The sequence below is a fragment of the Sebastes fasciatus genome, chromosome 20 (genome assembly GCF_043250625.1).
Source record: "Sebastes fasciatus isolate fSebFas1 chromosome 20, fSebFas1.pri, whole genome shotgun sequence".
Lineage (NCBI taxonomy): Eukaryota > Metazoa > Chordata > Actinopteri > Perciformes > Sebastidae > Sebastes > Sebastes fasciatus.
Genome location: NC_133814.1, coordinates 2,654,487 through 2,796,150, shown reverse-complemented (window position 1 = coordinate 2,796,150; position 141,664 = coordinate 2,654,487). Strand labels below are relative to the sequence as shown.

Below are 141,664 nucleotides of genomic sequence, written 5' to 3'. Positions count from 1 at the left end.
ACTATGTTATCAGGAGGATATCTAATGGAAAGATTTAACATTACATTATATCTAAAAAAAGAATGATTTAGACCATCAATTATTTGTTTATCAAGCAAAATGCAGAATAATTTCTGGTTCCAGCTTCTCAAATGTGAGGATTTGCTGCCTTTATGTGTCATTGTGCATTGAATATCTTTAGGTTCTGGACTATTGGTCAGATAAAACAAACAACCTCAATATGTCACCTTGGGGCCCTGGAGATGTAATGATGTGACGATGGACATGTCCCCCTATATTTTAGTATGAAATGTCACAATTTCATAGCACAGAGCCTAGTTATTACAAAAAGTGTATTCATTATTTCAAAGTAATTTGCTCATCATTATAGGCTGACGTACAGCCCGAATACACAAGATATGCAACAATGTTAAAAGCAGTGTAAGATAATGATTTGTTTTTTCAAGGAAAAGTCTTCATGTTTTCCTGAAAAAAAAAAAATCATAATTTGGTCTCTTGTTGCCTTTGGTGCCTAAAAACTATAGAGGTCTTTATTTTGTACTATGATGCACTGCTTACTCTATTTGTGTATATATATATATATATATACATACAGAAAATATTGGTTTCGTTACTGATTAATCTGTCGAATCGAAAAAAAAAAAATAATAATAATAATGTTAAGACAAGTGAGGGGGAAAAAATGGAGAAACTGGAATCCTAAAAAAAAAAAAGGCAGATCATTTTGAATCCACCGCACACTGTGCCGGTAGTGATGATTGAATTAATTTTTGAAGAATCTTGCAAAAACAAGCCAGCAGGAGGGTTTGTTCGCTGTTCAGTCTTTGTCTAATTAGCCTGATTCAGACTCAGCTAATGAACCTCTATGGTTCCATTATATGGCCACCTGCTCCATACGCTAACAGCAGGAGCGGATCTATCAGATCCATCTTGGTCATTCATGCTCCTGATATTTGAATATATTGAAATAGTCTAACTGAGCATATAATGACTCTTTAAAGGGAACCTATTATGCAAATTTTCAGGTGCATACTTGTATTTGGAGTTTTTTAGTCTACTAAAACATGTTAACATGCTTTAATTTCCCCCAAAATGGCTGTGCTGCATTACCTCTTGTCACCCTCTGTCTGAAACACTCTGTTTGAGCTCCTGCCCCCGCCCCCTACCCGAAAAGCCCAGTCTGCTCTGATTGGTCAGCTGGCCCACTCTGTTATGACTGGTCAACCGAACCAAACTCTTTGGACTCCGCTCCAGCTCCACTCTCAACTAGCTTTGTTTGAGGCCGTTCCAAGCTAGCCACCAGGCAAAATGTGTTACTCGATGACATCACCACGTTACGAAAGGAAAGGCGGGACTTCAAGTGAGGCATTTCAGACAGTTCAGGGGCAGTGTTTCTGTGAGGGAGACTTTGCAGACCTTTTTACATGAACAAAAAACCGATATAATCCACTAAAGGAAAGGGAAAAAGCACAAAAGCATAATAGGTCCCCTTCGAAAGGTTTCCAAATTTATTTGAGTACTGATTAAAAAAATGCATTTAATTACATTCATGTTATGCCAGATGGACTTGGTATCAGCTGATTTCCATATAGATGAGGAGAATTGTCATTTTATGTTCCACTTCATCAGTCACATACTGTACACTAAAGCACATTTTAGATGAGGTCACACTTTGTATATTGTTGTGCACTGAACATCTGTAAAGACATTTATCAGCCAATTTACCACCAAATTAAAATATATATATTTAATTTGGGATCCCTCTAATATTGATATGCATGGCTCCTTAAAATGTAATCTAAAAGAAGACTCATCATTGTTCTTTGCACCACTTACTTCATTTCCTGTGTCTCTTCTTTATCATGTCTCAATCACTTGTCTTCATAGCAGGTAATTATAATGGTACATTTCCGGAGAAGAAATGGTGCTGATGCAGGGATTTTTATCGGAGTACAAACATAGGCCTAAATGTACCTGCAGTCATGCTGTAATGGAGTGTCGCACATCGGAGCTGAGGATAAAAATGGATCTTCGCTAGTCTTTATTTTGGGGAGGAGGAAAGAGAAAAAGAGGGATGGCAGCAGAGAGGACAAAACATTCACAAAAGTCAAAATGGCTGGTGTAAAAACTGAGCGGTGTCTTCATCATGTGTGTGTCCACGCAGAGAGCTCTGTGTCTGATGGAGCAGAGAGGATGTCAGACCAAACCGCTGATGGCCTGAGCTCATGGTTTGTTGTCGTGCGACATTTCAGGATGCCACGAATCCCTCGGAGAGAGAGACGCCACTGTCATCGTAGGCCATTACAGTACAGTAGTTGTTGTCGTGCAGGCTGAGCAGTCTGACCTAAGTGCTGTGGGAGAAAAAAGGCTCTTTTTTGCAAGGGTTATGGAGGGGAAACATGCAATGAAAAGAGTCATTTGGGTTTTTGACATCTGGTTGAACAAAACGAGACATTTGAAGATGTCATCTTGGCTTCTGGGAAACTGATGGGCATTCATTCCTCATTTTTATACATGAGATTCATCCAGAAAATAACTGGCAGATTAATCAATAATTAAAATAATTGTTAGTTGCAACCACATACTATTGTGTAACTCTGCTCCTGCTTTAAGCTGCTCCTGTGGAATCAATTATTTTCAAATACTAATATTCTGTATTGGTACTGACCTTGAAGCTAGTTATCGTGATGTTTTCAGACCTTACCACAAGCAATGGCAGTTACTTCCTGTCGTATCGCTGAGGTAGAGGTGCTGGTAGGCGGTAGCTTCATACGTAACTTAAAGGAGACATATGTGACATCATAACTTTATGGAAGTCCTGACGGGTCGTTTAAAGACACAGTTTTTGAATAAGTGCTGTGTGCATTTCTCCATGGATTGAGCGTTTTGATACTTTCACAGTTTTTATACAGCACCTAGACCTGCTTTATAATCAAAAAAAGACATGGAAATCTCGCTTTCTACAATATGGGACCTTTAAAGACATGAGGGTGGTGCCGATCTTCTTTAACTAGCAAGAGAACCAATATGCTTATATCCACAAAATCTCTTCCTTTCCTTCAAGTCATTTGAGAATGAAGCTCTTCATTTGTGTGCAAATTTAGCAGATGTCAAACTTGGAAAGCAGAGTCTGTGGAATGTAAGAGACGCTGTGGTTAGTTACAGCTCACATTTCAACTCTTGAAGCAGAAACACAGGAGGAAATGCAATGCAGACATGTCATTTGGTTTGAGCCTTTTGTGTGCTAGCCAGAGAGCCTTGACTGGCCCAGGTCCAAGAGGAAACTACGTGGCTCTACCAGCTGAGACTGGAGGCTTGACTTACCTCTGATGAGAGGCTTCCTCCACTGATTAAATGCTCTCGTTACAGCTTAATAAGTGGTGTTTGGTGCCACCCAAGAAGAGCAAAGGTCACAGTGTGGACCATAAAAATGTTGCCGAAACTGCTGCTTTTTGCACATCGTCATGCATTAGTGCAGGTTATGGACAGAAAAGCAGTCTGTTATTGCACTAAATAATTCATTTCGGGCCACTGGTTGTGTCTAGAAGCTTTTCTGTGAGAAAGTCGGGTCTGCAACACAGGACAAGAGGAAGAGGAGATGTCTTGTTTTTTCCACATTCCGATAAATCTCATGGGAGATATGCACCTAGCCTGTGGAAGAGATCACCACATACAGTAACAAATATGTCTAACTGTGCAGGTTTTCAGCGGGTTGCATTCAAAACATGTATAGAATATAAAACTGCCCTTGTGTTTACTGTGTGAAAAGCCCAACCGAGTTCTTTTAACACACAAACACAGTCCCAACTGGTTGCAACTGGTTCTGTGGAGCATGCAGGAAATGCATATGTCATCCATGATGTGATTACGCTGTGGTTTCATCCTGTGTGGGTCGAGCCTCAGGTCTCTGTGGAGCAAACAGACGGTTGTCTGACTTGCTAAGTTGTTTGCTAGTGCAGTGAGTTACATCGATTGGCTCTCTTCCTCTCTCCCACTTTGTTTTTCTTCTCCTGTTATTCTCCCGTCCCTGAGTTCTTTCTCCCTCTCTGCCAGCTCAATGTGGACACTAACACAGTGTCTGGGTTGTCTGGTTTTCTCGGTGGAATTTTTGTTTTTTAGATTTGTCCGATTGGCTCAACGCTGGATAGGATTGGAAGAGCTTGTTAGAGGGCTTCAGTCGTGGCTGGTTATATAACTCTTTTTAGTTCATTTATAACAGGAATGCTGGCTGGACTAGCATTAAACTGACCATGAGGTTGGTCTGGTCTACTGAGTTCCTCTCAGAATACAGAAGTTTGGTTTATGTCAGATTTATTGCCAGTAGGTTTTCATATACAAGGAATTTGCATTGGTATTTTGGTGCATGGTCACAATAAACATAACAAGAGAAAATACAAAAAAAAGTACTGTAAGAAAAAAAGGTACAATAAGTTAGGGCTGGGCGATATGGAGAAAATGAAACATCACAATATTTTACAAAACTTTAAACTTGCATTGATTCATGTTTTGGCCACTTGGGGGCAGCACAACAAGCTGTAAACACAACACTGACATATTAGTATCCTCTAAAGTTGACATGTTAGCCTATTTACACATCCAGCAGACACAGAGCAACACCAGCATTCATTTGGAATCATGTTTCTGGCCCACCGACAAATCTAAGTTCAATATTCACTCTCTTTATAGTTGTATTTCACCACCAATTCCTGGGAAAACATCTGTCTCTTTATCTGCTAAATGCTCCACTGAGTTCACCAGCTATCTGCTATCTTTGTCTGTCTGCCGTTTGGTGCTGGACCGGTTGAGAACAGTGGGTTTATCAGAGCTTTTTCACTGAAAACAGCTGCATGCTGGGATTGGAAATACTGCTGATAAGAACGGGTGAACCAAAGCAGTACATTCACTGGCCGTAACACCAAAACAACAAGCTAAAACTTGCTAAAACTCTTCTGTAGAGCTGAGAGGAGCTGAGTCAGTATGAGTCACCCCACATACACATATTCATTTGATTCATTGTTAACATAGACATTTAACTACAACACCTTTAACTAGTTGTAGTAGACCACTGACATCTACAGACAATATATGGAAATTTAAATGAAATTGAGCTTGAAAGTTCAGTCTTGACCTAGACCTTTCAGCTGCATCCCATGGTCTTCCTCAGCAGATGGAGTTTTCTCAGTTGTCTTCACTTGGTCAGAGATGGTCTTGATGGCCTCTATATACAACGACCTGACATCAATATCTGGGGAGGGTCACATGATGACAACGGAGGCATCTCCATGACAACTGAGTACACTCTATCTGCTGAAGAAGGCTGTGAGATGAGGTTGAAAGCTCTGCAAATCAGAGGAGAAATTTTAACCTTGCTTTCAATATCTGACTTTTCTTTGTTTTTCCAGTTCTAGCGTGAGACGTGTAACTATTCCCTGGTGTGATATATAAAGTTGATCTAATGATAGGGCTAAAATAAGGAGAAAATATATGAGAAATTAGGTGGTCATGTGATACATTTGTGTCATTCTATATCAGAGATAAGGCTATTTATTATTGCCTTTGAAGCCTTCATGGTAATGGAATAAAAATTCCACAGGCTGCTCATGTTCAATCAATTCCATGCTGTGAGTTGTAAACGTTTTCCACAGAGCCTTTCTAGTTAGCTCATCCTAGAAGAAAGAGGGCTGGCTGGACTCACTCACTCCAGCATTCAGGAGGAGTCCATGCAGTGAAATCCAGAGCCACTGATGCTAGGGCCCCGCAGGAATTCATTTAGGTATCAGCACAGAGGGAAGTGTGTTAATTAGTCCATATGGAGCTGTCGGCACCTTATGCTTAGCTTGCTACTCATTAGTCTAATTAAAGGAGGTGAGGACGGGACTGCCAGGTAGAAGAGGAGCATGGCTTCAAAACATGCAGGGACTGAAAAATAGAGCCTCACTGACATTAGATTCATAAGGCTAAAACCAATATTAATACAATTTATCAGCCAATAATCATATCATAGGGCTCATAGACTGTATAATACAAGTGGACGTAGTCACCGTGACATCACCCATAGGTTTGGGGACTGTTTTGAAGCCTTGAGTGTGGCATTTTGGTTGTCGCCATCTTGGTTTTTTGGAGCCAGAAGTGACCATATTTGGACAGAGGGTGGAGCTGGCAAGAAGTTAGCTTGCTAGCTAACCAAGCTAGCTAACTAGCTGGCTTGGTTAGCAAGGTTCATCTGTAATTCATGTAAACTGTGATATTAATTGGAATGCTACATTTGTCTAGTAATAAAACATGCTTAAAACAAAATGTACTTCCGGAAAAAATGAACAGCTGACTCCTTAGTGTCATGTAGTACAACCGAATGCTGAACAACGCCGTGGTAGCGACGCCGTGGTAGCAACATGTCAATCACAAGGTAGCCACGCCCTAAAACATACCCTGCTTTATGGTCTATTTGACTCTAAATGGGACCATAATTTACTAAATGAACAACATGCTGTATTGAAGAAGACTTGAAACTAGTGATTGAGACCATAAACTCATGTTTACAATGTTTACTGAGGTAATAAATCAAGTGAGAAGTAGGCTCATTTTCTCATAGACTTCTATACAATCAGACTTCTTTTTTGCAACCAGAGGAGTCACCCCCAGAAAGAATGCAAGTTTAAGGCACTTCAGCATTGGCTTCACTTTTCAGACACGGAGGTTGACCACTGGTCGGACTCTACTGCACATCAGGGGTTCCAAAAGCCCGTGGGGATGTCTTCAAATGGCTTGTTTTGTCCAACCAACAGTCCAAAATGCAAATATATTTAATTTACAATGATATCATACAGAGAAAAACTATTTTATTTTATCTATTAATTCTATTTCTTTTATCAACTAATCAGTTAAGCAAATTAAGCACTAACTCAGACAATGGTTGCGTCCAAAGTTCCATACTAATATGCTATTTATACTTCTTACTATTTCCGTTGAAATACTACAGTATGCCAGCAGATTAACGAGTTACCTTGGTTACCATGGTTATGCGTTTTCAACCGACAAGGAGGCTCTCAGGAAGTGAAGTTGTAATTACAGTTCACTGCCTCTGAAAAGATACATACTACTGTTTATTTATTATTATTTATTATGTTGAACGATAGTACACATATTGAGTATTTAGGCTGGTTTAGAATATGTGATTTTGGACACAGCCAATGATTCGTTAGGTAAAGGTAAAGTGAATCCAATTTAATTACAATTTTCCCAAAGTGTACCTGTGTTACAGTACCTGAACATCCTCAGTAAATTTATGTGAGCTACTGGTTGGGTACACTCCATTTACTCCATCTCAACATGGCACAGCTGCGGTGATAGGTAAATGTATGGGTAATATAGTATAATATAAAGTATAGTTAGGTCAGGAGTTGCTCTGAGAAGCTTGTGACTTGGCATCCATCCTAGTGATCACTATTCAATATTGCTGACAGAGGCAGGACTGAATGAGAAATGACTTCATTGGCTGTTCAGTTTAGTCCTCCGCTTTCTTACGGAGGTCGCGAACCACATCTCGCTGACTTAAACTCAACAATGTAGGCCATCAATACCGCTGAGTCAGAGCACAGTTAGAATAAAGAACAACAGCAGTGACTCGTCTTATTTTGGAGGTGCTATAACAGTCTAGGAGCACATATAAAAACAGCATAGTGTGGTGCAATAAAGGTAAAGCAAAGACCAAGACTCTCCTGCATCCCAGCATGTTGGATTTCTGCCCATTTCTGGCCCTGATCTCAGCAGAGAAGTGCCTCTTCAAATAATCTTGGCACCAATCTCTGACCTTCATATTCAGGCAGCGGAGAGGAGAGGACCTGCAGGGAGAAGATTGTCTTTCTGTCTTCCTCCTGCTCTCCTCTCTGTATGATTGAACTGCTCCAGGGCAGACTGAGACAATGTGATGGACCCTTTAATCATCCTGTTCCAGACCCTGTTATAACCTCGCCTGAAATAGAACAACGCGCTCCTTTAATTGTGTCAGCGGGTGATCTAAATTGTACGGCTGCAGTCTGTCTTCTGTGAGATTAAATTCACCCTTCTTGTCCCCTCAATCCTTCCTCTACCACCATTTCCTTTTCACATACTCGTATTAATATTCCTTTTGTCTTCATTCTTCCATCCCTCCCTGGCCTTCTTTTTCCCTATCCTCAACTTTAACTCTTTGTATCTGTCTTAGTAAACCTACATCTCTCCGTCTGCACTCGTGACTTATTTGTTCATCAATGTCATCCTAATTTTTAGACCTCCACTTGGCGGCAGAGCTGGGTAAGACTCTGCTGGAGAGGAACAAAGAGCTGGAGGATTCCCTGCAGCAGATGTACATCACTAATGAAGAGCAAGTGCAAGAGATCGAGGTACGAATGACGGAGTGCTGTCAAGAGTTTGTCCGGACTCAGGCAGGATGGGAAGCACTGAGAAGATCTTTATTATCATTTAGAATGATTGATATCGAGAAGTTTTATCTAATCTAAGAACAATTTTTATCCTAATTAACTTAATACATTAATTGAATTCATAAATTAAGTACAGCTAAAGGGCGGGTCCGTTATTATTATTATTATTATTATTATTATTTAGGTTTTAATATCTTTCTGTACCTTCCCAGCGGTGTCCCTTATATTCAAAACCGAATATTAAAATTTTGGTGGAAGTATATATGCTTAACGTCCAAATTCTAAAATTGGTGAAAATATTTTAAATATAGCGTACACTTAAACTGATATTGATTTTTTTTTTTTAGGGGGCTACAATATGTTTTTCTGCAGCTCCCGTCCACAGCAGCTTTACCTCGTCGTCAGACAGCCCTTTCTGACGGGGAACTGAAGCCGTTATATCGCTCTCTTCCAGGCCACCAGACTCCATTCACAAAAACAATACTTTCACCTCGCAGAATACAGGAGTATTCATACAGAAAAAAAAGGAAAAAATCCAAACTAACCCTTTCAGTTATTACCAAACTTAGCACTGATAACGTTGACTCAGCTAGTGCTAGCATTCACATTCTTCATAACCTTATTGATTAGCTTACTTTGGTAACCTACGTCACTGCTGTTAGCCAACGGCTGAGTGGACGTTTCCATTTGAAAAACCCGAAAAAGTATGCAGATGGAGTCCTTTAATGGGAAAGACATTTGGGAATGTCCCTGTAATAGCAAGACAATGAGTGAGTTACTGTACTTACACAATTTGTCATATTTTTAGAATTTTAATAAAGTTTTTTTATGTGAAGGAACAAGACGACATGCAAATTGTTGTTTAGTTTAATAGCTGTTTTATAAACTTATATTTGATTTGATTATAATAAGACAATTTTGGAAATTTTGTTGAGGTTTAAAGTTCATTTTGTTCTTAGAAACAGCAATTGACAAAACAATCTCACCCAAATCTCAAAGTCCATTTAGTGACTTTTGATCATATCACAGAAAGAAAGAAAAAATGAAGAAAAGAAAAAGATTCAAAATCGCTGCTCCCATTCTGCTGTTAGAGATCTGAACGTCTAAGACTGTTGCTCCTGTGTGTGGATTTGTGTGTACATTCACTGTATAGGTGTTCGTACAAACATGCATGTCTGCTTGTCTGTCCTACAGTACCTGTCGAAGCAGCTGGATGTTCTTCGGGACATGAACGAGCAGCATGCCAAAGTGTACGAGCAGCTGGACGGGACTGCCAGAGAGCTGGAACGCACCAACCACACGCTGGTGATGGACAGCAAGGGCTCACAACAGAAGATAGAGAGGTAAGTGGAGCTAGAGGGTTTCTCTTCTCCATTCCTTCATAACCTGAACCGCCAGATGGTTTGTTACACAGAACCATCTGAGGAGCCGTCATTGGAAACTGTTTGGAAAAGGGCGGGCACTTTCAAAAAACACTTGGCAGGTGATTGGATGAACCATCTGTCAATCAAACTCTTGCAGAAGCTAGTCGGGAGAAGAGCGAAAATATGTTTTCCATCGAGAAAATTCCTACATCCTCTTCTCTTCAATTCCTAAACATGTTTTTCTTCCTCCTCGACCAGGTTGACAGGGACCATTGACTCTTTGCAGAACCAGGTGGAGTCTCTCTCAGGGCAGGTGGAGCAGCTTCGCTCCATGGAACAGCTCCGAGTCAGGAGGGAGAAGAGGGAACGACGCAAGACCATCCACTCCTTCCCTTGCCTCAGGGAGCTCTGCACAGCACCCAAGTACTTGTTTTTTTGTTCTTTATAAAAGGAGAGAGCAGGTGCCAAGTCATCTTTACAACAATGAAAAACACTTCCTGTAATCTGTCATCTTGTCAGGTATGAAGATGAGTTTGTAGTGGGCAGAGCTGAGAGCTTTACAGTGGATACAAAGCGTCCACCGTTTGAAGAAGAGAACCAACATCTGAGGGAGGCGGTGTCGGCTCTACGAGCGGCTGCCCGGGCTGAGAGGGGTCGTAGGGAAGGAGTGGAGAGGGAGTGCAACCACCTCCTCGCAGAGTTCTCCCGCCTGCAGACACGGGTGCAGGTAGGTCCATTTTTATAATATAAAATGTATTATGTATGTGGGTGTTTCTGCAACTACAGTCACTTTTGTCTCTCCCAATTTAAAAACATCAACCTCTGAATTTTAATATTAACCATCAGAGTATGTAATACATATAAACAGGTACACAAAATTACATGTAGTCATTAAGATTTAATCTGTAACATGTTTATTTTCTATAGTTTTCAGCACTTGTTCTTACTAAATGTCCTTACCGCAACATTACAATAATGTTCATCTTATACATTTTGCGTTTTCAAATTTTTATAACATTTTAAAGACATTTAAATTCATTTTCGTCAAGCTTTGTGCATCATTGTAAATATTGATATAAAAACATTTTCTAAAAACGTCATGATTTTCTCTACAACCTGAAAAAATCAGACAGTAACCATAGATGTCAGTCTTCATACACAAAAAATATAAAATATGTTGTTTTTTTATGACAGATATTGTAATGTCTAATATCTTTAGGTGTTGCGGTATGTTGTTGCGGAAATGACATTTTTGCTAATATTGCAGATAAATGGCAGCTAGCAAGGTCTGCTACATTAACTTTGACTCTTTGTATCTAATACATGAATTCAACAGTAGTATTAAGTTTTTTAAAACATGTAGTTCACTGTGGTATTTGTTCAGTGTCGCTGTAAGGACTCAGAAGTATGGGACAGGTGCATTTTCATGAAAAAAATTATATAAATGAACACATTTTAACAAAAAATAATTTTAATATGGTGTAAAGTAATATGTATATGAATCAATTCCATTTGAAATGATATCAAATTGTAATTGAATTAATAACTAAAACACTAAACACTAAAATGCTTCATACATTTTCTTAAATCACATTATTTAGTAATTATTTTTTATGTCAAGATGGGTAATAACAATGTTGCACTGCAAATTTTAACAAAAATCCAAAATGTCGTTCCTGGGACTTAAAATGCTGTAGTTGCAGAAACACCCATGTACAAAAATATATCTGTCATTAATATATAGATTTTTTTATCAGATGATTATATGGAGCTGATTGTCTTTGCTTCTAGGATGCTGAGAGCTGCCAGGCGAGGGTACGGGAGTTGGAGGTGGAGCTACAGGAGCTGCAGCAGCTACGTCGCGCTCGGACTTACCTGCTGAGCGGAGAGGACGACGGCGTGGGTCTCACCCAGACTGTCCTCAACAGCACCCCGGAGACCGACACGTTCCTGGAAGTGGAGGTCGGGGAGACTGGAGGAGGCGTGAGGGAGGAGACCGAAGGTGGAGGAGGTGTGGGAGGAGAGGCCCTCCCCGAGTCCAGCCCCGTCAGGAAGAGCTGCAGCGACACGGCGCTCAACGCCATCGTGGCCCGCGACGCGTCTGGCCGCAGGAGAGGCAGCTACGCCCTCCACGCCAACAGCGTGAGGAAGAGAGGGATGTCCATCCTCAGGGAGGTGGACGAGCAGTACCACGCCTTATTGGAGAAGTACGAGGAGTTGTTAGGGAAGTGTCGGCGCCACGAGGAGAGCCTGTGTCACGCCGGCGTCCAGACTTCCAGACCCGTCTCCCGAGACCCGTCCATGAAAGACTGCGCCATGGGCCCCACCCCGGCGCCTCCCTCCACCCCCACCCAGTCGCCCTCCACCCCTGAAGCCATAGAGAGCATCAGCAAGCAGGTGGAGGCGGTGGATAAGAGGCTGGGACAGAACACTCCAGAGTACAAAGCCCTTTTTAAAGAGATCTTCTCTCGTATACAGAAGACCAAGATGGACATCAAAGCTACCAAAGCTGCTAAGGCTAGCAAATCTGGCAAGTCTGGCAAGTCTAGTAAACAGTGATGGTTCACTGATTGGCTCTAGGGAGGACGATAATGTGCTATGTCAGTGACTACATTTACATGCACAAAAAGATTCAGTTTTTTCCCCTTATTCCCAAAAAGACAATATTCCTACTAAGCGGTTTACTAGGCCAATGAAAATCAATATTCCACTAATATTCCCGTTTACATGCAGCTGTGCATACTCCGATTAACGTAACCGGTGGTGGACTTGTTTGAGTCCTAAAAAACGGAAATGAGTTAGCATTTTAGCACTTCCGGTTTCCTCGCCTGCAAGTCAATGGGTTTTAGTTAGATGCCTGAAATAAGCTCTGTGGTTACAACAAGCTGAAGAGATTTTAATGTTTTGTTCTACGACATAAAGTACATCAATAAATACCCCACTCATGATTTTTGAAGTCTTTATGTGTCTTTAAAAAGGCGGTTGCTAGCAAGTGGCTAAATGAGACTACTAAACGTCATCACGCCGACTCGTCCTCCTTTACAGCCTCGTTGTGTATACGATCATGTAACCGTAGTGTAGTTCGTTTATAGCCGTTAGCGTTTTACTTCTGCCGATTGCATTCACACTTCAAAAATCATAAAAGTGGTGTTCATTTGTGGAGATTTTCTTGCTGATCAAAACGTGTATCATAAACGTGTGTTTGCCACAGAGCTTATTTTCTGCAATAATCCAAAACCCAATGGAAAAGTCCCATTGGGTTTTTGTGGAGGGAACCAGGGCGATGCTAACTTCCTGGTTGGTCTACAGAAATACATTGTCTCCGGAGCACTCTGTTCCTTCAACCAGCTTCTTGAAACGGTCGGTATTGTGATATTTGCGCATATCCCAAAAAATTGTTGATATGCAAGTTTTTCATAATTTTTAAAAGTATGTGCGTCTCCTTCCAAACTGAAATGTGGGCTTTTCTTTTGGGTATGCATCTCCTCCCCAGCCTGGCATACTGTCGGCTAGTTGGTTTGTGTACAACGCATAAGGCTGGCCGCAAACAGGCGAGAGGCAGCGCGTTGCAAACTGCCATAAAAAAAACAATTGAGATGCATATTCTGAATGTGCTGTATACATGTCCAAAGAATGCTCCTAAAACCTGAATATAGGCATGTACGAATATTGTCATATTCAGAATAATAATGGAATATTAGTGTGCATGTAAACGTAGTCAATGTTAAGTGCTGTAGTTTGTGAACGGGGGCCTTGATGTAAACAGTCTTATAGAGGGTGCTAGTTCGAAAGCCGCTAAATTCAAGTACAGTTCCGTTCAATTTAGGCCAAATTAGAGCGCCGCAGTTTCATCCAGAACTGAAACCTTGCAGCTTACACAAGAATCTGATCTGCATGTGATCAATTTAAAAACGTTGCAGAATTGAGTCATAGGCTATATATATATATAAAACATTAATGAATTTGTTACAGTAAGAACTAGATTGATTCATATTCTTTTATTCAGTGTTCCTGCTAAATATCTATTCTGGCTTCAGTGCCTGAATCCTTTAGGCCTATAACACAATACTAGCAATATGCCTCTCATGAGCCTCACAAGTGCACTAAATGTTAAAGCTTCACGAAATAACACGAGAGAACTGCATCTCTGATGAAAACATGAGTGGAAATCTCAATCTGATATTAACATGAACTGTATCCTTTAAGGTTATTATAATGGACTCTACTAACATTTCTAGAATTACAGTAAGAAAGACAAAGATTGATCCTCTCAGGCCACAGTGCTGTCTGTCTCAAGAAGGAACTCGAGGTGCTAATAATTCTCCTCCCATCTCGTATATCTCTTTACTAATGATGATAATGGACACTGTTCAACATTCAAACAAGCCTTTAGTGTGGATGACATTGCTACTCTCTTGCACCGCTCTCTCTCTGTGTGACCTTACGACTGGTTTGTTGTGCCTCGCCCTTTTATCTGGAGATTCCGAGAAATAGCTTCCTTCCTGACAGTTTGATAAAAAAAGATTGATACCACTCTCATGCAAGTGGTTTTGAACAAATGAACTAAACAAGATATATAATGTGTTAATTAGTGAGCTTCAGAGGCAGATTTTGTAATCTTCTGACGGAGCCGGGCGAGCTGTTTAACCCTGTTTTTCAGTCTTTAGCTAAGCAAGCTAACTGACTGCTGGCTGTAGCTTCACATTTAGCAAACACACAAGTGTGATATTGATATTCTCATCTAACTGTCGGCAAGAAAGCAAATAAGCACATTTCCCTAAACTTTCTCCCTCACTTGTGCTTACATTCAAAGTGCTCAGTAAAAAAATTATACTAACTGGAAAACTTGAGCAAAGGAATAGCAGACTGGAAACCTAATTTACATTTATAAAAGAATGAATTTTCTCCCTCCACTGTGTTAAAGTCACTTTAGCTCTCTTATGAGTAATGAAGTGGGACTTATCAGTCCATTGGGGCAACAATGAAAAAGCTCAATTAGATCCAGGAAGCATTCTTTCTAGTAGGCTAGGGAGTGATATTATCTACGGTAGAGTCTTTAGTTTAGATAGTTCAACCTGTAGTTTTTTTGAATGTGTAGGATTGATGATCCCACTAAATGCTACAAAGCTGCTGTCTTGCTAAAGACAATCTCTGCAGATTGTTATTTTCACGATTTCCTGGTTGTTATGGACACTCATCATCATACAGAATATAAAAATCCTGAAGTTGAGATGTCTAATTATGGTCTTTCACCATATACAGTATAAGCATTACATATCTAACAGACCAGGCAATGAAGAATAGCAAAAAGACATGAAGGAGGAATAACTCCTGATTGTCATTGGGATTATAAAAAGGGCATTGAATGAAGACAGCATGAAGATTAAAAACACATAGGGATGGGGGCCCATTTTTAAAAAAATAGAAAATGGTCCAGTGTTGAAAACTTCTATTATAATTCTTAGGAGCTTTTTTTATACATGTGTTGAGACTATTTTCTTTTACTTATAGATAGACAGACGCACTGTATACTAGAACTGTAACCAGTATGAGGCTTCAAACCAGGGCTTTGTCTAACACCTAGCAGTCTTACCAAACTATAAAACTAACCTGCAAACGTATTGCACCTTTTTAACAATATACAATACATATGCCTTCTTTCTGGATTACCTTCTCTGTATAAACCTTTGTTATAATGAACGTTATTACTGCTAGTTTTATATCGGATTCTTCAGCAAAGTTGAAGACATAGCCAAGCTTGAAACCTTTCACATGTGGCACAGCTGACACCAGAGGGACCCTACACTCCTGTTTGTGGCTCGTGTGTAAAAAAGAGCGAAGGATGGATGTTTGTTTGCAACCTGGCAACCTGAAACCAGAATCGTGTTACCTCCTGATGAAATAAAGGTTCATTGATTGTTGCAGCAGATAAATTCTATTGGACAACTGTGGTGTGTTGAGTGCATTTGAGGCCAACGCTTATGTCTTTTAGAATGATTCAAGCGTATGGAGGGAGGAATATGTGTTAGCATAGACAAAACAATGCCAAACCAGAGCCTGTTAAAGGCCCATGAGGTTTCTGTACTGTAATGTCTTACCTATTGCACTTGAAAATGTTTGACGCCTCATCTTTTGCATATTTAGGATAGCTAACATGAAATTGTACCTGTGTATTTATTTGTGTGTGAATGTTTCTTAATATTTTTTTTTTTTTACTTTTTCAGTGCCTATATGTGAACATCACTAACAAACTGTCAGAATAAACATATTTAATTTGCTTTACTTTTATTATCCATTTGAAATGTGTGTATTATTATTTAAGATACCGGCATTTAGTCTGCTTAGTTCATATCATTACTGAACTAAGACCTACTTTACTCTGTTAATAAAGCATAAAATGCATCTGGTGTTGTTGTATTTACTGTATGTAGAGGCATTGTTTGGTAAGTCACAAGTAAGTCTCAAGTCTTTGCACTCAAGTCCCAAGTCAAAACAGGCAAGTCCCAAGTCAGGACAGGTAAGTCCTAAAGTTTGAGTTTCAAGTCCCAAAGTCATAATGTGATCTTCACCAAATGTAATGACATTTTAACAACAGACTAATGATAAATTAAATTTACAAAAATCATAAATGCTTTTAACGAGTTGTATTTATTTGTTTAAAAAAGTGTGACTGAACTTAATAATGAAAAAAAAGACTAATTTAGTTCTGCCTGTTCTCCTTTTGTAATAATTCATGTAATATCTCAACACTGCAATGCACAATCATGACATTTCATATTTCTTTTTCAGGACCAACAGGGCTATCAGAATATGTAGGCTGCAGTGATGTCACATGAATACATAAATAGTTATATGACCTTAAATACATGAGAAAAAAAACAAAACGGAAATGAATCTGATGCATTTCTGAATCTCACAGAAATGTATGCAAACCACACAGAACAATAAGGAACAAGATTTTGGGCTTTTGAAAAATGTTCTCCCAAGTCTTGAGAATCAGGGGGAAAAAATAAACATTCAACAACACACATCAAAAAGTATTTACATGTTTTACAGAGAAGTCCTGACATTGTTCCATCTGTTTTTCTACCAAAGGTTAGCTGTGCCATGCCTCAAAGCAGTTCCTGTCTGCTGTGACACAGAGGGCCACAGGGGGTAGACTGATTGACCTGCCTGGTCAGCCTGCAGTGGACACAGGTCTTGCATTCAGAGGAGGCCCTCTTGCTGTCATCAGGTTGATCAGAGATTGCCACGGAGGGGTAGCCACTCTGTGCCTTGGCAGAAGGGAAAGCAGCTGCGACTCCTCACATCTGGTCTGTGAGCTCCTGCAGGTAGGCCCTGTTATGCTGGGTCATTCATGGGTTCCTCCATCTGCTCTCTGCAGAGATCCCCGTCTGTTGCTGGCCTGGCATGTTGTCCTGCAGCAACCTGTTGGGATGGATGATGACAGGTACAAACGAAAGTTTATGTCTGATAATGTTAATGATAACTTGAAGATCCAAAACCTTGTTAATGTCTTCGATCGAGCCGTATATGAGCTATATTTGCTACAATGGCATTACGTCACATTTATTTAAGGAAAAATATGTTAAAATCATAGTGGTACTGTGATGGAATTTTCCATCGATTCCTCTCTTATTGGTAGAAGGGTCAAAGTGTTTGTCAGAGTGTCCCTCTGTTGACATTCTTGGGTTGGAGTCCTGTCTAGAGGAGCCACCGTTATCTGTACAGCTGTGCCTGTAGTGGAGACCGTAGAGCCAGTCGCTAGGGCAACCAGGGTCAGAGATGCCAGAGGAACGAAGTAAGTCATAACATGATAAGGGGTAAGACACTGAGCACCGGGGAGGAAGGGGAGAGTTGTGAGGCCTTCACGCAGAGAGCATCTATTGTGGAGACCTGTCAATTCTCCTTGATCAAGCTTCAATAAACCTTCTTTTGTAAGACATCATCAGCTCCGGACCTCTTCCTTCCAAAGATAACTTGTATATCAATTATTCCATCACAATTTGGCGTCACGAACAGGATCTCAACATAACAACAGAAGTGGTAAGTGCAAATTATCTGCTTTTGCCTTACCATGTCTGTGTTTGACGAGATCTAAAAGAATCTGAAATTTTAAAAATTTAGCTATAGAGTAACACTCCATCTCAAGGGAGTAAAGTAATAATTCGGCTGAGTAATTTCTGAAATTTGAAATAGAAAATGTAATGGATAAAAGTGGAAATTGAAGTTAACCAGTTCATGGTAAAGAGGTAATATTAAAAAGGGTAATATTACACTTCCAGAAGGGTGGGTGGTGTTCAAGATAAAGTCTGTGTGTTTTAGGTCAATTGAGACTACCACAGTACCACCAACAGGGGTGGTTGAGTTTCCGGGTTAGCTTCGGGCTAGACCCGACCAGGGGGGACTCCCATGAGCTCTGGTCCAAGAGGGAAAGACGTTTCCGGGGAGTTTGAAATAGAACTACCTCGGCCAGACCAAGATTGACGACTATCCCAACTCTGTGTCCAGTGGGAAACTAGAGGTTCTGGGGGAGACCCCAGGGGCCGAGGGATATCCGTTTTATTGCTTGTGTACACGAGGCGTCGGGCTTTCGGGGCTCCGTCTTGAAAAAATAAATTGAAGCCTCACCCTGCTGGAAGGGGAAGGAAAAAAAAAAAAAAAGAGGAGAAGCTGTTGATGCAGAGAGGTGTTGTTGATGTGCATGTGCCCGTTTTGTGTGCCCGTTTTGTGTGTCTATGCTGTTGAACTGTGATTGCTGCTTGTTTACTGATGTGCTGGTGCTTTGCGCGCTTACGCTGCTGAATTTTGCTGAATAACTGTGTGAAATTAAGTGCTGAATAAAATGGGTGCCCAAAATTCCAAAGCAGCAAAGAAACCAGAGAAATTTACACATATGACCGTTCCCGAAACAGCCAAAGTTAAAAGATCTTATCGGTCAAAGAACGGACAGGGTAAAAGAGCAGTAGAAGAGAGTCAACCTGTCATTGATAAACACCATGCAAACACCAAATCCCACATAACCTCAGAAAATGCAAACACACACTTTGAGATGATGTATGTGCCCTCTAGTCCCGCTGGAATAGTGGGCAGACAGGCCGGATGGAAATATGTAGTACTGTTCACAGTATTGATGTGTGATTGGACGGATGGTGAATGGCCGCATGGAGGCTCACTTGAGACGGAGAAACTACGGCTGGCAGAGATGAATGGGCATGGTGACATTGGAAATCCAGACTGGGATTTTCCATACATGAGGAAGTGTGTGCTTGTGTGGAAAAAGGTTGCCGCTCTTCAGAGCAGTGGTGGGAAAGTGAGAGAGAATGAATGGGGTTCAGATGAATTAAGAAAAATGGTGGATGAATGCGTACCATTTATTGCAACATGTCACAGGACATTGTTAAAGATCACATTGCAGACCAAAGCGGCTGTTGTCGCCAGAAAGAGTGAGACTGTTGGTGGATATGCATCCCCCGAGGACTAAGAAAGAAATGCATTCGTTCCTGGGGATGGCTAATTATTGCAGGCACTGGATTTTTGAGTATGCAGCTTTGGACTCTGTGTTGAGAGCCGTTACATTGGAAACGGCTCCATCTGTTGTGGAATGGACTGAAGTTATGTTAAAAGCTTTCCAAGACCTGAAACATGCGTTATTACAGGCCCCAGCACTGGGCCTGCCGGACTACAACTTGCCGTTCCATCTTCACGTGCACGAAAAGGAGGGTTTTGCTACAGGTATCCTGGTACAGAAACATGGTTCGCGTTACCGTCCTGTCGCGTACTATTCGGCTCGATTGGGACCCGTGGTGTTGGGCATGCCAGGTTGTTTGAGAGCTGTGGCCTCAGTTGCGATGATGATTGAAAAATCAGCCCCCATAGTACTGGCTCATGACTGTGTAGTCCACGTTCCGCATGCCGTTTTACACATTTTGAACACCGCACCAACACAACACATGACAGCAGCATGTCGCTCAGGTTATGAGGCTATCATTCTGTCCAGTCCACATATTACGGTGAAAACGCTCCGCACCGCTAAATCCAGCCACTCTCCTCCCACTGATCGAGACCGACGATGATCATGATTGCGATACCGTGATTGCAACATGTTCCTCTCCAAGGCCAGACCTCCAGCAGACACCAATCCCAAATTCAGATATAATTTTCTACACTGAGGGCTCTGTTAGCAGACCATCTGAGGTTAAATGGTTGGTTGGCTAGGCCATACTTAAATATTGATTTACTGAAATATAATGATTATATAATGAAACAACAGAATTTGTTAATATTATGTTTAGCTTGAGTTTCTATCCGTTAATTGTAAAGCCAAGTAGAATAACGAGGGATAGTTTAACATTGATTGATAATATTTTCATTAATGTAATTGTTTGGGAAGTGGAAGTGGACTGTTAGTGACTGATGTGAGTGATAGTTTGCCTGTTTTTACAGTGTTGGAGATTAACAATAAATCAAGATTAAGAACAAAGAAACAGAACAATTTGATTAGAATAAAATCACCGGAGGCAATTATAGTTTTTAAGACAGAACTCTTGAATTATGACTGGCAAGAAGTTTATGTAGATGATATTAATGAATCATAAAGCTTGTAGAAAGAAAAATAGGCTTTACAGGGAATTTATTAAATATCGAACAAAGGAAAAGGAGTAAAAAAATATATATAAAAATAGACTGACATGAATTATGAGATTACAAAAAGATTATTATGATCAAATGTTGCAGAAACATAAAAATAATATTAAAGCTGCTTTGAGTGTAAAGACATTTTCATTTAAGAGGGTTGTGTGTTTTTGAAACAGGTTAAGTGAGAACCGTTGTAAAATACAGATGTGTCTCAGTTTTGGGAGTCAAATTATGGAACAGGCTTAGTGATGAGTTGAAATTTTGTAGCTCTCTGTTGAGCTTCAAAAAAGCCTTAAAATGTGAAATAAGTAAGGATTATGATTAGAGTAAATTTTATTTTTTCTTTCCTTTGTAATGCTGATATTCTGGGTTATTTTATGGATTGTATAGGATAGGCAAAAATAAGCCTTGGGGCCATTGGTCATTGATTATATGAACGTTGTTGTGTGAAAGGGATACAGTGTTGGTTTATATTCACACAGATTGTAAAGTTTTGTTCTTTTTTGATGTATGACCGAAATAAAACTATTCATTCATTCATAGTGAATGACTGAGAAGTGATTAATAAAAACATATTGATATATGTAAGAAACATGGTTTCTGAGCCACTTAGACACAAACATTACCATAAAGGCCATATCTGTCCTAGTTCTCTCCTACATGTGTTGGCACATGTAGTACATGGGCCTGCACATGTAGGAAAAGGAGGGATGAATGAGGTAATTTGTTCACAATGGTTTGCGCCAGGCATCACACAGGTCTCACAAACACTTGTAGATGGATGCAAGACATGTTAACAAACTAGGAGAAAGAACAGTTCGATAAAACATGACCATCTACCGCCACCATCGGGCCCCTTTGTAAATATACAGATCGATTTTGTACATATGCCAAATTCACAAGGTTTCAAATACTTGTTGGTGATCACCGATCAGTTCTCAAAGTGGACTGAGGCGTTCGCAACAAGGAAAGAGGACGCTAGAACAGTCGTAAAGTGTGTTCTAAAAGATGGCATCCCAAGATTTGGGGTGCCAAGGGGAATAAATAGTGACCAGGGTCCATGTTTTGTGTCAAAAGTAACACAGGGTCTTGCAGCAGTATTAGGGTTCACATGGCAGTTACATGTTCCCTACCATGCACAGAGCTCAGGTCAAGTTGAGAGAATGAATTCCACTATCAAGGAGAGGTTGACCAAAACAATGATGAAAACAGGTCTGAAGTGGCCTGACGAATTGGGTTGTACTCCATCTGCAGTACACAAAGTGCTACGACAGGGCTAAGCCCACACGAGGTGCTCATAGGAAGAGCAATGTCAACAGGGTCAAGTCCCCCGTTGACACCACATTAAACTTTGCTTCTTTGGACTGAGGAATCCCTGGTTGATTATGTTAAAGCACTAACCAAAGTTTTAAAAAGGTATCACTTACAGGTGGCAGAACGGCTCCCAAAACCCCCGGTGGAGCCAATTCACCCGTTTCAAAGTTGGTGATCAAAATACTAATTAAGTCCTTGGACAAGGTGTGCTCTCTGTTTGTCTCCCAGGTGAAAGGCCCATAATAGGTGCTGTTGGTGAACAAAACAGCGTTGAAGGTCGAGGGCAAAGCAGAATGGGTTCATGCTACAAGGTGCAGAGCAGCACCTTGTGTTACGGGAGAGGGCACGCAGGGATGTGGCAAGTGACAGAATGGTCACTCCTTCTCCTCGCACTGCTGAGTGGGTTCGGTCAGGGGACCGAGCAACCTGATTCAAGGAAATCGGAGCATGAGGGCTCTCATGTTCCAGGTGCCGAGCTGAGCCTTGAGCTAGGTAAAACAACGAGCAACCCAGTACTTGCAACCATGAAAAGAGCCAGAGTAACAGCTCAAGCTCCACCCAGTTTGTTACGACTGGGACGTGAGCTATCAAGATGTCAAAGGTCACGTAGAGGGCTGTGACAACACTGTCCGGATTGAAGAGATGCAAGAATATAACTATCTCCTCCCACCAACAACATATTTTGAATCTATTTATACCATACGTGCAAAACTAAATGAAGGAAAAACGCCACTTAAAGACCAGAGACCACTCAAACACGGCCATTCTTCTTCTCCTTCTCCTCTTCACATGTTTAGGGGCAATAATCAGAGCTCTTGTCCAGAAAACTGCTAGCACCGTGTTACAGGCTCCCCAGGTCCGTGTAAGTGTGGGAGGCCTGGCACTCCATCAGGTAGAGACCGGGCCTTTTGGTAATGCAGAGTTTCAAGATTGGGTTCAGAGGTTGGGGTTAGAAGACCTTAGTCTGGAAGAAGAGGAGGAAGAAGAGGAGAGGGAAACATGTGATATGTAATCCCACATTTCTCCAGATGTGATCATTTTTATTTTTCATGTTTGTGTTTGATTGAAGTTTGATTTTGCCCGCAAGGAAAACATCCATATCACTGTACATCGTATGTCTTGAGACCTCTTGACAGTGATGGCTCTGTGGTGCGCAAAGCACCTGAGTTGAAGAAGAAGACTTAATCAGTTATAGATAATCATTTTGAAGATGGGTATTACTCTAATATAATCAATGTTATTCATTATTGATCCCTATGATTCTGTGGGTTAAAATCAAAGCAATATTACATGTAATCACACACACACTTATATTTCATTACATACACATCACATTAAGCCACACACCTCAGTACACACTCACATTTTCAATAAAGATACTGCATACACATTACACTCATCACATGGATGACAGAAAACACGGAGAATGAGTTGAATCAGTTACTCTCTCAAGGTTTAATTGTTTAAGGTTTTTCAATTTTAGTTGGTGAATTTTATAAGAATCAATGTATCCTGATATTAAAGGCTGTAGGGATTAATAGTAAAAGTGTATTCTCTGTAAAATGAACTGATATTCTGCATGATTGATTTAGGAAAAATTGAGGAAAAGACTGAAGGATTTGAGGAGGAGGTGTCCGAGCTGCATTGATGGTGTCCGAAAGGAGGGTGAAATTGCATCCTGCTTCCGGGTACCTCTGTGGGTAAGGATACCTCTATCTCAAAAAGAGAAACAATGATTTATGATTTATGATTTATGATTTATGAATTACTTCTTTACTTAAATTTTGTGCCATGTATTTCTAATTCTATTATCTATCCTGTTCCCTTGTATGAGAAGGAAGATTGATTTTATATTAAGTTTAAAATGTAACGTGTGATGTCATTTAATCAAGTGTGTTTGGTTATATTTGAAACATAATCAGGTAAATCACCCTAGCTCACCCTGAAGATGATCGGTTTGTACGGATGTGACAATATGGATTTTCCCTCTTTTGTGATCTGAGGTTTTACCTTTGTCCGTTCCAGATAGAGTAGATAGCGCATCTGGTCTTTTTGCTCCATCTCCTGTGAAACCGAGGCGGAGTTTTTGGCCAGTTGTCAGTAGATGCATGTGACCTGCGACCTCTGTCAAAAGAGCTCTCTAGACCTTTATGGGGTTTGGGAGGTCTGCAGGTAATTTTCCTTAGGAGGCCTTAATTGGCTTGAAGACGGAACTCGTAGGTCATTGCTAGAGGTTAAGGGTGAGTTTTTTAATAATCATGATATGTAACTGTTTTTGGATTTTGACTGTTTAATTTAGTCACTACTGCGTGGGGTGGATCAGCCCTGGTTTCTCCCTGGTGCTCAACTGTTAAATTGATATGTCACACTGGGAGGGGTAATTAGTGTTGATCTGTCGATCAAAAAGGAGGAGTTGTGATGGAATTTTCCATCGATTCCTCTCTTATTGGTAGAAAGGTCAAAGTGTTTGTCAGAGTGTCCCTCTGTTGACATTCTTGGGTTGGAGTCCTGTCTAGAGGAGCCACCGTTATCTGTACAGCTGTGCCTGTAGTGGAGACCGTAGAGCCAGTCGCTAGGGCAACCAGGGTCAGAGATGCCAGAGGAACGAAGTAAGTCATAACATGATAAGGGGTAAGACACTGAGCACCGGGGAGGAAGGGGAGAGTTGTGAGGCCTTCACGCAGAGAGCATCTATTGTGGAGACCTGTCAATTCTCCTTGATCAAGCTTCAATAAACCTTCTTTTGTAAGACATCATCAGCTCCGGACCTCTTCCTTCCAAAGATAACTTGTATATCAATTATTCCATCACAGGTACGTCAACTGGTATGCATAAAATCGTCTTTAAAGTAAGTTGCCACAGCTCTGTGTGTCGTATTGTATCAAATTAAAGGTATTTTTACAGTATACCGCTCATGTTCCGTCAATTCGACCGCGTGGCCTAATGGATAAGGCGTCTGACTTCGGATCAGAAGATTGAGGGTTCGAGTCCCTTCGTGGTCGTATTTTGCTCTTCATGCAGCAATTGTTTTCTAAATCGGGTTGTATCCGGTATCATTAGAAGTGTTATGGCTAGTACATAGTAGACTAGACCAGCATTAGCTTGTCACGTAACGTTACACATGAATCTCTGTTAATATGCGTCAATATAGCAACTCTTAGCAACGGTTAGCTAGACTAATGCTAATGTTATGCTGACTAACCTAACTAGCTAACAGCTAGTTAGTGACATTGCCCCTGGCTAAGTAAGCTAACGTAGAATTTCAGTCACAGTAATAGTAATAGTCAGTAACAGCGATGGTAATAGTGACTCAGTTACAAAAACAACAATAGCTATGAGGTGTACTCTCCATTTAAATTTTCGACCTGGGCATGTAGGAATCCGTGAGAGCAGAGTGGCGCAGCGGAAGCGTGCTGGGCCCATAACCCAGAGGTCGATGGATCGAAACCATCCTCTGCTATTTTTGTGATTTCTCTCTGTCCAAATACTGACTACTTCTCTGAGCGAGAGTGATCATTGGCATTTCTGTTAAATAGGAATTTTGCCACTGTAAATGTTTTATCATACTTTATCACACGCTTAATTTTGATAGGTAGGTATATTGGCAAAAATGGTGTTTAAATTTAAAAAAGCATAAATAAATACAGGACAAATAAATGAATGTATTAAATTAATTTCTACATTTGTGTACACCGGCATTCACTTATTTTCGTATTTCCGTGTCTGTATGTTAATGTGGTAGGTCCTTACCTCAGTCTAAAACGGAATTGACCGATTAGGTGAACCTTTATTTATTTCTGTGTTTATTTCAGCATTTACTTATTTATTTTTATTTATTGCTATATTTATTTCTACTTTATACTAATTTTTCGTCCTCCATATAACACCAGAGAATCAACTAATTTATATGAAAATGAACAAAGTCTCGACCAAATATTGTGAGATGACTTGTTAGTGTTCTACCTGTAGACTAAAGTTTGTGCGATCATAGCTATCTTTTCCCCCCTAACATATGAATATATAAGGTCACAATTTTTGTTTAACAGTTATTAAATTAAAGTATGCAATGGAGTATGATAAATATGTTTACATTCCTGTGCAGGGCACATAATCTGATGTGTCACAGAATACAGTTTAACACCAGTCAACAGCAGTAGTTTACTTTAAAACATTATATTTAATAAGAAAAATGTTGCTACTTACTTTTATTGTACAGAAAATTCAAGACAAAATAATTAAGACTGGACATATAAATCATATGTACAAAACAATCATGGGAGGTAGAAACATAACAGTCAATCATTCAAAATCCACTCGTCTGCTCGTCTTTGTAGCTGAATGGATCTTCTTCTGTTTGAGTCGCTCCTTGTTCCCCTTATTTAACCTGCACAACATATTTCACATCAAAGACACACACAGGTATCATTAGTAATCAAGGTGGATCATATAAAAACAATGTGCACTACTAGTACTTCCGGGTAATACCTGGCTGCCCTAAGAGCTATGTCCTCTGCTGTTGGTTCCCGTGGCTTCTCGCTGGCCTCAGCTATGATGGCTGAAATCTTCTGTATACAATCAGACAGGTTTCTGTGCTGACTCCTGCTCAGCTCTGAGGTCACCAGCAGCTCCCCGGCCTTATTGATGCGGTTTCTGTTCTGTGAAAAACAAAATGTGTTCAGTTGGTTTTAATAGTTACAGATTCAAAATGTCATGGATGAAAATCAGCCATATCAGAGGTCATTCAAATAGTAATTCTAGTGCTTTTCTGTTGACAATGTAATGGTCCCTTAGGAGGAAATAAAAGAGAAAATTTGATGGAAATGTGCATAACTTTTATTTGTGAACTACAATAATACAAATATCCTGATTCCACAGGATTTGAAAACAAACCTTTTCAAAGATATTCTGTCGGACATCTTCTGGGATCCAGTCTGCTGTTTGCACATGGAAGCGGACCTCTGCTTTTGTGTTGACTGTGGATTAAGATGTCGTTACACACAGGAACATACTGTGCATGATAGAACAGATTCAAGATTCAACTTTGACATATATGTAAATAATGAAGTTTAACTTTGTGAACCTTTATTGACATGCTGACCACCAGGACCACCGCTTCTGCTGTAAGATACCGTCAGGCGGTCTAAGAACCAAAAGGAGAAGAAATATATTATTGAAAAATACAAAAAAAAAAGAGAATAAAATAATTTCTTATTCTGCTTAGTGAAAATATATTTGTATATTTACCCACTGGAATGTGTACTTGGACGTCCTGGAAAAGTAAAATAATCTATTGATTTGCTGTACATCCAGGATATTAGTCCACACATTAGACTCAGACTATGATACAGTACATTTACACAGTTTTATGAATTGTCATTTATTGATTTGTTCTCATTTAGTCTCTCTTTTATATATAGAGAATGTCACAAGATCCATTCACAAGTCTGACCACAGTTTACCACAACATTGACCTCTGGAGGTTTGTGAGGGGAAAAGCTTAGTACTTAGTGCTCCTGTCTAAAGTCATAATGATATCAACCCCTCGGTGTTTGTGTTTCTGGTTCTGGTTCAGGTTCAGGTTTAGGTCGGGATAACAGATATGGACTCTGTTAGTCCTCTCCCCTCCTCTGTCCTGAGCCTGATCATGTAACTAACCTGTGTGCTGTCTGTTCCTCGGGTCCCGTAACCAACACTCTGCTGTAACGTGTTGTTAATGTCTCTTGTTAGTTGTACTCGCTGTGGCATCACGTTTACTGCACTACGACAAAGTAAATAACAACGTCGTGCTATGTGCGCCGCCATGTTGGAATGACGTCGTTATGGCCAGTCAACTGCGTGATGTAGCTCGGTGCTGCCGCTGCTAAAATAGCAACACTTACAATCTCTGTCTGGGAAATGCTGCTCTAACCCTGTACGGCGGATGGTAAGAGAAGAAAATATCAGGTTCCACCGAGATTTGAACTCGGATCGCTGGATTCAGAGTCCAGAGTGCTAACCATTACACCATGGAACCACATAAAACATCATGACATGTAAATATGAATTTGAATATGATTAAAGAAGAGTATGGAACCTCATGACACAAAACTTATAACAAAAATATTGGAACCGAAAACATTCCTTCGATGTAGATTAACAGCTACATTAAAGTGATTTTTTTATAGGCAATATCGTGAAGTCATTTGTGGTGCAGCAGACTAGACAGCTAATGGTAATGACAGAATAAAAATGACAATAATAGCTAGCTATCTCACATGCAAAGACTGTAACCGGTGCAAGAATGATCACCAATATTACACAAAAGTCGTGTCTTAAACTCATAAACATCTGCCTAGAAGAGGGGACTCTGTTATTGTGTGTTAAATATAAAGAGGAAGACAAAACCGGAACTACTGTGGGGTGGTCTCTGTTGCAATACGGAACCACCAGCGGACGGACACACTGCTTGTTTTTCGTTTTTCAAAACAAACCAGTTGTTCTACGTGTAGCTGCGTTGTATGTTACCTAGACCTCTGAGATGAGCTGGTAACGTTCTTTATAAAGCACTAGGTTGATAGATTAGTAGCTCAGATGGGGTTAGCGGACATTAGCTCTGAATAGATGTCCGGTGTTGTTAGCTCGCTAGCTGATGTATGCTAGTCACGCAATGGTGTAGACTGTGTTAGCTAGCTAGTTGTCGTTAGCCGCATTAGCAACATGATCTAATGTTATCTAAGCTGTTTGTTGACAGATCGCAACACGCAACACTGTATATGACATCGAGATTATAGCCTGGGCGTTATCTAACGTTAACGTTAGCGGGCACACATCCGCTGTACTCATCTCAACGTCAGCTAGCTGCTAGCTTCCACCGTCAGCACATCATGTTGACTTATTGAGCAATGTAGCAGAGTGACGTGAGGATGTGACTACTACGGGCAGAGCTCGCTGCCAGCCAGTGGAGGTAACTGCTTTGTGCAGTGAGGTCATGCTTGACTTGGGGAAGTGTCCATTGTTCAAGTGAGTTCCCTCCACTCAGTAGTGGTGAAAAGGTTCATTACTATCGGTGATATTGTTGGCCTTGTTGACCTGGACCATGCCTGGGATCCTGGTGTTTGGTCGGCGGTGGGGGATCGCCAGTGACGACCTGGTTTTCCCCGGCTGCGTTGAGCTGTTCGTCCGTGTACTATGGTATGTTATTTACTGTGATTTACTGGGGACTTGTGCCACTAGTTGGGCATAATGATCCCATTCATTGACTCTGCTCTTTGTCATTATCTCTCTTTGTCAGGTGGATCGGCACCATGGTCCTGTTCACCTACCACAAGGGTCATTTTGATTGTAATGGCAGAGGAGTTCTCCACAGCTACCTGGTTGGACTGCTGGTTGTGCTCGCACTCATCATCCTGTCACTGTGTGCCATTGTCTACGTCAGTGCCCAAGGTAAATCACCTGTGTTTTAGCAGGTCTCCTACCTTAAAATCCAGTGAGCCTCAGTGAACTTTGTGTAGGGATGGAAATCACAGGATCTCAAATGCGTTCATATAATTTTGCCCTCAGCAGCAGTATAGTGTCAAAATACAGGTTATACTGTCAGACAGTTGCTGCGCTACATAATACAGGAAAGTGGTGGGAAACATTGTAAAACAAAATGTAAGTATTTTTAGTGCACACACAACAACGTGTACACCAGTGCCATCCTTCATATTAAAAACCACTATAAACTTGCAAAAGGCTTAACTGTCAGGAAGCATAGCTGCTGGAAGGAAGGAAGGAAGGAGACAGCTCTGCCTCTTGCCTCAGGGTACTCTGATGAAACATTGGATACATTCTAACTATTACTTTAATCTGTCACCCCTTTGCAACATCATAGTATTGTGGCTCATTTATGAAGGTAATTCCGATATTATTCAACCATGACCCTATTTCCCATGTCTTTGTGACTAATAGGGACATACATTTTTGAAATTGGTTCAGTATTGAGGGATAACTAAAAGTGCTTGTTTTTGCCACTGACAGGCTCAACGAATATTTCCATTTTTGATTAATTTGGTGATTATTTTCTAAATGAATCAATTAATCGTTTATAAAATGCCATAAAACAGTGAAAAATCCCAGTTTCACAAAGTCCAAGGTAGTGTCTCTAAATGTCTTGTTTTGCAACCTGATATCACGCCAAAGCGTGTAATAGACCCGCCTGTCCACCAGAGGACATTATGCCTAGTCAAGGCGTGAATATTGCACGTGTGTATAAAGGTGCGGTACCAGCAGGGGGCAATAAAACCACTCGCTTAGGTTTAAAAAAAACACCATGGCTGGGCTTAAAATAAGTACGCAAACTAAGTACATTACGTACGGAAACAACGTAACATCAGTACGGATAGCATGTCACAAATGTCACTAACGTAACTTGCTAAACAAAACACCGGCCTCGAACACTGGTCTGATGGTTGAAAGATGTTTTTATATTTACGAAGTTTATTTCTGTATGACTTTACTGTTAAAATACTTTGTTATAAGACACAGTTTGGACATCCTGAAAGCTGGAGACCTCAGCTTTTCAAAACAGCATGGCATGCATATGTTCTATAAATAGATCATCTTCCATCGCAACTTTTTTGTAACTATGTAACAGAGTACGACCAGTTTCAACTACCAGGTCCGTCGGGCTTAAGAAGTTAAAATAAAGTACTAAGTAAGTACAATATGTACGGAAACAACGTAACATCAGTACGGAAAACACGTCACAAATGTAACTTGCTAAACAAAACACTGGCCTCGAACACCAGCCTCCTGGTTGAAAGTCCTGTGCGGCCTGTGCAGATTTCAGAACGAGATTTCTCCTTCAGCGAAACTCTTTCCATAATGTCAGACACTTATAATAACAATCAGAGCCTGTCATGGCAAATACAAGCACTTTTAGTGGACGTAAATGACGGTGTCAGCTTGCCCCAATAGCATCACATTGCAGCCCGTGAGCAGCTGCTGTCTACAGCGCTCTCCCTCAGTACTGGACCAAGTTCAGACATTGTTGTCACTAGTAGTCAGTTAGACACAAACACATGGGAAGATCCAGGTTGAAAATACTGAGGATACCCTTTAAACATCAACTTGATTGTTTCTCAGGTACCATCACAAACCCTGGCCCGCGGCGCTCCATCCCTGCACTGGTGTACCTGCGAGCCCTCCTGTACGTCCCTGAGCTGGTGTGGGCCTGTCTGGGAGCCGTCTGGGTGTCTGATGACAGCCGGGGCTGCGATCCTGCCACAGTGGGTGTTGTCATCACAGCGGTGGTTGCCAGGTAGGTTGTTCAGGGTTCGTAGTTTCATCGTTTTATAATTTGACAAAGAGGTGTTTTTGACTCAGCATCTTTCTCTCTGCGTCACAACAGCTGGATCATCCTGCTGTTCACTGGGCTGGGCGTGATGTTTGTGTTCGACCCGCTGGGCAACCCCCGTCCTCAGCCTGCCGCCATGGAGCCGCTGGGAGTGAGAGACCAGCAGAGCACCGAGGGCGCCCAGTTCCTCTCCACGGCTCGCTCCATGGCCATCAAGGTGTGGGAGAGCAGGCTTCGGCTGATGTGCTGCTGTCTGCCGCAGGACGACAGCCACCGAGCGGCATTCTCCGGCATCGCACAGCTCGTCAGTGGATTCTTCTCCGTAAGGGACACTTTCTCTCTCCTGTCTGGGCGGTCCTTTATAAGTCAGATGACATAACAGAACCGAATACATCAAGAAAGCAAAATGTGTAGTGTGAAATATACAAGAACTGTCTAGTGGTGTCATACTGCTGCAAAACCAGTTGTAAGATGCTTCCCGGTCTGATGTTTGTGCGTGTTGCAGGACACAGACCTGGTCCCCAGTGACATAGCAGCTGGTTTGGCTCTGCTGCACCAGGAGCAGGACAAGATGGAGCAAAGTAGAGACCCAGACGTCGTGGTCGATCACAGCCCGTCCTCTCCCATTGTAAGTACAGGAGTCTGTCTGTCGTCATGTAGGTACAGTAGACCTAAAAGCAAGCATGTTAGTAATAGTATTCTAAGTCTGTAAAGATGTTCTTTCTCCTTGTATAATTTTAACTGTGTGTAGGGAGAAGATTTGGAGGCGGAGCTGGAGAAAGCAGCTCACTGTATGCAGTTTGCTGCAGCAGCTTATGGCTGGCCGTTGTACGTTTACTCTAACCCCCTCACTGGGCCCTGCAAACTCAGTGGAGACTGGTAAGATGTGCTATTTACTTATAAATCAATGGGTTCTGTCAGACAAGTCATAACACCAGCCAGGTTAGGTCAACAGCTGCTGACTGAAGGTAGAAATATGCTGCCTCACAAAGCAACAACATTTTTTTTTTTTAATTTTTGACATGGAAAAAGTTGCATCATTTATAGTTGGAAAAAAGGTAATAAATCACAATATATCTTATCAAAATACTCAGCATATCTGTGTATATATATATATACAGTATATACAGTGTATATATATATATATATATACACGGTATACAGTGTATATATATATATATATATTTTTTTTTTTGTCTCTACGGCCACTCCCGGGCTCTGTAGGCCGACAAGTTCATTTCGTCGCGGAGAAGAAAACTTTCAATTCAAATGAAAATGTGTGTTTGTGTGCATCAGCTGTAGGAGTCAGGCAGCCGAGTATGAAATCGTTGGAGGAGATCACCTCGGCTGTCATTTTTCATCCATCCTGCAAAGTACCGGCTTGCAGTACAGAGACTTCATCTACGTCAGCTTCCACAACCAGGTAGGACGTTCACTAGTAGCCCCCGTCAGGTATCCTCCTCTGTGTTCAAAGGTTTTCTTTTTTTAGAGATCAGCACCTGTCCAACAGTCTCAGTAATTCATCTGTATTCTCTTTGTTGCAGATCTATGAGATCCCCTTCTACGTGGCTCTGGATCACAAGAGAGAGGCTGTTCTGGTGGCTGTCAGAGGAACGCTGTCACTCAGGGTGAGTCAAGACTCCAACCAATCTCTTTAGATAATAGAAAACACATCACTGTTTCAATTGTTTGCTTATATGTTTCATTTTTATTTTGATGTATTCCCTGTCAAAGACGTAGTAGTGTTGTTGGATGGTTGGTGCTCTTGTTTACTCATTTTAATTAGTTTAAATATATAAATAATACTGGGTGAACATGAAAGACTAAAATCTTCTTCATACACCCCCCCCCCCACTAGAACTAGATTTGATCCATGTGTGTACATGAAGAAGTAATTAAAATAATTCCTTTTTTCATGTTTTTCCTTTCTGTACTTTCTGTATAACTGCTGTGCATTTCTAATGGTTGCACCTTTCCCATTTCCTCTTATTGTTCAGAATCACTTCCCCATTTGTACAGATGACTGATATGAATATTGGTGCCAGTTGATCTATATCTGCTGACATGTGACCTTTCCTCTTAAGAACTTAAAATAGCATTCATATAGAAAAAGAAGACTTGAGTGTGGCAAGTAAGTGAGGCGTGTGTATGAGAGTATCAACGCATATAAACAGTGAAAGTCAAAGAAGGATTTATTGTGGTGATTTGGTTGAAAAATATTCAAATCTTTCTGCTCATGTTCATCAGCAGGTCTGAAACATTTGTTCCGACATTGATTCCGATCAAAGCGTTTCATTGAATATCCCCCAAAAATATTCTATATGTAGCTTTTAACTTTGACCTTTCACACGGGGTCTGATACAAGGCCAGTCACTTAGTTGTTAATGTCACTGAGTGTCTGTCCTGCAGGATGTCCTAACAGACCTGTCCGCTGAATGTGAGAACCTGCCTATAGAGGGAGTGTCTGGAGCCTGCTACGCTCACAAGGTACAGTTAAACCCAGTACTAGAAGCGTTTAATGTGTAACAGGTGTGTTTCAGTGGAGATTAATGTTACTTTGTCCCTGACTCCTACAGGGGATGTGCCAGGCAGCGGGTTACATCTACAAGAAGCTGGTCAATGACGGCATCCTGAACCAGGCTTTCTCCATCGCACCGGTAAGAAGCCTAGAGTCCCTTTCCCACTGGAGAAAAAAACAAAACACTAACACCCACTAACATTTTATCTTTAGTGGGTAAAGGTTACAATCTGCATTCAGTCCCGGGACAAATGACTCTACAGTAGTCACGGGTATTTATTGACTACAGCTCTGATCGGCAGTGATGGAAACATGACACCCGGGTGGACACCTTCATTTTCAGCCCTTTTCCGGTCTGATGCTATGTGACGCACGTTGAAGTAAATATATAATAATCAAAATCAACAGGGAATTTTTATTATAATGTATTAACATACAAAACATTAAATTAACATGCTCTCCTCAAAGCCACCAATCTCCATTGACAGAAACAGTCATTTTACCTCGCTGATTGTCGTAAAAACACATTTCATTCAAACTCACTACAAACAAAATAAAACTCCTTAAAACCATTTTTTTTAGTCTACTGTTCCAACAATCACCAACTCTGGTTTGACAAAATAAAGCCTTATTTCACCGAGTTAAATGTGAAAAGAAACAGCCGTTATACGCTCTCCTCAAAGCCACCAGACTCCATTGACAGAAACAGTCATTTTAACTCGCAGATCGTCGGAAAACACACTTCAGTCAAACTCGACAGAAACTTAATAAAACTCGTCAAAACCGTCTTTGTTAGTCTTTCTACTGTTCCAACAATCACCAACTCTGGTTTGAGAGTTTGAAAAAGAGAATGAGTAATTAACAGATATAAAAAAAAAAAGAAGTAACCACTATAATCTTTTCATTCATATTCAAATTGGACACTTCTTGTTTTTACTTTTAGCACGTATTGTTGCATGCAGTATGCATACAATTGGGACATACTACTTCCTCATAAGATTGTGCCTTGAGCTTTGACCCTCTTGCTCATATATCCGCTGTGCAGAGGATTGTGGGTCAAAATAGCAACAAAAGCATGCTGGCTTGAAAAATGCTACCGGATGTAGTAAGACATTCTGGTATTTTTGGAATACTATATTTGGAATACTATGTATTGGGACATACTAAATCTTTTTTTCTGGCATACTAAATAGTATGCTAGTGTGGGTATGCAGAACTGTTTACCATCCCTGCTTCCGTTGCCGTGACGTCGTGACACACCAGAAAAAAACCCAGAAAGGCATACTCATCGACTGGCAATGGGAAAGGAGTCCATCACACATATGCTGTACGTGCTAATTTTGGTGGAAAACAGTAATAACTGAGGAGGTCATCATTATATTTCCTTTCAGTGACATCCCAGCTGGCAAATCCTATTAGGAGGGAATGAGTTTTTATCTATTGGACAGGTTTACAGGGACGGCACAGTTCAAAAACATGATGGTACTGATAAAATAACAACACTGCTTTCTACACAATATTCTTCCATTAAGAATATCCATCCATATTCTGTATTTGTTGACCATCTGTTGTCAAAGACATAACACCAACTTTGTAATAGATCATGAATAATCCTCTAAGTATAGAATGTGTTTCCTTGTCGTTGTGTTTGTAGGAGTATAAACTGGTCATCACCGGTCACAGTCTGGGTGCCGGCACAGCGTCACTGCTTGCTATCCTCTTGCGCAACTCCTACCCCACCCTGCAGTGCTACTCGTTCTCTCCACCAGGGGGCCTCCTGAGGTAAGGAACACCATACAGCTGACCGTGGATGGAACTGGGCTGCTCCTCTGCCTCTCAAGTAGAACAAGTGTTACTGCTAAAGCCACCCAGTCAGTCAGTCATTGTGTGGAGTTAAGAAATACAGATATTTGTTGGTAATGGCTACAGGAGTTTAAGTTTTCCTTTGTTCCTTGACATTTATCATCAAGATGAAGAACAATCACATGCTTACAAACATTGTATGTTTTCATTGATAAATTATCAGTGAAGTTGTTTTAAAAATGTGAAGCTTCAGACCACTTTGTCTAACTTTGAGCCCTAATTATGAGGATGTATTATTATTATTATTATTATTATTATTATAAGTATGATTTTACAGGTCTGACTTAAAATATGAAATGGTCACATAAACTATAAAATATCCATCCCACCCCACCCCAAGATATATATATATATATAATAAAATGACTTATAACTATAATAGTAGTAGTAGTAGTAATAATAATAATAATAATAATAATAATAACAGTAGTAGTTCTATCTTTTGGTAAAGTAAATTTAAGTAACAGGAAAACTCTGTTTTCTGTTCTTTATTTTCTCTATATGCAGTAAAGCCTTAGCTGATTACTCCAAGGACTTCGTGGTCTCTGTTGTGCTGGGGAAGGATCTGGTTCCCAGGTAAGACTGATGGCTTTTTTTATACAGAGTATACTTCTCAGCCTTTAAAACATATTGTTTAATCAAAGTTACAATTCATAATATATATAAATACTGTATGTTGACACTGGTTAGATCCTTGTAGCAGTTTGGTTTTATTTAGTGTGGCTCATTGAATGTAATACATATGTTTGTGTGTTAGCAGCACTGCAGAAAGGCCAATATGAATGTGCTGTGGTGCACAGACTATTCTAGACTCATGCGTGATGGAGACTCTATATTTGGCTCTGCCCTGTAATTACAGGCTCAGGGAAGGAGAAAATGAGAGCAACTCACACACTCCTTTTTCTTCTTCTTCTTCCTATTATGCTTATTTCCAGGTGCATACTTGATGTTTAGGGGTTCTACTGGAACATGTTTACATGCTTTAATGTTAAAAAAAACACCTAACTTTTCTCATACCGGCTGTGCTGCAGCACCGCCTTTCACCCTCTGTCTGAAATGCTCTGTTTGAGCTCCTGTCCCGCCCCCCCCTCCCGAAAAGCCCAGTCTGATCTGATTGGTCAGCTGGCCTGCACTGTTGTGATTGGTCAACCGAACCCTACCCCTCGGACTCTGCTTCAGCTCCGCTCTAACAAGCTTTGTTCGAGGGCATGCCGAACTAGCCGCTATAAGCGGGTATTATGCAAATGTGTTACTTGGTGACATCACAACGTTACGGAAGAAAAAAACGGGGCTTCATGCGAGGCATTTCAGGCAGTTCAGGAGCAGTATTTCTGTGGGGGAAAGTAACTCCCTTTGACTCTGACTTTGGGCTTTGTAACTTTGCAGACCTTTTAAATGCATAAAAAATCTATATAACACACTACAGGAAAGGGAAAAAGCACAAAGCATTCCCTTTTAAAGTTGTGTTTTTCCTTTGTAGTCTCCGTCTTTATTTCAATCAATGTTCTTTATGTACAGATTGAGCATTCCCAATATGGAGGATCTGAAGAGAAGGATTCTGAAAATCGTTTCAAACTGCAATAAGCCCAAGGTAAGAACCATTCAAAGCACTGACATTGACCGCCAGCTGTCAGTCTTTTGAAATCTTTTCCGTCTGTGTTTCAGTACCGCATCCTGCTGCAGGGATGTTGGTACGAGCTGTTTGGAGGAGACCCGGATGACTTTCCCACTGAGATGGACAACAGGAGGGAGGAGGAGCTCAGCCAGCCACTGTTGGGGGAGGAATCACTGATAATTCGCCACTCATCATCCTATCAGAGCCTGGCATCAGATGACTCACCTGCCCACACCGCTGCCCACTTACCTCTCTTCCTGCCCGGACGCATTCTGCATATCACAGAAGACGGGCCGTCACGGAGGTTTGTCTGCAAATATATTCAATCTCCGATTTACCCATAGACTGTATATAAAGATGGACGATATGACAGCTCCCCAAAAATGAAGCCAAAACATCTGGATCGCCCCCTGGTGGCTGGCTGCAGTATAGGTCACTAATCCCACCCCCTCCATGTTAGTGGATGGGACATGGGCCAAAATAAAAAGCCAAAGTACACGTCAAATACATTTTTTCCCAAAGATGGTTTCTGTCATTTTAGTTAGTTCTTATCACACTGATGTTTGTTCAAGTGTTCATTTTTCTGATAAGTTTGTTTTTTATTAGTTATTTGATGCTATAAAAAGGGGGTGAGACGTCATGATTGACAGCTGTGATTGACAGCTGCTCTGAGTGATGTAGTCGCGGAAGCGGGAATTGTACAAGAGAGGAGATGTAACTTTAATTTTCCATAACTGCCATTAGTCTGTAATAGAACATGAGTCAATTTGATCATAAATGTAGTTATAGAGATATCATGGTTAGTTGTTGTGTCTTTCTAGCCAAACCGCTACCATGGTGCTAACGTAGCAGCTAGGTGGCTCACACTAGCAAGCTGTGGCCGTGCGCGGCTCGTGATTGGCTTGGGCGGGTGCGTGGGCGGCACCTCTACCGCGGCGCCAAATTACGTCAAAATCTCAAGATGGCAGCTCCTGTATCCAGAATATTTCGGCTTCACTTTTGTACAGTTTTGTACAAGTGGAGACGTGTCGTCCATCTATATATACAGTCTATGATTTACCCTGAATACCAGCTGATAAATAGGAAAATGTGTTTGTGTGCCCCCTAGTGGTGATTAGAAATGGAATGAAGGGAAAGCTTCAATATTTCCCCATTCAGTTGGTTGCAATATGCAACCTTACCACTAGATGCCACTCAATTCTACACACTGCTCCTTTAACACTTCATTCAGCGCTTTTACTTCCATTTTGACTTTTTTCTGTAATTGTATTCTGACTGCTACTTCAACTCCAACTGTTTCAGCACTCGAGCTGTCTTGCAGGCAGTCACATTGACAATACTAGCACACCTACAGTATATCAACATTGTACAACCTGAATACCAGATATGTATCAACGTTGGGTGGAAAGAGGCCTCAGACCCTTTTGAAAATGAGAATTGTGAGTTGGATTTGCCACCCAAATTTCTTCTTTCTCTCTTTTCCCCTCAGATCCTGTTTTTCCCAGGTGCGGTACCGTGCAGACTGGTCCAATGAGATGGCGTTCAGGAGTATTCTGATCAGCCCCAGGATGCTTGCAGACCACATGCCCGACATTCTGCTCCGATCACTCAACAGCCTGACCAGCGACAGGCCCTACGTCCTCTGCCCGTCGTCTTTAAACAACAGCCAGCACAGCTCTATCTGAATTGTGTCATAGAGACTGACTCCTGATGTCTGTTCTCCAAAACTCTACTTGTGTTTCTCTGCACCTGATCCAGGAGCATTTCAAATACTCCATGCTCTACATTTGCATCCTGTTTGCAGGCCTGATTCTGAAGCCCCCTTTGGATTGTAATGGCATACATGAAACCATAGAGATGTACCTGCTGTGAGCTCCATGAACAAACTCCATCAGTTAACATGTTGGGGCACAAGTACTTTTGTTAAATTGCACTTTTAATTATTTAATTCAAGCCATTGTTATTAATTCAACTCTCTGAGTTACTCCATGAGCAACTTCATGCCATGATCTATGAATGTGCGTTGTGTACAATATTGGACAGTGCTACAGTTTTACTGTAATGTACATTTTATGTTGGTGTGAGCGCTGAATGCCCGGTAGAGGCTGCCCCCCTGTTCACTGGAAGGGTCAGACGCTGTCCTCCTTATGCGTGGGGACGAATGAAGAGATCCAGGATGTGATGACATAGGGGTAACCTTTACCTCAAAATGTGGACTGAAGCATAACTACTTCATTGTATAGTAACCGTAGCTAGTCTGTCATGTGTTTAATGTCTTGAAACATCAGGGTGAACAGTGCCTATGCATTACAGAAAAATAAGTCAACCGAATTGCTTTTACAGAAAAAGACAGTGACGGATGCAGTGAGTTAACAGTAAGTACTGTTCTGCATTTTCTAAAATGAAGTTTCAGTAGTGCATGGTGTTTGGAAAAAAAGGATAGAAAGATTGTACTTATTCATTGTGTGGGAACGTGTTTACTTGTCATGGATATTACTTCTTTTTCAGGTGATATATAATATTAAAGTTTGAATCAACTGATGCCTGCATAATTATTTCACATTCACAATATTGGACTCCTTTATGCAAATAAAAGCCCTTGTGAAGCACACTTTCAATGCTTTGATTTATTTGAATAATAGGAGGAATACAAGCAGTTTCTAACCTCAGCAACCTGTTGAACTGAATGCAAGGAAACTACATTTTGAGGCAAATGTTATTAAAAAAATGGGATTAATATCTCTTGCCTGAAGCCTTATGAGTCAATGTGAGGGGGTGTAATAATTATGGAATGTCTCCAATGAATAGATCACTAAGGATTAGCTCCAGTTTTGACTCTCTATCCTTCATCGGCCCTGTTTAGCATGTGACGTAACCGCGACGTCCACTCACCAACACATGACATCTTCAAGTGATCCTCGGAAGCTTCTATTTCTGAGCTCGGACATGGTTAATTCCGGTGCGGATAGTTTTATACAGTATCAAAGTTGGCTCAACAACATATCTCTACTTTTGGCTCTGAATTCATGTGAGAAATCAAATGGCAGGCCTACATAACTACTCAGCTTTAGAATGAAATGTGTAGCAAGTGATTGAAATGAATGTGCGAGGTAAATAAATGTGACAAAAGTGGAACATAAAACTATTAGAAACTCACATCACCCCATCACGTCTGTAAAGAAAGACAGTTACAAATAAACAGTTTGAATTTCTTTTAATCCGTTGTTGATACGGTTTGTTCTCCGCCCCTAAACGTCACATAACAGTAACTATATATATGAGCAACAGGACACATGAAATGAAGCTTTAACAATAGAAACTATTGAGCTGATAGTGCTTCTTTATGACACTCATTCGCAACCTTGTAGTACTGTAGCCCTCCGATATTTTTACAACACTGTAGTGCTTTTAATATTGTTGTGTACACTGTACACTTTATATCCGGTAACTACTGAGATAAACTACAATCTAACGTTGTTTCTGTTGTGTTTACTACTCTGCTGTGACGTTTCACTGCGTGCGTCCCCGTCTTTCCGACAGCCCTTGAAGGCAGCAGCAGGAGCTCATCTGTTGGACAGGGAAACTAATCAGGAGACAAGTGAAGACTTTTCAGTCCCGCTAGCAACCAGGCTAGTTACGAGGCTAGCAAGCAGTTAAAGTCAACCGTCCAGACCACTAAAGGAGTACACACTTAGTTTATGAAGTCCATGGTCTCTTCTGTCCGGTACACACCAGTCTGGCTATGTTCTAGGAGCACTGTGTTGTTGCTCTGAGAGTAGCAGCCTCCGTCCAGCTGAAGCTCGCTGCTATAGCTCGTTAGTAAGGTAGCTGAGGACAGAAGAAGTGAATAAAATGGAGCTGGACGACGTCGTCCTGTATCAGGATGACTCTGGCAGCTCGACCATGATGTCCGAGCGGGTCTCCGGTCTGGCCAGCTCGATATACCGGGAGTTTGAGCGTCTGATCGAGCGGTACGGAGAGGACGTGGTGAAGGAGCTGATGCCGCTGGTCGTCGCCGTGCTGGAGAACCTGGACTCGGTGTTCGCGGTGAACCAGGAGCACGAAGTGGAGCTGGAGCTGCTGCGGGAGGACAACGAGCAGCTGGTCACCCAGTACGAGAGAGAGAAGGCTCTGAGGAAGCACACAGAGGAGGTGGGTTTCACCACACAACCACCAAACTAAATTATAACCCGGATTAGAGATTACAGGCTCGTATTATGGACTTTATTTAGTAGGAAAAGATTAAACTCAATTCGAAAATCTGGCAACTCACTGTTGCTCTTGAACTACACATCATATCTCATTAATCAGAACTTTTCTAGAAATATATGAACCATTCTTTCATTTAGCATCCTTACAGACTCTGACAAAGTACACTTGTGAAGGAGAAAGACACTTTATAAAGTGCTTGTTGGTACTTGTTATGACCCACTATGGAGCATGTTGACGGAGGGAAATAGAGGGAATGGGTTGCCAGGTCTGACAATTTACCAGAGCGCAAATATCCCATTCGAAGCACATACTGTACTCTGGCTGCAAGTTTATTAGTGATGTGTCGGTCGCGAACGAGCCGGTTCAAAGAGCCGGCTCTTTTAAGTGAACGATAAGAGCCGGCTCCCGTCCGAGAGACGTTTTTTTCTTTTCTTTTTTCTTCAATTAATTCAAGGCCGAACAATAGGATGATCTTCTCCACGCAACGGACACTCCATGCACTGACTGTGACTGATGGTACTTGTCCACAGGCTCCGTGCTTTCCACGCTTCCCATTCATTGTCTATGTAAGCAGCCGCGAAATGCATTCTGGTAGCGTGGTGGCGCGATTCGAGAAACAGAGCGTAACGGCGCCTGCTCCTCATTTGCATAAAGTTGAGGGCTTGTCTACTTTATGCAAATCACGGGCGTCCGACGCGACTCGCCACCTCTTGAAACTCCCGAGAATCTTTCAAAATAAATGTTGTTGATCCAAAATAAAGACAGATTCATCAACTGCATGGTTTATTTCTAGCCTCAAATGTTTTCAGAAACACATTTCGGTGAACTATTTTCGTGAAATAAGAGAAGAAAGTTTCCAAACGGGCCTCCATACTGTTTCTGGTTTGAAAGCTGGGGGCAGCAGCCAATGGCGGGAAAGCGTTTGTCCAATCAGGTGGGGACAGCCTGTGTCTAGCGACACGCCCACCAAGCGTCCATTGTTGGGAATCGCGCATCCCCTCACGATAAAAAACGCCTCTGTGGACACGTACCATGAATGTTGTGTTAGTGACGTCCGTGCGACCAATCAGGTGATGACAGACAAGGATCATACCATCACGCAGGGAGGGGCGGGGGCGCGCTGACGGTCTACAGGTACAGAGCAGGAGGGAGAAGAGGAGAGACAGAGAGAGAGGAGTGCGGTGCGCGAATAGCAGACAAGATGAGTGACAGTCGGAAACGAAGCAGCATGCAAAATTATGATATTCTCGAAATTATAAGGTTTAGTATAATTATATTGAATAATTTAAGTGATATATGTGCACACATACTAATCATAGGTCAAAACTGCGCTAAATTTGGCTGAATTATAAAAGGCAGAAGTGGTAAAACGAAGAGCCGTTTGGGAGCTGAAAGAGCCGGCTCTTCTTGGTGAGCTGAACCAAATGATCTGGCTCACTTAAAGAGCCGGAATTCCCATCACTAAAGTTTATGCAGCCACCTTGGATACCAGCAACTCTTGGGACCCACAGTTACAGTCAATGCGCACTACTATAGTTTAGCTTGAAAACCTCAACATTGATTTTCAGTCAAGCCTCATTTATGCAAACCAATCAGTGATTTGTGTGTGGTTTTGCTTTCTGCCGCCTCCAATACAAATTTGAACCTCAGTGATCACATTCAGCTTCGTGACTAATAGCAGCCACACTGCTCTCTCATTTGATTCCATATGACACACCTATTATTGCCACGCTCTTCATTACTTCACCACCACAGTGCAGTCTGTGTTTGCTCAGTGACACATTCACAGTTGTTATGGTGCTATACTGGCACACTGGGTGTCAATTGAAACTGATTTGTGTGTTTACATCCTTATTAGGTCAATGGTAGGCCTACTTTTGTTCTACTGAACTATATGAAAGTTTGGGTGATGGCTGCTGTATGCAGCTACTATCCCACAGTGGTCATCCAGTATTAAAGCTGAAGTAGGTGAGATTGGAGCAAATATGATTTAATAAAAGTTATTTTTATAAAACGGTCGCTATATCCTGACAGTAGTACATGAAACAGGTAACCTGAAAAAAATCATGTGCCTCTGTGTCCTCCGGTGCTCCTAACGGCATCTGCAAGATTTCACAGACCGGAGGAAAACAAGCAGTCAGAGCTGATCTGAGATCTGCTGTCTATGAGAGCCGGCTGTCAATCACTCACGAGTCAAACTAGGCAGCACTGATGAAATCTGAATCAATATTCTGTTACTATAATGCCTATTTCTCTCCTCAAATGTTTTCAGAATCATCTTGTAGTGCACGGTTTAGCTGTAAAATGAAAAGTTTGTGACCCAGCAGCCATGTTGGAAATCTCTTGAAGGAACGCCAAGTACCGGTCTCTCAATGAAATTACCTGTGAATGGTCAAAGTCTCCCGTCACGGGCTAGATTTAAAAAAAAAATATATATATATATATTCTGCCTACTGCCACTTTAAAGCGGCAGTAGGCAGAATATTTTTGCCATCATTGGGCAAAAAAATCAGCATATTGTAATTCAAGTGTTCTGAGACAAAACTAGACTTCTGCTCCTCCTCATGGCTCTGTTCTCAGGCTTTAAAAGAATCTATGACGGAAGACTTTGGCCAATCACAGGTCATTTCAGAGAGAGATCTTTCCTATTGGCTGTTCATTCAACAGAGGTAGCTGTTGAATCACTCGCGAACTCCGGTCAAACTAGGCAGGGCTGATCAAATATGAATCAATATTCTGTTACTGTAATGCCTGATCCGGATGTGATCCGGACGCCATGTTGAGATCAGTTGAGGAAATATCAAGCACCGCCCACCAGCCGGAGCATACTTTCTCATTTAACAGCTAAACAGTACACTACAAGATGTTTCTGCTCAGAGACAGCAAGGCTCCAGATCAGCTCTGACTGGTTTTCCTCCGCGCTCTGAAATCTTACAGATGCCATCAGGAGCACCGGAGGACACGGAGGCACATGATTGTTTTTCAGATTATCTGTCTCATGCACTACTGTCAGGACATAGTGACCGTTTCATAAAAATAACTTTTTTTAAATCATATTTGCTCCAATCTGCCTACTCCAGCTTTAAATCTTGAATGCACGGACACTAAGCCTGTGTTAAATCTATGGTACCAACAGGCAACCTGATGACATGAAAGCTGTTAGATCCACAGTGTTTAGCTTTAGGAGCTCATAACACTCATAACTCTCAGCTTTGCTCCTGTACATTAGTATGCACTTTTCCCTCCCGCTGTCATTACACCTACCTATTGTGAGGTATGAGTGGGTACCATATGTAACAAGTTGCCCCCTCAGCCAAAGGTCCAAGTCACAGGGTAACTCCTCATCACTGTAACAATGTGTGACTGGGCATGATACAGGTGGTGATGATGCTTTATAATGTGTTAATGTGGCTCTTCAGTTTGATACTGAGATTGGTTGAAAGATATCTGTGATACAGAGGCTGGTATGTCAGAGAGCAGGACAGTCCTAAAATTAAAATGTCTACAGACCAGTGTGTTGTTTGGACAGGGCTGTAGTACTCGAGTCCAGTCTTGGTCTTGTGTCCGATCTCGAGACCACTTTTTTAAAGTTTTGCACTTGTCTTTGGTCTCGTACCTTGTTGGACTCTGAATTGTCTTGGTCTCGGGCTCGGCTATTGAGAACGTGTCAAGTTGTTCCTGTCTGCTGAAAAAACACAAACCTCTGCCTCTTCCTCAACATACCTGGAGCCTGTAGTAACCTGTAATGGTCCTCAAACCTAAATTCTGTGCATTGGTTAGTTTGATGTTAGAAGATAGATTCATATTGTTCATATATAGATTATTTCTGTCCATCCTAACTCCTTAATCTCTATATTAGCATTGGAAAGACACTAGTGCCCATTATGGTCTTGAATAGGTCTCGACTGCCTTTGGACTTGGTCTTGGAACCATGAAATATAAAGCTATTTGTAAAAAATCATTGTCAACTGAACCAAAAATTCTAGGGATGCTCTGATATTGATAAGGGATCGGGTATCGGTGACAATAGGGCTGTTCAGTTCAATTCTATGTATTATACCATATGCATTATATAGGTAGTTGCAAGTGAACGATTTATTATTTTAATAATAAATATCAATTCAGTAAATGTTTGTATTTATGTAAACATCTACGTATATATTTGTCACATTTTGTGTACAAGGTTAGAAGAGTAATGTTTAAACAAGGGCTGATGTTTCCTTACACTTAAAAGAACAATCCCAGTCACTTCCACACAGTGAGGCATAAAGCTTATTAATTAAACGCTGGTATCGGATCGGTACTCGGTATCGGCCGATACCCAAAGCCCAGGTATCGCTATCGGGACCGAAAAAGTCAGATTGGTGCATCCCTAAAAAATGATAAAGAGCTGGCATAGACATTGAAAACCTGTGTGAATGTGAACTACAATACTATCTGAACTAAAGTTACAGAGAAATAGTCTTTGAAAATGTCTTGTTTTGGAAAAAACAAGACATTTGAGGACGTCATCTTAGGCTTTGGGAAATATATTTCACCATTTTCTGACATTTTATGGACCAAACAACCGGAAAATTATCAACAGATTAATCGACATATGAAAATAATCGGTGGTTGCAGCCCTAATCTGAAAGTCACCAAGAAAACTGCCGTTTGAATGTCACCTGTTATGTCATGCTCATGCAGCTAAATCGTGAATGCATGGTTTGTTCTTTTCAGATTAGGATTGTGTGTGCAGGACTTGAAGTTCAAGAATTACTTAACAGACGTCAACAGAAAACACACAACATGAAACCTAAACTAATTGTTTCTAGAAAATAAAAACAAAAACTGCACCTTGAAAACAAACTAAAACTAAACAAGTTGAGATCCAAGATTACAAAAGCAATCTACATAAAAATCGATAGTTTACAATTGCCTTGTTGTCCTTTTAATGAAAGGGGTTTGTAGATATATTGCCGCAAAGCTATTTTCCAATGAAATTCATTTAGGTGTTTTTGTACTTTTAAAGCTCAAAGCAACAGTATTCCTCTTAATCCTCACTGGTCCTCATGTTCTTCACACAAGCAGACCCTCATTGAAGCATATTTAATAACCTAGAACTACTGCTGGGTTTTGCACCAGTTTTATTTTTTTACCAGCCTCTACGAATTTTATCCCATCAAAATTAGTGGTATCCAACATGGGGCTTAGACTGGAAATTAGTTTTGTGAAGGTAACAAAATAACCCAATTTAATTAATTTCTGGGAGTGGGGATTAGGAAACAGCACGATGTGTATACATGTGCAGTGTTTGCCACTCCTCAGTATTTTCCAACTTGTTGACATTCCACTTGTTACCGGTTAAATGTTGAATGACAGGCGCAACAGGTCACAAAGCAATGTGTTAATAATTTATGTCATGTCGTAACATGTTGCTAAAGCCTTTAGGGTAGACCATGGGAGTTTCCATTGCTGTACCTTCCATTCGTCTTGTTCCCTCTCGCTACTGTGTGTTAAATACCTCATCCCCTACAGAACCAGCTCCTCACTCAGCCAGGTTACCTGTTAGCTTTCACATTGGCGTGATCAGGACTGTTGTGGTGAAGGAACTTCCCCTGCAGTAATAATGATTGGCTCAACAGCACGACATGCAGTATTATTGCCATTTCTTTTTTGCAAATTACTAAATTTATCCTGCTTTTATTGCTATATAAATATGCTTTATTGTTAGGCTATTATTAGGTGTATTGTTGCTTTTTAAATGACAAAGATGACAGAGTTTTAAAACTAATTGTGTATTATTAAATGCAGAATACAGAAGGACAATGAGGCGCAGCGTTTTTTTTAGCTGAGACTCTTTGGTTGAGTCTGGTTGCTATGAAACGGAATATTCGCCTGAGTAAAAATGACGGCACAAGGTAGAGTCAAGCCCCCGGGTAGAGCGCTGGCCGTTGATCCCAACTTTCGTAGTGGCCAAACGGCGGTACTGCAACTACCGTGTCCGTCACGTGATGCCATTGGGCCCAAAATTACTTTTTTCCCCCATAGACTTACATTACATAATTTTTTTTGAGGTAAATAAACTAGGTTTTAAAAGTTGTAAAACGCACTAATAGCCGAATCCAGAGTTATTTCCCTTCCTCCGTTCATGTGAATGAGACCCAGACCGAGTCTGGAGCGCAAGCCGTGACGACGGCGTGACGTTGGGACCCCGTGACAGAGTCATGTGACTGAGCGGATGCTACTGCGCATGTTCCATGTGCCCAAGATCCGGGTACCTTCCAGACGGAAGTCGAGCCATTTTTTCTTAATGCGCCACTGAGCAACTTTCATAGGAATGAACGGGGCCTCGCTTCCAACGTTGTATCCAGTTCTCTTTATACATCCATGGGTAGAGTACTTTCTCTGAATGAAGGGAAGCCTGAAGCATGTAGGGAGAGAGGACAGACCCGCTGGTCTATGTGTATTCATTTCTCCTCCCTTGTTGTTGTTGTTCAGCACTATTACCCTCCTCCATTGTGATCGGACGACTGGGTAAAAAATTGACAGTGACGAGCGCAGCGTTTTACCCAAAGCTGACTATTTTTCAACTCATGGCGACTGAAAAAAAAACACCAAACGTGCAGTGCTCAGCGCAGAATTGACGCTCAGCATGTCGTCACGCCTGTGGCGTTTGTAGTATGGTGTATACGCGGCGCTCCCTTTTGCAAAGAATCCAAAAAAGAAAACAACATGAACATAGCGGTTGTTTGCCATCCCCTGTGTTGATTCGTCAATAGCATGGTATAGCAATATTCTGATTATTGCCCTAGGTGTGACCCGTAATATTCTCATGCTGCGATGACATCATAGATCTACACCCTCTCTGTAGGAGAGGTCAGCTTCTGTACATGACAGGAACTGGAATGAACAATCAATTCCAAATGTGGCCTTTATGCCAGCAGGAAGAGGTTAACGATGGTCAATATCAGACTGGTTTCTATCAGTCTGTTGGTACTGATACTAAAACAATCCCTTTTTTGATACCCATGTTTACTGATTTAGATTAGGAAAATATCTAATCAAAGAATAAATAAACCAGCTTAAATATCTGACCAAGCATTTGATGCTAAGGATAAGGGGAATGTTTGCAATTTATTTTGATAATGCTTTAAGGGGAGACACCCCAGGTGAACAGTGTAAAACATTTAACTAATAGCCTCGATATCACCATGAAACCTCCCCAGTTGATTACTTACATCAAGACAATATTTTTTGGTATTACAAGTTGATGGAAAATGTATGTTTAAATATGCAAATGAGGTATTATCCTATCAAATATATACTCATTTGCATACATTACCAGAACAGAAATGTGAACACTGGATAAAACCAGGTTCAAAATTCTTGTTTCATTTTATTGAAATATTAGTTAAAGGTTTTTATGAGGGAATTGTGGATATCTCTTTTAATCACATAATTCAGAAAATACTGTCAACACCCATTAAAAAAAATCTATTTTCAACGTGTTTTTAGGAATAAAATGTTTTATGAATCAGGCTATGAATGATATATGAACAAACCCCTCTGTGAAAACCTTCACAATATAGATAGGAATCAACCTGGAAAGTTTGGTGGATGGAAGTGCTGCTGAAGTAGAAGATTCTGGCTCAGAGTCTGAGAAAAAACATATAGAAAACGGCCTTTAAAGATATGGATTGTAAAATTCCATACATTTTGCAAGACACTACAGGTGAATAGATTAAAAATATAAAACAGCTAACAGATATCACCATGACACAACCATGATTACTCACATTAAGACAATTCTTTATTTGTAATACAAGTTTTCCAAAAGTTTATGTTTAAATATGCAAATGAGGCATTACCTTATGCTAACTTTTGGTGAATTTAGGAGAAATCTACAGACGCAAATAGACAAAGTAGTAAAATAAACACCTAAATGTGTATTTTTGATTGTTTTCTTCCCACTAGTGTGAAAGAAAACACGTTATGGAAGCAAAATAGCCCAAAATCTCAAAATTGATCAATGCATGAAAAAAAGAGGTTTTTTTCTGGGGTGTCTCACACTATATTGAAGCAACAAGTAGACAGCAAGTAACAAACAATTGCATATGTTGTGTATGCAGGATGATTTAAAAAAAAGAATTAATTGAAAACATTGTAAATTTTAATTTTAAACAGCTTAAATTAATTAAATTCAGTGGTATATGTACATTTTGATTTATGATGGAAGTTGGTGAAAATAACAATTGAATTGATCAAGTCAAATTGAGACCAAGAGTTGTTGTCACGTTCAGTGAATCCACACAGTACATCTTTCCAAAGTAATGTCAATTGAGCGTCGGTATGATCAACACCTAATCACAACAGTTTCCACAGTTACATATTTGGGAAAAGCTTTGGTGCTTGCTGTGGTGTTGTTGAACCCCTGAGAGATCGTGATCATCGACCAAACCAGTGTACAGCTGTATCAACAGCAGTATCTTTTTACTTGCATGTGCTGTTGAAGTTTGACTTCCTGTATGAATCAAACTTATGAATGAAGAGACAATGAGTGAGCGGTACCTCATTGTCTCAGTTCATTCATCCACGGTGGCTACTGTTGCTTGTGCATACTGTCTGGTACTTTTGTTTATCTGCAAGAAGTCAATTTAGCACCAACCTGAAACTTGACATTGTGCACTATATGGCTACTATGGGGACTAACATCATCACACATGAATACAGTTGGGCTCATTGGATCCACAAGAGTCTCAGCTTTACAGTGATACCCAATTTATGGAATTCAAGACTGTCTAGGGATCCCTGTATGCAGAAATATTCAAATGCATCATTTTTAGAATAGGTGAAAATAACACATTTATACTGCATGCAAAAAACTGAATGGTTTTAGCCCTAAACTGCATGTGATTATCATAAAGTGGGCATGTCTGTAAAGGGGAGACTCGTGGGTACCATTTTCATTCACATATCTGGAGGTCAGAGGTCAAGAGACCCCTTTGAAATTGAAGAATGCCATGGTTGGTATCAATGGATACCTTAGGTTTTAGTTACATATGATGCCAGTATCTTCATGCTTTAAAAGTGAAAAGACAGAATTGCATCTGTTTTTTAAGAGGTTAATTAGAAATATTTGTCGGGAAAGAACTACCAGACATTGTTTACAAAAAATAACTTCTAAAAGATCATTAGGCATTAGTTAGTTGCATTCCACATGGTTAAACTGTCACACAATGGAAGAAATTCATAACACTCAGACCGTTTAAATGCAAAGTGTCCCCCTGCACCAAAGCAACTACCCACTCAATGGAGGCAAATGATTAGCATGGCACAGACTGAGCTACTAAGCCAAACTCATTTGGATGGCAAGTCACTCTTGAAGCAAAGGAGCACATTAATCTTACCAAACAAACACATTGCAGGAGCCAAGTCGTGCCTCTCCCTGCTCCGAGCCCAGAAGAGTACCTCCTCTTAGCAGTTAGTCTCAGCAGAGGAGAGGAAAAGGCAAGGCAGGAAATTCACTTCCCTCAGTTCCCTTTTGTCCACTCAGGGTTGTCTGCTGACCTGCAAAAGACCACAGCCTATGAGCATATAATGCCAGCTGATTGATCATCATGGATTATTAACATGACATCTATTAATACGCAGAGTGAGAGTACATACTGTAGCATAGCCTCATATACAATTCTTATTTAACAGCTGTTTACTACTGACCATGTATGGATGTGATATGATTACTCTCTTTGTTGTAATGCCTGGCTCAGGTTAAACCCTTTGTAAAACATACATATACTGTACATACAGAGAATGTTCATTTCCACAGAGCATGGGAAATGTATTCCTGTAAGATAATATTCTTTTATGTGTAAGGCAACATCAGACTTGACTTAAATATTGCTTTCCTAACAAATAAATACATAGATATACATTTGCTGAATTGTTATATTATTATTAAAATAATAAATCGTACACCAGCAACCTGGTAAAAAATCTTCAAAATGATCAGGAATTACAATTCACGAGTAAATCTTATTAATGCAGCAACAAATTGGTCAAAACTTAAAACGGGGAATTTAAATTCCAGTATAAAATGTATATAGTATATAAACAGAATTGAATTGAATAGGTTGGCCCCATTGTCACCGATACCTGATCCAGCTATTTGAGTCAGTATCGGCCCGATATCCGATCTGGTATCGGTGCCGCTGCATCCCTAGTATTTTGCATTTTCGTGTTGTTTATTCGTCACACCCCCGTGTGTAACGGCCTTTAGTCTTGTCTTCTATCTAACCACTGCAACAGCCAGTATGTCTATCAGCAGCTGTGTGAGAGAGTGTCGTGGTAATAAGCACAGCCTCTGGCTAGTCACTGATTGTAAGTCACTTGATTGCGGTAGGTTTGATTTGCAGGTTTGTAACATCTATATTATTAACTGTGTCATTATAATGTTGTGATCCTACTAGAATCACTGCAGTAATTCTTACACACCTCTGTTTCCCCAGATGTCCCAGTAGCAACCCACAGCCAAAAACACCAAAAGGAGTTGATTTCACTCTCTTGTCAATTGAGTGCCAATACAGTGGAGCCCTGTGTGTGTGCGTGTGTGTCTATGTGTGTGTCTGTGTGTCTGTGTCTCTGTGTCTGTGTGTGTGTGTGTGTGTTGGCACTCAGGGACAAAGGGAGCATTATCCATGCAGCGTAGGGGGAAGAGTGCACGTTAAAACACTGGAACACTCATTCTCTGGAGCGCTGTCATATGCACATTAAGCCTCCCTCCTGGGTCATATGATGAGCAGCAGCGTGAGAGGAAGATGTCGGGAGTTGTTCTAGAGAGTGTGTTGATACAATAGAAGGGTATCGTTGTCGGCATGCTCGTCTTTAACGATGTTAATTGGTGTAGATCTGAGGAGAATCCTTTTCCTGTCAGCAGTTTAAAATGATCAGAAACTGGAACTGTTCAGCTTGTCTTCGTGTTGTAGTTATGTGCAGTTGCAGATTAAGGGGCACCCCCCCACTATGAACCCTCCTGTCTGTAGTGTAGCCCAGTGCTATGTTAATGCTCTTAGTAGATTTACATGGCAAATGCTGCGTAGCTACCAAAACCTCAGTCCTTCAGATGCTCCCTGGGCTTTCCAGACTGTAATTCTTTCACCTGCGAGCCCCCAATAACCTCCTCACCCCCCTGTGGGTGAGGAAAAAACTTCACAATAAAGACAAATCTATTCACTTCTTTTTATTTGTTAGCTTTATTTGTGAGCCTTGAGAGCTCAAAGGCAGAGTAAAACATCTCAGTCCATCAATAACCGACTAGGTGTTACTGCCCCGACACACCAAGCCGACGGTCGGCCGTCGGACAGTTTGGGGCCGTCGGACAGTTTGGGGCCGTCGGTGAGCGTCCGTCGGCCTAGTTTTCTCATTGTGTCGGCTCTAGGCTGTCTGTGTCAGGGTTTTTTCGGCCGATTCAACGAGTTGAATTGGCGGCGGAGCCTGTCAGTGAGAGAAATCACTCTGATTGTCTTTTCAGCTTAAACGAATCAGAGCACGAGAAGAGAAACGGACGTGAGGAAAGCAAGCAAATGCCGATCATTCCAATATGCAGATATTTTCACGACATGGCCGTCTGGAATGAAGCTGAGTGAGAGTGGTGTGTAAATGGTCGGCAGACGACACTTTATTTCATGTGCGTATCGTAACCTTGGCTTATATATCCACCGTCCTCCGTCTTCCGGTTTATTTCATCTCACTCAGGCGCAGAACGTACGTGGTAGTTGGCCCTCGGCTGTAGTCTTTGCGGTGCAAAAACGACGTGAGGCGACTTAATGGGCAGCCTTTTTCGCCGCTACTTCTTTGATGTTGGGTTGGTGTGTCTGGGCCTTTAGAGAGAGTTCACAAAAGCATCCTGAAGAAACACCTTTGTTATATCTAGTTCACACTACACAACAATAGCCCTGATTTTCCGCTCCCGGACAGTTTTTGGAGATCCCCGACAAAAGCCCCAGATCAGAGGCAGATCAACGTTGGTTATGTGTAACGCAAACTGAGCGGCTCGCCGATGCCTCGCAGACACATTCCAGATACATTCCATTTTTTATTTGTGGGCGCCTTACAAGGCAGAGTGAAAAATGGATAACAATGTAACAATAAATAATGAAATTAACAAAACAAATTTACAGTGTATAAAATCATTATGTACAGAAGATTCGTGGGACCAGATGGATAATGATCAGAGTGAATATAATAGTTTAAAGAGATGTGTTTTGAGACGAGATTTGAGAGTGTCAATGTTACGTATATCTAGAATGCTGAATATCTGGACCTGTCAGAGACTCCGACCACGAGGTACAGCCAATGAGAGCGCGAGACTTGGGTTGAGGGGAAACCTTGGGGAGGCGGGGTCGCCTGTAACAAGTCTTATACACATACAGACATTTGGGGTCTTTTCCATTGTTGTTGGAGGTCATCACAGTGTAAAAGAATAGGGACTTACTGTATGTGTTACATTTGCAACACGGAGCAAAGTTGTCGTTGCACCTAGAGGAAAAAATAGTAAACACATCTGCCGACAACATCAGCAATGTGTCTCGCGTATGGTATCGCGTCATTTACCGTGGATTTCGCCTGTGTTTTTGTGACAAAACATATTTTGGAGACCTCATGGGGGATTCCTCCCGGTGAAAGATCGTGTAGTGTGTGACCCCTTCTGTCGCCGGTCAGTCATGTAGTGTGAACCCCCCCCCCGATTAGAAAACAGCAAGCTGTGTAGTGTGAACAGTACATCGATCCGACCACTTTGAAAGTCTTGTAGTGTGAACTCGGCATTAGACACCTCCAGTCTCAATGTGATGTGCATATAAAGAAGAGGCTGTTTGTAACTGGGAGCTCAGGTGATCCTCATCTCCTTGCAGATGACCTCCATCCCGCAGCCCAGGGCCTGACTACAGGGCCTCTCATCCACAGCACCCACATCACAAGACTTCATGTTTACAGGCCTGTCTTCAGACACCTGACTCCACAATCAGCTGAGGTATCAATAGATGGTAGGGATGTGCATTCCAAGCAAAACAAAAAAATACTCTTTGAAAATCACTGGGAATTTGTTGATTATTCGAAAATCATCGCTAATGAATGTCAAACTTCCGCTGTTCAAAAAGCCAGCTGATAGATATGTCAGTGCGTTGTCATATCTGGGAAATGGGGCATATATCTTAATGTTTGTTTTAATCTTACATTGGGTCTATAGTTGTGACATTTTCCATTATTTTTTGTCTCAGTAAGTTCTTCTGCAAATTCAGTCTTATTTTCTCATATTTTGAGTGTGCTTCGCCAGTGTTTTCAGGTCATGTTAAAAGGATAATTTGGGTGTTTTGAAGTGGGGTTGTATGAGGTACTTAGCCATAGTCGGTGTATTACCTACAGTAGCTGATGGTCGGCATGCTGTCGGTTTGGAGAAACATACAGGAGTTACCGCACGGGAGCAAAGCAATGTACTGCTGTAGACGGGGACAGCAGCAAAACAGATTTTAACCACCTTAAAAAAAGCGATATCACTTTAAGTACACTCTATATTTAGAATATTTTCACCGCTTTACCTTGCCGTCAGACAGCCCTTTCCTACGTGCAACTGAAACCGTTGTTTCCATCTATGCTCTCTTCAAAGCCGCCAGACTCCCGCCAGTATCGGGAATGCATCTGTCACTGCCCAAAATTCGGGATTGGGCATTGGCGAGTACGCCAGTCTATGCACCAATCCGATTCCATAATTTATTAACCTAGAATTTTTTTTTGTTTAACCGGAAATCAATTCTTCTTCACCGCTCCAAAACAGTAGCCTTTACTGTGCTGTCCCCCTGAATGTATCATGGCTGCCACTGGCAACTACTATCCATTAGCTATACATGGTCAGTAGCAAACATTCATTCATCCATTATCTGTAACCGCTTATCCCATGGGAAACATAGACTGTATAGCTGTCTCACGGCAAAGTAAAGCAGCAAAAAGAATCTAAATATAGCATACACTTACACTGCTATTGTTTTTTTTAGGTGTCTAAAATAGGTTTTGCTTCCGTACAGTAACTCCTGTCTGTTTCTCCAAACTGCCGACAGTCATCTACTGTAGGTAATACACTGACTATTGATAAGTACCTCATACAACCCCACTTCAAAACACCCAAACTATCCCTTTAACATCCACATTTACCATGTTCTAGTTTTTCTTCACTCTATCTTGATATTTGTCCCTTCAGGGACCCACTTTCCGTCAGACCTCATTAAAGTTTCATCTCAACTATTCACAAACAAATTGTAAACTGCCACCAGGGAGTATTAAATGGATTAGATTTGGGCTGAACGGTGGCTTTGTGGCTGGAGACAGTTTGGGAAGCTGTGTCGAAGTCCCAAGCGTCCATTCTGTCTCAGACCCTGACCACTGATAACCCTTTTGTCTTTCCGGGATCGGTAAAGTAACAGATTATGAATATTCTTCTTCTCATCATAATTATTTATTGTTGCATGTTGGTCTTTACAGTGCACACAATGTGCTGTGTGGTAGTTTCTCTTGATATGCAAACAGTCATAGAGTTGTTAGTCCCAGATCCCCTGAGAGAAGGACTGAGGTTAGCGACAACGGCTGCTGTGAAGATTGAAAAAACAACCTTGATACTGATATGGACTGTTACTAACTTGCCCAGGAAACTGTGTCTGCACACATTACAAACACTCATACACACAAACACACACACAAAGGCTGTAGCTGTAGCCGCTGTTGTTTTGGTGAGAAGGCTGGCGCTGTGCACCTGTTGTGCAGAGAGGTTAGATGACTTTCACAATAGACACTCTATGCTCTATTTTCCACTGGTATCACATGAGCAGGTCTTTAACACACACACACACACACACCGTTGTGAAGTTTGGCAGCTATTTTAGATTTGGTCTTGAGATGAAAATGCTGATCAGTTTTAGTCGCATTTTTATCCGTCGTAGTTTTATAAAGACGTCTATGAAAACGTAGGGCAGTTTTTGTCGCTGAAAAGTCATTTTAATCAATTTTTAGTGAAAATGTTTTCTCTTAATTTTGTCAGCTGTTTTTTTATTTGGTCTTAAGTAGGGATGCACCGATACCACTTTTTTTCGGACCGAGTACAAGTACCTACATTTGGGTACTCGCTGATACCGAGTACCGATACGAGTACTTAATAACACCATGACAGTTCTAACAATGACTTTGAAAACATGTTTTATTTTCATCAGACGCTCCACACTTTCCGACTGTAACAAATTAAATATACAGGCCGATGCTGTTGCTGACATTTTAACATTCAACTTTGTGTTTTCCTGAACAAACATGGCACTGCCACACATTTCACTTAAATGTAACCCTAAACACATTCAGTGGATTTCAGTACCACACAACATACAACTATAGCAAAACAAGTGAAATGATATGTGATCATATGTTAGTGCCGTCTGTGAGGAGTTGGACTGGGTACTTTTTCGGAAAAAAGTGAGAGGCAGGTTCTTTTTGATAAAATGAAGCTTCTCTATATTATCAGCTGTGAGCCTGTTTCTGTTTTCATCTACAATATGTGACATTGGGCTCAACACAGTCTTTTACTGTCCACACTACTGCATGGTGCTGAGAGGTATCTGCGGGACATTTGGGCAAGAGTGGGATTGTGGGTATGTCTTCCCGAGAAGTTGTCTCTAACTGAATGGCCGATACTGGTATCGGTATCGGTGCATCCCTAGTCTTAAAGGTCACCTATTATGCAAAATGCACTTTTCCATGTCTTTTAAACATCAATATCTGTCCCCAGTGTGTCTACAGGCCACCATAGTATCATAAAAGACCATCCTCTCTCTTTTTCTCCTCCTCCGTTTGTCCGGAAATGGGTGCAGAAAAAAAAATCGCTTTTTTTCCTTCTCTTCTGACGTCATTAGAGAAATGCAAGCCATGTAAGGGTTTCCTGGTCGAACCAGAGAGAACCTTCAGTAGCTGACCCCGCCCCACAGCGCGTCACTGTCTCTCCTCCTCAACCTAACTTGAGCAAAGTCTGCAAGAACCAGCAGAACAGGCTTCATGTACTCCCATCATCTAAATATAACATGTTCTTTCACAAAGGCTTTATGTAATTACACTGTTTAAACAGATGATATTTATATATTATATATATTTGATGTCATGCATGTAGCAGAGTACAGGTAGTAAATAGTGACTTGTAAGCAACACAACACATTTCTGTTTCACAGTCAAACTTTATTTGAGTTGACAGATGACAATATTAATTATTCACAGCATTTGTAATCATCTCACCTGTTAGTTAGTTATGTGACATGGTACAGGAGAAAGTCTTCAGCTCTGGTAAACTATGGTAAGCTAAGCTCCGGTGGTCTGTAGTCATGGTAACACAGAGACAGCTACTACTGTAAATAATATACCATTACTCTGATCTTCCATACATTTATCTTTTAGCAGAAATAATGAACTGACTACTGTTTCACATCTTCTATTTTCCACCCTGATGGTCGCTGTGTTTACACACCGTCTCATAGCGGTAGCATGTAGCTAATGGGGTTAGCTCTGTATCTCCCATCTGCTTTCAGCTATCTGCTCTCCTCTGGGATGATTCTGTCGGTCATTTCTCACAGATGGATCTGTAAAGACAGACGTAAAACAGAGTGTATGTTTACGGTTTACAGAGTTGATGCATGAGGTAAACACTGAGTTAACTAACAGAGCTATAAATAGTATTATTTACCTGAGAGAAACCGTCAGGAAAACCTGGAATCTGGACCGCAGATGTTCATCATGTGTCGCCGATTTCTGATCAGATTCCTCCGGTAACGTGCGCTGGGTGAAGTTTCTGGTTTATAAACTTTAAAGTGGTTTATAAACTCTATTCTAGCTGCTATCTCTCCACTCCTCTCTCTCCACTCGTCTCTCTCTCCAGAGCTTCTCCGGGAGGGAGGGGGAGGGTGACGCTGTTGTTGTTGAGGAAGTTTGATTGACAGAAAACGCTGACCAATCAGAGCAGAGTGGGAGGAGACAGGCTGTGAATCAGTGGTTTTCAGACAGAGGCTGAATTAGGCTCTGAGGCAGGCAGACTCAGGCTGCAGTATGAGAAGAATAAAGGGTTTTTTGAACATTGCAGCATGTAAACATGTTCTAGTGCAACATTAAAATACATCTATGAACCTGGAAATGAGCATAATATGTGACCTTTAAGGCCCAGACTCACCAAATGGACATCAGAGAACTAGCGGTGACAAAGGCCGATTGTTGCGTCGTCTCAAGTCACCAGTGTCTTGGCCAAAAAGTTGCATTTGAATACACCGCAAAGACTACAGCAGACGGCCAGTTAGCACGTATGGTCTGCTCCTGCTTGAGATGAATGTGCTCTCCCTACCAGCAGGTGGCGGTAGTCTGTATTTGTCATTCAAAAAGGGAAACAGAAGGCAGACAATGGCGGATAATACAAGCCGTTGATATGATACTTACATGAAACAAAGTGGCGTCTGCCAACCATTTTCACACCGCTCACCACTTAGCTTCATTCCAGATGTTCATGTCGTTGTGAAAATATCCGTGTATTGGAATGATCAGATGAGATGAAGATGAGAAATGAGAAGAGCCTTCTGTGTTCTTCCTCTTGACTTTACTTGTTGGCTTGCTTCCCTCATTTGCGTTTCTCTTCCCCTGCACTTATTCGCTTGAGCTGAACAGCCAATCAGAGTGATTTCTCTCACCGATGGGTGAATCAGCCGAAAAGCCTCCGACATGGGCGGACTAGAGCCGACGGTCCAGGACACTTCGCAAAAACTAGGCCGACAGACGCTCACTGATGCCCCAAACTGGCCGACGGCCGACTGTCGGCTTGGTGTGTCGGGGCCTTTGGTCTTAGTCCTGTGTCAAAATGTCCTTTTTTATACATCATTTGAGTCAAACTTATTTCACATCAGATTTGATCTTATCATTATCTGATGAAAAACACCGGTTGAATGATTAAGAATACCGCTTTGCTACTCCGAGTCCTCCTGACTGTGCTCATTAGTGATGCACGATTCAGTTGCACCCACTGGTCTGCAAAAATATGCGTTAATCAACCACCCGACCAGCAAACCGCCAACTTTATGCATTATAGTAGCACGATTGTCAGGACTGAGGACTGAGAGAAGAAGGACAGAGATGGACTGAGGACTGCAGCGAGAGGGGAAGAGAAGGTTGGAAAGTGACGAAAACAACGAGAAATTTTGGGCTTTTAATTTTTAAAATACATTTTAGTCTTGTCTGTTTTCGTCAACGATATTGCCTGATTGATATCGTCACCATTACTGTTTGACGTCGGTGCCGTCTCGTCATCGTCTCATCTTGGTCAAGGAAAACAAATGTTGTTGACGAATATATTCTGTCATAGTTTTCGTTAACGAAATTAACACTGACACACACACACACACACACACACACACACACACACACACACACACACACACACACACACACACACACACAGATGCAGGATTAAGTCCATAACATCTCCATTTCAGCCCGAACTCTATTTCATGCCTGCTCAAAGGGTTGGATGTCATACATGGTGATGACTGAGGTCATTCACACTGGTTAAGAGGAACTGACTGCCGTATGCATGTGTGACATTTCTCTCTCCCGTTGGTGCCACAAACCAATCATCTCACCCATCCCTCACTGGGAGTCTCACAAGTTTACGGTTCTCATGATAACTCCTGTGCCTTGATAATAAACGCTCTATTTCCTGTCTCTATCTGCAGAGGTACATCGCCCTAGAAGACTCCCAGGACGGCGAGAAGAAGGATCTCCAGTGTCGACTGGTTACGTTGGAGTCACACACACGGCAGCTAGAGCTGAAAACTAAAAACTATGCAGATCAGGGTGAGTCCGCAGGCTGTACTGGCTCTATTATTGGAAAGTCTACCACACACACACACACACACACAGGCCAGATAGCCTGTGAGCAGCATTGATAGTTTGCAGGTCTTGTGACTGTTTGTTAGCCTGATGTGCCAGAGGGCAGATGGACTCCCATGTCCCTACTGAATAGAGGCCATTAGTAACATACTATGATTGTGTTTGTCTGCCAAGTCTGCTAAATGAGCTGTAATAGCATAGACCAAACCTATTCCAAGGTTCAGTGTGGAGTACAGGAAGATTTTAGGGAGCTAAGGCTTCGATCTCCTTATAATATTAATCTTTATTTAGTAGCAGTCTGTGCTTCTAGATAATAAGAAATTCTAAAGTGGCTAAAACATTCATGTAAAGAGTAACTGATCATTATGTTTTCCTGAGGTAGGAAAGACATTAAATTTTAAAGGACAGACTGTAGTCTTCAAAGCGTGGTAGTCTTTCCAGTTCATCAAGAGAAAACCCTCATGATGTGTGCATGACTGCACTGTTGACAGCGTGTGTGTGTGTGACTGCTTGTTTGTTCCACCACAGGACCGTAGCGTTCACGCTAAGGGAGGGCTCTCAGCAAATGGCTTTTTATTTTCTTTCATTGTGACACTTCCCTTTTTTTCTGTTTGTGAGTTTTATTAGTCTGTAATTATGTTTTTGGAACGAATTGGCAGCAGTGTGAGTTAGATCACTGATCTGGGTTTGATCATGTCAGTGGAATACACACAGTCTAACTCTATAAACCCAAGACAACTTTGATGAATGCAAACACACTGTCAACTTTGTTTTCCATTTATTAATGTTCTTATTTTATTACTTTTTAAATACATTTATTTTTAATAGGGCTGTCAATCGTTTAAAATATTCAATCACGATTAATCACATGATTGTCCATAGTTAAAAAATGAATTTGTGATAAATCACGATTAACTGTTCAAAATGTACATTAAAGGGAGATTTGTCAAGTATTTAATCCTCTTATCAACATGGGAGTGGACAAATATGCTGCTTTATGCAAATGTATGTATATATTTATTATTGGAAATCAATTAATAACACAAAACAATGACAGATATTGTCCAGAAACCCTCACAGGTACTGCATTTAGCATAAAAAAGTAACATGAGCCTGCTACAACCTTAAAAATCGCAAGTTCCAAGGTTAACGGATTTTTTAACGATTTGTTTTAACGCTTTATTATCGCGTTATCTTTGACAGCCCTAATTTAATGCCATTTTACCTTGATTGGATGGCTGACACAATAGTCTTCTATGCTAATTTCGCCTGACTCCATTATTTCCTAGTTGCAAATCAGCTGCAAATGCACTAACCACACCAGCACAAGGGATGTGACGGTGAGGACATTTTCCCACCGATTAATTAAACTTGTGACAACACCGGCGTTACCCAATACACCGGACATTTCACAGGAAAAGATGACAGTCAACATGCGTAGCTTTCTTACTTTGATCTTTAGCGTCGTGTGGCTGTGTGTCTGGCCTCTCAGGTCCAGCTTTTGCTGCAGGGCCGCAGGGGTCTACCTGGCGCCGCTCAGTCCTCCTCGCGGCGATTAACGCTACCTTGTTACCGTTGCGGTTCCCTTATAGCGTTGGGTTTAAATCTAAAATATTGCCAAATAGGCGCGTTTGCTTTTCGCTTCGACACCAAATCCTCTGCCATCTCTCGGTCTGTCAACTCTCTCTCGTCCTGTTTGTGTGAAATGTGACACCTGCTGCTCTGAGCTGACTCCTTAAGATGCAAACAAACTTGGATAAATATACATAAAAATGAGTTTGTTGAATCAGTGTGGCGACAATCACTTGTTTACCTTGAAATTATTATCACTTAAATTGAAATATTTGAGGTATTTTTTTTTTTCTTGGACATTTAAAGGAACGCCCCATAAATGAAAAGCATGATACCGTATGTGATCTCAGTTCTATCAATAGGACATATTCAGGCTTTTCATGTGGGGCTTTCCTTTAGGATCACTTCCTTTTATTCTACACACCTCCTGTATCTGACCTGGGTTATTTCTGGTCTTCTCTTTAACCACTAGTTCCTCTATCAGCCCTCTTATACGTAAGCACACTGAATCACAGTTTACATCATCCTATACAGCTGCTGTCTGAACTGTTGCACTTCATTGATCACATAGGTGTTTTTTGTCTACTTGAGCCTGAGAGAAAAAACTGTCTATTTCTGACTTAAAACCTGTGCGGCAAAGCATGAAGTATCACTTTTTACAGTCTCGCTTTTACGGATTTGGATCTGTCCACCTGTTTGTGAGAGGGCATTTTGCTTGGCCTGGCATCTGAAAACACACGGAGACTGTCGGGCTGTTTTGACTACAAACTTATGTCACCTTAGAGCTGCAAACAAGGGACTACGACTGATGTGGATGGGTGCTCTCTAGATAGGTCTGTGGATTGTTTATATCCAGTTTCTTATCCTTTTTTTTAGATGGTAAACATGAAATATGTAGTTTTTAACTGTCATTTCCATTCTTTACCTTGAGGTTACTTGGACTTGTATTATTACCAACCACATACATTAAAATGAAACTTTTTAGACCACCATAATCAGAAATCCAAGGAGCTGCAAGATTTCGATGTTTGTCATTATTTCTGTCAAAATCCCATCAGCTGTTGATGAAGTTTTAAAGGTCCCATATTATAAAAAAAGTGAGATTTCCATGTTTCTTTTATTATAAAGCAGGCTTACAGTGCATCCGGAAAGTATTCACAGCGCTTCACTTTTTCCACATTTTGTTATGTTACAGCCCTATTCCAAAATGGATTAAATTCATTTTTTTGATCAAAAAAAGTTTTTTTTAATTTTTTGCAAATTTATTAAAAATAAAAAACGAAAAAATCACAGCCTTTGCTATGACACTCAAAATTGAGCTCAGGTGCATCCTGTTTCCACTGATCATCCTTGAGATGTTTCTACAACTTGATTGGAGTCCACCTGTGGTAAATTCAGTTGACTGGACATGATTTGGAAAGGCACACACCTGTCTATATAAGGTCCCACAGTTGACAGTGCATGTCAGAGCACAAACCAAGCCATGGAGTCCAAGGAATTGTCTGTAGACCTCCGAGACAGGATTGTATCGAGGCACAGATCTGGGGAAGGTACAGAAAAATGTCTGCAGCATTTAAGGTCCCAATGAGCACAGTGGCCTCCATCATCTGTAAATGGAAGAAGTTTGGAACCACCAGGACTCTTCCTAGAGCTGGCCGCCCGGCCAAACTGAGCGATCGGGGGAGAAGGGCCTTAGTCAGGGAGGTGACCAAGAACCCGATGGTCACTCTGACAGAGCTCCAGCGTTTCTCTGTGAAGAGAGGAGAAGCTTCCAGAAGGACAACCATCTCTGCAGCATTCCACCAATCAGGCCTGTATGGTAGAGTGGCCAGACAGAAGCCACTCCTCAGTAAAAGGCACATGACAGCCCGCCTGGAGTTTGTCAAAAGGCACCTGAAGGACTCTCCGACCATGAGAAACAAAATTCTCTGGTCTGATGAAACAGAGATTGAACTCTTTGGACTGAATGCCAAGCGTCATGTCTGGAGGAAACCAGGCACTGCTCATCACCTGGCCAATACCATCCCCACAGTGAAGCATGGTGGTGGCAGCATCATGCTGTGGAGATGTTTTTCAGCGGCAGGAACTGGGAGACTAGTCAGGCTGGAGGGAAAGATGAATGTAGCAATGTACAGAGACATCCTTGATGAAAACCTGCTCCAGAGCGCTCTTGACCTCAGACTGGGGCGAAGGTTCATCTTCCAACAGGACAACGACCCTAAGCACACAGCCAAGATAACAAAGGAGTGGCTTCGGGACAACTCTGTGAATGTCCTTGAGTGGCCCAGCCAGAGCCCTGACTTGAACCCGATTGAACATCTTTTGAGAGATCTGAAAATGTCTCTCAACCGACGCTCCCCATCCAACCTGATGGAGCTTGAGAGGTCCTGCAAAGAAGAATGGGAGAAACTGCCCAAAAATAGGTGTGCCAAGCTTGTAGCATCATACTCAAAAAGACTTGAGGCTGTAATGCTGCCAAAGGTGCTTCAACAAAGTATTGAGCAAAGGCTGTAAATACTTATGTACATGTTATATTTTCGTTCTTTATTTTTAATAAATTAGCAAAAATTTTAAACAAACTTTTTTCACATTGTCATTATAGGGTATTGTGTGTAGAATTTTGAGGAAAAAAATTAATTGAATCCATTTTGGAATAAGGCTGTAACATAACAAAATGTGGAAAAAGTGAAGCGCTGCGAATACTTTCCGGATGCACTGTAAGTCCTATATAAATACTGTGACAGTATTGAAACGCTCAATCCACAGGGAAATACACACAGCTCGTATTCAGAAACTCTGCATTTGAAACAAGCTGTCAGGATTTCTGTCCATTTGTGATGTCACAAATATACAATATTTAGACCCTTTACACAGATTTAAACGTAAACATTCTAAATGTGTCCCAGTTTATTCCTGGTTGCAGTGTAAGTGAATGTCATCAGCTGACAGGAAGTACACATGGACCCAAGCTGTTGCCTAGCAACGCAATTCTGTTGCAATTTCATCGCAATTCCGTCGAAATGTGCTAAAACAGAGCGTTTCAGGCAGAGGGTAAATACAGGTATATTCAGGTAAACAGTATGAGGAAAATAAAGTTTTTTTTGAACATTACAGCATGTAAACATGTTCTAGTAGAAACACAAAATACAAGTATGATCCTGAAAATGAGCATGATATGGGACCTTTTAATATGTGTTGAAAGATTAATGATGAAGATTAATGATGATTGTTTAATGAGTTTGATTCCATAGTTTAGCCTATGATTCAGGAATAATCCTATCAGGGCTCTTTGCCTGGTGTAGTTTAGGAGGGGTTTCTTGATGCATGGTGGCCCTCTTCTGGCTCTGACATGTTATTGCAACGTCTACTCTACCACCACATTCACTACCACAAAATGTGAGGTAAAACCTACTTGATTTCACACTGTGTGTTTGATCCATGATTTGTCAAAGAATGCATACGATTAATTCATTATAGAACAATTGCTGTTTTGAGACAAAGTTCCTTGTTATCAGTGAATCTCGCTGCAGTCCTGTGGCTTGATTTGTCACATGCACTTTGAGGAATTGTTTCTCTTTTCCATGCAGTTAGCAGAATGGACGAGAGAGAAGCGGAGCTCAAGAAGGAGTATAATAGCCTTCATCAGAGACACACTGAGGTATGCCGGGGCTGGGATAAACATATGTGTGTTTGGAAGGTTGTTCATCTGTGCATGTACTTTGTACAGTAATGCATACATACAGTTACTGCTTTACTCCTTTCACAACACAATAATGTCTATTTGAGATTCCATCTAAAACACAAATTGATTATAAATGGAAAGCTGAAATGTTTTGTGTCATTGAAGTATTCATCCCCCCACAGTAAAACCATGCTGGTTAGAATTCAGTTGAGATTAAATGCATACAGTATATATTTTTTAAGTTTTCCTTTACACCTTGGTCATGATTCAGAGATACATATATCAGAGGTGGGGCCATGTCATTGTTTTGCAAGTCACAAGCAAGTCTTACGCCGGGGCCACACAGCGCGCATCATGCTCGCGTGACGGCAACGTCGCGTGTTGTTTTTTATTTCGGCGTCCATGTTAACAGGTTAGAGTGGACACACTGCCCGCATGAGACGCACGTCAGACGCGCGTCAGACGCACGTCAGACGTGCGTCTATTTTATAGAATAGAAGGCTCGCCTATTTTTCACGCTTGCCGCTTACCTCTCGGCTGCGTCTCCCAGCAGCAACAGACAGTGAAGGTGATCTATTGACAGTATATGAGCAAGATTACTACAGTTTCCATGTCTAGACATCTGTAGAATATGTCACTGACCATCAATATTTTACATTTCCTATCTAGATTTCAAAATAAAAGTCCTCTAGCGTTTTTAGTGCACAGAATCATTCATTCATTAACACAATGCTTTTATTCTGAAATACTCTAAATAAAGCAGTTGTCTGCTTGCAGGTTTCCATCAAGTTAATATAGTACAGGCTTTTAATTATGTAAACACTGTAGTAGTCATAGCAGAAACCCTACATATGCTATACATATAATAGACTGGGTTAATAGGTTATAAGAACATCAGGTGATAGTTGGCAGTATTTTTCCGATGCGCTCTCTCTCTTGCTCTCTCTCTCTCTCTCTCTCTCTCTCTCTCTCTCTCTCTCTCTCTCAACAAACACCACGTAACTTTATTGTTCTTTCTTTTAGAGGTGTTATTTAATTTTTTTAAAGATATTTAATAATAATTTTCGTTTTCTAAAGGTTAACAAATAACGAAACTGTTTATTTTGCTTTGTTTTATAATAATAAAAAAAAAACACTTTACTTATATTTATCATTCTGAAATACTTCAGGTGTTTTTCTCCATCAAGGCGCAGTTCAGCAACAAGGTGGTGAAAAGCTCCAAGTTGCCTGAGATGTCGGAACATCAGCATTTATAATGTAAATTGCTGTCCCGCCCCAGATGTAAATTAAGTCGTTTTCGATAAAAGCCGCAACCTGGAATGCTGTAGAACAGGAACCCGAAACCCCCTGGAAATGTTGTTTAAAACTGTGCCAGTCAAAGTGAAGAGGGATTGCTGTAGGCTCTCTCTTACTACTAATGTATTTATTTATTTTTTTGTATTAATATATAGCCCACAGAAATCCCTCTTCACTGTCAATGAAGAGGGATTTATATATATATATATATATATATATAGCCCATAGAAATCCCTCCTCATTGTCAGTGAAGAGGGATTTATATATATATAAATCCCTCTTCACTGACAGAAAAGAGGGATTTATATGGGCTATATATTAATATTTATGTATGAATTTATTTGCTTGTTTTTAATAATATTTACAAATTACCACACAGTTCTTACCCTTTTTTGTCTTAAATAAATATAAATCACATTTATTATGAAGTTAAATGGCCATTAAAAGGCAAACTCTATGTAGAAAGAAAGGGCTGTCAGCAACAGCAAAAACACAGCTGACAGGTGGCTCCGGGACGCTCCCGAGACGTGGGTAACTCGCGTCTAGTGTGAACACCCTAGGTGGGCATGACGCGGCCACGACGTGACGCTGCCGTCACGCGAGCATGATGCGCGCTGTGTGGCCCCGGCGTTAAGTCTTTGCACTCCAGTCCCAAGTCCTAAACTTTGAGTTTTGAGTCCTAAACGAGTCATAATGCGCTCTTCACCACATGTAATGCCATTTTAACAACGCGACTGGTGCTCAGTAAAGCCTGGAGCACACAGCGCGCATCATGCTCGCGTGACGGCAACGTCGCGTGTTGTTTTTTATTTCGGCGTCCATGTTAACAGGTTAGAGTGGACACACTGCCCGCATGAGACGCGCGTCAGACGTGCGTCTATTTTATAGAATAGAAGGCTCGCCTATTTTTCACGCTTGCCGCTTACCTCTCGGCTGCGTCTCCCAGCAGCAACAGACAGTGAAGGTGATCTATTGACAGTATATGAGCAAGATTACTACAGTTTCCATGTCTAGACATCTGTAGAATATGTCACTGACCATCAATATTTTACACTTCCTATCTAGATTTCAAAATAAAAGTCCTCTAGCGTTTTTAGTGCACAGAATCATTCATTCATTCATTAACAATGCTTTTATTCTGAAATACTCTAAATAAAGCAGTTGTCTGCTTGCAGGTTTCCATCAAGTTAATATAGTACAGGCTTTTAATTATGTAAACACTGTAGTAGTCATAGCAGAAACCCTACATATGCTATACATATAATAGACTGGGTTAATAGGTTATAAGAACATAGAAACAGGAACCCGAAACCCCCTGGAAATGTTGTTTAAAACTGTGCCAGTCAAAGTGAAGAGGGATTGCTGTAGGCTCTCTCTTACTACTAATGTATTTATTTATTTTTTTGTATTAATATATAGCCCATAGAAATCCCTCCTCATTGTCAGTGAAGAGGGATTTATATATATATAAATCCCTCTTCACTGACAGAAAAGAGGGATTTATATGGGCTTTATATTAATATTTATGTATGAATTTATTTGCTTGTTTTTAATAATATTTACAAATTACCACACAGTTCTTACCCTTTTTTGTCTTAAATAAATATAAATCACATTTATTATGAAGTTAAATGGCCATTAAAAGGCAAACTCTATGTAGAAAGAAAGGGCTGTCAGCAACAGCAAAAACACAGCTGACAGGTAGCTCCGGGACGCTCCCGAGACGTGGGTAACTCGCGTCTAGTGTGAACACCCTAGGTGGGCATGACGCGGCCACGATGTGACGCTGCCGTCACGCGAGCATGATGCGCGCTGTGTGGCCCCGGCGTAAGGTACCGTTAGTTCTTCATGGTTCTCTCCTGCAACTTGATTTGGGATGCTATCGGATTGGTTCAAACAAAGTGGAACTGTGGAATTAAGTGTAAGATAATCAAATTTAATTCCCAATGACATTCACTAAAAATAAAAAGTCCAGATTTCAACAAAAGAAACACCACTTTTTTCAGTTAGTTCAGTTTTTTCCCCCCACAAGTAAATCCTCTTCTCAAACAAATCATTAAAGGATCTCTCAAGAAGTAACAAAACCTAACATCTCCGATGCTGTCGGAGTTACTGTACCTCCGGTACCAGGCAGTTGATCATCTTCGTGCACACACCTTTTAAATAACATACTTTTAAATCTTTTGGCTCGGGGGAAGTTATCAAGTATTTAAGTCAAAAAGGCTCGAGTTCAAGTGAAGTCACGAGTCATTGGTGTTAAAATCCAAGTCGTGTTGCAAGTCTTTAATGATTTTGTCAAGTCGAGTCTTAAGTCATCACATTTGCGACTCATGCCTGACTCGAGTCCGAGTGATGTGACTCGACTTAACACCTCTGACATATATACACTCGTTCATATACTGTATGAGTGCACTACAAGTGAGCAAAGAAACAGAAGCCAAAGACAAACATGAAATCCAATGAATGCTGTTTAGAATTCAGAGACAGAATCATAAAGAGGCAAAATCTGCAGAAAGATATAAAGTCCTGGAAGAGAACCGCTGAATACAGAACATAAAGATAAAAGCATGGGACATATTAGAGGTGGTCTCTGACTCAAATTGATCAATAAGGCAAGGACCTTGGTCGAAAGACCCCAAGAATCCCTCTGACCTACTGAGCTCTGTGGCTAAGTCGGGAAATGTTAGCGCCGTATTTCACAAATCTGGACTGTAATGCCATATAGTGGACAGAGGGAAGTTGGCCCTGGAGGAACTGGCCCAGTTTATCACCTGTTAACTGTGATTGTGGCCACATAATGAGCTATTCAAAAAACATATAGAGAGGAAATGATGACTGTATGAATTAAAACTTGCCCAATTAAAATAGATGTCAGAAGACCTCCATTTTTCTTGCGTAGATGGTTAGATGGCCAAGGCGACTTGTTTTGTTTCTGGTTCGCAACCTCCACTTCTTCTTCTACAGCCTCGTGTAGCCTATAGCGCCAACTTCTGACAAAACTGCGCCGTAGTCGAGTTTATTTGCTCCAAACCAGTCGGTACGCGCCTAATTTGCTTCTTTTTTTTTTTTGCAACATTCCAAAAGTTTGCTTAAAATTCCCTTGTTAATTGAATGGAAACACAACTAATAAAAGGTTGAAAAACAACGGTCCTTAAAAAGTGGAATGTAGTGGGCTGGTTAAAATAATTAAAACATGAAGGATCCAAACATGAATTGTGTTTCTGCTGAGTCATTGGTCCGCCTTGGCCTGCTATACATTATGCATCACTAACAGATGCTCCTCTCAGGCTTCAGCAGCCAACTGCTGATCAGAATCATGTTGAATAGAGAAGTCTAATGAAAGCTGTCACCTCCACACTGTTTCTACACCATTTATTGTGAGTCTGACTGTCACAGCTGCGTCTGGACACAATATCCTTCATATGTGAGGGACCAAAGTAATGAGTTCTCGTGACCATTTCTAATCAAATATATTGTAGTTTGGTAGTCATATTGTTTTTTTTCTGAATCCCTTTTAGAAGTACAATAGAGTCTAATACATATAATTCAAGAGATTCAATAAAACATGTAAACACCAACACAATATGTGCCATCCAGATTGCAAAAATGATTGTACATCAACAAGCTAACTGTGTTCTCTACCTTCCAGATGATCCACAGCTACATGGAGCACCTGGAGCGAACTAAACACCAGCATGCAGTCACAGTAGCAGAGCCCTCAGATGCAGGAACAGGCTCATCAGCCAGAACACGGTGAGACAAACAGTGCTCCTCTTATTCACATGTTGCCGTGTGTGTATCGGCCGGTGTCAGCTCTCTCTTGCGACTTATTCCTATTTATTCATCATTTCTTTAAGCATGTTATACTGTGTCAGTCATAATCTGCTGTTGTTTTATAGCTATATTATTATACTTTGGCTATGTATCTTCTATAGTAGTCCTATAATACTCCAATAATATTCCCACTGGAACATTATAGGGTTAAGGTGGTGTGTTTGTATTTTTCCTGTGTTCATTTTGTAGCCTATAGTCGGGTATCATTCAGTTTTTAGGAGCAGTGTCCCAGTCTTATATATTGTTATGCAGGATAAAGAGACACATTCTGAATTTCAACAGTGAATAAAAGATACTAGGAGATATTGGGTTTGTTTGTTTTTTTACTTAAAGACGACCTATTACATTTTTGTGCTTTTTTTCCCTTTCCTTTAGTTTGTTATATAGTTTTTTGTGCATGTAAAAGGTCTGCAAAGTTACAAAGCCCAAAGTCCATTCCAATAGGAGTTACTCCCACAAAAACAATGCTCCTGAACTGCCTGAAACACCTTGCTTGAAGTCCCGCCTTTTCTTCTGTAACGTGGTGATGTCACCAAGTAACAAATTTGCATAATACCTGCCTTGAGGCTAGTTTAGCATGCCCTCAAACAAAGCTAGTTAGAGCGGAGCTGGAGCGGAGTCTGAAGAGTTTGGTTTGGTTGACAATACAATACAATAAAACTTTAATGTCCACCAGGGTGGAAATTTGTCTTCGGCTCACCAAACACAGAAAACAAGCAGTTAGTCAAAAACAGATACATAGACAGGTTATGTTACACATTAAAACAGTTCATCTCAGTGTCTGTGGCTCAGATCTGCTCAGTCACATTTTTGAGTTAAGAATATCGATGGCATTTGGGATGAAGGACTTTTTAAACACATTGTTAGTTGCCAGAGGGGCTCTGTAGCGCCTCCCGGAGCTCATGAGCTCAAACTGGCTGAAGAGAGGATGGGAGCCATCTGCCAGGATACTCCTCGCTTTCTTACTCGTCCTTTCTGTAAAAAGTCAAGGGCTTTTGGGGTTTACCAACTATTTTACCGGCCATTGACACAATCCTAGATAGTTTATTCTTCTATCTACAGTTTAGGTGACCGTACGAGGCAGGAAGGTGAAAGGTTAAAACACTCTCAACAATAGTTTTGTACACTAATTCTAAAATCTGCCGGCCTTCACCGAGGCCACTAAGTTTCCTAAGCAGATAAAGTCGCTGACCAATCACAACAGAGTGGGCCAGCCAGTATAAGAAAAGTTTTTGAACATTAAAACATGTAAACATGTTCTAGTAGAAACCCAAAATACAAGCATGCACCTGAAAATGCGCATAAAATAGGTTCCCTTTAAAACTATGCAATTTGACATCATTTTGGACCATTATCATTACTAGTTAAATTATTATTTTATTATTTGCACACATCACAGCCTTTGTCTGAACTTTAATTCTTCCGTTTCATTAATTATATTCATTGACAAATAAAAAAGGTTATGACGAACAGTTCGCTAATTATTTTACAAAAAGTACATGAACATTGTTTTCATGTTGATACGACTTATGAGGCGTGAAGCAATAATGCTGGTGCTGCTCCGTTATGAAACTCCCAGTGACCCTGACATGGAGGGGGCAGAAAAGAGAACCGGCAGCTTGTGCCGATGCGCAAGAAAAAGTCACGATGCACCAAGGAGTAAAATGTAGAAGTGCTGCCGGTACTACATACTGGTGAGTGCCAGCTTCGAGCTCTGGAGACAGCCCGGTGACACCAAGTTTTTCTGACTCTGAGGCATCGTGTTTTTGAGTTGCCATACGTCCGAATGCCTTGAGTGAAGTTTTCCAAATTTGGCACAATCGTCCACTTGGAATCAAGAATGACCTGATTTAGATTTTGGTGGTCAAAGGTCACTGTGACCTTACGTCCCTCCCATTCTGGTAAAAGCAATATCTCAGGAACGCCTGGATGGAATTTCATTACATCTGACACAAACGTCCACTTGAACTCAAGGATGAACTGATTAGATTTTGATGTCACTATGACCTCACCAAACATGTTGCTGACCATAACTGCTGAATTCATATGCCAATTACAGTATAACAATTTCACACAAATGTCTAACAGGATGAAGTGATGAGATTTTGGACAGACATGGATGTAAACTGCAGCTTGACTGGTTGGCAGAGGCAAACAACCGCGAGGCATTAATACTAGTTTCTTTTTTTGTGTTTGTTCATTCTAAACTTATTCACCGTGTTCACCCGAAACCTACATCATTTGTCAGTCCTATAAACACTTGGACTTTAAATGGAAATTGACGCCCACATAGCAGAAGCTCAGGTGTTAAACCGTTGTTCTCTTTGAAGATTTTATCCACATGGATTTTTAATTGCAGTTTAATCAATGATACTGCTCTCATTAGGAAACACTCTCTTTCAGAGACACTAAACACGTTTGTATACTCTGGGTCGATACAATTTTATGTACTGATTGTTAGATGGGTAAATGAAATCGGATCAGTATTAATTTTTGGGGGGGAAGTGGGAGCAAAAATCAGCCAGTGGATCATTTGAAGGTGGTTTAGACATGTTCTTTATTTAAAGTGTAGAGTGATATTCCACTTTGTTTTAAAATCAATTAAACTCCATTGATTTCAATTGCAAATATCTTACCATCATTACACTCGCCCTATTATTAGTAGATTTTATAGCTTGGATTTCAAGACCTGACGAGGTGTGTTTCAATCATTTCTCTGTTGTATGTGATGTACCCTGTATTGGAGCAATTTTAACCACTGTAAGCTCTACGCCCACACTCATATAGCTTCCCTAGCACAACGGGTCAGAGAACGTGTCTCAGCAGAAGAATTGAGCAAAGAATGAACGCCGGAGGAGAACTTGAAAGCAACTGTGAAACGGTGCAAAATGTAGATATTTGGTGTTTGTAGGTGAAGATTAATGTTACGAGAGGGTTTTGACATGAAATTGCAATGAAGACAAAGTATGGAAGGGAGACCTTCATTATAAACTGCAAGAAGGAACTCAGTAGGACAGATAGAGGATGTTGTGGATGTTGTGTAAATCAAGCTGTTGGTTGGCTGGAGTAATCTCCTTTAGTGGGATGATGAGTTTTGGGGTTGATTGCTCACTTGCAGAACAGATTATGCCTGCTGCAGAGGGCCAGGATGTCCGCAGCCGTCGCCATCTTGGTTCTTTGCAACCAGTAGTGACACGAGAGGGTGGAGCTAAGTACAACCGAATGCTAATAAGACATTTTTAGGTGACCATAATATTACAATTAACTTTCATGAACTGAAAACACACTGTGAAATGGTTAAAGTTGCAAGATGAAAACAGACAGCTCCCAGAGCGGACAACGCCGTGGTAGCGACCTGTCAATCACAAAGTAGCCACGCCCTAAAGCCTCCCCTGTTTTATGGTCTATTTGACTCTAAATGGGACCATCATTTACTAAATGAACATCATGCTGTATTGAAGAAGACTTGAAACTAGAGATTGAGACCATAAACTCATGTTTACAATGTTTACTGAGGTAATAAATCAAGTGAGAAGTAGGCTCATTTTCTCATAGACTTCTATACAATCAGACTTCTTTTTGCAACCAGAGGATTTGCCCCCTGCTGGCCAGTAGAGAGAATGCAAGTTTAAGGCACTTCCACATTGGCTTCACTTTTCAGAAGGAGGTTTCCACCTGGTACTAATCAGCAAATACTGGCCGTACTGTATGTACATTGCGACTTTGGTATGTTGTGTGATGCAGTGGCTTGGAGCCCAAGACAAATTTCCCTGTGGGACAATGAAGTATATCTTATCTTATCTTATCTTACTAACATGCTAAACAAAGATAGCGAATGTGGTAAACATTATAACTGCTAAACATTTGCATGTTAGTGTTATCATTATGAGTATGGCAGCATGCTAACATCAACATTTAGCTCAAGGACAGCCTCACAGAGCCGTGAGCCGACTCTTGTTGCCAAAAATTCCAACAGCTGTTGGATGATCTCCATTCAACTTATTATGATAGAACCAGTTGTCTGCACCTGTGAGGAAATTGCCGTGTCCTTAATAATATGTGACATTTGTGTCAGTTTATACAAGGCAGCAACCTCCGGGTCTGAAAGGTGAAAGTCTTTAAGAAAATGACCTCAGTAAACATTGTAAACATGAGTTTATGGTCTCAATCTCTAGTTTCAAGTCTTCTTCAATACAGCATGATGTTCATTTAGTAAATTATGGTCCCATTTAGAGTCAAATAGACCATAAAGCAGGGGATGCTTTAGGGCGTGGCTACCTTGTGATTGACAGGTCGCTGCCACGGCGTTGTCCGGTCTGGGAGTTGTCCGTGTTTTCATCTTTCACCCTTTCACACAGTGTTTTCAGTTTAATAAAGTTAGTTATAATCTTTTTGGTTGCCTAAATGTGTCTTATTCAGTGTTTGGTTGTACTTAGCTCCACCCTCTTCTGTCACTTCTGGTTCCAAAAAACCAAGATGGTGACGGCCAAAATACCAAACTTGAGGCTTCAAAACGGCGGTCCACAAACCAATGGGTGAAGTCACGGTGACTACATCCACTTCTAATACACAGTCTATGGTTTATACTAATTACATTCTCTGTAATTTACTGTTGTAAAACTATAAAACATGAAACCGTCCCAAAGGTGTGAACAGTGGTTAATAGAAAGGCACTGTACTGTGTATTTTAACGTACCATGGAGTGTATCTGTGCATTCAGGCAGCCCGCTGTATTTCCTAGCCCTTCACTATCCCTCCAGTTAACGCAGACACAGTGCCAACCTCTCACACTCCCTCCCATACACACACACACACACACACACACACACACACACACACATACCCACTTTTTGATCAGTCTCCCTGCTTTGCAGCCAATAAGCTGCAGCCTGAGAAGAGGCATATGAAACAAGCTGCCTCAGCACCCAAAAGAGAGAGGGAGATGGAGAGGGAGGGGTGGGTGGGTTGGTTTGCCGTCAGAGTGAGAGAGGGAGAGCGTCAGAGTGCTCTAGACTGCACAGCGGCAGGCGTGTCGTATCTCGGCAGAGGAATAGGAAGGAGGAAGCTGAACAGTATCACCTGCTATAGAGGAGGACACTGGAAGAGAAGAGCTGCTGTTGCCAGCCTCTCCCTGCTCTCTGTGGATGATCCACTGCTGCTCTGCTTTAATCAGTCACTGCTGCTGAAGCCACCAGGATTACTGCTGTTGTGACTGCTGCTGTTCTGGCTCCCACTCTCTGTCTGCCTCACATCGCCCACTGCTCTGCTGCTGACTCCCAGCTGGAAGGATACAGTATCTTTCACCTCTGTTCTAGATATACTTTGGTGGTTATTAATGTCCAATCAGAGGTCTGCCGAGGTGAATCTGGTGCTCCAGTGACCCCTCCCACCTCATCTGCTGTCATCGCCTGTGCCCCCCTGGTCCCCGTTGAGGCACTGGGCCATGATCTGGGGGGGCCATGAGCCCCGGGTGTATGCTGCTGTTTGTTTTTGGCTTCGTAGGGGGAGCGGTGGTCATCAACTCTGCTGTACTGGTCTCTCTGTCAGTGTTGCTGCTGGTTCACTACTCTGTCTCTACCGGCGGCTTACCTGCCCTGCCTTCCTTGCCCTCCTTACCCAGAGCCAGCAGGTATAACGTGTATGTGTGTGTGTGTATGTTATCGTAATGTATGCTAAATGAATTCATCTGCTGTAATGTGTCTCTAGCCGGATTGTAGCCATGCAGTCGCAGCGGTGCTGCCATGTGGGTGCGTTCTAGTCAGACAGTATGAGACTGCTCTCCAAAAGTAGGTCAAAAGAGAGAGATGGTAAAAATGGCACAGTCATATCTTGAACCACCTTTTAGATGTTTCCATTTCAGGAGGTTATAGCTGTTTATTCTAATAATTTAATTCATTTCCAATATGAAACAGTAGTGGAGGACTGATGTGTGTGACTTTAACCCTCACCCCTCAGTTCAAATAACAAAAGGCAGCATTGGTCACCATCAGTGGCCCGCATGTGACCTCTTCCTCTCAATATGGTGGTGTGTCCATTGTTTTTGGGGCTGCTGCTCTTTCATCGCTGCCTGCCGGCTGCTCTTTTCACTCACACTGGCAGCCATTGTTTCTGCTCCACTGTACAATCTCTTTTTTTCATACTTAGCCACTGGAGTGAGAATAACAGCGGGTGTGTACCTGGTCTGATGCAGCGGAGGGTGCAGGGTGTTTATATCAACGTGTTCCTATGCCTTACTGAATATTACTGGACTTTCAGTGCTTAGAGTTGTTGTGAAATGGGAGTTTGAATATGAACAGTGAGCTGGTTTGTGAGTTTCATTATCAGAGCTGTCCATGTCTCTCAGCTGACCTCCTTCTGATAACACACATGGCAAAATAACACATCTCCAATCATAGAGACAGATACAAATGATGTGTGTTATTGCCTGGGCTAATATGTGGGAGGTAATGGAGTTTATGAGGCAACCAGCTTTGTTTGTCTTCCCACCACTGTCCCAAGGGAATCTTTGCTACAACACCTCTCTGCGAAGTCTCGGCTCAGACTCGTCACACAATTAGTTTTGTTTTGTTTTGTCTAACTGATGAAATTACATAACTGTATGATGATCTGCTTTCACTGCACTGAAAAATGGGACAAATTACAATAAAGGCTGAAAATTTTAACAACCTGCCGGGTGCCAGCCATCTAATTTAGCTAAAGCAAATTAAATGTATATAATCTGTCATGTAAGTGACTTCAGGCTTAGTGAAGTACAGTTAACTGTTATTCATCACTTCACACTGTAGCCTTTTCTAAGTGTCACTTTCTCTGAAGGAACCTCATCACAACATGGAGAGAGAGGCTCAAAACATTCAGACTAATGAGAGCATGTCCACCCTGGTTTATATAGTATAACATATCCCATACTGTACACTTTTTATTGCACAGTGTAAATCACATGTTCTGGCACCATGCTGTTGTCAGGATAGCTTTCCTAGCAGTGCGGCTCTATGGATGGCGAAGTTGGTCTATCAGCCAGTTGGACAGTCCAGCACTTTGGTCTAGACGGAAATATCTCTACAATTATTAAGTTGACGTTTGTGATTTTAAGTAAAATATCCTGATGTCTATTAGATGGATAGCTCGGACATTAAGCACCCGCATTCACGTCCCCTCAGGATAGATTGTAATAACTTTTCCTCTTTGGAGCCATCATTACGATCAAAATTTCAATTTGTCCAATACTTTGGTTTATGACTAATTACCTGCAAAACTAATGACATTCCCATCAGCCTCTACTATATTTTGTGGGGCTGTAAGAAAATATTGAGTATCGCAATATTGTTTTGTGATACTGTATTGATTCTCAAAAACACTGTTGATTTTAATTAATACTGTTCTGATTGCATTTCAAAAAGTAAACTTTTTTTACTTAGATTCTATGCATATGATGGTGTGTTCTATATACTATGACAGTTTTCCTAAAGTTGGATATATAAAAAATCGCAGTATATCGCCTTGCTTACAGTATCACAATATATCACAATATGTTGAATTGTAACCCCCGTATCATGATACGTATCGTATCGCCAGATTCTTGCCAACAGCCCTAATTCTTTGTGTTTAGTGCTTAATAGCAAATGTGAGCATGCTAACATGCTACACTAAGATGGTGACCATAGTTAACATTACATGTTAGCATTGTCATTATGAGCATGTTAGCATGGTGACAGTAGCATTTAGAGCCACTAGAATGTCTATAGACTCTTAGTCTTGTTTTCTCTATACTCTAATTATCTAAGAATGACTTGTCCAACAGCCAATCTCTCAGACACTTGCGTATTCCTTTCTTTTAGAATTGCTCTTTCCCTTTTGAATCATCCCTCCTTCCTTTTCTTTCTGTATCCAGAAAGGAGCGTCCCATCTCCATGGGCATATTCCAGCTTCCTGGGACTGATGGTATGACCTCTGACCTCCAGAGGGAACCTGTTGACCCTTCTGAGCCGTGGAGATTCAACAACCTTAGCCATCCACGGTCCAACACCAGCCTCAAGGTATGACACACAGCTACACACACTCTATAAAAGAAAGACGTCTTTGTATCGCTAGTTATAGAGTGTAAAGTTACTGTCTGATGTTGGCTCGTAGAGCTTCCCACGGATCGGACTAGTGACATCATCCCCAGTTCACATAAAAGAAGTTGTGGAAACAAAATGCAAACACTCAATGCCAGCAAGCACCAAAGAAATAGTACATTTCTATTCAGAGAGAAAGAATTGTTCGGTGTGTCCAGAATTTTTAGCAGCAGCTTGTGTGTGTGTGTGTGTGTGTGTGTGTGTGTAACGGGGTGGCCTGGAGCCCAGCAAGCAGAGGAAGTGGTACCATTCGGGGGCCTGCCTTTAACCTCAAGGGAGGGTGGAAAGGACAGAGTGTCTTCACATTGTTGCTGTTGGAAACCATGATGCGAGCAAGGCTCCATTGGGAATATTAATGAACGCCTAATAAGTATTCATTCGCTGTTATTACATACGGGGTCCGATGGACATTGTAAGACTGGGGTTTGAGTTTTGGTAGCCGTTGTGTTGACCCATGTGAGAAAAAAGATAAACGGTTGAAATACAGTAGTTAGTTAAAGATGAGCTAAAAGTAATGGGTAAACAATTGAAATAGTTAGCTAAAAGTAATGGGTATATGTAAATAGCTAAAAGTTAGTTCAAATGAATGGGTATACAGCTGAAATGGTTAGCTAAAACTAATGAATAAACAGTTGAAATAGTTAGCTAGCTAAAAGTAATGGGTAAACAATTAAAATAGCTAAAAGTTAGCTAGAAGTAATGGATAAACAGTTGTAATAGTTGGCTAAATGACTTTCTAACAGATTGTTGTCATAGCAACACAGCTCTCACCTCAGGCTCAGGGGGAGAGGTGGCTAACTAAACTACCTTAAATGAAGTCAGTCTTAATATTTATGCAACCTGACAATCTAAGACCAGTCTAAGGCCAACACTAGTCTTAGACTAGTGTTAAACTAAGTTTAGGCTACTGGCCCCAGGACTTATGTTAGATTGTTTCATAACTGGCAACCAATGTAGTTGATAATTCCTGAAGTACAATATAGGTGTCGCAGTACATCTTCTACACACAGACGCACACAGTCTTAACCAGGCACCCCCGGTGCAGATATACTGCAGTGCCTTTGTGTTTTGTCCTCTGACTTGACTTTCTCCAAAGATTTACAGTTAATAAACCCTCCCCTCTCACCACTTGAAGGAGCATGTGTGTGTTTGTGTGTGTGGATGTTGTTTGGAGGGTAGGGGAAGAGCCAGAATCAGCAGAGCAGCAGTGGAGGGAAACGTTCCTCCTATTGGCTGCTCGCTGCTACTGTAGCAACAACAGAGTGATGGCAGCATGCAGACAAGAAAGGAAATACTGCCATCAGTGTTCAGAGGAGAACCAGTGTGGAGAAAGCCTAATACTCTCCTATTATCTCATTCAATATCCGTGAGAGCTTTAGAGTCCCCTCTGTGTTATTAAAGTCCCTAAGTGTCTGTTTTCAAGGTGACCGAGTGTTGTTGTTGTTGTCCTGATTGACTGTTTTCCATCAGGCACTGTGCTATTTATAGGACTGAAGCCACTGGCATTAACGGATCAAAACAATACAAATTCTGCATGCCACAAAGGGCTGCTGAGAGCTGATGAAACCTTGGACTGATTGATTGGTACTGTACTGTATATCCAGTTCATTTTCATTCATACAGCCTTTGCCAACCAGGTCACCTTGAAACCATAAAAACTACACAGTTGACTCGTGAAGTTCAGGCTTTCCCCACAGCTTCTACCAATGGGAAATAGTTTTTTGCAACATCCTTATATATGTTTTTTTTTTGCTACTAATAGTTTTAAAGCCTGAATGTTAGGAAATATAGCAACTTGATCTTTAATATATATGTTTGAGGAACAGCTCTCGCCGATCAGAGTGGAAGGTGAAAGTTCGCAGGAGAATTTGCCCGATCAGGAGGCTGATCAGGAACAGGTAGACCCGTCTGTCACTCATGGAGAAACTCTAACCACGGCATCTACCGAACGCACCGAGTTTAGTAGTTGTGTTGCAGACTTTGGTGTAGTGTGATTAAACACAGTGATGCTAACCTACTAGCTATACTTCACATCTAATTGATACTGCATGATGTTGACCTGTTCCCCTTTTGTATCTTCAGCGGGCCCCACAATTAGTTTTATAAAAAGCAACAGAATGTGTTTACAATAGATCCTTTTCACAGCACATTTTGGCATGTTGTAGCTGGAAAATCACACGTGTAACTGATAACATTGAAAAGACTGCATTCCATTCAGGTGAGCTGGTAGCTAACTGGGACAGTTAGTTGATGCAACTGAGCAATCATGAACAAAATGTGTTTCCCCTGTTCTTTTCCTGCTATGACAAGTCCAAATGTCTGCTATGAATAAGGTCTATTTGAGATGGATCAGTGGATCATAACATCGTCTGTCAGGATTTACATGCATATCTCAAGGCTGTTTTGACACTTAAACACACTTTTGATTGTGGTTGTACATTATCCAGAATGGATATGATTTGTGAAACATGGAGTGTGCAGCCTGGTTGCATGGTGTGGTTCGGTTAGTGTTTGTGTTGGTTTTAGCTGCATGGCAAGGAGGTGCACACTGTTGTACACAGTTGGTGTTAACATTTATTATTTTTGGGTTCATTTAATTTAAACAGAAGGAATGTAGATTGATGTGCTAGCTTAAGGTCCGCTTACTAGCTTTTTCCTGAACTTACAATTTCATTTTTCTCAGTTGTTTTCATGCAATAAGGAAGTTTGGTCATGGTTGAAAGCTCCAGAAAAAAGGCTCGTAAGTGGACCTTGAGTCAAGATTCTTTTGTCAAGCTACAGTTTATAAAATGTTAACTTTGACACTCTTTTCTTCAGAGTGTTTATCTTTTTTTAGTCTACTTTGGGTGAAATGAGTGAAGTTTCTTTTGACATTTTTGGCTTGATCCCACTTTGTGTTATTGTGTTTGGTTTGCACATGAATGTGCTGCACATTAGATGCATCTACAGCTTAAAATGCATGAGGTTCATCATTTTAAATAAATAAACGTGTTGTTGACTTCATGAAGATCAATCTTTTGTTTTCCTTGTTATCCCCTGATTCACCTCCTCTTCCTCTATCTTAAGGATGAATTGGTCGGTTTCAACCGTGCAGGCTCCAAGTCCAGTACTCCAACCAACCAGGGAAGTGTCTCCAAAAGTGGAACTCCTGCGTCCAAATCCAACGCCTCCATGTCCTCTCAGGGTGTCACCTCTAAATCAAACACCCCCATCTCTACATACAGCGCTAACTCTCAGTCCACCACACCGCTGTCTCCTCATGACGGAGCGCCCGCCGGAATGAGTCCCAGGTCCAGCCTGGGTGGAGGGTCCGCTTCCGTCACACCCATATCTACCGCCGCTTCCGACGTCGCCATGGAGTCCGCGGAGCAGGGAGTTTCAGACGGGCTTAACAAGAACCTGGACTGGAGCAGCGGAAAACCAGAGAGCAGTAAGAACATCGCAGCCGTGCAAGGAGGTCAGCAGGGTCAGCCTGGACACGCTGGTCAGGACTCTACACCCCTCAGAGGTGATGGTCAGTACTGCAGTCAAATATCTATCATGCTAACACAGGACTAGTAGCACCTTAACATCAACTACCCGCTGTTTGAGTGTACCGGCTTGCTCATTCCTCTGTTTTGTGTCTCTGCTGGTTGTATTAGATGGAGCAGACCAACTGGAGAAGTCTGAGGTGCAGGCCATCATAGAGTCCACCCCTGAGCTGGACATGGACCTCGATGGCTTCAGAGGAGCAAGGTACATGATGATGATTAGATGTTTTATCATCATTACCCTAACATGAGGAAAATGTTTAAGGATGAGGCCGGCATAGGTCTATAATATGTTTGTTTCCCTCAACAGATCCCACAAAAACTAAATGTGTTACAGCGCCGTATGACGCTAGGAAACTAGGGCTGTCAATCGATTCAAAAATGTAATCCATCTGTTCAATATGTACCTTAAAGGGGGATTTGTCAAGTATTTAATACTCTTATCAACTTGGGAGTGGGCAAATATGCTGTTTTATGCAAATGTATGTATATATTTATTATTAGAAATCAATTAACAACACAAAACAATGACAGATATTGTCCAGAAACCCTCACAGGTACTGCATTTAGCATAAAACAATATGCTCCAATCATAACATGGCAAACTGCAGCCCAACAGACAACAACAGCTGTCAGTGTGTCAGTGTGCTGACTTGACTATGACTTCTCCCAAACTGCATGTGATTATCATAAAGTGGGCATGTCTGTAAAGGGGAGACTCGTGGGTACCCACATAACACATTTTCATTCACATATCTTGAAGTCAGAGGTCAAGGGACACCTTTAAAAATGGCCACGTCAGTTTTTCCTCAACAAACATTAGATTAAGTTTGGAGCGTTGTTTAACCTCCTTCGCAACAGGCTAGCATGACATGGTACAGATCACAAGCAAGTTCAACTGCTATACGTCCTCAGATGTTGTCTTTATAATCTTTATTTTGTTTGTCAAAGAGGACACTATTTTGCAAGACCAAATGGATAAATCGATCATTATCAGAATTATGACGTTGACGTCTGAGGAAATCTATCGATCGAGTGAGCAAAAGTCATTATTTTATTGGTTGGCTTGTTTTTATCGGCATCCGAAATTCGCAGAAATCGAAACAGCTGCGGAATAAAAAATGTACTGCGAAAAGTTTCGGATTCAGTGTGGAAAGACTCAGAGATAGATGGGTTTTAATTTTTTAATTGACGTGTGATTTATTGGCACAAATGATTTGTGTTTGGTCTGAAAAGACCTTCACACAGTACCATTCTAGTTCCAGTTGTACCAAAATAGTGTTAAAAGTAAAATCTATGTTCACATGTATTATGCAAAAATAATCATATTGCAATATCATACCTCATTCATCATGATGACCCTCATTCCTCCACCCCGCCACCTCATTTGTCCATGCAGCACACCGACTAAAGGCGGCATAGAGAATCTAGCGTTTGACCGCAACACCGAATCTCTGTTTGAGGAGCTGTCATCTGCAGGAAACGACCTGATAGGAGACATGGACGAAGGAGCCGACATGCTGGGTAAGAAGCCTCCTGACTTGGATGTATATCATTTCATCATCTCTGCTTTTACAAACCGTTCTCTTCAATTCTCTGAATTGTCTTCTCTTCGGCTGTCGGGGCTTTATCGTCTTTACAGATGAGTTTTCTGGTGTGTATCAGTAAATCCCCCAAAGATCTCTCTAGCAGCTCCTCGTCATTTGTCTCTTTGATTCTGTGTTCATTCCCTCTATGACTTTCTTATGAATGTGCAGAGTAGTGAGTAGTGCTACTGTGTTGTAGAGGGCAATAATAGTATAGACTAGAAATTCACTTCAAATTAGTCCATTTAACTTGCTTACATAAACCTCTTCCTGATTTGCATCATCTCTTGCACGACTCTCAGACTTCAACTTTCTAGGTAAGACTGAGAGAACAATATGTTAGTGTGTAGGATAGACTTATTAAAATAAACACTTGTGATTTTTCAATAATAAACTTTCATGATGGAGATGTAAGGTGAAGAAGATGTAACATCCTGTAATGACATTATGGGTGGTGATTTTCAGGTATGGGTCGGGAAGTTGAACATCTTATCCAAGAGAACGCCCAGCTGCTGGAGACCAAGTTAGTACTCATTATAACTATTTTTCTTTTTTTAAAGCCATCTCTGCCCCACATGTACTTTATATACTGTATAAGCAGCCAGACAAAAAACGACAAACACTTAATTAAAAGGACATTTAACACTGAAGTAACTATATCACCATCGCAGACATTAGCTACATTAGTGGGTCATGTTAGGTAGCATGTCAAATACCAACATTATCTCCCATGTTTATTCTCTATATGCTTGTTGTTATCGTTTCTTGTTCATGCACTTTGTGTCTGGCATATAGTAATGTGGTGCTAGACTATTACACTGACATTATATGAAATTGCAGTGTCTACTGATGCACCTGCAGTTTGGATGCAAATGACTAGGGCTGTACTTAATAGTTTGAAGCTTCGCAACTTCATTCATAATTAGGCTACACTATTATTAGTATTATAGTATTTGTAGAATTAGATTTCAGTGGCGGCTGCGTAGGATTGTTTACGACTTGTGTCATCTAAACATTTCCAATAACTCCAGAGCGTTGTAAAGTCCAAATGGGAAAATATATGAAAAAAAGATATACGTTATTATTTAAAAAAATGTTTTTATCTAATGAAATATTCTGCTTCAATCCATATTAGTTGGTGTTTAGCCTTTCAAAGAACCTAATTTTTACTACGGTCAAAAAACTTTACGCTCCTCCGCTTGTCACACACAAACGTCTTATAGCCTGTTCATTAAATAAAGTTGATTTAACAAAAACAAACTAACTCATTTAATCCGACGAGTCACTTTATTCAAATTGAGGATGTTATTCAAGGAATTTATTTATTAATTTTCTTAGGGTGATGACATCATCCAATATGACGACAGACATTCAAAGCTTCAATTGAAAACCTCGATAGAAGCTTTGAATGTAAAAAAAAGACATTCGAAACAGCCCTACAAATGACTTTTTGGTGACCTGTTATTTTCCTCATTCGATTTGAAATTGTGCACATTAAACTGCCAATTCCCAGACATGTTTAATGGCAAACAAAGGCTGTTTATTGGAATTCAACCTAATATTACCCACCTGTGTAGCAGTGTTTGTAACTGTGTGGTTAAGTTTATACAGTAAGAATCCTTCTCCTAGAAGTGCTGCTATTTTTTGTTGCATTTATTCTAAAGATTGATAATGAGGTAAAATGAGCTACTTTATGGGCACATGAAAACAGAAATATCCCCGTTGCATTGTTGAGAAACAGGACAGTGCTGCCACCTTGTGTTTAATGTGGATATCACATTTGTTTTCAGAAATGCTTTGAACGTGGTGAAAAATGACCTGATAGCACAAATGGACGAGCTGTCCTGTGAGAAGGAGGTTCTGAGAAGCGAGCTGGATGCCGTCACTCATGCCAAGACCAAACTGGAGGAGAAGAACAAAGAGTTAGAAGATGAACTCAAGAAGTGAGTTGGCTTCAAAACACAACATGCAACGCTAACTGTCCACTAGTGTACATATTGCGTACTGTATAAACGTGGTTGCGCACGACTTATAAGTTGTGTACTCGCTTGCAGGAGTCGAGCAGAGCTTGAGGAAGCCAAACAGAAGGTCAAGAACGACAACGAGGATGATGTGAGTCCTTGATATTCGTTGTGATCTCTGTGTGATACACCTGTATGGATTAGAGCAGAACCTGTTTTAAGTATCTCTAAATATGACCATTTTAGTGCCAATATATTCCATAGCAATAAAGCCTTTAGTGTTCCTTTAAATAGATTCATAGCTGTTTATATCATATTGATCATCTGACTTTAAATTAATGGCATATATATCCACCGATCAGCCATACCATTAGGTCAGCACGGGGCACCCTGACCGGTCCCCATACGCAACAAACTGCTCCTCACTGTGTGTTCTGACACCTTTCTATCAGAACCAGCGTTAACTTTTTCATCAGTTTGAGCTCCAGTAGCTCTTCTATTGGATCAGACAACACGGGCCAGCCTTCGCTCCCCACGTGCATCAATGAGCCTTGGGTCTGACCACGTCGCCGGTTCACCGGTTTTCCTTTCCTGCAGACCGGGAACATCCCACAAGAGCTGCAGTTCTGGAGATGCTCTGACCCAGTCGTCTAGCCAGCACTATTTGGCCCTTGTTGTCAAAGTCACTCACATCCTTACGCTGGCCCATTTTTTCTGCTTCCAACACAAAGTTCAAAGTTCAAAATGTTCACTTGCTGTCTAATATATCCCCCCCACTGCCAGGTGCCATTGTAACGAGATAATCCATGTTATTCACTTCACCCCTCAGTGGTCCTAATGTTATGGCTGATCAGTGTATATATGGGCTGTCAATCGATAAAAATATTTAATTGTGATAAATGACATGATCGTCCATAGTTAATCTTGTTTTTTTTATCTGTTCAAAATGTACCTTAAAGGGAGATTTGTCAAGTATTTCATACTCTTATCAACATGGGAGTGGACAAATATGCTTGCAACAACAGCTGTCAGTGTGTCAGTGTGCTGACTTGACTATGACTTGCCCCAAACTGCATGTGATTATCATAAAGTGGGCATGTCTGTAAAGGGGAGACTCGTGGGTACCCATAGAACCCATTTACATTCACTGATCTGGAGGTCAGAGGTCAAGGGGACCCCTTTGATGGCCATGCTAGTTTTTCTTCGCCAAAATTTAGCGTAAATTTTGAGCATTATTAATCCTCCTTCACTATAAGCTAGTGTGACATGGTTGGTACCGATGGATTCATTAGGTTTTTTAGTTTCATATGATACCAGTACCTTCACTCTAGCTTTAAAACTGAGCCCGCTACAACCTTAAAATTGCAAGTTGCATTAATGCGTTAAAGAAATTAGTTGCGTTAAAACGAATTAGTGTTAATTATTGCATTAACTGTGACAGCCTTAATATATACTGTATATATATAATCTGTATATGTACTGTGGTTCAGTTGTGTCATGCTGGTGTTGTGCCTGCAGAGCGACGTGCCTACAGCCCAGAGGAAGCGTTTCACCAGGGTGGAGATGGCCCGAGTACTGATGGAGAGGAACCAGTATAAGGAGAGGCTCATGGAGCTGCAGGAGGCCGTCAGATGGACAGAGATGATCCGGTAAGACAGGACCAACAATATGAAGTACTGTAGGCCTGAACAAACGGGTGGAAAATATCTAGTTGCTGTTTTTTTTCTGACCAATTGCGATTTAAATTGCAATTATTTTCTTTAAGTCAAACTGCAGGCCTGCATTTGTGGTCTACATGGTATTAAATAGATATGATTGAACCATGCACAATCACAAATTGTTTCTACATCAATAGGTCAATTCAGTTAGAGAGAAAAGTAAATGTACCTAGGTTTTTTATAGAAAAAATTAATCAATTTATCTCACATTTATTGATTGCATTATTAGTGGTATACTGGACACAACGCAAAGGTATTCTCATATTATCATGGCATTCAAAAGTGGAGTTATACACAGTACAGGGGTGGAAGAAGTACTCAGAAATACCACAGTCTAAAAATACTCCGTTACAAGTAAAAGTCCTGAATTCAAGACGTATTGGTATCAAAATAAAAGTTGTCATGATACAGAATGGCTCCTTTTGTGTGTTATATTATGATAGTATATTATATTATTCTGTTTTTTTATCACTAAAAAATAGATGCAAGAGCATTGTAATAGTAGTTCATCAACGTGGAGTCACTTTTAGATGTATATACTACTGGGTAGATTAGTAGTATAATACTGCATCATATTATAGAAGCAGATCTATAGTGGGAGTGGGAGTTGCATAAAATAGAAACACTCAAGTAAACTAAAAGTGATGAAATCCAAATTGTCCTTAAGTACAGTACTTGAGTAAATGTTAAGTAAAAGTTCCATTCCACCACTGGTTACAGTAGATACCAGCTGCATTCTGTAGAGGACCAGTCATGGTAGTAATGACAAAGTGCTTCTAAGTCATGTTTTGATATCTAACTGACAGCATCTAATTAAAGTAAGTTAACATTAAGTCCATGCTTCAGATGCAGAGTTAATAAACCTAATCAATGTGGTCTAAGTTGAATTGATAGTCTGATCACCTATAGATGCTTTATGCAGTTGAAGATTCGCCACTTTTTTTATGAACAGAAAAAAGTTATTACTCTGAGCATCATCTTGACTGAACACAATTTATTGAAATTACTTTCCATACACTATGATTTGATCATCAAGTACTGTTGCAATTGAATACCATTCCCCAGTTTCCTTGTTTTGATCCTTAACACACACACACACACAAACCATCCACAAAGGGGGAATACAAAGGCGTACTATACAAACAAAATTGTCAGAGTACGGTTTGAAGTTTCAAGTAGAAACGGAGGAAGTGACTGTGAAACCCCGTCTGAAGCATTCCATTTGATTCAAAGTGAATTGTCTCTCTCAGGGCTTCAAAGGAGAACCCAGGTCTTCCAGAGAAGAAGAAATCCAGCCTCTGGCAGTTGTAAGCTCCTCTTTTCTTTTCCCCTTCATCTCTCACATAGCAGCCACTGTGGGATTACTGTGTTATGATTAATGTGTTTCATTTTGCTTTTCTTTTGTACTCCATGTTGTGTGGTTGTTTCCTCCAGGATGTAGGTAAATCTTTGACATGTTAACCGTGTCTATCTTGTACTGGCTTCTTGATGTTTTCATCTTGAAAACAAACTCTTAACAGAGGAGAGCCAGCCAGGAAAACGGTGGCTCTGATCTCAGATCTGAGCTGCTTCACTGTCATAAATGTCTTTTAGAGGTGCAACGTGTAAGATCTGGCCGGGATTTTAGAAAACAAACGAACTAACATTATCAAACAGAATGTGAAATGTTAACAGTGTTGACGTTATGTCAAAGACGTGTATGTGTTGTGTTGCAGAGATATCTTCTGAAATGAGCATGCTAACCAGCTAGCCCCGTCCCGCCCTGCCTTGTAATACCACTTGTACCTGGAGAGGCGATAATGAGTCACTGTTGCGTCCGGTCTGCTCTCAGTCCAACATGAGAGGACCAAGAAGTAGAGCTGCCCCGACAGCTTGTCGAGACGAAACAAAACTACGAGTCATTTTCTCGTTTCTATCACTTTGGATTCAATCCAATAAATAAACAAACTATCTATCTAAACGATAGTCGAATTTAGCGTATTCTCGCCCTGCTGTTACTGTAGTTAGTAGTTGGCTTTTTTATGTACAGTATAACTGATGACTGTAAAGGGACCAGGGTCTAAATAATGTTCCGGGGGACATTTTATGGGGTCGGGGGTAGTGCTTTCTGAAAGTACAGGAACTTTCGGGGTGGAGTTTACAGGGATGATGGTCGCTGATTTGTAAAACAAACACAGCGTCACTGCTTTGATGGCTTCAACTCGCGTACCGCTTCACTCGTAAACAAGGAAGTATTCTAGTATTGATTTAGGAGCATTTTATGACAAGGGGAGAGCATTTTTCTCTGTTGGATAATATTAAAAGTAAAGTAAGGCTCTGCTGTCGGCTTCCCGACTCATTAAAAAAAGAGAGAAAGAGAGAGATCGCGAGGGTGAGCGGTAACATTATCTGATGGTTTCACGTTGGTTACGCTCTAAAGCACAAATAAATAACCCTCAAACACTCAACAGATGATTTACTGTGGAGACAGAAGCTCTTAGTTTTATTTTCCTCCTCTGCATTTCATTCATTACGTCCAACGTGCAGCAGTAAATATATGGAGCGGTAAATATCGTCGCAGTGAGACAAAAACGTTTATTTTTTTAGATGAATCAGGCGGACACACTGAACCACAGGCTGCAGAGTGTGTTTACTACTGTGACCACCAGCAGCCAACGTCACATCATGTTGCTTTTTTAATAAGTCAACAGATTAATTAGCCTAATCTTCGCAGGTCTTTAGACCGCGGTGGAAACACAGACAACAGTCGCCTGGAGAAACCTTTTAGTTCCTTGAAAAGTAGTTTCAGGGACTAAAAAGTACCCAGAACTTTTGATGGAAACCCGACTTTAGATTGTAATGACCCAGTAGTAGAGGTGAAATGCTGCCCCCATGTGGCCAGATCTTACACTTTGCACCTTTAATTCTTTATTAAGAGTTAAAGAGTTAACACCAAGCACGACTGAAGCTTTTGAGAGAACCGACGTTGGGAGAACGCACTTGTTTGCTCACAGAGGAGCTAAATCTGAAAGACTAGAAGAATAATTTGTGTGATCTGATCCAGGCTCTCCTTTGTTGAGTTTCATAAGGAATGAGTTTGGTGTGGTGTGAAGGGAGGACATTATTCTGGGCAGGTTTTTAACAGTTGTGTGTCTATAAGAGAAGCAAAATCTGATAAATCCACCATCTCTCTTGCCCTGTTTCTGTGTGTCCCTCTATATATTCTGCCTGATGTTGTGACGTCTGTGTGCAGGAGGTGTGTTGGGAGGGTTGCTATGGAGATGGGAGGGATTGCAGGAATATAGGAGGAGTGTGTTGGTCAAAGCAGTTCCAGGCTTTTAGTACCTGCTATAAAAAATATTCATTACATTATTATGACAGCGTAGACGGGGGGTATATAGCACTCTGCGTGTCCATCCTTCAGTCTGTTCGCGTGTCACACTTTCATTTTTCGAGGCAAAACTCTGAAACTATTTAACTTAGGAACTTCAAATTTGGCATGATGGTTGACAATGTGGTGTAGTTGTGCCATTTTGGGGTTAAAAGTCCAGGGTGCCTGAAATTTCTTAAAATTTTGGCCAAAAACTGATTTTTTTTCTGGACTATTTGGTTTCTGGAGCAGAACTCTGAAACTATTTAACTTAAGAATTTCACATTTGGTATGATAGATGTGCCTTTTGGTGGTTAGAAGTCCAGATTTGAGGAAGTTGAGCTATTAACAAGCTAGATTGTGCTCAATAGACTAATTCCATTAGTTCCTAAAGGGCAAAACCTTTGGTCCTACTTTAGCAGGGATCAAGCGTTGAGCGAGGGGGGGGGGGTATGTGAGCCATGCTCACCTTTGCCTTGTTTATCTATTGCTATACGTAAACTGTCAGATATAATGTGATAAATACCGTGTGCACTGTAGAGTTAGGGGGGAAAAGTTATTGTCCAGTGTTGCTCTGTGTTGTTGACTAACGTCCTAGTCGGTGCACATTAATAACCCTGCACTGCAGCATTCTGGGAGCTGTTCTGGTGCTTTGCTGTTCAGGGGGTCAAAAGGGGACATGTAATATCAATGTGTGATTGCTACCCGTATGAAAGCTGGCATGGTGTGTTGGCATGGGATAATTTTCCCCTTAAATGTTGAACCTTACTTCTGCCGCTGGAGCTACTGCTTGTGTCCACCCCTCTATATGTTTGTCTGTGTGCTTTTTTTTCTCTCTCTCTCGTTCCTCCCCACTTCCCCACCCTTACACTTTCCAGTTTCAGCCGTTTGTTCAGCTCGTCGGGCGCGGCAGCAAAGAAGCCGTCGACAGAGGCCCCGGTGAACGTCAAGTACAACGCGCCCACCTCTCAGATCCAGCCGTCCGTCAAGAAGAGGAGCAGCACCCTGCAGCAGCTGCCCAGTGACAAGAGCAAAGCCTTTGATTTCCTCAATGAGGAGTAAGTCAGTCAGGGGATGTTAAAGGGGATAGTTTGGGTCTTTTCAAGTGGAGTTGTTTGAGGTACTTATCCATAGTCAGTGTATTACCAGCAGTAAGTAACATCAATGCTCTGCATGTCTGGTTGGAACAGATGATTAAAATCGAACACTTGAATTGAGCATAATGATAATGATAACAAATTTAAGCAAGCTGTTCACAGTTCCTATCTCAGTTTCATTTATTTTTGTAGAACAACCTAACAGTCCAAGATTAGACATGTTTGTCAGTGAGCTGTTGCTTCGTCCTGCAGAGTGGCAGCTGATAACGTGGTGTCCAGGCGGGAGCAGAAGAGGGCTCAGTACCAGCAGGTCAAAGCCCACGTCCAGAAGGAGGACGGCAGAGTGCAGGCTTACGGCTGGAGTCTGCCCAAGAAACATAAAGTAAGGATATGATGATGAGCACCAAAAACCTTGGCAGTAGCACCGCTTGTCCTCCGTTGTCATTACTAACAGATTTGTCTGTTCCTCTTCAGATGATGGTAGAACTGATGTAATGTAATCTATAACAGATGTAATGTAATGGGGCTGTTTGTCATTTTTCAGGCCAACGGTGGTCAGACAGAGAGTAAGGTGAAGAATCTACCTGTTCCTGTCTTCCTCAGACCACTGGATGAGAAAGATGCTTCTATGAAGGTAGTTCCTCCAGCTTGTTGGTGTATCATAACTAATTGCATACAAAATGTTTTTTAAAGGCACGGTTCACCCTAAAAAAATCAAAAATCCATATTTTTCTTCTTACCTGTAGTGCTATTTATCAATCTAGATAGTTCTGGTGTGAGTTGCCGAGTGTTGGAGATATTGGTCGTAGAGATTCTGCCTTCTCTCCAATATAATGGAACTAGGTGACACTCGGCTTGTGGTGCTCAAAGCACCAAAAAATACATTTCATAAACTCAACAGCGACGTCTCTTTCCAGAAATCATGACCCAGTTACTCAAGAGCAATTTCATATCGGAACTATTTGTTGCCTACTCCGTGAGTAGATGCACACTTCCTTCTGCGTGTTGGCGGGTATAGTTCAGTAGAAAGAAAATAGTTCCTAAATCCTCCTGCATGTCTTAGTGTCTATGTTTACATGCACAAAATATTCCGGATATTGCCCTTATTCTAAAAAAGACAATATTCCTACTAAGCTGTTCACTTGGCTAATGAAAATGAATATTCCACTAAAATTATTTTTTACATGCAGCTGCGCGTACTCCGATTAATGTAACCGCCGACTGGCTTGTTCCACCGTGTGGACACAGCCTCTCTCTTTCAATCCTTCAACTACCTTCTTGAAAAGGTCGGTGTTGCGATATTTGCGCATATTACAAAGCCTGTTAATATCCAAGTCTTTCATAATGTTTAAAAGCAGATGTGTTTCTCCTTCTGACCCGAAATGTTGGCCTTTCTTTTGGGCATGCATCTCTGCAAACTGTCGGCCAGTTGGTTTGTGTACCTACGCACAGAGCTGGCTGTAAACAGGCAAGAGACGCATATTCCAAATCCGCTGTATACGTACAGAGAATGCTCCTAAAACCTGAATGATATCAGCATATCCCACATGTCTTAATCGGAAAAATGCTCCAATGCTCCATACTCAACAAGGGCCTAATTCAGCATATCCAAACGGAATATGCTGTTTACATGACCTGTATCAAATTCAGAATACTGTCATATTTTGAATAATAGTGGAATATTAGTGTGCATGTAAACGTATTCTGTGTGTATCTGACTGCTGTAACTGTGTGTCTGTGTTCCAGCTGTGGTGTGCTGCTGGTGTGAACCTCTCCGGAGGTAAAACCAGAGACGGAGGCTCCATCGTAGGAGCCAGTGTGTTTTACAGCGACGTGCCTGGACCAGAGAGCCCTAAGAAGAAAATCGGATCTCAGAGCAGTCTGGAGAAACTGGATCAAGACCTCAAGGTACACACACACACACACAAACGCACGCACGCACGCACGCACACACACACACACACACACACACACACACACACACACACACACACACACACACACACACACACACAGACATAGCTTTTGCTTGTTTCAGTGCTACTTTTATCATCCCATCCCACAAGGAACACACAGTGATAAAGATACTCATACTGTATAATTAAAGTCCCACTTGTTTTGTTTGCTGTTGCAGGAGCAGCAGAAGGAGTTGCGGCAACACGACGAGATGTCGTCGCTGGTTTGGATCTGCACCAGCACCGAGTCCACCACCAAAGCTGTCGTCGTCGACGGCAACCAGGCTGGAAACATCCTGGAGAGCTTCTTTGTCTGCAACTCCCACGTCCTCTGCATCGCCAGCGTTCCAGGTCAGCCGATGAATACGCGTGCATCTGACTGTTGCCGCAAGTCCACGTAGAGGAGAGAGGATTTCATTACCGACATCTGACTCGTTTTGCATTCAGCGCCGCCAAAGTGGAACCGCACCAATTATGAGCGACGTCACCTTTTCTTATTCATGATTCATATATGTGTGTTTTTATTCAGGTGCAAGAGAGACAGACTACCCAGCTGGTGAAGAAGTAGCTCCAAACTCTGAGACGGGACCGGCCACGGATGACGACTCACATTTGACCACTAGCAGCTCAGCAGGTGACGATGGCGTGCTCGGAGGCATCACCGTTGTTGGCTGTGAAGCCGAGGGAGCAGCAGCGGTTCCTCAGACAGCAGACAGCCCAGGGGAAGACGGAGAGAGTGGTGAGACATGTTTACCGTTTGATCCATTTTTTCCACCTGACATCAGCGTTCTCTGCAAGTGAACCTTGGACAAAAAACACACAATCTCATAATGATATTTCTTTATGGATTGAACAATAAATATATATAATTTAAAATAGGTCATTTGATTCAGCTGCATGGCACATCCTAGTCAGCCCTATCCAGTCATCTTGCATGTATAGTGCGTATTTCACACGCAGTGATGATCCTTAAAAACAGTTTTAAGGAATTTATTACCGTTTGTACACTTCCTGTTAACTTATGTGTCCTTATGATGTGTTCACACGACAAGCAACAAAAGCATAAAACGTTTAGAGTCGCCGTTGAAATGCCGCTCAAGCGCTCGATGATGTTATTATGTCGTTAAATATAACCGGAAACGGCATCGTTTTAGTCGGAACGGAACAGGGTGAAACAAAAACCTATGATCGTTTGACTCTTCATTGGAGCGCTGAAAGAAGTTGAGACCAGTTTGACTTCATTTGTACTGCATCACGCCCGTCACGCAGTGTCAAGTTGTCGGGCATCAGTCTGTTGCTTCATGTCACCGGCTTCAATTGAAAATGTAGCCTGTTGCTGTGTCACTCGTAGTGTGAACGCAACATTACCGGTACGAAAAATTATTTCTGTAATGTCACCCAGTGAAATATTCACCAACAACATGAACATATGTCTTGGAATCAGGTTTTTATAGTAAACTAAAACTGAAATGAAAATGAAAATAAGCAGTGAAAAATATTTTTTAGTAAACTAAAACTAAAAAATAAATTATATCCTTCAAGAAAAACTGAACATGAATTTCCGTCAACTCTTGTGACATTTAACCACAGAAAGTGAACAGACTTGACCTTCCAGGAGATGGCGTTGAATCAAGGAACGTCTCCCCTCCCACAGAATGTGTGTGCATGTCTTCTGGCCACACATCTGAAGCTCCTAAGAAAGTTGCTAAAACTTGCAGGCCCTAAAAGTAGGATCAAAAATGTATCAATCTGAGGATTTTTTAGCCAGTTAGCAGCGATCTCCTACTCTGAGATGCTTAATAAATACAGTATGTTTCGGTAAAGCAGAATTCAGAACAGAAAAGCAGATTCAACTGCAGTTGATCATGTGGTCAAATAGATGAGGAAAAGTAAGATGATGTGTGTCAGCTCTAAAGAGCATCAAAAGAAAGAGACGTGCTCAACAATCTGCAGTTCAGTGAGGGAAGGAATAAATCTGTTACTAGTGCATGATATATCTGGCACCTGCAGTAATAACTCTAAACTGACCCCATAAATATTAGCTACACATGTGAGTCGGCCCAGTTTACTGAGAGATGATCCTCTCTTCAGAATCCAGACCAGCAGAGGAAGCCACAGAGGCGACGGAGGCCAGCGCAGGGCCCGCTGACCAAAGAGAGAGCCTGAGGGGAGTCTACACCGAGCACGTCTTCACTGATCCACTGGGAGCTCAGCAGACAGCAGAGGCTCCAGCCAACTACTCTCAGAGGTAACCCCACACACAACCCACTGTTGTTACAATTCAGTCTGTCCAATAAAACTCCATTTTATCAGTCCGACCGTAAACAAACCCACTGAGCAACAACATCGAATCACTGTAAAACCATTTAGTGTTTGGTCATGAAACCCGTGCACATATTTGTGTGATGGTAAATGATTATTGCAATGCATTAAACCTTCGAGTTAATCTCCCTTACTACATCGTTGGATGGCTGTGTGTTTGGCCCCCGGCTACCTCTTACCCCCTACAAAATGGGCTGTAACATTGTGTCCGACATAGAACTAGTGAAAAACACATCTAGAATCAGTGCTATCACTGTCCAATGTTGATTAAACTGACTTCCTTTTTGTTTCCTTGTTTATTAACTGTGTATTACGGAAGCCCCGAGAGGTAAGTGAGGATATAAAAAAAAATCTGGTGATCAATTTTCCATTCAACCTACAGTAGGCAGTGACGGGAGACTTCGACCAATTACAGGTCATTTCAGAGAGAAAGAGAGCGTTCCTATTGGCTGCTCATTCAACGGAGGCAGCTGTCAATCACTCGCAAACTCCGATCAAACGGTCAAACTAGGCAGCGCTGATCAAATATTAATCAATATTCTGTTACTGTAATGCCTATTTCCTTAAATGTTTTCAGAATCATCTTGTAGTGTACTGCTTTGCTGGAAAATGAGAAAGTTTGCTCTGGCTAGTGGGCGGTGCTTGGTATTTCCTCAACTGATCTCTCAACATGGCTGCCGTTCACGAAATGTCTCATTTTACAGCATATTTGATCAGCGCTGCCTAGTTTGACCGTTTGATCGGAGTTTGTGAGTGATTGACAGCTGCTCAGAGAAGGCAAGGCTCCAGATCGGCTCTGATTGGTTGTTTTCCTCCAGTCTGTGAAATCTTGCAGATGTCATTAGGAGCACCGGAGGACACAGAGGAACATGATTTTTTTCATATTACCCGTTTCATGAGCTACTGTCAGGATATAGTGACCTGTTTATAAAAATAACTTTTTAAATCATATTTGCTCCATTTCTACCCATGGCTGCTTTAAATTGGATCAAAATTGTTTTCTCTCCCGTGTTTATAACTTAAGGTGAAACAGGTGAAAAAAATGTTTTTTTCAGGATCATTTTTGAAAATTGAAGATGAAAAAACATTTTGGCAGGACTAAAAGCATCCATGTTTTCTTCCAGGTGATTACCTTGTTTTTATGGAGAAATTAAAGCTCACCTGGAAGAAAACATGAATGCTTTTAGTCCTATTTAGAACATGAGGTAGTGATGCACTTGAGCCTCCTGTGGCCGAAATGAGTATTACAACAACAAACACTGATCCTGACAAGGATCTCACTTGCCTCTCAGGCCTTCTGTAGTGTCTTATGACATCAGATAGAGATTATTCCCACCTAGATGTCTATCCGCTTCACCTTTGGCACATCTAATTTGGTAGTGAGTACAATTATACAAACTCAGCCTCCTTAATAGACCAGTTGTAAAACATAAACCTTCTAAATGTGTCCCAGTTTGTTTTCTGTTGCTGTGTATGTGAATGACATAAGCTGACAGGAAGTAAACATGGACCCTTGCTGTTGCCTAGCAATGCAATTACGTTGAAACGGTCTATAATACGTCTTTGTCTCTGATGACCAGGGAGAGCGATCTGTTGAAAGATGGCGTGAGTTCAAACCCTGACGCAGAGGAGCAGGACCTGATGAGAGAAGAGGCTCAGAAGATGAGCAGTGTTCTGCCCACTATGTGGCTGGGGGCGCAGAACGGATGGTGAGTTCTACACTTCAGTTGTCCGGCACACGTTGGGTGTATTAGGCCAGAATTCAAGAAATCTGATGACATGAGAAAACTTTTCTGATTCTAGTGTGTACGTCCACTCCTCCGTGGCTCAGTGGAAGAAGTGTCTCCATTCTATAAAGCTGAAGGACTCTGTGCTCGGCATAGTGTAAGTACATTGGAATACATGATGGTGTGTTTTACACATATGGGCCATTACGTCATTGTCATCCTCATGTTGCTGCTTCTCTGAGCTTGTTTTTGAAAGCTTTTGTTTCTCTCCCACAGGCATGTGAAAGGGCGAGTACTGGTGGGTCTGTCTGACGGCACTTTAGCCATTTTCCACAGAGGAGTAGGTAAGGGATCACAAGTGCTCGTAAAATAAAACAAGTCACTTATCTGTAATTGTAACCGTGTATCTTGACTTCCTGTTTGTGACAGATGGACAGTGGGATCTGACCAACTACCATCTGTTAGACTTGGGGAGGCCACACCACTCCATCCGCTGCATGACGGTAGTACACGACAAGGTGTGGTGTGGCTACAGGAACAAGATCTACGTGGTGCAGCCCAAAGCCATGAAGATAGAGGTATGATGAGACTTACCCTCAGCCATTTATTTTTTTAGGGCTGTCAATCGATTCAAATATTTATTGGCGATTAATCGCATGATTGTCCATGATTAATTGCTATTAATCGCAAATTAATCACATTTTTTGTCTGTTTGAAACCTAATTTAAAGGGAGATTTGTCAAGTATTTAATACTCTTATTAACATGGGCAATTATTATGCAAATGTGGTTATATTTTTATTATTGGAAATCAATTAACAACATAAAACAATGACACATATTGTCCAGAAACCCTCACAGGTACTGCATTTAGCATAAAACAATATGCTCAATCATAACATGGCAAACTGCAGCCCAACAGGCAACAACAGCTGTCGGTGTGTCAGTGTGCTGACTTGACTATGACTTGCCCCCAAACCGCATGTGATTATCATATAGTGGGCATGTCTGTAAAGGGGAGACTCGTGGGTACCCATAGAACCCATTTACATTCACATACCTTGAGTTCAGAGGTCAAGGGACCCCTTTGATGGCCATGCCAGTTTTTCTTTGCCAAAATTTTACTTTAATTTTGAGCATTATTTATCCTCCTTCACTACAAGCTAGTATGACATGGTTGGTACCGATGGATTCTTTAGGTTTTTCTAGTTTCATATGATATCAGTATCTTCACTCTAGCTTGAGCTAAACTGAGCCCTCTACAACCTAAAAATAACAAGTTGCATTAATGTGTTAAAGAAATTAGTGGCGTTAAAACGTATTTGTGTTCTAGCGTTATTACCGCGTTGAATTTAACAGCCCTATTATTTTTATATTATTAGGGTTCAAGCCTTGAAGGGTTAGAAACATGAAACTTGGCCCAATAACGGTAAATGATGTGCAAATGCTTCCCAAGAAATGTGACCCTAATCGGCCACATGGTGGCGCTGTAAGTTACGCCCAAACACGTGATTTTGGAAAAGCCACGCCCCTCACACCGTAAGTCTGATTGACTTGAAATTTGACACACATGTCCAGCTCCGTGTGCTCTACAAAAAAGCCTCTTGGACCACTCTTTTTCCCACCACATGTCAAAAGTCGCTTCAAACTTGCTTGACAGTGTGATAGTCATTTTGCCCACGAGCCAAGAAATCTGTCCTGAAGTCTTCTCACACTCTTCCATATCTGCATATATTGTGTCCTTTGCAGAAGTCCTTTGACGCCCACCCTCGTAAGGACAGCCAGGTACGACAGCTGGCCTGGGACGGCGATGGCATCTGGGTGTCCATCAGACTGGACTCCACTCTCAGGCTGTTCCACGCTCACACCTTCCAGCACCTTCAGGATGTCGACATCGAGCCCTACGTCAGCAAGATGCTGGGTCAGTTCAACTCTGTCTAACAACAATATTTCCTCTATGAAACAGACACTTACCGGGGGCCGACCAACAGACTTTTGTCGATCAACTCAGGTTTTGTGTTCTTTTTTTCTCAGGTACGGGGAAATTAGGCTTCTCATTTGTGAGGATCACAGCTCTCATGGTGTCGAGTAATCGCCTGTGGATCGGCACTGGAAACGGAGTCATCATCTCCATCCCTCTGACAGACAGTGAGTTTAGGAGCTAGACTAATGTCTTTACGGGGATAAATCCATTCACACTGCACTGTTCTCTTGCTGCTGCCTATATATTTCTAGGCCCTCAGTAGCACTATCACTCCATATTTTATGGTACATTAATGTCTGAAGATACTTAAAGGGATAGTTTGGGTGTTTTGAAGTGGGGTTGTATGAGGTACTAATCCATAGTCAGTGTATTATCTACAGTAGATGACGGTCGGCACGCGACCAGTTTGGAGAAACAGACAGGAGTACCAGCACGGGAGCAAAGCGATGTACTGCTGTGGACGGGGGCTGCAGCAAAACATATTTTAGACACTTAAAAGAATAAATATCAGTTTAAGTTTACGCTATATTTAGAACATTTTCACTGTTTTACCTCGCCGTCAGACAGCCCTTTCCGACGGGGAACTGAAGCCATCACATCCATCTACGCTCTCACCTAAGCAACCAGACTCCAATGACAACAGTAACAGGAACACAGAAGTTGCTGGTCATTGCTGAAGCTATTATCTATGATCTTTTTTATAGCCACCAGACTCCATTGACAAAGCCAGTAATTTAACCTTTGTGTTATTGTGTGACTTTGGTGTTTTAAAAGGGTCAGTTCAGATTCACCAAAGTCACACAACAACACAAACAAACTAACTGATTGAGGCAGCGGTAGAAACAGCAACTCCTTTTTTCTGCGGGGGTTAAATTGCTGTTTTTGTCAATGGAGTCTGGTGGCTCTGAAGGGAGCATACAGTAGGTGGATATAACAACTTCAGTTCTCTGTCAGAAAGGGCAAATATGAAAATATTATAAATGTAGCATATACTTTAAACTGATATTGAATCTTTTAGGTGTCTAAAATATGTTTTGCTGCCGGCCCCGTCCACAGCAGTACATTGCTTTGCTCCCGTGCCGGTACTCCTGTCTGCTTCTCCAAACAGGTGGCGTACCTCATACAACTAACTATCCCTTTAACTTATGTTTGCATTGTAAAAATAATATAATATATGCAACAAGAATACCACAATAGTTCCACCCAAAGTGCATTCTAAACATGGTCTTGAAGGTGGATTACACAGATTGAGCATTTTGATTTCAATTTCTCTCTCTCTCTCTCTCTCTCTCTCTCTCTCTCTCTCTCTCTCTCTCTCTCTCTCTCTCTCACACTTCCACCGTTCCATTAGCAGCCAACAAGGTCACCAAGGCGGCAGGTAACCATCCAGGAAGCGTAGTTCGTGTCTACGGCGACGACAACAGCGACAAAGTGACAGCCGGGACATTTGTCCCATACTGCTCCATGGCTCACGCTCAGCTCTGTTTCCATGGTCACAGAGATGCTGTCAAGTTCTTCACCGCTGTCCCAGGTAAACAAATCAGGCTGTTTTACACCTTGTATAATTTCTATATATATATTCCAATGATATGGGTTGACTCTGCTTTAGCAAACATTTTGGACCTACCAAATCTATCCTTTTATTGAATGTTTTTTTCCCATTAAAGGGCGTGTTTTTTTTAGGTTTTTCTATCACTCTGTAGCTTCCCAGTGGTGCTCCTTATGTAGTCATATCTGAACATTCCAATTTTGGTTGAAGTACGTATGTTTTAGCGTCAAAATGCTACTTTCCCAAGCCCTTCTGAAAACGTTTTTCCACGTGACCTGACTTGACATACAGTATACATCCTTATAGTCAGTGTATTAACGTTACATACAGTAACTTAGATGGCAGTCAGCATGCTCCCAGTTTGGAGAAGCAGACAGGAGTACCGGCACGGAAGCTAAGCCATGTACCGCTGTGGACAGTTAGTTTGGATACGAAAGTCACGCAATAACACAAACTAACTAACCGATGGATGCAGCGGTAGACCAGCAACTCCTCTGTTCTGTGAGGTAAAATTATTGTTTTTGTGAATGGAGTCTGGTAGCTTTGAAGAAGGCGTCATTCAGTTCCCTGTAGGAAAGGGGGCTGTCTGACAGCGAGGTAAAGCAGCTGTGGACAGGAGCAGCAGAAAAAACTTATTTTAGCCATCTAAAATAAAAAAGCTAGAAAATGCTAATAATCAGTTTAAGTGTGCGCTATATTTAGAATATTTTCACAGCTTTCCCTCGCCATCAGACAGCCCTTTTCGACAGGGAACTCAAGCCGTTATATCATTGTCTTCAAAGCCACCAGACTCCATTAACAAAAACAGTAATTTTAGCTCACAGAACACGGGAGTATACATACAACCCCACTTCAAGAAATCCATTTTAACCCTTTCAGTTATTTCCAAACTCAGCACAGCTAACCTTGACTCCGCTAGTGCTAGTGTTCACATTATTCATAACTGTATTGATTAGCTTACTTTGGTAACCTACGTCACTGCTTTCAACGGCTGAGTGGGTGCTTCCATTTGAAAAAAAAACGAGAACAGAATGCAGATGGACCTGCCCTTTAAAACAAAGTTGTGCTTTTAGTTGCTGCTGTCCTATGCAGATGAGATTACACAATCAGCAAGCATCCTATATGTGCATAAAATGCAAGACACAGTTTTGTAGCCCTATTTGGCTGCTCATAATAGTGAAAGCAGATTAAAAACTAGTGAGTCAGAGAGCTCATTTGAATACAGCATACAGATAGAAGGTCTGTAGCAGATAAACACAATCTGGACTCGTTGGGTGTTATTTACAGTTTGTGGCTCTGTGCTTTCAGGTCACGCAGTTCCATCTGCGTCCTGCGGAGTCGAGGCAGCAGGTGACAAGATGACAGATGCCGCAGCTCAGGAAGGAACCAAGTCCATGTTGGTGATGAGCGGAGGAGAAGGCTACATCGACTTTAGGATGGGTGAGTTCGCTACACAGATAAAACCACCACTGTAATCACTACGGGAGATCTAGGCTGTATTCCAAACCACTCACTACATACTACTGATGAACGCAGTGTGCAGTATACAATGTACATAACAGTTAAAGCGATGTATTTAGCAGTATGCTAGGCAAGGCTTTAGCCTTTTAAACCAGCTCTTAAAGCACTGAAGATAAAAGCTAACTTGTACCACTAATGTAATATTAGCAAAAAATACAACTTAGATTTTTTTTGTTTACGACCAATGTTTGTTTACTTTATAAGTATACTGCAGGTTTAGCTCCACCATCCCTTAAACTATTTATTCTAACAGCTCATAGTGAAGTAAGACAAACAGGAATATCAACGAGGGGAAACAACATTTACTCAAACTACTTTTTCAGTTACAGCAACAAAATAAAAGCCTCTCGTCTACAGACCGGTCTCTAGAGAGCTCCAGCCAGCTCATAGCGGTCTCTGAGCGTGACTGACAGACTGGCTGGCAGCGACTATCTAGCTGTCAAGGCATTTTGTGGAGCTTCTAAACGATGGAGCAAATGTTCGATTCGTAAAACTGCCGATATTCAAAATCTACACCGTTGATTTCTCGCCACAAACATTTTCAGAAGTGAATTTAATGAGCGCTTTGCATTGTGGGATACAGTAGGCGAGGTAGACTGGTTCAATGCATACTGGAGATTTTTCCCAAACCAGTACGGCATCCGGATACTTTTGGCATACTGTAGATTTTGCTTTTGTTTGCATACTACATGCTACATTTTGGCCAAATCAGTACGTACTACTAGTATAGTATGCGGTTTGGAATACAGCCTGTGTATGTCTTTAGGTGATGAGGAGGGCGAGGCGGAGGAGGGCGAGGCTCCCCCCATGAAACTGCAGCCCTTCCTGGCTAAAGCCGAGCGCAGCCACCTCATCGTCTGGCAGGTCCTCGAGGACTGAACTCTGACCTCTGACCCCTGAGGCCTGATTTGCCTTTTTCTCTCAACCACGCTGCCATGGATGGAGGAGTCCAGGTGGACGACTCCTCTCTACAGACAGTTTAATCAGCACTTTTCTTTCTTCCTGAACAATAAGAGTGAAACAAGCAAGAACTGCTCTGATACTCAGCGGTAACGTGGACCGGAGCAAACAGATTCAAGCAAACTGCATGTCATTGTTTCATTATTAGTTGTTTCTCTTATTTGTTCTTTTTAAAAAAAAGCATGTTATGAATTTCAATTTCAATCTGTTCTAATATTATTTGAGATAAACAGAACTTATTTGTCATGTTTGCTCAGCAAATCCAATGAATTTTTCCCCCCTGACATTTCCAGGTTCCCTTCACTCAGTTCAGTCGTCGTGTGCTTTCATGCTGGACTCGACTTTACGCTAAATCAGTTGGTCAAACAGAAAATAATCACCTGTGAGCCCCCCCCGTTGCCCTTTAATAATGTAAGACGGGGGTAATCATGTGTGGGAGCAAATCACGTGGGATTCTTGATCAATCCCGAATCCTATTTCATGTTGGTTTTTTGTTTTTCATCCTTTGAGAACTTGGCTTTTGATTGTATGCAAGACAAATTGAATTGATTGCCAGTTGTCAATGCAATACATCAGCTTGAAGATGGTCCTGTATTTATCTTAATATTCAACATGTAAGTCCCAGTTTATGCCTCCGCATTACCATTATATTCCAGTCACAGAGCTAAGCATCCGATATTACAGACAAATAAATTCAACCAGCAACCCAGAGGGTTGTTCAATACCACTTCCCACTGTTCTGAAGATATTCCCAGCTTTATAGCCATCTGAATGAAACAATATTCCATCTGCTGCATGATTAAAAAACATTTTTAACCCATTTCCAATTCTAGAAATGCCTTTAGAACAGTGGTAAGAGTTGTTCAATTACTACTTTCTTTCCACGCTAGCAGCACGGCTCTATGGAGGGCAATGTGTGTCGCTCGGCCCGACACTTTGATCCAGACAGAAATATCTCAAAAACTATTGGAACCATTGTCATGAAATTTGGTGCAGAAGTTCATGTCCCGTCCCCCCCCCCCCCCCCCCCAAGGATGAGTTGTATTAACTTTGGTGATCCTCTTGACTTTTCATCTAGCGCCATGATCAGGTCACAATATTTATATTTTGTGGTTTGGTTTTTGACCAAATAATCTGCAAAAACGACATTCCCATCAACCTCAGCTGTACTTGTGTTTACTGCTGCAAGAATTAGTGTTTACTATGCTAAACTAGAATAGTAAACCATACCCTTGTCAGTGTGAGCATGTTAGCATGCTAACACTAGCATTCATCACAAAGCATCACTGCACCATGGGGTAATTATTTTTCAGAAAATCGGGTTCTTAGCTATGTGATTTAAATGTAATAATAATACATTTTACTATCTATCTATTTTAGAGGCATAAACTGGAGCCTAAGTAACTCAGTGACTGACAAAACTCCATTCACAATACCCTTAATTATGAAACGATTAAGAATCGTAGACTTGTATTTAATCCAATATTCCACGAGGATGCTTGTCAGTCTACCCACCAGCTCTAGATATAGTAGACACTATAAGAATATGCCTTATGTATCAAGGCTTGAAAAGACTTCAGTTACTCTGCTTTTCAAGTGTGACAAAAAGTATTTATTTTTCTCTTGAAAGAATGTTGCTGCGCTTGCTACCAAAGGATAAAGAATTAAAGACGGATATACTGCGACATGCTGAAACAATAATCTAACATTGAGCAGCATGTTTGCCTCCATGTAGATAACATGCACGTTTTTTGTAACATAAATCCTGGTGTATAGATAGGATATATTTTTAGACTTTCATATTTGGGAATTGACATATTTTCAGGGTGTGAGAGAAGACCTGTTACTATGAGAGGGTGAAACAAGCAGCCGCACTTGAGAATTACAACCCACCCCCCACCCCTTCTAATCCTTGACATTTAGAGGTCAGAATTGTAACACTGACATGTTTGTTTTTGCGGCGCTGCCCTGCCCCCTCCGTGCAAGAAGATGATGTTTATCTGAAGTTCTCAGTGATATCCCCTCCTAATGTTTTAACTCTATTTTTATGAACTTTCTTTTTTTGTCTTTTGGACTGTTCTCTCTCTGAGCACAGTGCACAAGATGTTCATTTGGGTGTCATATGAGACTGTATTTCTGGCCTCTGTGTACCAGTACACTGCACTGGTGTGTTCTTTGTTTTGACCTCTTTGTATTGACCAGTATCGGAGGTCGGTCCTCGTTGTGAGTGTGTGTGCGTGTGCGTGTGCGTGTGCGTGTGCGTGTGCGTGTGTCTTCTCTCCAGGAGAGGAGTGAAATGTTATTGCAGTTTAGCCATTTCAGTATTTATTTACAATGATTGAGCCTTTGCAATTCAGAATGTATCTTTGTACATTGAATATATCTGATTATATATGTATGGAACATGAAAATGGCTTGGGTTTATTGTTTTGACAACACTTGTTGAAATGATAGAATTTGTTTGTAGGGGGTAACCTTACTCAGCTATGCACTATGTCTGTGAGGGGGGGGGTTGCTTCAGGCCTGTTTTTTTATTATTATTTTGTAAGCAGAAACCCTGCAGCCTGTCCACAGACACAATGCAGTTTTCAACTAATGCAGGAAAACAACTAAAGTCAATGAGCGAGCAACGTCCCACCACTGCATGACAGAGCATCTCGCCGTCCTCCACAAGTCCCGTCATCCCTCTCATCTGCAATTTGTGTCATTAACTTGGCAGGGACTTCCTCTCTCTTCCGAGTTAGCAGTACGCAGCTTGTACTTCTACAGCGTCTCTGGCCTTACCTATTTTTCAATTAAAGCAACTCTTGTGGGCAAGCTTCGTCTGCTTGTGATGTTTGTCTTCATCAGAAATTATTCACAGCTAGTCTGAGATTTAGAGCTGAAGTGACTTCGACCTTTGCAGCACCACAGTAAAAATTCACCAGTTTTTACAATCTCTGACCAACCAAAAGCTAAAAACAACACCAGTTAAAGGGGCAGTGTATAGGATTTGGTGGCATCTAGCGGTGTGGTTGCAGATTGCAACCAACTGAAACTTCTGTGTGCCGAGTGTGTAGGAGAACTACGGTTGCTGACGCGAAAACACGAATGGCCGTATCTAGAGCCATTGTTTGGGCTAGTAATAATTGGGCTAATATAATAAGCATTTTCAGTTCAAAATGGCAGAAGCGGTTGTTTAAAAAAAACAGGCATTTCGCCTCTTTGCTTCTATACTCTTTGTCCATATGTAGATATAAACAGCTCATGCTAAGCTAACAAAACACAATTCTTAGTTTCAGGTGATTATACACTAAAGAAAACACACTTAATATATTCCATTTCTGCCAATAGATCCCCCTAAATGTTTCACATTGTCCCTTTAAACCAGGCTTATAATCCTTCTACGTTAAAACAACTTTTTTTTTAAAGTGTCAAAACGTCGACCCATGTTTCAGCCTCATAATAAGCAGTATTTTACCATTAAATTCTCTATTCAAATGTCAGTTGAATGAAAATGAAAGAAACAAAACACCAAGTAATCAGTCTATTAAAATGCAAGAGGATCACACAGACAATCTGAAGGCATTTAAACTATTATTTTACAGTCGAAGATGTTATGTCAATGTTGTACAAAACCAAAAATCCAACTGAAAAAGAACTTTACTTTCTAGAAAATGCTACTTATCTCATATTGTTGCTATAAAACAAAGACCCTGCCTGGGGTCTTTTTTGATTCTGGTCACACCTACACACTTCTCTTTACCAACACTAGGTGGCGTGCTTGAACTACACTGTAATACTGTTTTTTTTCCCCCCAGTGACTTTATTGGAAGGACACAAGCACCCCTCCCCTGCCTGTGATTGGTCCACCACTGTTCTATTCAAGGCCTTGGTTTCAGCCCGTTGAATGAGGCTGAACTGGTGCTTAGCAGGCAGGCTGAGAGAGACACGTAGAGAGGCTGTAATCTCTTCACAAGCTCCTGGGAGAACACCTGGCTGTCATGGATCACAGTCATGATAGTGGAGTAGCAGGTTAAGTAATAGATATACACAACAGTACAGTGTGCCTGGTTGTACGAGCATGTCACCGGTGAACTATAAACATGGCTTTACTTCTTGTTTTACTGACATGGTAAAAACATTAAAGGTGCACTATACGGTATTCAGAGCATTCACATAGCAGTAAAGATCTATTGTCTATGTAAAGACAGAGGAGTAATGTCTACCTGAGCAGAAGACATTTTTAGTGCATTTTAGTGCTAGTTCACAGCCGCTGATCTGGATGGCTGCTGCAACCGACGGTGTTGTCGCGGAAGCTTAGCACCCACCCTCTGGTCCCCCTCTCAGGTTAACACTGTTAGCTCTGTGAGCAGTTGTTTTCATTGTTAGCGCTGTTAGTACCGTTAGCTGCAGGCATGCTAAAAAACTTGTTACCTTTCGGCAAAATTCCCTGTTCCAGGCTAGGTCACCTGTGTGATTCGTGCAAAGCCGATGATTTTTTTTAATGGGGGTGGGGAAGGGGGTGTTAATGGGTGCAAGTATCCGTCGAAAGCGAATCGTTCCGTCATTGTCCGTTTATTTTTTACCGCTAACGCAAAAAAAGATTGACGCACGTAATGCCTTTGGTTGCCTTTAGTTGATAGATAAGATAATAAGTACAGATATTTGTGTTATTTTTATTCTAAAATACAGTTGGATAGTTAAATTAGTACACTAGTGACATTAGTAAGTTTTAATTCAGTAAGGAGAGAAATAGGACTCCAGCACTAGTAGCATACTTTTTGAAGGTAAAATTATTTATTTTATACTTTTCATGTATAAGTGTTGTCAAGGATAAAAATCATGGCCAGAAGGCACCAAATTGCACGATTAAACTTTTTCTGGGGAGCATGACCCCGGATCCCCCCCCCCCCCCCCCCATAGCTGTAGCTTCGAGCCACCAGCTCAGCTGACACCATGTTGAGAGCCGGTGTAGGCAACAATCTTGCATTTAGCACCGTTAAAATGTTAACATGTGACCTGTAGCGTAGCATTAGCACAAGTATAGAAAGCTTATAATGTCGCCAAACTGACACAGTAGACTAATGTCAGTTCTAAAGTCATCCTTTTACAAACTCTCACACACTTTAATGTATCATAAAGTAAGCACAAGCCAAGTATTCTTTTCTATTGGCCTATGAGGCAAGAATACTTGATTATACTTTTCTTAATTATGTCTTGATCAAAAGAATAAGAATAAACTTAATTTTGGTAAGGGTAATAGGCCACGCTTTCTGAATTTTCTTTTCATATAACTAATAATAATTTGCATCCTTTTGACTCTCTATACCATTCTGTGTATTTAAGGTCGGAAACAGTTATACCGGCCTTGCTGACGTGAGAAGAATCTATTCTGACCAGTTTGCGTAACCTAACAGTACCATTTTACAGTCCGCTCTGCAGTTATGTAAGACAGCCAGATGGTGGCTCGAGGGGGGGGGGCTATCCAGGTCCCACTACAACCGTAACCTCTTGTTCCTGTTGTGGTAACTGCTGCCCAGGATGCTCCAGGTTAACTGACCTACTAGTACCACTACAAACGTCTGTTTACAGTAACGCCGAGAACATGCTGTGAAATGAGGATTAGTGTGTGCGTGTGTGGGGTCTTGTATATTTCACAAAAGGTCACAGGGGGTGTAATGAGGTGGACGCTGACTTTGCTGAATGCCATGTTTTCACCGGGAGATGGCATGAAGTAGAAATTGCTGCTCGCACTAAATTCACCCTCTCCTCAAAGACAGATTTGCTGTGGTGCATCTATTCAGCATGAATCATGGGTAACTCACAGACGCAGACACACTCCAGAGGAGGAGGAACAACTCACACCTTTTCGGTGTGTGTTCGTACGCGTCTGCTCTGTCATCTCGGCTGGCTCGACACAGTCTTCCCTGGTGCAGGATAAACACACAGCTGGAGTCCCCTCCGACACTCGCACACGCACACACAGACACCATCTATTTCTGTCCTCTCATCATTTCTCATCACTCTTTTCACACTCTGCTCTACCCTCTCTGTCATCCCTTCTGTTTTTTTCCTTCTATGACGTGAGGACTCCCTTCCTTTGACAATCATCTCTGTCACCAAAGGCTTTTTCTCTCTTTTTGTGTGTGTGTGTGTGTGTGTGTGTGACTCTTAGATCACTTAGAACTCAGCTGACAAGAATCGTACAACTCCAGCTTCAGCAAACACCTTTCTTTTTGGCTTCGTTAACCTCCAATAATAAACCAAAAAAGTGTGCATATCACCTGCTCTCCACTTCCAGTCATGCTGACACTTTGATTTGCTTCGTCAGGACTACACACACACTGAATGTTGCATATATAGCTATATATATACACAGGGGCACTGATTACACACACTCATTTGTCTTTTACCAGCCAAGAGCCTGAGGCAAAGACAAAGGAGAGAATCTCCCTTCTACCACTTTGTTTGTTCCATTTTTCAAATCTATTATTTCCATCCTGTCCTGTCATGGTGTTTTGCAGCATTTCATTTGGTATAAGCTTTGAACTTCACATTTACAAGGTTACATTTCTTCATTGTAAGAGGTCATTTTGGTTAGACTGTTATGTGTGATAGCAGGTTGTGGTCCTTTAATCGTTAATTTTACCATAAAAAAAAGCTACAGTCGGTAACTTTAATAAAAATAACTTTTTGTCATATTTGCTCAAACTGTCACTATATCCTGACAATAGTGACAGTAGTAGACAGATAATCTCTGAAAAAGTCAGGTTCCTCTGCCCCCTTTTTAGTGCTCCTAATGGCATTTACAAGATTCCACCACGCCCGAAGATAAACGACCGATCAGAGCGGGGCGGTCTCTAAAGCAGCTGTCAATCACTGCTGGTGAAGCTCAAACTCCAATCACATGGTCAAACTAGGCAGCGCTGAACAAATATGAATCAATATTCTGTTACTGTAATGCCTTTTTCTCTTCTCAAATGTTTTCAGAAACATATTTTTAGTGTACTGTTTAGCTGTAAAATGAGACACGGCCACCATGTTGAAAACAGTCCAGCCAAAACCAAGCCCCGCCCACTGGCCTTTCTTATTTTACAATACACAGTACACTACAAGATGTTTCTGAAAACATTTGAGGAAATATGACACTCTCATATCTGTCAGTTAAACATGAAGCTTTAGTCAGCCGCTGGTTAGCTTAATTTAGTGCAAAGACTGTAAATAGGGAACAGCTAACCGTTAACTCTGTCCAAAGATAACACGAGACAGCTAACAGCACCTCTAAAGGTGGCTCACTAATGAAGACGTTTTGTCATTTTTTTTAAATCCCTACAAAAACGTGTAAAAACAACACCTTTAATGGTTAGCCAGGCTAGCTGTTTCCCTATTTCCAGTCTTTGTGCTAAGCTTAGCTAACCGGCTTCTTGCTGTAGCTTCATATTACATGTAGGATAAGACAATTGATGCACTCTCTTATTTGGTATGGTAAATATGAAGCTACAGCTAGAAGCCGGTTCGCTAAGTTTAGCACAAAAACTGGAAATAGGTCATATTTACCGTACAAATATGAGAGTGGAATCAATTGTCTCATCCTAATCTCAGCAAGAAACCAATTTCCCAAAATGCCGAACTATTGTTTTAAAGGTCCCATATCGTGCTCATTTTCCGGTTCATACTTGTATTTTGTGTTTCTACTAGAACATGTTTACATGCTGCAATTATTATTTTCCTCATTCTGTCTACCTGAATATACCTGTATTCACCCTCTGTCTGAAACGCTCCATTTTAGTGCATTTCAACGGAATTGCAAAGGAATTGCAAAGGAATTGCGTTGCTAGGCAACAGCTTGGGTCCATGTTTACTTCCTGTCAGCTGATGTTATTTAAATACACTGCAACAGGAAATAAACTGGGACACATTTAGAATGTTTACGTTTAAAACCATGTAATTGTCTGAATATTGTATATTTGTGACATCACTAATGGACAGAAATCCTAACAGCTTGTTTCAAACGCACAATTTCTGAATACGGGCTGTGTGTATTTCTCCGTATATTGAGCGTTTTGATAGTTTAAAAATATTTATTTAGCACTTAAACCTGCTTTGTAAAGTAAAACACCTGAAAATCTCACTTTTTACAATATGGGACCTTTAAAAGCACACAACTGTAATGTAGAGTGGTGTAAAACAGTTCAAACAGGGAAAGAGCAATACATTCTGGAAGTGTCCTTTAATTTATAGAAATGAATAAATAACCTGCATTGGCAAATGTATATTGTATTCTATCTCCCCAGGTCCTTACAGCTGCTGAGCATGTAAGTCTAGAGCTGTAAATGTTAATAAGTTGTCAATAAATGGATTTGGGTCCGGATGGCCAGCAGCTCTTTTCCACAAGGTAAGTACTGGAACTGACCACAGGAGTCTTCCTGTTGAATTAAAGCGCTACATAAAAAGACAAAGAAAGATGCTGGAGGAGGATACATAGCAGCAGAAGGGATTTTTACACAACCTGGCAACCCAAAAGTTACTCTTCTAGATGGAATGCAACTGATCTATAACGTATTCAACTGTTTTATTCACCATTAAACCATTAGTTACATCTTACACACATGTATGTATTTTAATATAGCTCATATTTGACCACATTAACTCTACAGGTAGGCCTACATATATAGGCCTGTTGTATTTTCATTGTGTATTAATATCCATATGTCGTATTGCCACACAGCCACACCAGAGGCTTATCAGCTAACTGCTGAGGAGATGGCTAGTTTAGCACAGCAAAAAGACTGGAAGCATCATGTATAAAAAATCATTTCATATTTTATACAGATTAAACAAACGAGACAGCCTATATGTTACATGATATAATACTATGGCTCTAGTTGCTATGATTATAAACTAATGAATGGGGATTCACTCTGATCCGTTTCTTGTTTGGAAAGTCTCGTACATACGTCATTGATAATAAAAAATCTGTTAATATTCACTCCTCTTTACTGATTTAGCAGGCTAACACTTAGGTTAGCTAATGTGAGCTCGCTACATTGCATTATATTCCGTTGGGTCAGTTTCTGACGTGGGTTTCCTTCTTTAGGTAGTCTATAGAATGAAATATTTGAGTCCCCTTTTTTGTTGTCACATCTCACTGCACAGCACAGCATATAGAACGCATGTTCTAGTTTCAGAGTGGGCTTGGCTTGAACCTGTAACTCAATATGGCGGCGGCCATATTACGGGTTATGATTAGCGTTAATGTACCTTAGAGGCATAGTTGGACCTCCCTCACTGGTGTCTCTCACACACAGAAACAGTTTTGCCTGCTATGGGCATAATTTCATTATTATTCCTATGAATTATTTTTGGAATAATCCCTTTTCTTCATGCTATCACGCCGGCGTGTCCATATAGACAAACTAGGCAATTGCCTAGACCAGGGGTCAGCAACCTTCAGATACGGAGCCACATGCGGCTCTTTAGCCCCTCTCTAGTGGCTCCCTGTGGATTTATAAAAATGGACTGTTTTTTGTTTACATTTTCCTTTTTATTGATCATAATTGTAGGTCTATGGAACGACGGTACGACGGAGTATTAGGGCCACATTGAGGACAAAAAATAAATGTGAGATTTAGAGAATAAAGTTATAATATTATGAGAATAAAGTCATAAGATTAAGAGAAAAAAGTCGTAGTATTTTGAGAATAAATTCATATTATAAAGTAGTAATTTTACATGTTATTTTCTTTTTTTCTCATAAAGTTATGACTTTATTCTCATAATATTATAACTTTTTTCTCTTAAAGTTATGACTTTGTTCTCGTAATATTACGACTTTTTCTCTCATAAAATTGGGACTTTTGTCTCGTAATATTACGACATAAAAAGTCGTAATATTATGACTTTATTCTGGAAATCTCAGATGTTTTTTCCCTCAATGTGGCCCTAATACTCCGTAGTACATTTGCTCTTTGGCCCTCACTGCATTAGACTTATATACTATATACTTAGACTATAAACTGTGTTACCTTCATCACAATGCTCAAATGTTTTGCGACTCCAGACAGATATATTTATTTATTTTTTGCCTAAAATGTCTCTATTGTTAGTAAATGTTGCTGTCCCTTAGTCTAGGTTCAGCACTTTGGCAAGGGTGGCTACTAAATGTGGGCCAACCAACCTATGATCTTAGTCACGGAGTAACCAATAGCAGTTCTGTAAGCACGTGAGTTGATGAGGAATGTGTCAATCACGATACACCTGCAGCCGCGTCCCGCCCCCAGCTCTCATCAGCCAATGGCAAACCGGCCTGCTGACACATGTTAGATTGTGTTGGAGAAACAGCACAACTAATGCAATGTGAGTAACGTACGAGGATACACTGCAGCATGTCTAAACCACCGACATTATCTGGATTAAAAACAAATGAGACTATTGAAGGAGCAAGTACTCCAGAAACAGAAGGAGTCCTTGTTAAGATATATTGAGTGTTAGCGAGGATGTGGCGCGCTTTCAAGTCGGCTAGCACCGCCGAACCGCTAGCGCCGCTAGCATAGCATAGCATGACGTAACGTTACCGTTACCGCCGTGGAGTCAGCAGGTGCTAACAGGTGCTAACGGGGTGCTAACGGGGTGCTAACAGGTGTCAGGTGTGGAAAGGTAAGCTTTATTGATCTGTTGTCATTGTTTAAGTTGCTGAAACCTTGTGTGTGTGTCATGTGTGTGTTTGAGGCACATGAGAAACTGGTGCATAGGAGAGATTTGCATTGCTATTATTTCATTTGAGGAGCTGAAATGGTTATTATGCTCTACATGATGCTCTCATGACTCTGCTTGAAAGAGTTGTGCAGGCCGGTTTGGTGCATTACTTGTAGGCTATGGATCAGCAAAATGCCTGCATACCTTAATATTGCACTGGGATCCCACTATAGCTTCGCTGTTTGATTTGTGTGTATGGAACATTGCTGTTTGTGTGTTGTCTCTGGTATTTTTGCTGTATTTGTATGGCATACTGGTCTTTGTGTGTTACTGGTAGCCAGTGGTATGTTGCAAATAGAGGGAATTGTTTTTTGTAGAGCTGAAGTGCATGCTATGGCCATTTATTTCTATTTTGACCTAAGATTTGCATTCCTTGTGACCTGGTGATAAAAAACAACAACCTGATAAAGTTACTGTAGCATTATCCTTCCAGACATCAAATGAAAACTCGCTCTAACAGTAAATGTGAAAGTAAATTAGCATAAAACATTTAATGCACATACATTTTTAAATTATTATTATTGAAAAAAAGTTCTTGATTTTTGTATTGATACTTCAGCAGAATTGTGTGATGTAATGCCCGACAGTGGAACATAGTTCATTGCACTGAACAATAGGTTTATTATCTTGTATGTGGTTGTGGTTATTTTTGCCATATTGATATATCTACATTGAGAAACTCTGTTATCAGGACAACAGATGAGACCTATCTGATGATGAATACCTACAGTATCTGATGGTCTCCATTATGATGTAGAAACTATGGTAAATATTTCAGAACATGGCTAAATATACTGTATATGAATATGCTATATATTGAGGACAGCGTGCTGTCGAGTTGCAAGTTATTTTTTAGAAAACAAAGAGCGATATGAAAATGCAGAGGATAATCATATACTGAATACCTGTCATTACTATCTACTGGAGACAGAGAGGATCTCAGTTCCAATCCTCACTCCAGATACTGGGTAAGATGACCAACAAGCAAAAAACTAGTGGCCCTATGAGTGTCCTTGTTCAGGGGCCAGTATAAGGGGCTGGACTGCTAGATGGCCTCCTGAGCCCCCCTGCTGCCTGCACAGAGGAGGTGCTGCTGAGAGCAGACTGTCTGTGTGTGTCAGTGATGGAGTCTGTCCTCTTACTGTCTTTTGGATCCCCTGTCTGGTGCCATGAACACTGTCAGGATGAATGAGCCATAAAGCATTTGCTCAGTTCTCTGCCCTCGCTGATGCTTGTCTGTCCGTCTCTCTTACTCGCCGTCATCCTTCGGCCCTCAACCCTCTTCTTCTTATTTCTTCCTTCTAAAAGTGAAGGAGAGGTGGAAAGCTGATTTCAGATCTGTTCCACGTTAACGTCATGTGAAGTGATGACATGAACAGACGTGGGGGAAAAAAAGGTGCTCAAGGGAAAGAGGTGTATTTTGAGAAAGCGGAGCCAGAGGGTGGGATGAGTCACCCCCGTCCTCCCAAACGCACTGGGCTCAATGGGGTCTCACATAGCCTCACACACACTTAACTTTCATCCATGCACAAGTGCACAAGTGCAAGTACACTCAACCTGTCAACCGCACAAAGTGCTATTGTGGTGCTCCCCCTTCCTTCCCCCCCGAAGCGTCATCCGCTGTGTGACCAAATGTAATCTAATAATGCACCACATGACCATGAAGCACAAAATATTACATCTGCCCAAGTCCCTTCTTGATTAGCAAAAATGAGCCTCTCCCCCTCTCTCAGCTTTCATTTTCAGCCACATTAAACCGTGAATATCATTCTATTGAGTTTAATCCTTGGGGAGAATATTTGGCTGTAAGTTATGTAGCACACACACACACACAGGGCGAGCACAGTCATCCCTCTATTTTCCTCTATAAATCATCACATCACATGTAGTTCTCCTCACGAGGAAGCCGTCGAGGTACGGCGATAGATGTTCTGAACACTGCCCGTCCTCAGGCTGACTGGAGTTCAGTCACTAATGTATCCGCTCATTTGAACCCTGGATGCCGTCATCACGCTGAGCTGTTCTCTGACCCGTCCTACGGCGCCGTACGCCGTCACAGATACACACAGAACGGAGGCAGCGGACCGGTCTGAGGCAGCTCAGCGACCCGCAACACATGCCCTTCATAATGCCTGGCTTTCAAGCAGTTGTGGTTCAGGGTGAAAAAGTCAAATCTGCACTCTACTTCCTGCTCTGCTTGGTAGTCAGTGCCTCTCTGAGGACGGTGTGGTTTTTTTGTGGTCTTTGCCTTCACACTGAGGTGTGGCTGTGGCCTGCAGGGAGCACTACTGTGTTGGTATAGAGGAGAAGGAAACAAGCTCTCTCTTACCTCAGCTCTGCAGAGCCTGGACACACACACTCCTCCCGGCCAAATACTGTCAATGTGTGTATTTACCTGGCCTCCTTGTCTGGCCCTTTGCCCTCCATCCTCCTGCCCACCCCCTTCAACTTCCTGTGTCCTTGTTGAGTCTCCTTTAGTGGGTCAGAGAGAATATTGTGGTGGATATTTGATCAATCAGTCAGAGGATCTACTGTATAGATTACTGTAAAACCTCAGGACTACTTGACCAATAGCTGAACCCCTCCCTCTGAACAACGACTGTCCAATCACAGTGTAGCTATTGTAGGCACAGCAGGTCTATCAAGTTTCTCCACGCTGAAGTGGTGAATATGGGGCTGTAGTAAGACAGACACTCTGTATTTAAAGAGTTTGAGGGTGGTTTCTTTTTAATAGTGATGGCGAGATGAAACGTCACGAAGCATTTAAGCTCTCCAGCCAATTGGTTCACAAAAGGGTTAATTTCATGAGGCTTCATGTGCACACAAAACCACCTAGAGTGTAAAAGAGGCAGATATATCACAGATGTGAGGCAGTGGTTTACCCGGGCAGAGGGCAGTGAATGTGCTTGTGTAACTATAGGAAAATGATAGAGGGGAGACTTTATTCATTTTTATTCAGGAACAATCATTTCTCAACTGTGTTTCGGCTTTGTGCGTCTTCAATTACATCATTGGTCGAAGACGATACAAGCCCCGAACCGCGCTTCACAGAAAACCTCCTGGATTACTGGGCACACGCTCCGAAGCCTCGGCACAGCACGAGACATCGACACTTTTTAATATAGGCTACTGTTTGAAAAATATGAACAAGAATGTAAGCTAGGCAGCCAAACAGAGTTATGTTAAGATAAGATATATTTTATTGTCCTCAATGGGAATTTGTATTTTTTCTCTCAATTTTTAATTGATAGTTTACATGCACCGTATCGTGACAGACAGTGGCTCATATTGCAAAAAAAGTAGTCATGATGTTGGATGTTACAGAGACTGTGATACATGTAGATGTTACTGTTCTGATTGCATAAAAAAAGTAAACTTATTTTTTACTCAGATTTTATGCATATGGTGGTTTGTTCTTTATATTATGACAGTTTTCCTAAAATTTGATTTAAAAATGATAATATATTGAATCGTAAATCCTGTATCATGAGACACATCGTATCGCCGGATTCTTGCCAATACACAGCCCTAGTTATATTAAAACAAAACAACATTTTCACAATTTTTCTTATCGTACTGATAAGACTAACTAGCTCTAAACTGCTATACAATAATAATGTATTTTATTTCCATGTCTTCTACATGGATCATCAACTGGTGAGGATGCTAACTTTTTGCCTGGGACATGTAGCTTAATACTCAATATCAATAGCTTTTTACAGGCTTCTCGTTTTACATGTGTCATGCTGAAAACATTAAAAAGAGACACAGTTTTTCGAACCAACTGATAGAGCTAATATTAGCTTAACAAGCTAGCCAGCTACAGCTGATACAATCTGTCTGAAATCAATGATCCATTGTTTTAAAAATGACAAAATGGTAAATCTGCTACTCTTATTGTTGTAAACTCCATTATGTGAGAACCGAAAGCTTGACGTTCGTAGCAACAGTATACTAAGGGGGCTGGGTTGTCAATTATTAGTAGATTATCTCAGATGAAAACAAGGGCTGCGTCTGAAATTCCATACTAACATGCTATTTAATACACTAAAACAATATGTGAGATATTAGTATGTCTGAAACCTTAGTGTTTAAGTGTAAGTACAGGATTTCACTTTGCTAATCGTAATTTATATTTAAAAATAAATTCAGATTTTGATGCTCACAAACCGTCTTTTTGGTCACATTAGGTTGGCACCGGTTACCATGGTTACACATCTCCAACCGGCAAGGAGGCTCTCAGGAGGTGACGACGTGAACTACTACCCACTGTGTCTGAATAGATACATACTGCTGTTTAGTCACACAAAAGCATGTTAAACGATAGTACATGTATTGGGTATGTAGTGCATAGTATGTGATTTTGGACGAAGCCCTGATCCTTGGACATTATGTTGCATCTAAACTCCCTGCGTATCTTTTTTTTAATCACAGCCATCTCATCTCCAAGTACATAAAATGAAATGGCTTGAATTTACTTGCATACCTGCATGTGACACCTAGGGATGTTACGAGAACCGATACTTCGGTACCAAGGCGATGCCAAAATTTAATAAAAGTGACGGTACTCTTTTGTAGAGTACCGTCAGTACCGTCCCGATGCCTGTAATGGTCGTTGGTAGGGATGCGACAGTGAGAACATTTTTCCCACCGGTTAATAAACTTGTGACAACACCGGTGTTACCGATTTACACCGGAAATTTTACAAGAAAAGATGACGGTCAACATGTGCAGAGCGCTGACTCTGATCTTTACTGTCGGGTGGCAGTGTGTCTGGCCTCTCCGGTAGAGCTTTTGCGGCGGGGCTCCACTGGGGGGGTCTACCTGGCGCTGCTGCTCCGTGCACACCGGCTGTGACGGCTCATTCCACCTCGCGGCGATTACCTCATTAATATTATGGTTCCCTTATAGCATTGAGATTAAACGTGAAATATTGCCAAATAGGTGCGTTTGCTTTTCGCTTCAACATTAAACCCTCTGCCTCCTACTCCTACTACTCTGAGCTGACGGACTAGATGCATTCCCGGTCAGTATGTAGCGTCCGTCGTCTGACTATCGATTGATAGCATGTCGCTGATACGCCAAAATGAACAAAATGGGTCAATTCTTTTTAATTATTACTTAAAGGGACTGTTTGTAACTTTCAGAAATGCTTGTTAACAGCGACACCTGTGGCCGTTAAGTCAACGAAAGTCAGCGTCGGGCTCGCGCTTGCTCGCTCTACATAGACATGAACGAGCATCGCTCAAAACAGTGAGGCGACACACGTCAGCTAAAACCACAATATCACTCTATATTTCAGCTGCTTGCAGTAATGTTAGCTGACCAGACAAAGGTCTCTCCATTAATCACCGCTGATCCAAGTGTTGGCTTTTCCTGCTTCAGCCTCCGGGGCTGAGGCAGGGAAAGCGGGTCGGTGCCGGGGCTGAAGCAGGAAAAGAAACGTTATCGTCTCCCGACTGTGCCCACAGGGAGACACCGGCACCCGGTCGGAGATGATAACGTAACTCGCTGCGGAGCTCCGTCACTTGACAAGACACGGAAAACCTCTGTTGGTCTGGAGGAGCTGCAGCATTTATTTCTGCACAAACGTCCACTGTACATTCACTAGATATTCTCAGAGCTAAGCTAACTCTTCTGCAGTGTGTAGTGAGCGCGCATGCACGTATAGAGGTGGAGCGAGACAGCGAGAACGCGCGCGGTGTATGTGAGTGAAGGCAAGCAGGCAGAGGAGCAGAGACTCCGGCCACACGCGAGCGCGCGTGGGATCCCGATTTGCTAGATTTATACGTGTAAAAAGTTACAAATAGTCCCTTAAAGGCTACATGCCTCTGTTTTTTGTAATGTTCAAATGTTTTTAATAAAAGAGTACGTGTTGAATTACATGGGATTTATTGTTGTTGTTTTTTTGTTTTTTTTTACCATGGTATTGAGAATCGTGGAAATTCCCTGGCATTGGTATCGACTACTAAATTTCTGGTATCGTGACATCCCTAGTGACACCGGCTTGTGTGCTTTGTCAAACTATAGTTCTGTTACTTTTGAAATGAACCCTGAAGGTACTTTGTGAGCTCTGTGAGATTAGGATAACAGTTTCTCCTGTTTGCCGTTGTTCAACTACAGCCTCAAGGTAAAAAACTATGCATTTTGTTTTGAAAACAGATATTATCAGATATACATAGATGAGAGGTTGTTTGAAGTAAGTCTCTATCTTCCATGAATGTTTGCTGTAAGGAAAATGGTAGATACTCCAATGCAGAACTGTGTGCAAAATCTGAGGTTTTTTAGTATGGCCGGCCGGAGGGAGCTGAGCATGAGCACATATCTGAATCTGTAACTAAATAAGTGAAGGATGGCTAGGACAGATTATCCATGTGGAGTTCAGACAGTAGATTCACATTGTTCAGTTATAAGTTAGTTTGACTGCTGAGTCACAATGATGCCTTCCTTGACTGATTGGGCAATGGGCCAATCACCTTATATTAAGCAATACTGGGGCTCCAGTTTACAGAGAGCTCCTGACTGTAAGCCTCTTATGAACGTGTGCTGCCTGGGTCTCATGTGCACTGTACTGCCAAGCATGTTAGGGGGAGTGACTTAACGTTTTCCCACACAGTTGCATGATGTATTACTTTAGTGTAACTGCCTACAGAGCACATGCAAACACACAGTTGCATAATCACTCCATTATTTTACGTACTTGTTGCTATTTATGGAATCAGGAGGCTAACCCAGCATGCACTGGGCTGCCTAACAATCTGTAATAGAAATCTGTATTGGTTCTTGAAACTTCAAATTTCTTTCCTTTTTCTCAACATGCATGAAGTAAGTGGATTACACATTACTTTTTATATTACACAAAATTTACTGAGAAAGAAAAGTAGCTACTACTCATTATATTACATGCCTTACATCCTAAAACAGTGCTAACACAAGGTCAACATAGTAGAAAAAATATTTACAAATTGATTTAGATACAGCTTTTTTACACATTTACAGTTTCTGTTATATATCCACAAACCCGAGAACACATGTACAGACTGACATACGGGTTTAAAACTTCACATACATTTGCTAATGGTGTTGCTACAATCTTTGTTTCATATAGTCTGGAGACTGACAAAAACATAATGTGTCACATTAAGGTATTCAGTGATGAGGAGAACCATAGCACTCAATCAACAACTTTCTGAGTTGTATTTAAAGCTGCAATAATGAATATTTTTTATATTAATTGCATCATATGAATATGTCTAATGTGAAAGGTGCCATTCATAGTGATGAACCCACACAGAATGATAACCCAACTCTGCAGTTCCCCTTCATCAGTTTTTAGCCTATTTTATCTCATTGTTTTGGTTTTTCCAGCCCATAAATTTTGCCCTAAGGAAATTAGTGGCATTAAAACAAATTTGCGTTAAAGCGTTATTATCGCATCAACTTTAACAGCCCTAATTGTCACCATAACAACCAACAACAATCGCCAATTTCTTTTGTACTAGTCAAATGACCACGGAAAACAGTTTAATGTCCATTCTACTGCTATTATATTTCTGTGGTCAAACATTAAGCAGCTGACAAGCCATATATCTTTCTCAGGAGTTGGTGGAGACCAGACCAGAGCTAAAAGGAGAGTGAATATCGGAGCTAGAAACGTGACTGCTACTGAATGCTGCTCTGTGTCTGCTAGGTGTGTAAATAAACAGAACTAGAACTACTTGCTAATTTGATCAGTTCACATTCACCATAACAACTTTAAAAGGTCACAATGTATTGTGTCAGCTAGGGATGTCCATAATTAACCGTTAACCGACCTAAAGCATTTTAACCGATTTAACATTATCGGTTAAAACGGTTAAAAGAGATGTTAATTAACTCAAAAGCTGAGCGGCTCAGAGGAGCCGCTTGTCTCTTTAAGGAGAAAAGCTTGTCCACCTTAACAGCCCACCTTAAGAGGCGGAGGCAGAGTTGCAGGATACAGGAAGTCGGCTCCGGTCTCTGGCTCGCTTGAGCGGAGCGAAAGAGTTGTAGTTTCGTAGCATTTATTCACCGACAAATAAAGTGTACACACACTGCTACACCTACTTTCACAGCTAGAACGCCACCAACAACCTCACACTCACTGCCAACACACACACACACGGTCTGTTGGAAACTCGCTACAGTTACGCAGACTACGTGTGCGGCGGCGAGCACGAAGCCTCCGGCAATGCTAGAGCTGCTAACGTAGCACAAATACACACAGTTTGTTGGCCACTCGCTAAAGTTATGCCGGGCAGACACACAGCTGACAACCTGCTAAGCTAAACTAAACTAAATGTGCGGTGGAGACTTTTACTGGGAAAGTGGCTGCATGTCCGCGACACTACACGCAGCATCGTAGCTGCTAAGTTAACGCTCCCGGACGGTGAACTGGAGACTCCCGTCAACGAATATCTGTTGTGCTCCTGCAGCTGGTACACCGCTGCCTGCGAGGCACAAATCTTGTCGGTTAACGGTTAATAATCGGTTAACGAGGGTCGGTTAACGGTTAAGAACATTTTTCAAAATGAGCATTCCTAGTGTCAGCTTGTTGTAGAGTTCTTCTGCCCCCAGTGTCCAGAAAATCAACTGTGAGGTGATTACTGAAAAAATACTCTGTTAGAGGAGAAAGTAGTGATGGCAATAGTTATGTAATATTTTTGATAAATAACCTCCAACACTGGCTTTGAGGCAGTAAAGTGTTGTAAGTTTTGAATCCATCACTAACCGAGCATCTGCAGCCGAGAGCAAATGCTTTGCACAGCTATGACCCACATAAACACACTGGACTCAAATCAGCATTTTGAGCCACTACGCAATCACTCGCACAGAGTCGGAAAAAGTGTGTTATTGACCCGCGAGTGGGTCCAAATCTCATCATTTATGTTAACTGCTCCGAGGGAGGGCTGTTGGTTCGGAGCAGCTCTGCTGTGCTGACGGTGATAGCTCACGTCTGAGCCAAAGTTTGATGTTTGAATCCCATTCAAGGCCTCGAGGTCCTGACTCTGGAGCTATAGTAATGGGAGCCGCTGGCCTCAGGTTCACCATGACCCAGTTCTGTCTGTATGTAGCCTGTGCAGTGTTGGAGGAGAGGAGGAGGACTGGATAGGAGATGGACGGGTGACATAAGAGACTGGGTTAGGAGAAAAGAAGGTTGAGTGGGCTATAGAGTTTAGCAGAGTTCAAATGTCTTCTATCCCATACTGTCTGGCCTCAACAAACATGTATGAGCAATATAAAGAGTTTTACTAACTACAAAATATAAAATGAACTATTACTCCTTTCAAAAGCATTTAATTCGTTAGTTAGTATTTTCGCAGCAGTTACTGTATTACTTTTCCTCAAACTTGCAACTGCTGCTGTCTTGCTTTCATAAATGAGGATAACAGTTTCCTCTCCTGAAAATGAGCAGGTAGTCAGCGTCAGTGTCCAACGCGACTTTTTGTCAATAAAACTGAGACTTTTTCCACCTGGAGATTCTTGAGTATTTAGACATTACATATCTAACCCAGCTAGGTTCAAGAGGACAAAAAGAGGACAGATGTGGACAAAATCAGTCAGAGCATGGCTTTAATTCTTCATTCTCATATGTAGAGGGCAGTATTTAATGTTCTTGCTGAGTGCTGAGAGCAGCTGTAAAAATGGATAAGACCTTTATTGACAAATACAGAATCAAATTTTGGAGAAACACAACCCGACGTCACGCTACGGTGGCCAATCACGTAACCAGCGATCCAGAGCTGTACAACCCTGCTATGAGGGAACAAAATATGTTAATCATCGTGCAGTCGCTTGGTGTTAATGGGCCATTAAGTGACACTCCCACACCGCCGCACAACCATGCAGTAATCGCCACAATGCCTGATTTGGTGTGAATGCCTGTGAAAAGGCCCCGTTCAGACAGAGCGCGTTTTAGCAGCCTGGAGCGGCATTTTGTAATTGTTTTGCGTTGGCTCACGTTTTCGTGCTCTATGCATCTCCCATACAACAGAAAACAGCAGGCCTGCTGTTGCTGGATAACCCGGAGCTATATGACTTTACCAACCGTAGTTACCATCATCTGAACAGAAAACAAAGGCAAATTAGTGCGGTACATGGGGAAGTTGTTTTCATTGGTCGCAGTGTGTAGGATTTCGTGACATCTAGTGGTGTTGTTAACGTCAGCTGTTAGCAGCTGGTGGGCAGCACAGTCCTGACTGGCTAAATAATGGAGCTACTGACGTTAACGGAGATGCCGTTGAGTTATTATTATGAGGCGTTCAAAATCCAGTTGTATAAAGGAGATGTTTTCACAGCAATATGAAATAGATATAGAGAGGGAATTATGACCTGTTTAACTTCCTAACACTAGCTCTAAGCAGCTTGCCAAGATTTTTTTAATCAAAGCAAATATTTAAACAATCATAATCATTTGAATTGTGTGTTTTTATGCAAACAACCACTATAGATGACAACAACAAAGTACAGTACAGTACTGTGTACAGTACCCTCCGACCCCAGAAAAATAGAGCTCCCCCAGAAGCTACGGTGTAATTTGAACACTGTCATGTTTTTTATGTTAAATATATCGAACATTGAATGACATCAGATCTAAAATGTTATTCCTTCATTTAGTGCAGAGATTTCAGAAGTGGCAGATAGAATTTCTGAGTGGCAGACAAAAAAAATACTTGCCTGGGACAGTGGCAGGCAGTGAAAAAAGTAAATTTCAGACCCTGATCTCGTCTACTTGCCCGAAGGGTAACTGGCTGAAAAAGCTTAATGTCATGGCCTGAATCCAGAAGTATAGGGCACTGCAGTTTCAAACTTTGCACCTAGCACAGTTGTTACCAAAATGTGACTCATACATGTGTACCCATTAGGCAGCTGGTCGGTGTTGTGTGTGAAGTCTCATCCGTGTTAATAGTCTGTCTGCGGGCCACTGGTCTGGATCCCTGCCTCATTTGCATGATAAGAGAGAAGTGCATGATGGTCCTGAGATTGTTGCTGTGACGACGCGGAGGAGACATATGGCTCTTGCAGAGAATCCTCAGGGTGTCGGGATAGGTGGAAGCTCTCGCTGAGTGTGTCTGTGCAAGGTTGGAAAACAAATTGGGGGGTATGTTTTGGTCTTTTTATGTAGCAGAGCTTCCTGACGCACATTAGAAATGTTTGTGTATCAAACCCCCCCACAGCTGATCTGTATTGGCAAACAGCCGCCCAGAAATGTATGATTAAGGATGCTTCACTCTGAAAAAAAACCTCAAACAATAGAAGAGGAAGACTGTAGAAAATGAAATGTCTGCGCACAAAAACCCAGTCAGGGTGATTTGTGTGGGAGGCAAAGTTGCCCACACTTCATTTGTGAACAATTTTCTAAATGACTGAGGCGCTGTTGTTTGCTGCATTTGGACACAAAACAATGACTTTTCCTATATATCTAAAATAGCTCTGTCATTGCAAGCCTCATGCTATTCCGCCTTAGCAAAACCCTCATCATGAAAGTGCTGTTTTTATCAGCCATCATACAAACACATGCGTGCTGCTGTTGTTTTTCAAAGTCCTCTGAGGGCAAAAACAATGCAGGGCCTGTGTGTTTGTGAGCAGGAACACGTGCCGCCCTCAGACTTGGAGAGCAGCTTGCAGCACCATCAAACATTCATGAGAGAGATGGAAAGACTGTGAAGGACAGTGTGGACCCAGGGATACAGAACGAGAGGCAGAGACGGGAGAGTGTGAGCTCACAAAGGTTAATGGGACTTATCTGCATTAACTCTGAGCTGCTGTTGTTTTTAGGGGCCATTGTTCGTGCGTGAGAGGTGGGTTGAGGTGAGCTGCAATCGAGTTTCTGTCACCGGCGATGCTTCTGTTCCGTCCAGTTCTGCAGCAGCTGCTCAGTTCAATATAAAGGAGGGAGACACAGGCCACCTTTACAGTAGTGCCCAGCAGCTGGCAGTAGGGCTGGGAGATATGGCCTAAAAATAATATTGCGATATTTTTAGGCTATATCGCGATGCACGATATATATCGCGATATTTTCAAATATCCTCTAAGCGCTTCATAAATGCTCAATTTAACCCTTTGATGCATACAATCACACCAATATGTTGATTCTTGTAGTCACTGCAGCACACTGTATGTCTGCATTAAAACATTCTTGTTTATATTCATTAGTGGTTTCTTTTGGAACAATTTTAATCTCGTGCTCTAGCAGTGGTGGACTGTAGGCTACTCAAGTACTGTACTTAAGTACGGAGCAGGGGACCGCCCCTCCCAGCAGCGAAAGAGGGAACAGCGAGGCCTCACTCAACGGGCCCGCGGAGCCACGAGCCACTTCCCCCCTACCGTCCCCGGGCCTTACCGAGCCGAACTAGAGCAGCGTGCGGACTGTCGCGGAGGAAATGCGCCCGGTGAGGGCCATCCAGCCAGCCAGCCAGCCCACTGAGAAGTGTAGAAGTATTTTCGGTTCATTATGAAACTGTTCAGGCACACACGTAGAGAGGTGGATGGAGCAGCTTTCACAAACACAGACTGACGCTTGCAACGGCATTTATAAACGCCAACTGGTGATATAAAACTATATTAAAACATCAAACGGGAGGGAAAAGGATTTGGGTTTTGTTTTTTGCTGTGGTGGTGAAAACGTTACAAGCGGTAACACTGCTGCTCCCGCTTTGCAGCGATCCGGCCGAAAACCAAACCAGACGGCTTGTTTCTTCCTCTCAGCGGCTTCTCTGGCTCACTGTGCTGTTTGTTACAGCGCCAACACAACGGCGTAATCCCGGCGAGTTTTGTCGCGAGCTGGAGGCGGGGCGAAATTTGACGGATGCGGCCGCCCCGTAATTCTCTATGCAGGTAAAACGCTGCACACACTCGCCCAGGAGAGAGGTCTGGATGGGGGCGGAGTCTGTGACGTATGTGTCTGTGAGAGGGAGCCGGAGGAGAAAGGGAGAGAAGGAAATGCCAAAGCGAGTCTCATGCCGGCGGGATGGCTTAAAAACATTACATGACAATTTGTAGTCGATGTTCGCGATATAGTCATTTTATATACCGCGCGTGGGACAAGCTGCGATACATCGCCAATATTCAATGTATCGCCCACCCCTAGCTGGCAGCATGTATTTCATACTTTCTCCAGTCTATTCAGAGCTGCACAAATGTCTGTTGACCGGAAAATCACACCCCAGAATCCAAGAACACCTGTAATTCTGCTCATTGTGTTTGTTGAGTCAGAAAGCATTACCATGTGCATGTAATTCACTATATTCACACGACGGCCATTTTGCTCTTATGTCACGCTCAGGGTGGGAAGCATCTCCGTGAACTAGTCAGACAGCTACTGTATATAGCTATGGTGAAGTGGTCCAAACATTTGACTCGTGTACATCAGCTAAGTGTTGAAACAATCAAATGTGGACAGATAAGTCTGTAAAGATCCCCAAAAGAATCCAAACAAAGAGATACAGCAACTGGATTGAAGGTTACATCCACAATGTTGAAGGAAGAACCACCTGCACCCGGCACTGGAAGCTATGTTGTCAAGTAGCTAACTTGCCAGCAGAACTTGTCATAAGGAATCAATGCCTTGGCTCGCAGTGTCGATGTTATAATTATCTATAGAGTGCTACAGGAATGACTCCTAAAACCCGGAAATGAGTTAGCACTTTAGCACTTCCGGTTCCCTCATCTGGAAGTAGATGGGGTTTTTAATGAGTTTTTAGTTAGATGCCAGAAATAAGGTCTGTTGATGAAGAGATTTTAACATTTTGTTCTAAGATATAAGATACATCAATACCCACCAGTGAATTTTGAAGCCTTTATGTGTCTTAAAAAAGGCGGTTGCTAACAAGTGGCTGAATGAGACTACTAAACGTCATCACGCCGACTCGTCCACCTTTACAGCCTCGTTGTGTATACTCACGTTCATGTAACCGTGATGTAGTTTGTTTTCCTTGGGCATTTTTCCTTCTGGCGATTGCATTCACACTTTCACACAGATTATGCTGAACATAACGTGTTCAGTAATATAAACGTGTGTTTGCCACAGAGTTTATTTTCTGCAATAATCCAAAACTTAATGGAAAAATTCCAGTGGCTTTTTGTAGAGGGAACCCAGGGCGATGCTAACTTCATGGTTGGTCTACAAAAATACGTCATCCCTGGAGCACTCTATTGTGTCAGAGGAGACATCACCAGCCTGTTGGCCTATTAGTTTGATATATTAATTTAGCAATATGACAGCGGGCTAACGCTAACACAAAGCGCTAATGTTAGCTAGCGTTATGTGTTCGTTTACCAGATGATATGTTTTTGTCAGCTAAATTTAGCTAGTCTGGCACACTGTATAACTTTTTCGTTTTGGTTTCAGTCGAGTAGCAGCATTATCACAGGCAGGGTTTTATGTGTTTGTTTGCCGGATGATATTTGTGTTTGTCAGCTGAATTAGCTAGTCCATCTTACTGTATAACCTATTCATTTTGGTTTCAGTTGAGGGTAGCAGCACTGTCACAGTCAGGGCAAAGTCACAATTCACCTGGTAAACAAATACATAACGTTAGGTAGCGTTAGCCCGCTAGCTAACTATATAGCTAATGTTAGCTAGCGTTACCAACTTAACTTAGCTAATGTTAAATAGCAACATGTTGGCCATTGTGGATGTAACCTTCAATCCAGTTGCTGTATCTCTTTGTTTGGATTCTTTTGGGGATCTTTACAGACGTACCTGTCCACATTTGATTGTTTCAACACTTAGCTGATGTACACAAGTCAAATGTTTGGACCACTTCACCATAGCTATATCAGTTTGACTAGTTTCAGGGAGATTCCTTCCCATCCTGAGCATGACGTAAGAGCAAAATGGCCGCCGTGTGAATATGGTCAATTGAGTAGTAGCAGTTAATCTTAGGTGTTGAAAAAGCAGAATTGCAAAGTTGCAGCTCCCATCGTATCCACTTGGGATTGGTTCCAATTTGAGGGTGGACGGGCGAACACGTTGAGTTGGAGGAATCGCAGCAGACTGACTGACTGACTGACCCGACTTTGCATCAGCTGAAAAAGGCTGACCGTGAATACCTCTGAAGGAATGTGAAGGGAAATAAAACCTTCTCTCTCTGTGTGGCCGTCTCTTCGATTGCCAGGGTCCTATAAATTATTTTGATCAAGGTTAGACATAACAAGCGGAGATGAATCTGCGTTGGCAAAGAAAGCAGTGGTTTTCTTTTTGATAGCAGAAAGAAGAAAAGATAGTTTTGAGGTTTTTGTTGTTCCATGTTGTGGGTGTCCCAGTGTTGCAATAATGTGAATTTTTCGACAAACGCACCCCATGCCGTGAGAATAAATGTGCATGGTCCCTTTCTTTGCTATCACGAAAGTATAAAAGAGGGTTTGTTTACTTTGGCTGTGTGATGTTAGACTTTTCTTTTGGCTCCGGATGACGAGGTAAAAGTAGCATAACCTTGGTGAAGTCCGTGAAGTTCTGAAATATTCTACAAGAGAAATAAACCTGCCTGTTTAAGTAGTGCTGTGCAGGTATCTTTATCTTTAAGCCCCAGTTATGCTTTCCGCACGGACATGAGCGGACTTGGAATCGTGACAAGGAAACGTTTGGATCTTTTTTTACTCCGAGCGGGTTTTTCTCTTTGCGGTAAACCAGTATTCTCTCAAACTGTAGAGGTAGTGTATCGGAATATCGCTGCTACAGCATAGTTTTTGCCCATCCTCGTAGTTGTCAGATGTGCACGGACAGGCGAAAACCCACCACATAGGACCCGCACGAAAATCTTTGATTTTTTATCAGCAAACTTCAGTTTTACTATCACATATTTTCTGACCGCTTTTCCCTTTTTAGAGTTTGGATCACATGTTGTAAATATCAGGATGTGTATTCGGACTAAGATGAAACCCTTCAGAGCAGGGCTACAGCAACCCTGCAGTATTTCACACTGCTCTGTACAGTATTTCTCTCTCACCTGCCGACTCCTCACATAAATGTGTTTCTTTTGTCTTAATCTTTCGAGGGGGAAAAGGTCACTAGCTGACTATGAACCCACTCTGTCTTGGCTGTGGGGTGCTGGCCAGACTTTGATCAAGAGTGCCTTGAAATAACCTGTGCCCTTGGATCCACAGGCCCAGAGAAGGGGGATTGAGGTCAGCTTGTGTGTGTATGGGTGCGTGTGCGCGTGTGCTTGTCCACCGCAGAGAGGAGAACATCTTAGAAAGTTAGGGCGATTAGCCGCGTTAGTGTCTGTGCTAATACTGGCCCATATCTGCCATTGATCCTCATCCGCCCATATGTTCCCAGAAAGGGAAGCGCCGAAGCAGTTACGTCCATTGACCAGGTTAAAGCTGTGTGTATTTACAGTAATGCACTGCTATTTACAGTGTGGATGCTACTTTATCTGGCCAGCCATGTATGGCACAGTACAGTAATAGGCCTAACACTAATACTGGCCCTTGTTTGGTTGAGCGTACTGCAGCATATGTACTGTACTTTCTCTACGAGCTCCCCCCGTGCTGCTGGCTCTGTGACAAGAGCGTCTCTAATGGAGGTGTTCAGAGGTGATGATGATGATGATGACAAATGTTCTTACAAATCAGCTGTGACTGGGAACAGGGTGTAGCACGGCCTGTGTTATTACCAAAATAAAGTGTGTGTTTTGTGTGTGTGTGTGTGAGCCGCTGCGCTTTGCATATTAGTCCAGATGGTCAAGGAAGGCCTAGTTGAGCCCTATCTGTTGTGGCTGGCTGTGAAGCCGAGAGCTTCTCTCTCTGCCTCCATCTGCTCGTGCTCAGTGAAGGATCCAGCCCGCCGCAGTAGCCGGGCGGTTATTAGCCGGCTGGGTCTCAGGGACGACAGTAATTAAGAGATGAGATGGACTTGTGCCGTCCTCCAGGATTCGGCAGGCTGCTGCAGCATCCCCACTCCCTCCCCCGCCTCTGGCATCGGGGACCCGCCTCGCCTCCATTCAACCATTCTGTTTATATAGCAGGTCAGAGAAAACAGGGCAAAACAGACAGACTGCACAGGCCTCCGTTACACTACAGTATCCTCACTCTCCTTCCGTGTCAACCATAGGTCATGTGGTTGTTATCCAAACCATCATCTCTTCAACTTACTAATAACTTCTAATCTGTGTGTAAATGATACCAGCCGGACCTTAGGGACACTTTAAACTTCACCGTTTCATCTGGTCTTTCATACACATATTGTCCTTTTGGTGCCCTATGTTAAATTTGGATTTGGATTTTTCTCATTCATTCAAGCAAATTGCACGTGTTTTGCCACGTGTGCGCAAGAGAGTCAGTACAATAAACACTTGCACACATCTCACTGTTCAAAACTGATGAGTCGATTCTCAGTGAAATCATCACCCTCTTCACAACTTCTGAATATTCTTTCATCGTTTGAGGCATCACATGCATAATGATCCTTTCTATTATCAAACTTTGTCAGGTCTACATGTGTATTCAATAAATATCTATGACATTGGGTTACATATATGAGGAGGTACAATTAGTTGTTTTTTTGCTTTACATATTTTTGGCATGGATGTCATTTTGTGGCAATTTTCTGGTCACTGTATATGACTTTACATGAAAGGTGAATTTTCTGTTTACTGTTTGTGTAACACATTGTTGCTACACAAATAAATGTACGGTATGCATACACATTTGCATAATCCTGTTTCTGTGTACTACAGTAGGCCTATTGACTGTTTTGAAAAATGAGCCAAAGCAACTGAGAAAAACAAACAAAAATGAATTGAACATTTATGATTTATTTTCATAATTAACTGTATTTATTATAATAAAAATAAACAATTGGTCCCTGATGTTGTTGGCTTAAAAATGTTTAGTCAGTTTCGCAACAATTTACACATTTATTAACAAATGAGTGCGGCCGGTTAGATGAAAGTGTGAGAGAGGAAGTCACAGGGGTGAAAAGTGTATTTCCTTTTTTTCTTTATTTATTAGTTCATTTGTTACCTCAATGCAGAAAATGAGGAAGGGCAGCCATCGGCATTTCTTTTTAAAAATTATTATTTATTTTTTTAGAGGGCGAGCCATTTTTTAGGCAAAAAATAAATAAATAAATCTGTCTGGAGCCGCAAAACATTTGAGCATTGTGATGAAAGTAACACAGTTTATAGTTTAAGTATATAGTATATAAGTCTAATGCAGTGAGGGCCAAAGAGACAATGTACTACGGAGTATTAGGGCCACATTGAGGGGAAAAAAATCTGAGATTTCCAGAATAAAGTCATATTACGAGAAAAGTCGTAATATTACGAGAATAAAGTCATAACTTTACGAGAAAAAAGAAAATAACACGTAAAATTACTACTTTATAATATTATGACTTTTTTTCTCGTAAACCTTTGACTTTATTCTCGTAATACTTCAACTTTTTTCTCAAACTTATGAATTTATTTTCATAATATTACGACTTTTTTCTCGTAAACCTTTGACTTTATTCTCATAATACTTTGACTTTTTTCTCTTAAACTTCTGACTTTATTCTTATAATATTACGACTTTTTTCCCGTAAACTTCTGACTTTATTATCATAATATTACGACTTTGTTTCCTCATAAACCTATTACTTTATTTTCGTTATATTATGACTTTATTCTCGAAATCTTAGATTTATTTATTTTTCCTCAATGTGGCCCTAATACTCCGTCGTACAATAAACCCACAACAATGATAAATAAAAATGAAAATGTAAACAAAGAACAGTTCTTCATTTCCAATTTAAGGGAGCTATGTGGCTCAGGAGCCGCAGGTTGCTGATCCCTGCTATAGGGCTTTTCCATTGGCACTTTTGGCCGCGAATTGCATTTCCACTACCAGTTTTAGCGCTGAGTTGTGCAGAGTTGCGCCCGAGATGCACCATCTCCAGAGTTGGGCGAAAGTATGCCCAATCCGCCTTCAAACGGGTTGCGTAGATGTCTCGCTGACCAGTGATGACCCCCCTTCTCCTCCTCACACAAGCGCTTGCTGTGAGACTCAACTCAAGTCTGTGAAGGATGTGTTGTAATGGAGATGTAAATCCCTGCCGTACTGGCCTGATGCACCGAGTCAAATCGGGTCAAGCCAAGCCAGCACATGCGTATGGAAAAGGGGCTTGACATGAGACTTCCAGGACCTATTTTTCTGCCACTGCTATAAGGACTGCAACCAAGTTAAACCAAGGATTAACCTTCTATGCCCTGGAGCAAAAAGTGAGCAGTATGCCCCTATTGACTCTGTTTCTCACACTCTCTGTGTATTGAACACAAGGTGAAGCTGGAGCCTTCCAGCTCACTGAGGATCTGGGACTCTAGGGCGGTTGCTTGCTTTGCCCGGTTGGTAGTCGTTTTTGACTTATCGATTCATCACTTGGACCTTAAAATGAGTGGAAAAATAGCCATTCCCAATGTGACATCTTCAAATTGCTTGTTGTATCCAGTCATAAACCAAAACATATTCAATTATATAAAACTGAGAAAAACATCAAATCATCAGAATGAAATTTGTTGTTTACTTTCCTGTCAATTATCTAATTGATTAGTTTTTCCCAGTGCTATTTTATGAACCTTAAAATACCAGGATTTTGGCAAAATGTATGGATGTTAATGTATTAGCATTATTATGTCATCTAGCCTATATATTATCTAATCACCCCAAATCATCACAATTATTATTTTTCTTTTTCCTCTTCATGTTAAGCTGTTAACCTTCTGCTGTTGTTTTTTATGTAATCATCTGACAGTAGTAAATATCAGCTAATACATCATAGTCATTTTGATTTGCTGTTGCAATACTTCCAACTCGTCAAATAGCGACACTTGGTCAGTGGCCTTTAAACTATGACGCTCCAGGTACCCCTCTAGCGTCGGTTTTGGATGTGTCAGGGACGGCGTGTCAGTTTCCACTCCTTACATGCAGTAGTGCATCGTGTCTTTTCAAAATAAACTTCTGTGTTCACAGGAAACGTACAGTTATGCTCATCACATACATTCAGTGTCTTTTCAAAATAAACGTCCGTGTTCACAGGAATCGTACAGTTTCCGCTCAGTACATGCATGCAGTGTCTTTTCAAAATAAACCTCTTTCTTCACAGAAAACGTCAGTTTCCACACATTACATGCACACAGTGTCTTTTCAAAATAAACTTCCGTATTCACAGGAAACGTACAGATTCTGCTCGTTACATGCATAGTGTCTTTTCAAAATAAACTTTCTCGCTCTATACAGTACATCAAGTCAATATCAAAAGTAGCGATGACATGCGCAGGGCTGACAAGCTAAAATCACAACAAAAACAAACAAATAAAGACACATAAACAAGTTATGTTTTTAGCTTGTTTTTATTTTCTAATCTTTAATGTTTTTATGTTTTTTATGACTGTTTTAATTATGTCTTAATGTTCTTTTGCACCCCATGAATGTTTGTGCAAAGCACTTTGAATTGCCCTGTTGCTGAAATGTGCTATACAAATAAAGCTGCCTTTGCCTTGCCTTTCCTTATGTAGGGCAGCTTCGAATGAGTGTAACGTTAAATAAGATTTCTCTCCAAGAGCATCAGCATTACAAGGAACCAGTATAGGGAGGGTAAAGGTCATGGCTTTAATGCTCTAAAATATCCCCATGAGAACAATCATGAAAGAACAAAGTGTTGATTGAAAAGAAAGATGAAGCAGATTTAAGTTTGAGAGAGCGAGTGGAGTGAGTAGAGAAGAGTCATTTCTCTGTGAGAAGAGGGCGACGTGAGCTATTTCTTGAGCAGGTTCTCAGCTGATGACAGAATGACTGTAGCGCCCAAAGGTGAATGCAGTAAATCACAGAGATGGCGGCGTGGAAAGTGCAGCAGCGTAGATTTTTACTTTATCATCCGACACAGAGTTTGAGGCTAAATTCCACCTGCTGCTACAGTATTCTCCTCATGCTCTGTGCCGAGTGTCTCTTTATCCACAGACGTGTTAGTCAGCTGAACATACAAGCTGGTCTCGTCGTCTCTCATGGTCCACCACCGACAGAGGGGGGAATCCCATCAAGTCATGTTTCACCTTGGGCAAAGGCACCGAGTGGAGAGAGAGGAACTGCTGCTGAATACACAAGCAGATATGAAGCATTGTAGAGCGCTACGGGCCAAAAGTAATCAATCTGCCATCAGCTCAGACAGGGGCTAAGTTTATTAACATGGTGAGAACATTGAAGCACATGATTACAGAACCAAAGATAAGATTTGAAAGCGTGTGTGTGTGTCACCCTTTTTATGATTTGACCCCCCCTGTGTGGGTCAGCCCACGGGAGGATCAGATACTTGTTTATGATGCACAGCTGCTCTCTGTGTGTGTGTGTGTGTGTGTGTGTGTGTGTGTGTGTGTGTGTGTGTGTGTGTGTGTGTGTGTGTGGGGCTCTTTTAGTGAGGGCTTCTCTCATATCTTTGACCTTTCAGTCGCAGCCCCACCTGACTTCCCTTCTCATTTCCTTTCCTATATGGAGAAACCCTGTCCACCTTCCAGCAGCCGTGATGGTTGCCTTTTGGTGTGACGACACCTAATCCGCGTGTGTGTGTGTGCACAAGCTCGCTAATGGACTTGTGTAAGAGGCTCAGAGCGTCATCAGGATGTGAACTTTAGCGAGTGGCCAACAGACAGTGTGTGTATTTGTGCTACGTTAGCAGCTCTAGCATTGCCGGAGGCTTCATGCTCGCCGCCGCACACGTAGTCTGCATAACTTTAGTGAGTTTCCAACAGACTGTGTGTTGGCGGTGAGTGTGAGGTTGTTGGTGGTGTTCTAGCTGTGAACGTAGGTGTAGCAGTGTGTGGACAGTTTATTTGTCGGTGAATAAATGCTATGAAACTACAACTCCTCCGCTCCGCTCAAGCGAGCCAGAGACCGGAGCCGACTTCCTGTATCCTGCAACTCTGGCTCTGCCTCTTAAGGTGGGCTGTTAAGGTGGACCAGCTTTTCTCCTTAAAGAGACGAGCCGCTCCTCTGAGCCGCTCAGCTTTTGAGTTAATTATTAACATTTCTTTTAACCGTTTTAACCGATAATGTTAATCGGTTAAATGTTTAATGTCAGTTAACGGTTAGGGATTACACTGAATATCTTTAGCTATCATTACTTTATTTAATTTATATTTTTTGGCAGTGCACTGGTGAAGCTATTTGTTTGTTTTCCCCACATGTCGATCGACCTGCCAGCCCCAGTGACTTTTACTGTGATTTACACGTAACAAGTTGTACATCTGTTGAATATCTCTGCAGTGTTGTCATGCAGAAGGCAGCCATATGATTCTGTCTTTCCCAGGCTTATAGCGTCCGTTTGGCTGTGATTCTTGGAACATTCACACACTAGAAGTCCTGAGTCTATTTGAGGCTCATGTGTAGGTTGGAATGATCGGTCATAATATATTAACCTCTCTCAGCGCTTCGGGTCCTGCGTGCTCTGCACATGTAGGAGTGTGTGAGAGAAAGGGGGAAAGAAAGTGAGAGATGGTGATAGTGGGATGGTGTGTACTTCCATATCTTTTACATAACTTTCACATAATCATCTATCTCTGCTCGGCCATCAGTGTGTATCTACCGGGGCTTTAAATACAGATTCCAGCAGGATTACCTTAACACTCAGATCAACACCCCACACACAAACACATCCTCATCCTCACATCACACATTACACCCACCCCACACTTTAATCCCAAATCCCCCCCGGGGTCAATCAAAAAGTTCCAGGTCACAAAGTTATGACGCCGGGGCGAGTGTGGCATCCTACTCTTCCCACTGGCTGAGGGTTACACTGGCTGACAGGGAGGAGACTTGTCTCTGGTGGGGACAGTCGCTAAGGGTCAGATCTGGTTGACTGAATTACCCTTACACACACACACACACACACACACACACACACACACACACACACACACACACGAAAAGTTGCCACTTTAAAGGCCGTTTTCTCAGACTCTGAGTCAGAAATCTCCTCTTCAGCAGCACTTACATACACCAAACTTCCCAGTTTCATTCCTATCTATATTTTGAAAGTTTTCAGAGGGGTTTGTTCATCTATCGTTCATAGCCTGATTTATAAAACATTATCTTATCTGTTCAAAATGTACCTCAAATGGAGAAGTATTTACTCTTATCAACATGGGAGTGGGCAAATATGATGCTTTATGCAAATGTATGTATATATTTATCACTGGAAACAATTAACAACACAAAACAATGACAGATATTGTCCAGAAACCCTCACAGGTACTGCATTTAGCATAACAAATATGCTCAAATCATAACATGGCAAACTGCAGCCCAACAGGCAACAACAGCTGTCAGTGTGTCAGTGTGCTGACTTGACTATGACTTGCCCCAAACTGCATGTGATTATCATAAAGTGGGCATGTCTGTAAAGGGGAGACTCGTGGGTACCCATAGAACCCATTTTCATTCACATATCTTGAGGTCAGAGGTCAAGGGACCCCTTTTGAAAATGAAAATGAAAATTTTCCTCACCAACATTTAGCGTACGTTTGGAGCATTATTTAGCCTCCTTCGCGACAAGCTAGTATGACATGGTTGGTACCTGGATTCCTCAGGTTTTATGTGATACCAGTATCTTCACTCTAGCTTTAAAACTGAGTCCGCTACAACCTATGAAATCGCGAGTTGCGTTAATGCATTAGTGCCGTTAAAACGAATTTGCGTTAACTTTGTGACAGCCCTAGTATAAAACAATACAGACAAGGCAATATAACGCAAATGAACATAGCCTTCCTTGTGCGAGAATGTGGGATTAATTTGCGATTAATCGTGATTAGCTATGGACAATCATGCGATTAGTCGTGATTCAATATTTGAATCTATTGACAGCCTTAATTTTTACATGAGTTTACATTTGGGCCACCAAAAATGTACTTGGCCACCAATTTTAGGGGCTTTGTGTTCTATGGGGCCAGTGCTTAAAAACATTAGCGCCTATCCCACAGTATGATGGCCATAACTAAAAATAACAAGAATCGGTCAAACCGAGTATATGGCTGGACCGTATGTGAATTTGTGGCTAAATTGTTACACAAATAGTCGGTGGTCATGTCTATCATGTTTTGTGAACAGTTTTTTCCACTTATATCTTAATGTTTGATTGAAACTTATAATGAAGCAAATGACATTCAGTAATAGTAAATGGTAACATTTACTAGTCAGTATATTATACATTTTATACAAGGTGAAAAAGTATTAGCATGACCTACAGTATGCAAGGTTAAAATATTTCAGTTTTTTATTAAAGCATGTGTATCAAAAGCATTCATCATATAAGTGGTGTGGAACAATATATACATACTTCGCGAAAGTTTATGTCATCACTGACGTTGTTGCTGCCTTATTTATTCTTAGATGGAGTGTTTATGGAGCAGCTACAATGTTAGCATAGCCTGGCAGTGATCGATCCGAACTCCATTAAAAACCAGAATCATCCTTAAACATTGTCTCTCTGTCAGGCTCCACAGAAGTTGGACTTGGCCCGGCCTGTTATTGTAGTAGGCAGTCCAGACTTTGATGATGCCACCCCCCTCATGTACAGTATAGCTCCTCTACAAGTTGCGCTAAGTTGCTGATGGTAAGATTCAGAGCATAATTCTGCTTACTGACTCATGTGTCTCATTCAGATGATTTATGTTCTCATTTAGCACGCTCCCTCGCCTCCCCCCCAACCTCTTTTCTCTTCGCTCTGTAGCTCTCCCTTGCGTTTCTTTCTCCCCCTCCTCGTTCTACTGAATGGCAGTAAATGCTCTCAGCGTTGTTGGGAAATAAAAGCAAAATGCAGTCAAATCCCGTCCTTGAACAGCCACGGGGAAGCGTCACAAGAGCACAAACACCTGTGACGCACACTCCTCATCGAGGCTTGCCCTCTTCTAGTCTGACAGGAATAGCTTTTTCCCCTTCACCCTGGTCCCCTTTCATTCCTTCATCTCACAAAAAAGGAGAGAAGGGGGAGTTTGGTAAGGACCCTGAGCTCATGGATAGACGACACAGAAGGAAGAGGACATGCTGAAAGCACGATAGGGGCTCTAATTCACCTGTTTTGATAACCATTTATGTGCTAATGTGGTCTTTCATGGATATAACGGCACATTGATGGGAGGTTCAATTGGCATTAGGGATGTTAATAATTAACCGTTAAACCGTTAACTGACATTAAGCATTTTAACCGATTAACGCTATCGGTTAAAACGGTTAAAAGAAATGTTAATAATTAATTAAAAAGCTAAGAAAAACTCATCATTTAAAAGAGAAAAGCTGGTCCACCTTAAGAGCCCACCTTAAGAGATTACAGGAGGTTACAGATACAGGAAGTCGGCTCCGGTCTCTGGCTCGCTTGAGTGGAGGAGTTGTAGCCTCGTAGCATTTATTCACCGACAAATAAACTGTACACACACTGCCTGCTACAGCTACGTTCACAGCTGTAACGCCACCGACAACACACACACGGTCTGTCGGACACTCGCTGAAGTTACGTCGCGCTGCCCGTATGTGTGTGACTACGGGGAGCAGGAAGCTACCAGCAGACCTACAGATGCTAACGTAGCACAAACCCACACACTGTTCGTCGGACAATCGCTATCGTTAATCCGGGCAGACAGAGTATCTCTACGCCGGGCAGACACACAGCTGACAACCTGCTAAACTAAACTAAATGTTCGGTAGAGACTTTTACTGGGAAAGTGGCTGCATGTCCGCGACACTACACGCAGCAGCGTGGCTGCTAAGTTAACGCTCCCAGACGGGTGAACTGGGGACTAAGTTGTCTGTTGTGCTCATACACTGCAGCTGGCACACCACTGCATGAGAGGCAAACAAGAAAGGGTCACATATCTGCGTTCACCAAACAACCGAGTGCCCACACACAGAGAGAACCCACTGAGTGCTCAGCGTTTCAGGTTTCTAACTTCACGTGATTTATGGCTCGGTAAAGATCTGAGATGTGCACCCCAAGGTCAGAGGTCAGGAGAACATCTGTGACTCTAAAAATGACTATGACCCACTTTAACAGATCTTCAAAGACACATTGTCAGCAAGATGAGGGACTACTGGGTCAGCCCTTACAAACTAGGCACCAGTTTGCCCAGTAGTCCATTCATTTTGACAGTGTTAAAATAACTTATTTCAAAAGTAAAATCATTTCTTTACTTGTTACCATTTGTAAAGTAGTCATTTTTTCCACATATTTTTGCCTTCACTTTTGTGAGAGGGCAAGCTGTCTATGTGCTGTTGTGGGTAGAAGATTGCAATATTCTTAGCCATGGCAGTATCGGTCGGCCAGTCCACCACTTTGGTCCCGACGGAATCTTAACAACTATTGCATAGATTTCCATAAACTTTGGTGCAGACATTCACGTTGTCCGTAGTGTGAATTATTGCTAAGTGTCAATAAAAAATAAAAGTGTCAGTGCTCCTCTTATTCACATGTTGGTGTGTGTATCGACCGTTATCAGCAATCTCTTGCGACTTATTCCTGTTTATTCATTATTTCTTTACATCGTTTTTTATGTTCATATGGCTAATGAGGCGTGGAACCTGATACGGAGAGGGAAGAAAAGAGTACCGGCAGCTTGTGAGAATTGCAGGTGTGCAAGAAAAAGTCACGGTACACCAAGGAGTAAAATGTAGAAGTGCCGGTACTGCGTACTGGTGAGTCCCAGCAAACTTCGAGCACTGGGGGAATCCCATGACTTTTCATTTAGCTCCATCATCAGATCAAGGGTTAAATTTTTCCGATACTTTGGTTTATGTCTAAACACCTGCAAACTTATAATGACGTTCCCATCAGCCTCAGCTATACATTGTATTTTATGCTATTAGCAAATGCTCCTCATCTCTGCTTGAGACTAGAGGCTTGATGCTACATTAGCTGCCTCCAGCATGACACCTGAATCTCCGACTAAACTGTTGACAGGTAGAGTTGCATTGTGGGTATTGTCGCCATGAAAATGGGTTCTATG

At 41.5% G+C, this 141,664-nt stretch overlaps 4 protein-coding genes, 1 long non-coding RNA gene and 2 other non-coding genes across 11 annotated transcripts in view; 5 read left to right on the top strand and 2 right to left on the bottom strand.

Annotated features, from left to right (window-relative positions):
* Window positions 1-16,186, top strand: part of LOC141758928 (cerebellar degeneration-related protein 2-like) — a 17,002-nt gene extending 816 nt beyond the window's left edge. The window contains exons 2-6 of the mRNA XM_074620748.1: window positions 8,269-8,381; window positions 9,615-9,763; window positions 10,043-10,207; window positions 10,304-10,511; window positions 11,576-16,186. Of these exons, the coding sequence (XP_074476849.1) occupies window positions 8,269-8,381; window positions 9,615-9,763; window positions 10,043-10,207; window positions 10,304-10,511; window positions 11,576-12,343 (1,403 nt within the window). The 3' untranslated portion in view covers window positions 12,344-16,186. The remainder of the gene's footprint in view (window positions 1-8,268; window positions 8,382-9,614; window positions 9,764-10,042; window positions 10,208-10,303; window positions 10,512-11,575) is intronic.
* Window positions 16,187-22,860: 6,674 nt separating this feature from the next.
* On the top strand, window positions 22,861-24,489 carry LOC141758445 (uncharacterized). The gene is made up of 2 exons (XR_012591876.1): window positions 22,861-23,436; window positions 23,762-24,489. It is a non-coding gene; the product is annotated as an uncharacterized LOC141758445 (long non-coding RNA).
* A 176-nt stretch (window positions 24,490-24,665) lies between these two features.
* trnar-ucg (transfer RNA arginine (anticodon UCG)) lies at window positions 24,666-24,738 on the top strand. The gene has a single exon. It is a non-coding gene; the product is annotated as a tRNA-Arg (tRNA).
* Window positions 24,739-25,926: 1,188 nt separating this feature from the next.
* On the bottom strand, window positions 25,927-27,564 carry mrpl58 (mitochondrial ribosomal protein L58). Its single transcript, XM_074619871.1, has 6 exons — window positions 27,392-27,564; window positions 26,981-27,005; window positions 26,817-26,876; window positions 26,627-26,709; window positions 26,222-26,391; window positions 25,927-26,120 (listed from the first exon to the last, which is right to left on the bottom strand). The coding sequence occupies exons 1-6, from the start codon at window positions 27,536-27,538 to the stop codon at window positions 26,036-26,038; spliced, it is 570 nt and encodes a 189-aa protein (XP_074475972.1). The 5' UTR covers window positions 27,539-27,564; the 3' UTR covers window positions 25,927-26,035.
* A 113-nt stretch (window positions 27,565-27,677) lies between these two features.
* On the bottom strand, window positions 27,678-27,749 carry trnaq-cug (transfer RNA glutamine (anticodon CUG)). The gene has a single exon. It is a non-coding gene; the product is annotated as a tRNA-Gln (tRNA).
* An 815-nt stretch (window positions 27,750-28,564) lies between these two features.
* daglb (diacylglycerol lipase, beta) lies at window positions 28,565-39,589 on the top strand. Its single transcript, XM_074619851.1, has 15 exons — window positions 28,565-28,906; window positions 29,007-29,158; window positions 30,842-31,016; window positions 31,107-31,374; window positions 31,558-31,680; window positions 31,804-31,931; window positions 32,349-32,475; window positions 32,597-32,680; window positions 33,462-33,539; window positions 33,629-33,709; window positions 35,225-35,352; window positions 35,941-36,009; window positions 36,952-37,024; window positions 37,099-37,352; window positions 38,538-39,589. The coding sequence occupies exons 1-15, from the start codon at window positions 28,812-28,814 to the stop codon at window positions 38,731-38,733; spliced, it is 2,031 nt and encodes a 676-aa protein (XP_074475952.1). The 5' UTR covers window positions 28,565-28,811; the 3' UTR covers window positions 38,734-39,589.
* Window positions 39,590-40,377: 788 nt separating this feature from the next.
* On the top strand, window positions 40,378-106,757 carry spag9b (sperm associated antigen 9b). Of its 5 annotated transcripts, none has more exons than XM_074619835.1 (29): window positions 40,378-41,200; window positions 60,028-60,148; window positions 65,344-65,414; window positions 70,384-70,487; window positions 78,457-78,601; window positions 81,749-82,190; window positions 82,324-82,417; window positions 83,612-83,736; window positions 84,264-84,321; window positions 85,589-85,741; window positions 85,853-85,910; window positions 87,278-87,408; window positions 88,728-88,784; window positions 91,705-91,884; window positions 92,176-92,305; window positions 92,468-92,557; window positions 93,670-93,831; window positions 94,058-94,229; window positions 94,408-94,617; window positions 95,970-96,126; window positions 97,781-97,909; window positions 98,004-98,084; window positions 98,204-98,271; window positions 98,357-98,505; window positions 99,676-99,847; window positions 99,961-100,074; window positions 101,262-101,441; window positions 102,768-102,899; window positions 103,747-106,757. In XM_074619835.1, the coding sequence occupies exons 1-29, from the start codon at window positions 40,901-40,903 to the stop codon at window positions 103,857-103,859; spliced, it is 4,098 nt and encodes a 1,365-aa protein (XP_074475936.1). In that variant the 5' UTR covers window positions 40,378-40,900; the 3' UTR covers window positions 103,860-106,757. The 5 variants fall into 5 exon arrangements, with proteins under 5 accessions (XP_074475936.1, XP_074475934.1, XP_074475935.1 ...); XM_074619833.1 differs by having other exon boundaries at window positions 81,749-82,196; window positions 88,728-88,781; XM_074619834.1 differs by having other exon boundaries at window positions 81,749-82,196; window positions 101,265-101,441.
* Window positions 106,758-141,664: the final 34,907 nt, after the last annotated feature.

Excerpts from the sequence above, each read along its gene's own strand:
- spag9b (XM_074619832.1), top strand. The coding sequence starts at position 40,901 with ATGGAGCTGGACGACGTCGTCCTGTATCAGGATGACTCTGGCAGCTCG. Across the intron at positions 91,885-92,175 it reads TTTGATTTCCTCAATGAGGA|AGTGGCAGCTGATAACGTGG; the intron begins GTAAGTCAGTCA and ends TTCGTCCTGCAG. Across the intron at positions 94,230-94,407 it reads CTGCATCGCCAGCGTTCCAG|GTGCAAGAGAGACAGACTAC; the intron begins GTCAGCCGATGA and ends GTTTTTATTCAG.
- daglb (XM_074619851.1), top strand. The coding sequence starts at position 28,812 with ATGCCTGGGATCCTGGTGTTTGGTCGGCGGTGGGGGATCGCCAGTGAC. Across the intron at positions 31,017-31,106 it reads ATCACAGCGGTGGTTGCCAG|CTGGATCATCCTGCTGTTCA; the intron begins GTAGGTTGTTCA and ends GCGTCACAACAG. Across the intron at positions 35,353-35,940 it reads CCACCAGGGGGCCTCCTGAG|TAAAGCCTTAGCTGATTACT; the intron begins GTAAGGAACACC and ends CTCTATATGCAG.
- mrpl58 (XM_074619871.1), bottom strand. The coding sequence starts at position 27,538 with ATGGCGGCGCACATAGCACGACGTTGTTATTTACTTTGTCGTAGTGCA. Across the intron at positions 27,006-27,391 it reads GAGGAACAGACAGCACACAG|GACGTCCAAGTACACATTCC; the intron begins GTTAGTTACATG and ends TTACTTTTCCAG. Across the intron at positions 26,877-26,980 it reads CCAAGTACACATTCCAGTGG|ACCGCCTGACGGTATCTTAC; the intron begins GTAAATATACAA and ends TTTGGTTCTTAG.